This window comes from Chaetodon trifascialis, chromosome 5 (assembly GCF_039877785.1).
Source record: "Chaetodon trifascialis isolate fChaTrf1 chromosome 5, fChaTrf1.hap1, whole genome shotgun sequence".
Taxonomy (NCBI): domain Eukaryota; kingdom Metazoa; phylum Chordata; class Actinopteri; order Chaetodontiformes; family Chaetodontidae; genus Chaetodon; species Chaetodon trifascialis.
The window spans coordinates 19,006,821-19,138,313 of NC_092060.1; the positions used below are offsets into that span (position 1 = coordinate 19,006,821).

The 131,493-nt window shown below is 42.6% G+C and overlaps 13 protein-coding genes across 19 annotated transcripts; 9 read left to right on the forward strand and 4 right to left on the reverse strand.

Annotated features, from left to right (window-relative positions):
• Nucleotides 1-5,291: 5,291 nt before the first annotated feature.
• Nucleotides 5,292-24,296, reverse strand: slc16a2 (solute carrier family 16 member 2). The gene is made up of 7 exons (XM_070962660.1): nt 23,266-24,296; nt 13,433-13,577; nt 12,010-12,508; nt 10,171-10,314; nt 7,909-8,137; nt 5,943-6,215; nt 5,292-5,841 (listed from the first exon to the last, which is right to left on the reverse strand). The coding sequence occupies exons 1-6, from the start codon at nt 23,693-23,695 to the stop codon at nt 5,959-5,961; spliced, it is 1,704 nt and encodes a 567-aa protein (XP_070818761.1). The 5' UTR covers nt 23,696-24,296; the 3' UTR covers nt 5,292-5,841; nt 5,943-5,958.
• A 6,550-nt stretch (nt 24,297-30,846) lies between these two features.
• On the forward strand, nt 30,847-33,992 carry LOC139331333 (LRRN4 C-terminal-like protein). The gene is made up of 2 exons (XM_070962763.1): nt 30,847-31,133; nt 32,225-33,992. Exon 2 carries the CDS (start codon nt 32,227-32,229, stop codon nt 33,016-33,018), a length of 792 nt encoding a protein of 263 aa, XP_070818864.1. The 5' UTR covers nt 30,847-31,133; nt 32,225-32,226; the 3' UTR covers nt 33,019-33,992.
• A 451-nt stretch (nt 33,993-34,443) lies between these two features.
• On the forward strand, nt 34,444-36,792 carry tstd1 (thiosulfate sulfurtransferase like domain containing 1). The gene is made up of 4 exons (XM_070962938.1): nt 34,444-34,549; nt 35,397-35,525; nt 36,166-36,328; nt 36,556-36,792. Exons 1-4 carry the CDS (start codon nt 34,537-34,539, stop codon nt 36,608-36,610), a joined length of 360 nt encoding a protein of 119 aa, XP_070819039.1. The 5' UTR covers nt 34,444-34,536; the 3' UTR covers nt 36,611-36,792.
• Nucleotides 36,793-37,369: 577 nt separating this feature from the next.
• Nucleotides 37,370-43,552, forward strand: top6bl (TOP6B like initiator of meiotic double strand breaks). The gene is made up of 14 exons (XM_070963399.1): nt 37,370-37,390; nt 37,587-37,707; nt 38,178-38,231; nt 38,309-38,430; nt 38,723-38,806; nt 38,893-38,948; nt 39,314-39,385; nt 39,564-39,759; nt 40,551-40,674; nt 42,264-42,422; nt 42,505-42,626; nt 42,968-43,078; nt 43,294-43,392; nt 43,505-43,552. The coding sequence occupies exons 1-14, from the start codon at nt 37,370-37,372 to the stop codon at nt 43,550-43,552; spliced, it is 1,389 nt and encodes a 462-aa protein (XP_070819500.1).
• A 559-nt stretch (nt 43,553-44,111) lies between these two features.
• Nucleotides 44,112-50,194, forward strand: pola2 (polymerase (DNA directed), alpha 2). Its single transcript, XM_070963401.1, has 18 exons — nt 44,112-44,476; nt 45,003-45,127; nt 45,297-45,385; nt 45,492-45,549; nt 45,684-45,793; nt 46,083-46,282; nt 46,398-46,486; nt 46,857-47,009; nt 47,420-47,482; nt 47,648-47,699; nt 47,887-48,005; nt 48,116-48,154; nt 48,312-48,385; nt 48,528-48,636; nt 48,803-48,909; nt 49,092-49,148; nt 49,240-49,366; nt 49,515-50,194. Exons 1-18 carry the CDS (start codon nt 44,392-44,394, stop codon nt 49,665-49,667), a joined length of 1,809 nt encoding a protein of 602 aa, XP_070819502.1. The 5' UTR covers nt 44,112-44,391; the 3' UTR covers nt 49,668-50,194.
• On the reverse strand, nt 50,191-54,001 carry LOC139330955 (high mobility group nucleosome-binding domain-containing protein 5-like). Its single transcript, XM_070962189.1, has 11 exons — nt 53,902-54,001; nt 53,503-53,562; nt 53,253-53,406; nt 53,005-53,088; nt 52,798-52,885; nt 52,221-52,706; nt 51,991-52,123; nt 50,765-51,628; nt 50,542-50,694; nt 50,432-50,466; nt 50,191-50,348 (listed from the first exon to the last, which is right to left on the reverse strand). Exons 1-11 carry the CDS (start codon nt 53,997-53,999, stop codon nt 50,248-50,250), a joined length of 2,256 nt encoding a protein of 751 aa, XP_070818290.1. The 5' UTR covers nt 54,000-54,001; the 3' UTR covers nt 50,191-50,247.
• A 771-nt stretch (nt 54,002-54,772) lies between these two features.
• zdhhc24 (zinc finger DHHC-type containing 24) lies at nt 54,773-58,201 on the forward strand. Its single transcript, XM_070962664.1, has 3 exons — nt 54,773-55,393; nt 55,797-56,074; nt 56,338-58,201. The coding sequence occupies exons 1-3, from the start codon at nt 55,089-55,091 to the stop codon at nt 56,628-56,630; spliced, it is 876 nt and encodes a 291-aa protein (XP_070818765.1). The 5' UTR covers nt 54,773-55,088; the 3' UTR covers nt 56,631-58,201.
• Nucleotides 58,202-63,497: 5,296 nt separating this feature from the next.
• Nucleotides 63,498-75,047, forward strand: slc24a6a (solute carrier family 24 member 6a). Of its 2 annotated transcripts, none has more exons than XM_070962815.1 (17): nt 63,498-64,032; nt 64,298-64,393; nt 66,477-66,553; nt 66,669-66,743; nt 67,470-67,554; nt 68,282-68,385; nt 68,594-68,668; nt 68,831-68,856; nt 68,962-69,015; nt 69,128-69,264; nt 69,512-69,681; nt 71,518-71,785; nt 72,193-72,359; nt 72,499-72,613; nt 73,116-73,228; nt 73,814-73,879; nt 74,132-75,047. In XM_070962815.1, exons 1-17 carry the CDS (start codon nt 63,924-63,926, stop codon nt 74,240-74,242), a joined length of 1,848 nt encoding a protein of 615 aa, XP_070818916.1. In that variant the 5' UTR covers nt 63,498-63,923; the 3' UTR covers nt 74,243-75,047. The 2 variants fall into 2 exon arrangements, with proteins under 2 accessions (XP_070818916.1, XP_070818917.1); XM_070962816.1 differs by having other exon boundaries at nt 63,515-64,032; nt 69,512-69,600.
• Nucleotides 75,048-76,705: 1,658 nt separating this feature from the next.
• dpf2l (D4, zinc and double PHD fingers family 2, like) lies at nt 76,706-86,352 on the reverse strand. Of its 6 annotated transcripts, none has more exons than XM_070962563.1 (11): nt 86,292-86,352; nt 84,508-84,668; nt 84,180-84,287; nt 83,846-84,039; nt 82,838-82,930; nt 82,283-82,367; nt 81,680-81,814; nt 80,375-80,506; nt 80,109-80,221; nt 79,564-79,645; nt 76,706-78,618 (listed from the first exon to the last, which is right to left on the reverse strand). In XM_070962563.1, exons 1-11 carry the CDS (start codon nt 86,321-86,323, stop codon nt 78,533-78,535), a joined length of 1,221 nt encoding a protein of 406 aa, XP_070818664.1. In that variant the 5' UTR covers nt 86,324-86,352; the 3' UTR covers nt 76,706-78,532. The 6 variants fall into 6 exon arrangements, with proteins under 6 accessions (XP_070818664.1, XP_070818663.1, XP_070818662.1 ...); XM_070962562.1 differs by having other exon boundaries at nt 83,846-84,042; XM_070962561.1 differs by having other exon boundaries at nt 84,168-84,287.
• A 12,788-nt stretch (nt 86,353-99,140) lies between these two features.
• Nucleotides 99,141-107,655, forward strand: LOC139331367 (high-affinity choline transporter 1-like). The gene is made up of 8 exons (XM_070962810.1): nt 99,141-99,504; nt 99,874-99,987; nt 100,463-100,618; nt 101,560-101,708; nt 104,364-104,507; nt 105,965-106,118; nt 106,206-106,423; nt 106,505-107,655. Exons 1-8 carry the CDS (start codon nt 99,285-99,287, stop codon nt 107,060-107,062), a joined length of 1,713 nt encoding a protein of 570 aa, XP_070818911.1. The 5' UTR covers nt 99,141-99,284; the 3' UTR covers nt 107,063-107,655.
• A 1,172-nt stretch (nt 107,656-108,827) lies between these two features.
• On the forward strand, nt 108,828-112,280 carry ttc9c (tetratricopeptide repeat domain 9C). The gene is made up of 4 exons (XM_070962679.1): nt 108,828-108,912; nt 109,896-110,253; nt 110,436-110,618; nt 111,671-112,280. The coding sequence occupies exons 2-4, from the start codon at nt 109,917-109,919 to the stop codon at nt 111,826-111,828; spliced, it is 678 nt and encodes a 225-aa protein (XP_070818780.1). The 5' UTR covers nt 108,828-108,912; nt 109,896-109,916; the 3' UTR covers nt 111,829-112,280.
• An 82-nt stretch (nt 112,281-112,362) lies between these two features.
• On the reverse strand, nt 112,363-124,956 carry LOC139331273 (uncharacterized). The gene is made up of 4 exons (XM_070962678.1): nt 124,296-124,956; nt 117,420-117,639; nt 116,129-116,461; nt 112,363-115,917 (listed from the first exon to the last, which is right to left on the reverse strand). Exons 1-4 carry the CDS (start codon nt 124,563-124,565, stop codon nt 113,399-113,401), a joined length of 3,342 nt encoding a protein of 1,113 aa, XP_070818779.1. The 5' UTR covers nt 124,566-124,956; the 3' UTR covers nt 112,363-113,398.
• Nucleotides 124,957-127,830: 2,874 nt separating this feature from the next.
• On the forward strand, nt 127,831-128,642 carry map1lc3cl (microtubule-associated protein 1 light chain 3 gamma, like). The gene is made up of 4 exons (XM_070962881.1): nt 127,831-127,888; nt 128,004-128,059; nt 128,179-128,285; nt 128,453-128,642. Exons 1-4 carry the CDS (start codon nt 127,831-127,833, stop codon nt 128,640-128,642), a joined length of 411 nt encoding a protein of 136 aa, XP_070818982.1.
• Nucleotides 128,643-131,493: the final 2,851 nt, after the last annotated feature.

A 131,493-nucleotide genomic window follows, 5' to 3' on the forward strand; every position in this document is an offset into this window, starting at 1 on the left:
TTTTATTATGGATTCTTAGCTGCTGATGATTTTTCTATTAATGGACTTAGGGTTTGGTTTGTAAAAATCCTGAAAATTGTGAGAAATTCCATTGCACTTTTGAAATTATTGAAATAATTAAGAACAAGTACCTCAAATACGTAGGCCTACTCAAGAACACTACGCTATTGGAGTAAATAATTACATTCCAGCAGTGCTGACCAACATGGTTTTCTTATGATGTGTATGCCTCAGTTCATGCTCACTTATCCAAAATAGAAACGAGGCTCAGAGGAAGACTCAACAAGTGATTTATTCTTTGCCTTGCAACATGTTCACAATAGCTCCCTGTATGTACATAAAGAGCTCTGCTGCTTGGAACTGATTCGGCGAAGCGTGATCTTTAAGATTCAGCACAATTATCTTCCCGGCTGTGAGACGCTGCGGTTAGATAAGGTGATGGGGAGTCAAGGGAGGACTTAACGCCTGAAAGAACAGCAGTTGCTGTGGTGATTATGAGCAGCTCAAACATCTGAAGACACATCGAGCGTGTCCCTAAACTGCAGCAGCGCACTGCATTTCTCCTTGGACTCCTGTCAGTATGTCGCTGCTGTGTCTTTATGCATTAAAAGGGGTTAATCTCCTGAATGGCCGCATGTCAAGAAGAGCAGGCTGCAGCGTCTCATGTGGAAGTGGAGCATTTGAGGACTGAAAGCACACAAGACAACAAAAGAGTGACTGGCAACGACAGCGTGGGTTGCTTTCATATTACATCTTTATTGTTGGTTTAATAGAAAAAACATGTGCCTCTTTTGATACAGATTCAGAATTACTTCGACAAGAACACAAAATTACATTGATTTTCTTTTCTCTAGCAGCATGACTTAATTTCAGATCTCGCAGCTCCACTGGCCTTGTTAGAACATTTGGTAAAATGACTACAACAGAATTGTGTGTTTATATCAAAAAAAGGTAGAAGAGGGAGGACAGAGGTTGCCAGCTGTGAGAAGAGGAGGCAGGCAATAGAGGTTTAACTGCAGCGACCTTACTGAAGGTTAGAGAAGAAAAGCTTATTTCAACGTGTAAGGCTATGGGAAGGCCTGGGCCGAGCGCTGCCCTGGTGAAAATACAGAAACATAAATGAGAGTATATCACCAGAAAAAGCTGAAGTATTTATAGCTGATGAAAACATGATGCCTACAGGCAAGACAGTGGAAGTGATGGGTGAGTTTCTACAACATATGGAGCATATAAAGGTTTATATATTACACAGGTGTGATTCAAAGCAATAAAAAAATACTCCTTCACGCACGATTTAAGGACGCTGACTGATGCTGGCGACAGCACTGAGAAAGCATTCTTGCTGGGAGTGGTCCACGGCGGCGTGCGAGGCGCTGACTTCACGGCTCAGCGTCACCATACAAAGACCTTCAGCGATCCCGCTTCACGTTTTCTGAACAGGGTTTCAGGCAGAGGAAACGCAGTCGCACAGCAAGCAGAGATTGAGGTCAGAGGAGAAGAGGAACGGCACATTTGCAGAGCAGGAAAAAATAAGGCTCAATACTGCAAGAGTTTGGATTGACTTCAAGTCAGGTGGTGAGGTTTTTTTTTCTGCCAAAGGGAAAAGTCCAATGAGGTTGTTTTCTGGTAGGTGACCAATAGATATCAGCAGTAAATCCAAGCAAATACTGCCTGGAATTAAGCCATAGGTGAATAAAAACTATTAAATCAGTAAATATGACACATTACCTGTTAATCCATGCAGTATGAACATGCTGACTTAAGCTCTTTTGACTTGCTCGCCTTGTTTTGAATGTAACAGCCGAGCGTCAAATAACGCCTGCCAGCTCCATCTTGCCATGGGCCAGATAGTGTTGAATATTAGCTTATGCTGATTCGTGTCCTGAATGTGCCTCTCTGTGGCTCTGACCTGCATTCTGCATGCCTCAGACAAGCACCAGCAGGTAAAGGAAACCACACACGGGAGAGAAATGCTCGCTTTTCACCATTTTGACTGTCAGGGGAAAAGCCCAACAACAGCTGAAAGACTTCCTCATGATAAAAACAATAAATCATGTCGTCGTGTTTGTGGCGTCTAGCTTAGGTAAGGGGCTCTACTGTGGGTTTAGCTGAAAACACTGCAGGCTACAGCTCAGAGTGCCACAGGAGATAAACGCAAACTTGGGCGTCCAAGTAAACATTCGTCGTCCAGAGTCTGACATGTTCAGAAGATGAAGCGGTCACGGGAAGCGGACCGAGAGCCCAGCGATGCTGCATAGACAACAAAAGACTTTGGCAAGCCAAACACTGGCTCAGCACACACCATGAAACCATTCAGATGTAGTGTCAGCCTTCATTCATTCAGCTCCTTCACTTTCATATATTATTTCAAATCACATAGACCAACTCCACAGTTCTTTCTTCCTCCAGTAGTCATTGAAATTGTTTTTTTTAGTGACAAAAAAACACCAACAAAAAAAGACAATTATCAAAAACAAAAAGCTAAGACAATAAAAACAGTTTATGGTTAATTAAAAACCATTACAAAGTATATAAAGTACATATGTTGATACATGTCACTTTACAAGTACAAAGGAGAGTTCAGCTGCTTCTGAGCAGAAACGGAGCGAGTCTGACTCGTTAAGAAAGATCCAGGACTGACAATGACTATACTGCAGATAAAACGAAGGAGAACTAAAGACAGAGAAATAATGAGTCAAAAGTTAAGATCTGCAAAATTCACAAGCTTTGCAGCTGTGTCTCAAATCTAGCGACTCCGGTCAAATCTAGCTCTGGTGCATCACAGCCGTCCAGTAACTATAAGGCAGATTTGTCCTCAAACTGCTGGGACTCAATTATCTCATCTTTTAGAAAACAAGGTGACGACATATTCAACACACAAACGCACACACAAATCAGTTCACAGTCAAAAAAACTAAACATACACGACAGAAATTTAGTTTGAGACGGATACGTTTTGTGCATAGAAACACGATCAGCCTCTCGCAGCCATTGCTAAGCAAAAGGGTTAGGTCCTCCAATATGGCTGCCAGAGGGTCAGTCCTCTGAAGTAGTTTTCATTCACTCATTCTTTTGCTTTATTTTGGGACTTAAGTGGCACAGGCCTTTAGTCTGACAGGCAGTAAACTCGTGCAGCTTGTGAGTATCACTGTGTTTTTAATCAGTAGAGCAATAACAGAATTTCAAGTGAGTGCTGTGCAAAGCAGCACAAGCTGAACTTATTAGCACATTTCAGCTCTTTATCTTCTTACGTTAGCATCCAAATAACTGAAATTCAGCTACTAGGGTTGTGGGTGACTGATTTTACTTGCAGTTGTGCAGTCTTACAGAGAGCATCTCCTGCAACCTTCATAAAGCAAGAAAAATTTAATAAATAATTTAAATACATTTCACACTATTTATTTAGGCAGGAGGGCACTTATTTGGTTAAATAATGCACTTTAGAAACAGAGAAAATGAGTCACTTTCAAAGTGATGAGATGTTTCCTTATTTTAAAGAGCTCTGTGTTTCCAGTCCACAATCAGGTCCATGTGAATCTCACAACTGAACTCATATTTAGCGAGTTAGCATACATGGCTGGTCAAAATGTAACGCCACCTCAGTCAAACTAGAGGCCTGTGTTTTTGCTTTCAAGCATTCTCAAACATTGTAGTAGGTCTCCACTGATTATGGTTTAGTGTCTCTTTTATCTTTAGGTAAGGATATTAGACATTTATACAACTGCATTTCTTCAATCAGACAGACACGAGGCTGTGATAAAGAGAAGCTAATGATAATGTGTGGGTGAAGGGAGGAGAGAGCAGGAATGGCGAGCGTCAAAAAGAAACAAGCATATGGACACGAAGGCAAAGGAAGGACGGAGGATACATCTCTAAAATGATTATGCACCAACTGTTTGATTACAGGGAATGTAAGTTTGATATTTCCACAGCTTTGTGGTGCCTAAACAGACACTAATGAGGTTCTCGGAGGAAGCAAGATGGATTAAAAACTGGTGTTTGGCAGCTTTGTGGCTCTGAGAACGATCAGATTGCAATGAAGCACGACACAGAACTATAAAGAACTGAAGAATGTCGACAGGTCCCACTGCATTGCTGAGGATTGTTTGATTACTGAGGTATTGATGTACGTTTCCTATTCAGAACTGTTTGTCCTAAAGCATTACAGCCCAGAAAGCTACACTCAGCAGTGAGGTCCGTGTAGCTTTTGGGCTCTGAAGTGTTCTGTGTAACACGGAAACCGACTGAATAATGGCAGTGACAGCAGAGGGGGGGTGGGGGGGTGGACAGAGAGGAATACCACCTGAACACCGGAGCATCTCCTTCCTCCCTGTGTACCAACTCCCCTCTCTGCTACTCAGCTATGCATACTGTATGACCACAGAGTGTAACTCGAACAGTCAATTATTGCAGCTCTACTTCACATCTGTTCATTTAAGTTCATTGTTCAAGAGAACTTGTAATCTAAGAGTGCAGAGGTAAGTGGTCCAAATGTTTATGAAACATAATAACTGCAAACGGTCCTCTTGAGGGAACGCCTCAGTGAGGACGTGACGTTTTGTTTCATGAGTGACACAAAGCTAAACTAAAGCAGCAGATTGGCTGGATTATCTGTGAGTGGGCCTGATGAGGGCTCAGGCCATTTGGCAGCTTTATACTCAGCAGTCCCTACTCGTCGGCAGACTGTAACAAAGTAGTTTCATGTAATGTGAAAGGCTCTACTATCAAAAATGTAGATGTTCAACATAAACTGATACTTTTTCTGAACTTGATGAAAATCTATGCTACCGACACTCTACCGTTAGGACTGCATGACTCCAACTCTTTGCCAAGTATACAGTGTGCACACTACAAAAATCTACTCTTAATTACTTGTCGAAGCTGTAACAAACACAGTTTATGCGGATTCGTCTAGCACCCTGCTAAAACTTTAAAAGGCCAATAAAAACTGTAGAGTTTGAACGCTGAAAGTTAAGGCTGTACAGACTTATGAGAAGACTTTGCATTGACTGTGGTGTTAAGTTTCATTCATTCATTCAGCGGCTGCACCGCTCTCACAACTCCCCCCTATGACTGCATACACTGATCTGTCACAAGCTGCGAAGTTAGTGACCCATATTAAAACCGTGAAAAACTGTAACACTCTCCGGTTTGTGGCGTAGCATCAGTGGAATCAACAGCTGCCACAATCTACGTCCTGTGCAGGCAGGCTGGTATTGTTGAAGTCGTGTTGCTGAAGTTTTTGGACCCTGGGTGCAAATTTTGTATGTTTCTCTGTCACAGCAGAGATGAGATCGCGTCTCAGCTACGCCAAACTAAAAACCTGCATTGTGTTAAAAAATTTGATGCATGAGGCACTACATAAAGAAAGCGTGAAAGTATCCCTTCATTAGTTCATACTAACGATTTGTTTATATGGAATCTAAAAACAAAGCATAGTGTTTTTCACAGCTTCAATAAGCTAAGGTGGCAAGATAAAGGCGGCAAAATCAGAAACTACCACTGTCAGTTAAAAACTCTTCATTTCTTTCCTCTTGGAGGAATGTCTTTTGACGACAGAGTCCCCACAGATAGAACAATCCAAGTTGGGACTGTGCTGTGCTTGTCCTCCTTACAGGTGTCCATCATCCTACGCTGAGGTGCCTTCTTTTCGTCCTCTCTGTGGCTTTTAAACCAGAGCGCCCTATTCGACTTCTCTCCACGTGAAAATAACAAACAGCCAATGAGAGTCCAGGAGGGTGAGAGGGTTTAAGGTCAGCCAGCAGGAAGTCCATGGGTGAGAGCTCTGGATGGGAGGAGGGCAATCTAGGGATGAGAAAAAGGTGCTGGTGGGCTGAATCCCTGGAAAAAGCAAAAGGGAAGTAATGTATGAGAGGAAGAAATGTGCATGCTTTACCATACTTCCTATTGATCTGTGCTCCATATGTAGAAATATATGGAACCTTTGTACAGTGCGACTCAGATGTGTGTCTCTACGTCAGTGTAGCCAGGCAGGATGTCTCCATTGGAGCAGCTCTTGGGCTCCCCCGCTGGTTGGGTGGAGGGCAGCATGTGGGCAGTTGTGGACATCTCCTCTGGTGACGCTGCCGCCTGGCCTCGCTGGATCCTGCGGTGTATCAGGGGCACAAAGAACAGCACCACGCCCCCGACCATAGGAGGCACCCCAGCCAGGTAGAAGGCCACCTTGTAGTTCCCAAAGTAATCATGTAGGAGACCTGGGCAGGGGAAGCCGGGGGACATGTTATCAATGACAGATCAGGCAGACATTAATGAGAAGGATGCTCATTGGGACAGGGCACTGGGAGCACTGGGAGCACTGGGAGCACTGGGAGCACTGGGAGCACTGGGAGTGGCCTAGCCAGCTGATTTGCCCATAGTGTCATGTACTGGGAAAGGGTGACTTTTTATGGAAGCAGCTTTCTTTCATGAAAGAGTTCATACTTTTTTCTTGACAGTTAGATGAAAAGATTGATAGCACTCTCATGTCTGCGTGTTAAGTGTGAAGCTCTAACTTAGCCTGGCTTATCTTAAAGTCTGGAAACACATACTGTATTATTTCTTGATGACCTAAAGGTTTCCATCTGCTCAGCACTCCTAATAATGCCCTTTAGAGATGCTAGTAGGCATGTATTTTTAAGTTTGGAGAGAACAAGGCTAGCTGTTTCCCCCAATTCCAGGCTTTAATAAGCTAAGCTACTCCAGCTCTGTACGGTACTCTGTACTTAACGCACAGGCATGAGAGTGGAATCAATTTCCTCATCAGACTCTGGGATTTGCTCTAAAAGAGCGACAAAACCATGCTTTTGCTGACCCCTTTGAAGACCAATGAATTTTCAACCCATCGGTTTATCTTCATCTCACCCTGTCTATAACATGTACTGTTTATCCATATATTTATCTGCACGTGGGCTGAAGCAAACACTTAGCAGCCTACCTACAGTGACAAAGCAAGGTCAACAAGTTTAACACTGTATGTTTGATCTACGGCCGTGCTGTGACATGAGAGCAAGGAGGTGGGTGTGCACTTAACATTGCTGCATGCAACGTACGCATTCTTCATGAACTGCACAGACTGTACTGAACTGCACGTTGACCCAGTGACAATCTCATTCAGACTCTGAGGAGCCAGGCTGCAGGTATTCGATAGAATATCTCGCTTCCTTGTGCAGTATTTTATATATCAATTACATGTTGTGCTTAACTGCAGGAGATGACGCCAGCATCTGTGGTTCATCAAAGGGATAACTGAAACCACATGCCGCTATACACTGCACTTTATGTCTGACCTTATTTTTATGTTGTGCAATCATTTCTGCAGTTAGTCATCAAACTACCTCTGAGAGACCAACAGTTTGAGAAATTTAGTTTGGACAAATGTTAAAACACTAACAACATCCTCCAGAATCTGAGTGCTGTAGTAAAAACAGTCCAGGTACAGTATGTGTGAGATCTGACAGTGAGAGCGTGGGGATGCCCGAGTCATCAAATTAATGTTCTGTCCTCAGTGCTTTTCTATATGATCCTGTTATCAGAGAGCTGGAGTGAGGAAGGCAGAGGAGACAGGGAGGAGATAAAGGAGACATAAAGGGAGTTAAGCACTGCCTGTTTGTGCTTTTTCCAGAAGACACATCCCTAGAGACTGCCTGCAGTTGGCCACAAGCCCAAACCTCTCTAAACACAATCTGCTGTATAATCCATCCTGCCACACATTTGTCTTCCTCTCCCTTTTCTCCCTACACTTGGTTCTATCCTTCCTCTGCTAGTATCAATCAAGTTGTTGCGTCCTGTTACTGCCAACATCCTGAATTCAATGCAAGGAGACAGATCACTGCAAGATCGTTGTGGATTGCACAGAACACATCAGTGCATTGTGAAAAACAGGACCATTAAAATGAGCATGTTTCTCACCAGCGATGGGTGGACCTGCTGTCATGGGAAGAGCCATAAGGCCGAGAAGGTAGCCGATGGCCTGCGAGGCCTGCATGGGCCCAACCAGCTCGAATGCTATGGGAGCCATCATGGTGAGAAAGCAGCCGTCGCACAGCCCCAAGAACACGCATACAACCACCAGGCCCCCGAACACCGTGCACTGAGGAATCATCATGGACATCAGGCCCAGAGCCATGAAGGACCCCACCTGAAACAGACAGAAAGAACAATTAACCAGTGTTTGATTTCTTTAGTACAAACAGCTCAACGAACAAGACTCGCTTCTCGGTTGTTGTGTGGCCAGAAGGATTGAGTTGTTATCCAAGGACATGTGTCAACAAGTGCTTGGATTTATCATTGTGTGAATGCTTCTCACTGTAATTTGAGAAATGTGTGGATGACAGACACAGTGTTGGCTCTGATGGCCAATAAGGGAGGAGAGAGGTGAGGAAATCGACACTCAGTTCAAATGGTACATGCATGACAACAACATCCCCTTTCATAAGCTAGTGGCAGTTACAAGGCACACACTGTTTTTACTGCCTTGTGCCACTAAGACTGGGACTTCCCAAGTTCCGCTGTTATTACTGTATGATCTATCAACAGGTGCTTGTAACAAAGCTGTGGATTCATCTCATGTAAAGACCTTCATCATGTTTACTCTACATGGAGAAAAGGCCTGCAGCACCAACTGTTCAAATCTTTACTAGACTAGGCTGACGTTGCTGGTGGTGACTTGCTCCTGCACGCTGATTGGTTTCTTTGTAGATAAAAGAGCTTGGTCTGTACCAGCTCTATATGGAAAGTGTCCTGAGACAACTTCTGTTGTGATTTGGCGCTATACAAATAAAATTGAATTGAATTGAATTGAATTGATGTAAATACTGAATACTGTGCTAGTGTGCAGTCACAGTCATCGCAGTGACTCGTGGGAGGTTTTGCCTGTTTGGACTGAAATACGGTGTACAGAATCTAATTGCTTGTTTGTTTCCCTTTTTGTCCTTTAGGTCAGCAGGAAGATTTATGTTGTCCTCTCTTTACCCAGTTTAAATAAATAAATAAATACATTTTTTGCTTTCTACACTGATTTTGAGCAAAGGTGAGGATATTTCAGTTCACCCTGCAGGCGATATTGACAAAGCATTCAACAGTCTGAATTAAAATTGTTAAAATGGACCGGTGGTCAGGTTATCAGGCATGTATTTGGACATGAGAAGCGATCTTGGCTTGGAAAAGGTGGAAGACCACTGCTGTGAGCGTCTTCTTCTTTTCAATGGAAAACATTATTGCTGCACAATCGAAATGTTCAATAGTGCAAAAGGAGCATTAGAAGCATATTGTCATGTTTTAATATCGTACAGACATTTTCAGCATGTTTTAATGCAATTTTAAGGTTTTTAAACTTTAATTCTGTCGATCTAACTCCCTCCCTGAACACTGATCAACTGCTTAAAATAACACCATGCAGATCGAGTGTGGTGGGTCTGGCCAACGATGATCTGTGTGTTTGCATTCAGCAAGGAAGTACATATAGAGCAGCAAGAACTGTTAAATACTGTTTGCATTCACCTGTTTAATGGCTCTGACCTGCTGTGCTTTCCCACTTCCATTTTCTCAGAACTGAATCATACCTACTATTATCCAGGCAGGTGACTCTTAGAGCAGCATGAAAGCATATTTTTATTCTGGTACTGTAAGTCTGTGCAAATTAGCACCTGAGTCATGTTTTTCTGCAGCCCAGTAGACCATACTGTAAAAGCCACAGAATCACTCAAATTGCAAATAAAAATGTCTAATTTCTAATCTAACCTGGTGAAACTGCATAACCCATTTAATAGAATAATATTGAACAAACCTTGGAACGGTGTGATAAGAGCACTGAAAAAAAAGACTCAAAACACAACAGTTAATAGTTAACCCCTGGCCCTCTGTTTCAGTATAAAGTTGGCTTTCAATCTGAAATGTTTGCACATTTAAAATTATTAATTCCACAGGAACATATGTTGTAGAGTTAACAAATCTCTTAGAAACAGTCAGAAATGAGAAATGAGAAAGGAAACATTTACTGCTGAGTGTTGATTATGAAATAGTACAAATGAATCATTAAAATCTTGTTACTGAGAGATCTAGCTAGTACCAGTTTAATCTAGACTCAGTGCCACAGGTCTGCATGCTAAACTGTGTGAGCTTTTATATAAATATGCAAAACATTAAAAAACTGGACTGCCCGCATTTCCTCACCTGCATGTAGATCTTTTGAAGACCTGGAATGAGGTCACCAATCTGGCCAAAAACGAGGCGTCCCACCCCAGATGAAGCTCCAATGCAAACCAGCAGCACCCATTCCTTCTGGGTGTCCTTGAACTGCTCCTTTACAAAGTTCATCTGGGACATGGAAAGAAAAACAGACGCGGTGCTGCATGAGTTCTGGTGGTGTGTTTGGTAGTTAAATGTGATGGTTGCATAAGAAAAGCACCCCGAGACTACCAATAATGAATGAGATAACAAAGACATCACACAATGTTTTCATATGTTCTTGTGCCCTGTGCTTAAGAAGTCAGTGAACTCAGCAAATGGGTGTGCATTTGGTGGAGTGGAGAAATTGTCCATCCATAACCCCAAAGCCAAGGACTTACAATAACAAAATGTCTTCATCCACAGACCCCTGGAACAGCAGGACAGGAAGACTCAACGCATATAGGTCAGATCCTCCCACTCCCCTCAGCCCTGACCCCCCAAATCTGATCCAAAACATTAAACCACCCTCTGAAGTCTTTCCTGGACAAGCAGGTCCTTGTGAAATATTTGCTCTGCTTTGAAGGGCTCTACATTCATCAATGGCCATAGGATAGGCATGTTTAGGGATACAGAGAGGCCATACAGGAGAGGTTTCCTGAGGCGGTTGAGCCAATACAAAGGCCGGGGCTGTGTTTACATCTGGGCCTGGGCCTGAAACAACAGGCATGACAGAGGGAGGCCGAAGCTGGAACATCCGACATCTGGATAGAGGGAGATCAACTTCACAGCTCCACGCTGGAGCATTACACTTCATCCTCATCCTTCACTATCTCACTATCTCACACCAAAGTCGGCCATAGGTCATGTGCAGACTTTGCAAATATATTCTGAATTTTGGATTCTATTCATCATGGCAGGCAAAATGACTGTGAGTGAATTGACTTTTTTCATGATGATGTCCAACAGAAATCACACTGAGTCATCCCTTCTTGCAGTCAAAAATATTATCAGTGTTATTTTAGTCTCAGAAATGCTCACTTTCCTCTCAGCCAATAAAGGGGTGTGTCTGTGTTTGACTGACAGAAGCTGGCAGGCTAAGCCCCAGCAGGGGAGTGAGACACAAAGTAAAGAAACTTGCACTGCAGCTTACCCATGGGCAGCCAGTTTGACATCAACAGTGATATTGAAGAGTTAAAACCAAACAAGCATCTAAACAGACCAAAGTCACATGTGCAGGCATGTTTACATGCTGTTTAATGTGCTGCAGCTGAACAGCTTATTTGCTATCTTGCCTGGAAGTGATGTTAGGAGTGCAGAGCAAGACACGTGTTTATGCTCGTAAGTCAGATAAGCGTAGCATACATCCTAAGTTTAGCAGGAAATCTGAGTTTTGTTGTTTTGTTTTCAAAGTATGTGGCCATTATTATACAACTCTGAATAATCAACACCATAATGCTCTTTATATGACCTTATAATATCAATAAAGAGGTCAAAAATCCTGCATTTTCACAGTCACACACCAAAAATACCCAATAATATTATGGCATGTATTCCATATTAGGCAATGTTTTAGCCCACTGAGATGAATGGAGGACTGTTAAGTACACAAAGCTTAGTATCTTCATAAGATCTTTCATTAACATCTATCAAATATAAACAAAATGTAACATAGCTAGCTGATTTTACACTGCGTAATATTCAAGAAACTCAAGAAAGACAAATGACTTCTCGAACTTGTTTTCAAAATATTTGTACATTCTTGAGTTTAGATTTATAAACAGTTTAAGGCAGGACATACACACACTTATAATCAGATGCAAGCATGTCGATTATTGTTCTTACCAGATGAACATATGGCACAAAGTAGCCCAGAACAGCTGTGGCCACTCCAAATGCCCACACACGGTAGGTCACAATGTGAAAAACTCGCAGATTGAAGTACTTCCTGACACCAACCAGGACCCTGCTCCACCCGCTCCCCCCCTGAGCCATGGCCTCTGGCTGGGATTGAGGCTCTGCAGGGCCAGGACCCATGCCTGGGGGTCCCATGCCTCCTCCAGCAGGCAGTAAAGGTTTGAACGTCAGTGCCAGCAGGGCCTGGACCAGCATCAAGAGGCTGAGGATCTGGAAGGTCCTGCTGAGGCCCAGAGGTTCCACCACCATGTTGAGGAAAACCGGGAGGCCCATGGAAAAGAGGCTGGCACCGGCTGTCACTACACCGTTGGCCAGACCCAGGCGCCGGCGGAAGTAGTGGCCGAGGATGACCAACGAGGGCTGGAAGGCGAAGGAACAGCCACAGCCGAACAGTATACCATATGTGAAATAGCGAAGGCTCAGGGAGCTGCAATAGAGGGGTGATAATTTGGTTGGTATTTGAGCATTTGTTTTTCTGTAACATTAATTCAAGAACTGACACTACAAGTTATGGTTTATTTTTGGCATTGTGTATATTTTGGATTCTGTGGATGTTGAATATCTGTTTATTGATAACTGCTATTTTACAGTTGCACTCTTTATATTTGCACTACATCCTAATTTGTACTGCAACTGCTGCTGAACAATTTCCCTTGAGATAAATAAAGTTCTATCTGATCTTAAACCAACAAACGGCATGTAATTTGGGCTGCTCATATCAGATGTTTGTAGATTATTAAACATTAGAAGTTTGGCTTTTTTGGCATCTTCCTACATTTCTAGTTTAGCTCAGTTTTCATGATTGTATCCCGTTGTTCTTTACATTATCTGTGGCTCTGTTCAGCTTCTGTGAAACAGTGGACGAAAGTGGCCATGGGTTCCCAAATAACTGCAAAGTAAATTTATTCTAAATATACTACTTAAAAAAGTAGCACTGGCACTTTAGTTGCCAATAAGGAGTATAGTATGACCTCTTCCAGCAATGTGCATGAAACAAATCCCCAAATTTGCTAATCCAAAAGATAAATTTGGATGTAGAACATATTTTATTTCCAAGTTCTACATTCGGAAATACAGTTGTAACTTGAGGAACAGGTTAAAAATCCTTCGTGATGTGCAGTGGGAGGATTCTTTTTTCATCCAGGTGATTAAAGGAGAGTTTGAATATTCTGAAGATCCCTTCAGGACACCGGTAAGTGTGGTTAAATAAGCTTCTGGGTTTTTCAAACATCACAGAGTATATATTTTTCTGAAAAACAAATGCTTAGCTCTGTGATTAAAATGTAACACATAGATCAAAGGCACAAACTACAGCTACAAGTGATGTCTTCAATAAATGTACGTAGCTTACTTTGCAAAGGATGAACTGAGCAGCCCTATAAAAGCCAGCGCTGCCCCGCTGACAGCTGTCTTTCTACAGCCGAAGTGGTCTGTGAACATGCTGACGACAGGTGAACAGAAGAAGATCATGCCCATTGCCAGGGCCCCGACCCAAGCTGGAGAGGAGAGGGAAAATTTATGGTCAGATACATGTGGAAACCCATCGGTTGTACCTACCACCTCCACTAAATAAAATCATCTGTACGGTGAACATGAAGCAGACATACAGAATACGGTACTGTACAAGGCATCAGACATTCAGTAAAACCAACCAGGATTCTCTTTCCTGCATGGAATCAATACACCAACTCACTTTGTTGTGTAATCTCTGCACAGTTTCTACAATTCCTTAAACCCACATCATATGCAGCAGAAGAATTTGCCTCAAAGCAGCTTTGTTATTGCTTACAGTTACACAGTCATATAATGCCGCCCCACTTGAAACTGAGAACAGGAAATTAAACATGTCACAGCAGAAAGATAAAACTTATCCTCTTTTTGCATATGGAAATGATTGTATGAAAATCAAAACAGCATCACTGAGAAATAACAAGGCTTTTTATGCACGGTTCACTGCACTTGCATGCAAGTCATTATGTCTGGCCTAATTTTTTAACAGTTTGCACATGTGGCACTGGGATCTCATTGGAGGCCATAACGAAAGGTAAACGTGCTCTACGTGTTGAATCTTGTACTCACTCACTGAAAAACTGAAAGCCTTTGAATGCGCTGGTTTTCTTAGAAATGTCTCTCTCTGTGTGACCTTCCACCACCTGACGCGATTTGCTATTAATATAAATTTATGTAACTCGTTATTGTGTGTGTTGTCATGTACATCAGAAACTCTCTATAAGATTTCTCATGGTGATTAAGCAGATCAAAAAGTGGATCAAAGTGGATAGTTCTGGCCTGTGGTGAAATAGCCATCCAGTGTTAAAACATAATGAGCCAGAGTGATTCAACAGAGACACTGCGTACCCTGAAGTGCAAACAAACAAATGTCTGGGTTGAGTCTCCTGGGGAGCAAAGGTAGCTTTAATGTCTACCGTGGTGTCTGGGTTGTGGGTCACACTGATCCAACAGCTCAATGGGAATGAGACCAGAGAGAATGATAAAGAGGTGGATGGATTGGTGGTGTAACTGCTGACACACACGTACGCATGGAAATTTAGTGTAAAACTCGACCTGTACGGCACAATATAAACAGTCTTTGCTGTCAAGGTTGACCTAAACATTATACACTACACATGTGCAGAGTTTTCCCTGGATTGTTCTGAGGCAAAGGTGGCAAAGGCTGGAGAAAGTGGCATCAATGGTGTCACCGTTCGCGCTCGCACCCTTTAGAGTGCCATGCATTTAAGTGAAAATGACAATTTGACAGACAAGAGCATCCATGGGATTTCAATTTATTATTAGATATTAGAGCAATTAGATTCTATTCAAATATTTCTGTAAAATAGTGAAAAATAGTCAAGTAAAATAATTACATGACTGTAAAATAATTACCTATTACCAGATGAGACCAATTTAGTGTAATTTAGCATTTATCATAATTTTCACTAATATGGGAAAGTCAGCGTGAAGGTATTCAATTCAATTCAATATTCCTTTATTAGTCCCACGAGGGGAAATTCCAATATACAGCAGCATCAATAAAGTGTATAAAGTATTAGAACAAGTGCAATGCAAATTCAAAACAAGTATATATACAACATAGCTGAAACTCTGGTTTTGCATCATTCAGATGGAAATCTGTTGATTGGCTCAGAGGTGAGCTGTTTAGTGCATGTGTACACCTGTTAGTACACAGTGCTGCAAAGTCCAGTTTTTAAGGCTGGGACTGCCTTCCTATACTTTATTCATCCAAACAGAATGAGAAAAGGGGGAGTCTCCGATTGAACATGCACATGATAAACTCCCATCATTTTGGAACTTTCCCCATGAAATGTTCAGTTTCACCTTGAGGCAGACGACATCTCAACACGTACTGACACCTCCAGTATATACAGCCGTGGATATCAGTGTCTCTCATTTTATTGTTTGCTGGCTGTAACAATTTAACTTCCCCCTAAAGTTTTATCTTTGTATCTAAGTGGTTGTTCTGCATTGACCCCCAAAACCATTTCAACTGAAACAATGCTGTCCATAAAAATAGAAATCACTGAGACAGAAATCAATGGCAAAGTTGCATGAGATCAGATTAACCCACTTTACTTAATGAGGCAAGGAGTTTGGCTCATTAAGTAAAGCTAATAAGCACCTTAGCATTACAATTGCACCATATTGCACCACTTATTGAGAGCGCTAACAACGACTCTCCTAAAGGCTTCAGTGCGCTTCAAACTCTGTGCTTGTCAGATAGTCTAACAGTGACTGCTTTGGATTCCACCAGATCGTGACTGATGAAGCAAGAATACTAAGCAAAAATGTATGTATTCAGTCTAACACATTTATCCTGAGGCGGTGTGGAAATATGATTAAAGGCGTGATCATTCAAAACATTAAGACTGCTCTCTCTAGCACTGACTCCTCAGTTAGAGCGACCGTGTAGACGCCGGAACATCTGCAAACACAGGCGTCTTGACGGTGGCACTAAGGGAAAAGTCTTGGGAGTTAAATGACCATGACTGTACTGGCGTCTCAGTTCAGGGGTAAGATCCTTCGAAGGTGGTCCACAGGAATAGCCTGCAGCCTCAACTGTGTATGCAAGAGTACATAGCCTACAGTAAAAGTAAACCCAAAATAGTGCTCAGCCCAAAACTCCTGACAGAATCAGGTCAGATTCACTTTGGGTTGCAATCCTCTGGTGCCTGGAATTTATGTCCGCAGCATTCTGTGTTTATATTATTGGGATCGCCTTTGCTTTTCACTGGCATTTCTCCAACTTCTCACAATCCTTCTTACTGATGTTGCTGTCACTTAAGAGAGATCAATCCATCACCAGCTCCACTTCCCATCCCCTGTCCAACACCACATGTCCAGCTGGTTTGTCTGGGAGGAACAGACAGTTTTCAAGCACGCATTGTCTCCCATCTAGACTTGTGCCGTAATGTGCGCGCTGTTTCCACAAGCATCTTGCACACTCTCTTAGCGGTTCATCCATGGAATCCCACATGGTTGTGCAACGTTTTACGGTCGATCAGGCTGGTCAGTCTGGGCCCTGAGTGCTCATTCCATCTGGGGTTTTTGGCCATATGCTTTTTCCCTCCCTGCTCCTCCTGTACCATTTATTTTTGGCTCTAATAGGATTTGCACTTGGTTTGTTACTTTACTGCAGTTGTGAGTACATGTTAGATGCTTCTTTGTATTATTATGTATTCTATGTAATCTATTTTTACCTATATTTTATGATTTTATGATTTGATGCTTTATCCTTATTTTTCGCATTCTTCATCTCATTGCCTCATTCTTCTCTAGTTTCACCTTTATTTTATTATTTTACTCTGTTTTTTTGCATCGTCTTTATTTTTATTCTCATCCTTTTTATCATTATCAAGTGGGCACTCACTTGGTGCATGCGATTTCTTTCTTTGAGCTATACAAATAAAGTTCATTATTATTATTGTTTTTATTATTCTAATTAATATTACACTTGTTCTAACAGCAGATAGTGACTGACCAAAAACAGACAGAAAAGTAAATTTTAGCAAGAGAAAATCTGAGAAAATGTCATCGTACTGGAAACACTGTGTAGCTGACAGTGATAACTCATTAATATTAACAATGGGGAAAAAACAACAAACATCAGGATTACCTCTGTAAACTTTTAGGTCCTGCCCTGGTTGAATAAACAGGTACAGCATTATTACAGGGACACAGGAGCACAGAGAGACAGCATAGAGGAATGTAGAAAAACCTACAGAACGATGAAGACAGTACACTTTGCTCAAAGGCTAAAAATAAAAAAGAGAGAGAAAAATTGTATAATTGACATAACATGATAACCTAAATAACAGCAGAACCAGCAGTACTGTACATTCATGGTTGTTGTGGTAAATTACACAATTACTGTACTCAAGCCAGGCTTCCTCAACGGAAGCAGTGTACAGAACATGATGGCAGTCCCTGAGGTAAAGTGTTTGAAAGCAAAATGTACGCTCCATGTTATGGTCCAAAGAACCACAGCACACTGTGTACAACATACAAGGCCCACCCGACAATCAGCGGCTAACAAAGCAACAGAAACATGTCCCGTACCTCCACTATTTCCTCGCTTTTCTGGCCAAAGCTCACCTCCAAACCCCCCTTTCCCCCTGCCCTGGCACAAGCAGAGGTCTCTGAACAGACTGAGCGGAGTGTACTCATTAGAGACAATTAGGTCTGAACACTTCCAAACAAAAGAAAAAGAGCACGGCGAGGGAGACTGAAGCAAAATGAAAAGATGAATATGTGTGTATGGTGCTGGCGGTGAGGGGGCATAACAAGGTTTCCTCTCTTTAAGTGATGGATGCAATCTGACAACCAGACAGAGACTGACAGACTCCATAGATCCATCTGTACATTGGAGGGACAACAAACTTACCATTGTTTTGTGAACTGCCATTTCTTTTTCCAAGTGTGTCATGTTATCTACTGATAAAATAAACACTTAGCAAGTAATGTAGTGTATTCATACACATGCTTGAATACATGTCTCAGGCCGCTGTCATGTGTGAGTATGTAGCTGAAGACCAGTCCTACATGAGTTCAATATCTTAATAAACATCCTGCATGCCACACAAACCAGCTTTTGTTCTGCTGTGACTGTACTGACATTAAGTTATTCATGTTATTCAGGTCTTCTCGTGCCTTTCAAAACAACACTGTGGGCTTTTGTATAGTATAGTATAGCAAAGATCAAGTTCACAAAAGGTTTTCTCGCAGCTACAAGCTTTGCCCCGTACTCCGAGACACTGGATTTAAAATGGAATAAGGTTAAAGTACCACCTTTCAGTTTTAATTCTACGGCATTAACAGTCCCATCAGATGACTGCTGTAGGAGTTCCTGCTCTTTAGTCCCTCAGTGGACAGAAAGTGAAGTAGGAAGTACTTTCAAAGAAAACTGCTCACAGCAGGCTCTGTGGATTATTCTGAGAAACAAAGACACTGTTCCTGGAAAGAGGTGTTGCTGCTGACTTTTTCAAAAGTTTTCAATGCTTGTAGCAGTACCAACAAAATCTGAGACACATACCTCCCAATCTGGGTGAATAAATTCAAACCATCTGCTTAGAATAACGCCACTGCTGCAAGCAAGAAACAATATTTTTGCCTTTTAAAGCTGAAGGAAATCCACCATTTAACCTCATAATGACTGTTTCCTTTCCAAATCCAGCATGGCAGGACAATCAAAAGCACGCTACCATCCAAACGCTGTCCGTTGACACTGTTTGGTGGCGAATTTCCTTCAGCACAGGACAAAATATTCCATCAGCGAAACAATGGGAAAAGTACTCTCATTTAAAATAACAATAGCCATACATATTTTTGTAACATTAACGGAAAGGCTGGACCCTCAAGGCCACATTAAATGTCCTTAGCAGGTGCTCGCGCTGGACAATGAGTTGTTAGATGACGCAGAAGGCCATTTCAACTGAAAAACACACACACAAAAAGACACCGTCACACTGAGCTTAACATATGTTCAACAAAGAATAAGCTCCTACTGTATATTGGCAAAGGTATTGTGCTCATAAAGCTTTGCTGTAGCATCAGCTACCCAACTGGCAAACGATCATACAGTACATCAGGTCAGGCTGCATAGTTTGTGGAGGATTGCCGCTGCAGTTAAGTCATTCTGGGAACCAGCTGTCCCACATGTGAGGAGTGTCTTCAAACAAGTCAGCCTCCGCCCGCAGGAACTTTGGACACAAGAGCGTGTGGATGCTCCAAGAGCTGTTTGCTCCTTCTGATGTCTCCCAGTCATATTGTGCTGCAAGCTACTAATATTTACTGCTGTGCAAAGCGCTTATGTTGACACTATCAATAATGCAAGTTGTGTGTGTGTGTGTGTGTGTGTGTGTGTGTGTGTGTATGGAGGGGGTATATTGGATGCTTTGCAGAGCGTACAGCTTTTTTCGATTTTTCTGACTGAGCTGGCTCTCAGACTTCAGTACAGGGTCTGATGTGTCACTCTCAAACCTCTCAAACTTAATACCATATTTTCCAAGCTTGCCTCTAGCTGTGAAAAGGAAGATGGCATTTATCGCCAACCCACTCCTCCGTGTCGTACTGGAAGAGTGCTTTCTTTCTCCACTATTTCCACTCGCAACTTCTAGAAAGCATTAATTCACCAATGTTCAAATAAACCCACCCTGAACAAAAACAGTCCATGTCCGGACCTGATCGTGTATCTGCTTATGAGTGCATGGAGACTTTTTAGAGACTCTGATGCGACCTAAACCCAATCCCCTGCCCTCTGGAATGCCAAAAATGCTGCAGCGCTCCCCAATCTGCCAACCTGGGATTTCCAGCTACCCCAGAGATGCTGGTGAAATCTGGGGCTACAATACAGCACTACAAAGAGCACGGCAGTACGCTAATAACGGGAGAAGTTTGCTTGTGACAGCACACGCACGCACCTGTTTGAATCCCGGCTAGAACATTTTGACCACATCTGATATGATGGAAGACCATCACCAGAATTACACTTCTGAATCCTGCAAGCACACTTTTGCTTAACTGTCCCTTGATCCCTGAATCTCAGCACAACCAAATGGGCAGAACAGGACACTGGATTTTAACGACCTGTGAATTTCATTACACAGAATACAGTTTCCATAGGCACACGCTCCCTTGTTGTTTTTAGGTAACACCTGTTAAATATTGCCTACCTGCAGCTTCAGTGCAAAAATATTTAAAAGTGATATTGATTTAACCTTAATATGAATGACTGCCAAGCCAAATAACACTGAACAAGGTTACAGAAAGAGGACAGTGGCACGCTCAAACACAAAACTCGACATTTGAACACACATTTTAGCAATTTTGGAAAACTTCCAGAACACGTCCCATTCTCTGACTAGTTTTACTTGTATGTTAGTGCTGTTGAGTATTTCTGCAGTCACTATGAGCTATTCTTAACCGCTGCATATAATTTAGTGTGTTTCAGTTTAGATGGCCTCATTTAATGAGGTGTTTGTAGCCTTCTGATATCTGTCTTATATTGTTCAAAGCCTAATTTCCTATGCACAAGACTGGGCTGAGGAGGCTTTTTATGATATGTGCATGCTTTTTACACATGATCAGTGTCTTTGCCACATTTAGTGGAAAACTCTCTTAATGCCCAAATGCTGCTGTCGGTAAGATTCATAGAAAAAAAACAAACACTCTTTTACTGAGGAAGCAGTACCATCAACGCAGCTTCAGTGTTGCAGCATCACTCTTGCTTTTATGCCTTTGAACAAAGCACAGAAATTCTCATAAATCTAAAAGAAATAAACGGTTTGAATGAGCCTTTGTTTTTTTTTGTTTTTTTTCTCATCACAGTCTTCCTATTGGCCTTTTTCTGTCTTGTGGCGTATGAATGGCAATAATTGCATGGATCAATGAAAATTTAATCAGTCGTCCCTCTCTTCCGCCCCTTCACACACACTCCCTACAAAGGCTGCAGCTTGTGCTTCTCTCCCACCCACGTTCAGTTGCACATCCCCTTACAAGAGGTCACTCACTGATTAGAAAAGCGCCACAGTTTAAATCTTGTGAATGTACAGTCGGTTGCTCGCACTCCCATACGCACCTTGAACACACCAGGAGTTTTGCACTGCTGTGGCCGCAACAGGAATGAGACCTCTGATCGTGCCATGCTGCAATCATTGAGCAAAACAACACCATCTGCAACTCATAACCCACTCACCTCTCCTTCACTACCTTCTTTTGCTTAAAAAAGCCTGTTCTGATTCCCCTGATACTCGAGTTATTTCTAAATCTCTTGTTTACCCCTCGAGGCTTAGTAAATACCCAGTATAATCATGTTTGGTGTAAAAAAAAAACCCCAAAAACTAACTAATGGTAATCTATTAGCTAGATTTAATCACATCTCAGTTTTTTCTTGTCACCTTGTCTATGGCTGTGCAGTCTATTGCTAAGATTTCAAGATGTTCTACTCATTTCCTCATGGCTCCCTCTCAGACTGGACAGTTGTTCAAAAAGAAGCCTTTACAACTGCCAGTATTATGGTTAATCTGTCCCCCTCTGTTTTGTTCTGCTGCTGGGGGTAAAGGTTAGGACTCAGCATATTAGCTTAATCCTTTCACATATGAGAACAACCAAGAATCAAATCCAAGGAACAGCTGGATGCAGTCCTTAACAAGCCAAAAAAAAATGGGGCAAACTGAATAGAAATACCTTGATAGCAACTGCCCTCTATTGAATATGACATATAAGTAGTACATCTGGTTTTAAAGCGTAACCGGCTCTCAGGTTCTCTATCACACAAAACCTGAGAGTAATGCAAGACCCTGTCACGCTGCCCCCAAGCACAGCAATTGTTTTCATATAAGCTAGAGATGACAAGCTGCAAGACGCCATTAAAGATATTAACCTGCGCTTACACGGGTTCAACAACATGCCTGAGCTTTTAATACCTCTTCCTCCGTAAATGTTTGTCATGCTGATGAGAAAGGGCTGACTTTGTTCCAGGGAACAGTCTTACAACCATAATCCCTTCCCACATCCTGACCTTAACCTTTGCTGGTGATTGTGGAACTTGACAGGAAGTTAAGAAAAATACCCACTCCTGTTACATGCGACTCCCCTGCCTCTTCACCAGCATTGCTTTTCACTCAAATCTGGACCGACCATTGCACCGTTTCACCCCTGCATATAGAGCAAGCCCTTTGCCTGAACAGAAAGTCAGTGTCAAAAAAAAAAAAAAACCTCACGACAACTCATCTAGTCAGTAATTGTTAATGTGATTAACAACCTCAAAGCTGGAGGCCAAGTCTCTAACGCCATCGAGGGACCAAACCTCCAAAGATGCTTCATTGGTGCCAACTTTATTTAATTTCAATTTATCTGAATAAAACAAGACATGAACAATAAAACTGCAACATCGGGAGACTTCTACATTAAGCTGTATCTCTTTGTCTGCTATGAGACTGCATTATAGTCAGGTTTGCAGCACCCAGCACACTGCGAGGAGTGACTCAACGTTCACCAGTGAAAGCTTGTGAAATCGGGCGACAGAGGAGTGAACACGGTGCATTGTGGTGCTACAGAGATGCCCCGGCCTACAAATCATACTCTCCAGGGGTGAGGGAACATGCAATGTTTGGTACAGATCCCAGCAAAAAGAAAAATAACATCATAATTTTTCTGTACTTTCCACTGAAATGCAAAAATTACTATGGATTTGCAGCAGCTAGCTGAGTCAGAATAATAATAAGACGTGTTGGACAGCAAATACATAGTGGGTCAGTTAAATGCCTGTTAATCACTGACCAGCAGTGATGCTGCTCTCAGAAATATGAAATACACTAAGGAGTATTTTCAGAACACATGAAGAAAAGAATATGCAGACTGCAGAAATGTATTGGTGATGCATATATGTAATATAACACTATGTTTACTGTGGCATTTAAGTGCAGGATAAACCCACTTTAACTCTGAGCTGACCCACTTTTAGACTGTTGCATGCGTGATACATACATAGCAGCCCATACATCATGAACTACTTTTAAGCTTCTTGTATCCTCTGGTGACATGAAGATAGGATTTGTTTTCATCATGCTGACATTCTTGCAAATGAGAACCATCCACTGGAGGACAAAAGTGCTCGTGTCATCTCATTGTCGGGCTCACAGCCGCAGCAGACTGTCTGGTACTCACCCACTTTGAACTGAGACGTCTGGTCCTCTGGGTTGGCGTGCTCCTTCACCAGCATCAGATGCAGGATGCCGAAGGAGTTTTGGATCCCGAAGATCGACCCATTGCACCAGGTGGCCGCAAAAACCACCAGCCAGCCGTAGCCTCCCTCGGGTGGGACGAATCCGGCTCCGTGGCCGTGCGTGTTCACCTGAACCCCCGCCTCGGAGTCAGAAGCCGGGGAGAGGGGCGGCTTGCACCCGGCCTCGATCAGCTGCATGGCGCTGTCCTCCTGCACTATTTTACACTCGCTGCCAGCCGCCTGATCACAAGTGCTCTTGTCTGCTTCTTGGGGAGCACCTCCTTGCTCCATCTGAGGATCTGTAGCTGGCGGCTCCGTCCGGGAAACTCCGCCGGACGGCTGCGCTTGACTGTCTAACCCGTTGATCCCCATGCTGTCTGGTCTGGTGGAGAGGTTACTGTGGACTCTTGGCGTACATGCATGAGATATAGGTCACTGACATAAGAGGACCAATTTGAATAACAGATTTGATTGGCTATCTGTCGAAATGTGCTAGGCAGACGGTCCCTTGTTGACAGACAAGCCACCTACACGCTGTTTGTAGACCCAGTGTGAGCTTCAACTTCGGCGAATAAACCCCAACCTGCCGCCGCTAAATGTGACATTCTGCTCACGGATCCGTATTTTTCCAGGAAGCAGCAGGCGCCGCCTATTCCCTCTTTAAATGTAAACCTGTGTGTCTAGGAGCAGCCTATAGAGACTAAGACCATGTATTTACTTTTGCTGGTTTCCCTGCTCCGTGCCAACTACAAAACGTCCGTTCATCATCAACCTGTGATAACGTCCGTTCAGCCTCGACACCGTGCGGTCCTGTCACGCACTTCCCACGCAGTTCGCAACATGCCCAGACGACAAAAGAAAAGACCAGGCTATCCTCCTCTTTCATCTGCTATGTTCGCACGGTGTTAATGTGAAATAGGTAGGCCCGTGTGGGTCCCAGCGGCTGCCTCGGCTCTAAAGTGGTAACAGAGGTACGTCCGTCATTCAACAGCTCTCCCCCGCCTCCCTTCCCCGGCGGATGGGCGGTTGGAACCAATGATGAAGCTTCACTGCGGTTACTGTAAAGCAGTGGGACGAGCTTGCACTTCGTGCTTTATCGGGTTCACGTAAAGACCCGAGTGATTCTCAGCCTCATTTGACACCGGCAGTAACCTACTTTTCTTCACGGACCGGACTTACAACTGTATGCGGTAGCGTAAGTTAAGCGGCGACGGTGACAGCTGTTAGCACTGTATAGAGGGCAGGTTAATGAGGATGAGCTATCATGTACACTCACTGTTTTCACCAAGGACCCGAGAGGGTTTAGCCATGAAACAAGTCCCTGTCAATTTTACGTTTAAAATCTTTGTCTTTCGTCGCATCATAGTGACTGTTACGAGCTGCAGCTAAGCTAAGATAAGCTACCGTTATAACATTACATTACTGTAAATGTAACGACCCTTTCAGCAGGCTCAGGGTGATAGAGTAACTACAGCCCAACTTCCAGCCCAACCTAACCTGCGTGAGACTCGAGAGCCCTGTAAGATACTAGGTTAAGTAAAAGTATGGTACTTGTTCGTTGCTTGAGTAGCCTATTTCTATTTTATGCAACTGCATACTTCCAAGTTGTTGTATTTCAAAGGGGGTGGTATGGCACTTTTTACTGCAACGCATTTATCTGACAGCAGTGATGGAGGAAGTTTTCATCTATAGTGCAAGAAGTAGTACTAGTTTAAAAATAGTCCCATTACAAATACAATTTAAACCTCTGAAAGTATAAGTGTATGATAGTCAGAGCAAAATAAAGTACTATTCATTTAGCATGTGAGCTGTGTATTATTCTATAGTGTTAGATTATAAGCAGCATGTCACCATTGTCATTGCAGGGTGGTTCAGTGTATATGAATTCATGTAAAGTAGGCCTATAAGAAGTCTTTGTCTGCAAAGTAACTGGTTACTGCAGTTATCAGACATATGGTGGAGTAAAAAGTCCTTCCCTCTGAAATGTAGTGGTGTAAAGATATAAAGTAGCATAAAACTAAAGTGCTCAATACAGGTACCTCAATATTGTGCTTAAGTACTGCACTTGACTAAATTTCTTGAGCTGTTATTAATTACTTTTTGCATTTGATTTTGCATACAAACCATATGGTCAGTTTTGAAATGTTATGTATTACAGTTGTAACTACCCAATATTTAGCATATAAAGTAATTAAAATAAGATCCACCACCATTTAAATTCTACTATTCATACTTATAACTGAGTGTGTATAGATAGATAGATAGATAGATAGATAGATAGATAGATAGATAGATAGATAGATAGATAGATAAAAGATGAATCTGTAAATTATCAAGTAAGTACCACAATAATATTTGTCACCACTGTCATCTTTTATCAAATAAAGCATGTTAGCACTACTTACACAACAATTTATATGGTGGAATCAGGCTCGAATGATATTTGTGTGTTGTTTCTACACATGTAGGTCAACTGTAAAAATCTTTACGAAGCAAGATAGATGAGGCCAGAGAGAGAGAGACTCTCCCAGCAGAGACAATTAAAGTGAGTATTTCACACTTGAACAGACGGACATCATTTCTGCTTCTTTCCTGGAACAGAATACATCAAGACAAGTCTATTTATCAGCTCTATTTGATTCAATTAGATAACCTCAATAGACAACAACCAGAGGTGGCTTTTTCCCGGAGGTGCTTCAGGGGATTTCTGTGTTTCCTGATTTGTGTGATAATAGGTGACAAAAACTAGTATTCACCACTAAGTGGAGCTACAACTCTGTTTATGTGGTTGTTCGGGATCGTAAGGGGAAGGTTGGAGGTTACCCAACATTCGACACTCAGTGGAATTGATCCTAAAAAGGATTTTCTAAATATGTTCCAGTTTAGTAGACCTTGACAAAGGTCAATATCTCTGAGATTCATTTCAGTGGGTTGGATTTAAACTGAGCTGTTGCAGGATGGTTTCTGTGATCACCAGCTCGCTCTTTGGATTCTGCATTGTTTATGATCACACAAACACGCAGTGGAAGGAGGAATGCGGGGCCTTGTCATCAGATGGAGCTGCTACATCATCACATGCCTGTTTCCAATTTTCCCCTTGAGAAACAGCGAGACTGCAGAGCCCACACTGGCTCCACAGTGTTTTTAGCTAAAAATAACTGTTCACACAACTTCACAGAGTCTGGTTATAAGACTACCCTGGGATTCCTTTTGAATGAAATGGGGGGGTCAAAGGTGATAGGAATAGAAGTGCTTCCTGTTTAAACTGGAATACTTAAACTCCTCAGAGAGGTGTGGGTAGCAGAGGGAATGAGCATCTGTGAGAGGCCCACGCATCAGACGAGGGCTGTCTCAGTGAGTGAATGTGAAAGTCAAGGTTTTCATAAGTGGCATTCCTGACTCCAGTGACCAATCTTTTACTGAAGAAATAAGTGTATTCACTTCCTGTAATAGTTTACAACGCGCTGATGAAATTGTGGGCCTATCTACAATCAAATGATGGTGGCAGTGAAACGTGCAGGTTGTCTGACATATGTCCAAGCAGCATGCTCAAACACGCTGCAGTGGTGGGAGAGGGAAAATGCACTGGCGGGCTAGTCATTATCTCGAGTAGTATGACTCACACTCAGCGGCTTTCTTCATTCCTCGGGGGCCTTAGAACCACAGTTTGTACAATACTTCACTCAAACTTGACTGTCAGTGGCAGCAGAAAATTGTACAATGATGTGTCTCCTGAGTGATGTCGCCCACTTTAAAGACAACTATTGAACAGTTCCAAATGTGAACACTGAAGGTTTTACTCATCGCCAGCGAAGACAAAACAGCGAACCCTATCAGTAGTACAATCTGAGAGCAGTTGTGAGTCTGCCTCCCGTGTCGTGCTTGGTTTCACCTGAAAGGTGAGTCCAGACGTTCTGAGGGATTGACCAACATGCCCTTAGCACAAGTTTTACTGAACAAAGAGCTGCCTGTTAGTCACTATGCTGTATAAATGAATGGGATTGTAAGCGGCTTAAGGGTGCTTACTGCATGTCATGTACCCTTGAAAAATGCCCAGAGTCCCTTTGCTTTCTTTCTGCTGAGTGATGAGGATATGATAGTCAGAGGCAAAGTACAAGACACGAGAAAGGGGATCTGAGAAACGCAGATAGTTTATGGTCCCTGTAAACACTTCATATATTGTTTGCCTTCCTTCTTGTCCTCTTCCTTATTTGAACAAGAGAGGAGCTCTGTTGTTTTTCTGATATACCCTTGCCCACACACAAGTGTGAGATCACTCATACGAACAGCACATGAACTTGCCCTCCTTTCATACATCTATACCTCTCAGTGGACACACTCATACAGTGTTAGTAGCTGTGTTGTCACAGACTAATCCTGGTCACCCACAGAAACACTGACTCACTGACAGTACCATATCCACAGCACAGCACTGTTGTTATATTTATGTACACTATCATTTAAAAGTTTGGGATCACGCGTTATATTGATATTTATCTTCCTTCTTTCTTTCTTTCTTTCTTTCTTTCTTTCTTTCTTTCTTTCTTTCTTTCTTTCTTTCTTTCTTTCAATAATGGACATTTTAAACATGGATAAAAGAAATTCAGACACCAGTTTGGACCCCAAAATAAGAAAAATGGTTAAAACTTCCATTTAGTCCATGGCTGTTGTAATCCTTCAGGTTTTAATTTTTTTTCCAGCTCAGAGAAGCCTAATTGAGCTGGGACATTACTGAACCACAATGGTGCATGTGGGAACCTGTTTTTCTTCGGGCCCTCTGCAGTCTGCTCAGTAATTAGATTAAACAGGTTCAAAAGTATGTTCATCTGACATTGTGTGATCCATCTCCAATAGCCCTAACCCTAAACTAACCCTCTGTCTCTATTCCAAAGTTTTAAGAACAGCTTTGCCGAAGCAACGCACCTGTTAATCCAGCTTGTTATCGGCATTATTGTGCACTTGACACTCAAACAGGAACCTGGTCCCATTTAAATCTGCACAGACTGTGATGTGAAAGTTATTTTACCAATGACTGGTGATCTCTTATACTCTCATTTAACTGTTGCTCAGAGGTATCCTTTGAACAGTGGGCCTATTGTCTGTATGTTTCTTCATATTTGAAACTTTAATTCAGGTAGACGAAGGTGAAATGTTTTGGCACTCACACAAGCTAAAATATCTTGTGAACCGTGGCAGCTGGTTGGTGAAATAGTGTATATGTAACTACTTCTGTGATGGAAATGTGAGAAAATTTGTGAAAAATGATGACGTGGAACTCAAAGTTGCTGGAAATAGATTGTCTCCTTCAGGAGTCAATGCTGAAATGAATCACATAGACTTCTGATAAGTCACAGCAACCTGTACCACCCAGTTACAGGCAGATTGAGGAAACTTATCAGTGCCTGACGTTTCCGAGAGAGGGACAGACAGAGGGTGGAAGAGATGGTTGTCTCATGCAGCCAAAACAACCTGAAGTTTAAATCTGTAAAAAATGTAAAGATGAGGGTAAACTTGAGGGAAGGTCCCTCTTTACATGAATGTCTGTATCAAATTTCATGTCAGTCCATCCTGTAGTTGATGTAAGATTACTCTCAAAACCCCAAATGTGAACCTTATGCTGGCAGAAGTCACCAAAGTCAACAAGAACCACAAATTTCCATGTAGTAGATGTTGTGATATTTCAATGAATAATGAAAACTTTGACCTGCTGGTGGCATTACATGAAAAGTCAAGGGGTCTCCAAAATCCAGAGTATTCATCCTCTGGGCACAATGGATATCTGTTAAAAACTTCATGGCAGTCCATTCGATTGTTGTGGAGATATTTTAGAAATAATTCTAAGCTGTCAGCCTCTTGATGGTGGTCGAGGAAAAGTCAGGAGATCACCAAAGTCACTGGCCTTTATCCTACGGGGTACCATGACTGCATCAGATATTACTGACCAACCAGCAGCTACACTTGCTCAACCAATAATTTAAAAATTCCTGGGAACTGTGAGCCCCTAAAATGTGAAATAGGGGAGTGACTTCATCTAAAGCACAGTTGGTTAACAATTTCAATCTGCTGCAGGAGGGGTTATTGTGCCTTTCCATTCAGTCCATCTTCTCCTTCTATACAGGCGTCGCCTCAAAGCAGCCACCCAGCATGAGAGGACGCGGCTGTGTGTTTCATCTAGCCCGGAGAAAAGATTATTTGGAAGTAATTCCCCACATAGGACAACAACATCCAAACCATGCATTACAACTGACACCTCTCACCCTCAGCACCATCATTTCTGAGCAATCCCGCATGGTTAATGCAGAGTCTCAGCTTCTTCTTAATGAACACCACATTTCACAATGAATAGAACAAGCTTGTCTCTTCTCCACCCATGACTCACCCCCGATCCCTTTAAGCAAGCTCATAATATAACAATGATAGTCACATTATGACAAAATGGTTGCCGCATTTCAAAATTCAGCCCTGTTGCTAATTTATGTCAGCAGTTCAGGATGAGCGAGCAAAGTAATCGGCTTCATCAGGATCATACATTAACAAGGAGACATTGCGGGTGTGTTTAAAAGCTACATAAGTCGATGTCTCCACCAAGTTTAGTTCTTATTTTCCCAGCATAAAACTTTGTATAAAAACAACCCATAAATCTGCCCTCTAATTTCCTGCTGTACATTTCAGTCTGTGTTTATTCATTTCCCAATAATTTATTGTTTCTGTGCTCTGAGCCTTTATCTTGTGAACAGATTATTAAACCAGTTTGCCTTCGTGCGAACACAACAAGTTGATTTGTACATGTAAGTGCTCCCTCTCACAACCTCACTTCACCGTAGTTTGTTGTATGTTGTTGGGTTTGTTTCCTTCTACTTGCTGAGACGCTCCAAAAAATTCCTTGTTTGTGCTGATGTGCTTAACAATAAACAACCGCTAGTCCAATGAAGCTGTTTATTCTAAGACAAGGCAGAAGTCACTGGGTTTTTTTTTTTTTTTTTAGTAATGTAGGTTGAGTAAATCCTTTGAGTTTTGAAACTGGAAAAGAGGGAGGCCTCTGCCCTGGTACTTTTCCTCTCATCTGTGCAATGTGGGCATGGGCGCTTGGAATAAGAAAGAACATGCCTGCGTTGCCAGCTTTACCCCATAAAAGGATGAGAGAGAAGAAAGCCTTGATCACCCCCCTCCCCAGCTTGTCGCAATGGGGGCTGCAAGAAGTGTAGGGGGTCCATAATAAATACACATGCATGCATTCTTCACCCCCCACTCTCAAAGGCACACATAAACACGCAATGACCTTATGTCCTGTTTGTTTCCACAAGAACACCTGCAGAGCATGCAGGAACGTTTAAAGAAGTAATCAAAAACAGGCAGCTACACCTCCGGATTACACAAACACATACTGCAACAAGCACAAGCCTGCCTCATGCTGCCGCTCTGTAAATTAATATGCTAAGCAGCGCACAAGCACATGGTGACTCTGCCCCCCCACCCCCCACCCCCCCACTGCCCCTTACTCTTCAGACGCACACATTCGCAGAAAAAAATCCACACAAAAGAAATATAAAAGAGCAGCGATGGCTGGCTGGAAGCCCTGTTGAGAAAGAGAAGGAGGCAAGATGTGAAAAAAGACAGAAGACAGAGACGGAGTAAAATGGGAGGGAGAGGCACCGAGGGGAGAAAAGGAGGGGTGTTGAGGAGGAGGGAGTCCAAGTGAAACAACTTAAAACAGAGAGAGCAGAGGACGATAGTGAGTACACGGTGAGAGCAGACAGACTGCAAACAAGGGAGAAAGAGAGAACTTGAAGCATCCATCACCAACAATCAGGTACAGTAAACCATTTTGAACACTTCTTTACTTCTAAGTCACTTTTCTAATGATGGTGATGTGTGTTAACCAGACGCAAAACACTGGAATGGTTTGATGTGTATTTTCAGAATCGGCTTTATTGGCCAAGCATGTGTCCACGTACAAGGAATTTGAGTCCAGCTTTTCATTGCTCTCAATGTACTAGCACTGCACATACAGCTAAGAACGAGGAGAGCAAATACAGAACAAGCAGAGGATAAAAGTGTTGAACAATAAAGAATGGTCAGGATTGTAATGTACACAAGTGCGTGATAAAGATTCAACACCTATTTCAACCACATCATCACCATTTTTAAAGATGTAATCACTGGTCGCATTTAAAGGCATGAAAAGGGTTATTCTTGAAATAACCAGAAAGCGTAAAATGAAAACCCATCCGTTAGTACTTCTGTACTAACCCAGTTTTGGGTTCCCACAGAACTCATCTGGCTTGTAGCCAGGAGAAAGTGGAAGTGTTGATGGGGATGGGGTCACTCCAATAGTTGTGCTTTTTTCTTCCAGGACTCAGCATTTATTTATCTAAGGCTGTTTATGGGATGGAAACCAGAACATCGCAATAGTCTGATTAAACACAGTCATTTCCCAGCTGTAAACTCCGGTGAAACAGCATCCTAGTCAAAAAGCCAAAGATATTTGTTTTACGTCTTACCGTACGCAACACATCTTTCTTGTCTTCTGCTGAAAGAGAAAGAAATGCTTGGTTCCACCGTGGATCCTTGTTTCCAATTTTGTTTTATTGAGAAATGCAACAAAGATCTGTATTTTGGTTTCTGTGTTTTGACGCAGTGACTACTACTACAGTAACAACAACTTCTTCATTTCACTTCCTTTATTCCGCTTCACATCCATTTTGATTTCCTTCTCCTTCTTATAATTGGCCTCTGGGTATAATTTTGATATACAAGGTCAATAGAGAAACAATGACCAATGAAGATGTATTTCCTCTCTTAGACTGAATGGATAAATGTACTCTGTACACTGTACCAGTGATCTATTTATGACTGTATTATTATCTGTATTATTTTAGTCATTGTCATTTCTGTGCGCAGAGATGACGTCACTTCACAGGAGCCTGGCTGTGCTTCTCCTTTTTCTGAGTGCCTCGCCTCTCCTCCACTCCCACCTCTTCACTCAGGCAGCCTCTGCTTCCCCTACTGTCACTTATCCACGGATCATACACATGACCGCCATGGGGTCAGATAGTGACTATGAGGATGAGGACATCGACACCCACAGTGCTCCTCCTGAAGTGCAGTCCTCCATGAGAACTACCCGTCTCCAACGGGAACCACGCCTCTGTCAATACAACCCCTGCTTGGAGGATCAGGAGCCCTGTGCCAGTCTCTTTGCAAAGACTGGGTGTCTCTGTCCTGGAATCAGTGGGGCTGATGTGCCTCCTCATGCACCACGTATCCATATGATGCTGCCGATCAATGAGGGGAATGACAGAGGGAAGGTGGAGATCCAGTGGTGCGCTCCTTCTTCTGTGGTGTCTCGGTACAGAGTGGTGATTCAGGGAAATGAAGGAGATGCCCAGGAGTTTCAGGCTGCTTCACGTCGAGGTTTGGTCAGCTCTTTGGAAGCTGGGACTAAAGTGTGTGTGGAGGCAGTGAACAAAGCAGGACCCAGCACCCCCTCAGACTTCTCTTGTAAGCGGTATGACCCTCCTGAAACATCTGACCATAAACTGTTAGCTGGGATCATAGGAGGAGGAGTCTCCCTCCTTCTACTCCTCATCATAGCAGCTGTGATCCTCTGGAAGTTTAAATTGTGTCAAAAGGCAAAGAGGGACTCCGCTGATGGACTAGGGAACCCTTCTTACAGCACAGAGGGAACTCTGTGATCCAGACTAGAATCCATCCCAGTCACACTGTAGGCACCTTGAGACAGGGGGCACAGGAACGGTGTAAACATGACCACATGTCACATAGTTTTGGGGTGGTGTGAGATTAAAGAGTTGTATACAGTCCTGTTTCAAGGAATATGTAAACCTATTGGGGGAAAGAGGAGTCGTGTTAATGGAATAACACTAACAAATGGGTAATTCTGTTATTTTGTGGTTCGAACTAAAGGTTTATTTGCGGGCAAATTAACCCTTGTTTGTTGTAGTGCTTTTTCATTTTATCATGGTTGAACTGAATTGTAAATATTAATCTTTTTTTAGGATATACTGACTGAAACTTTTGTAATAAACTAAAACTTATTTTAATAAAAACTGTGTAAAATGTCTTGGTTGAACTTTTTGCTTTCATCAGAAAGGTTTTGCACAGGCCTACGTGTTGTATCATACAGCAGGGTGACAAACTGATGACAAACTGACAAACTGATGAAGAAAAATAACATGATGTGTCTATAAGGTGCAGCTAAGGCACAAGCCACAAGGACTGCTCTATTCTCCCTGGGCATCAAGTCTCCGAAATTTTACTGGAGGGACTGAACAAGTTAGCATAAAATGTCCCATAGATGTTGATTTGGGTTGAAATCTGGTGACCAATGTATGTCACCACACATCACTTATCAAACATTCACTGACCCCTTGTGTGCTGTGTTGAATCTTATCTGCATTTACTATGTTATCACTTACTCAAATGTTGATTCTGTCATAGAAATACTTGCTAAATACTTATTTAAAAGAAATATTTAGACACTGCTTGTTTACTTAAGTAATCTAATTGCCTGTAATGTTATACTTCTACTCTGCTACATTTAAGAGGGGACTATTGTAATTTCTACAGCACTACATTTTTTGAGAGCTTTAGTTCCTCTTTACTTTGGAGACAATGATTTTACAAACAAATAAAAATCACCAATTTATAAAATTTCACTATATGATTTTTTTTTATTTTTTTTTTACAGATTAAACTATTCAGCAGGATATGAAGTTGATAAAATTAGCTCCATCTTAAACAGTTAAAAACTTAAAATGTATTTAATTTGTTAATGCATCGACAATAATAAGTCAATATATGATGTATATAATAATCTGGAAAGGCTCATTCTGCATAGTGAGCACTTTTACTTTGGTTGCTTTTATTATATTTTGCTGACTACTTTTATATTTCTAGTTTAATTCTCTTACATACTACATACTTTCTTTGGAGGATCTGCACTCTTCATTACGGTATGTATTTACGTGATGCAACTTCAACTTCTCAAATTTTATTTTGAAAGTCTTACAAAAATACTGCAAGTGGGAAGTCAATTTTATTGGCTAGCACCGAAGTCTTTCAGTTTATATCCCGCCTATCTATGACGTCTAAGTCAGTGATTCGTCATTTAATAAGATAAGGAAGAAGGTGTATTGTTTTTAACGTATGAAATTAACTTTCGTTAGCGTTCATAACGGCTTCGAACAAGCAGAATGGCGAGCTCAGGTGAGTCTTTTTTCACCTCACTCATTGAGACTCATATGATGTACTAACTGTCGCCTCTTTGAATTTTAGGAATTATTTGAAAGATCCTTAATATTGTCCAAGTAGTTGAATACCTTGCACTTTTTTAGTTTGTAAATATATACATACACCGTAAGTCAAGTGCCTCAATAATAGCAGCTATACTGTAATAGGAATTAAAGGTGTGTCCCTAGTTATTGCATTACACTCACTATCTCGTGCACAGATTTTGCTACCGAATAAATATTAAATAGGGAAACAATTCCTTTCTTAATCTGCATACCGTAACGATTCAGTATGACTCAGCAGATAATAAAAGTCATAATAAGGTCAAACCGGAAGCTGCTGGTATTCCCGGGGAGTGCCAACTGGTTGCCCCAGCAACAACCAGCAATCCAGTTTCATAATTTCACCCTGAAGTAAAGCAAAACAAAAAATGTTTGCATACCCTAACCTGTTACATCAAAGGCGAGTGGGGGCATTGTACATTTACTCCTAATTTTCAGACACACACCCTTATTAAATTTTTTTAAAAAAACAGCATGATTGCAAACATGAGGGAGCAATCTTTTGGAATGAAATGTGCCCTGAAGGTACATTTAGTCTGAGTTGCTCAGCTGGAACTGATTCTGATGCCAGTGCTTTGTTTGCCCCCAAATTCAGAATCTGTATTCCTCACCTTGTCATAAAGGTTCCTAATAAAATCTTGTGTCAGGCTGCTTTATCACTTGATGTCTAACCTGTGTTTGAAAAGACTGAATGGTACAATTAATGGCAGTATTAAACAAAGGTTTATCAGACTTTAATGAGCTTCTTCTCTCATTGCCAGTCATCAAGGAAATCTCCTATGAAGATCTGAAAGCGCTAGTGGGAAAGAGCCAGAATCTGGTTCTGGTTGATGTCCGCAGCAAAGAGGAACTGGAGAAAGGACGTATTCCAGGATCTGTACACATCCCCAGTGAGCTTCTTTTAATGCATTTACAAAGAGGGAAGAAAAGAATAACAAAGTTAAAATACATGCAGGGCATAACCATTGTCTTATACTGAACACTAAGGCTGCAACGATTAGTCTGTTGATTGTTTTTTTATTTAATTGATTAGTTGTTTGATCTATAAAATGTCAGAAAATAGTGAAAAGGGTCCATCAGTGTGTCACCCAAAGCCCAAGATGATGTCCTCAGTTGCCTTGTTTTGTCCACAACCCAGAGATATTCAGTTTGCGGTCATAGAGGAGTGAAGAAACCAGAAAATATTCACATTTAAAGAAGCAGGAATCAGAGAACTTTGACTTCGTTTTTTCTTAAAAAAAATTACTCAAACTATTGTTTAGCAAAATAGTTGCGGATTAATTTAATAGTTCGCATCTAATGGATTAGTCATTGCAGCTCTACTGAACACTACATTTCTTTCTTGCCTTCAATGTGACCACTTACACACATTCAGATCGAAGTCTGTTGTTTTGCATACTCAACATGCAGAAATGTGCATTGTGGGTTAAGCATCAGTGTACTGTAGAATGTTTTGTATTGGATGTTCGTGTTTATGGCCAACATTTATTTAATCTTGAACACTTTTCTGTCTTCCTCCCTTTCACTCAGTTGATACAGTAGAAGCTGCTCTTTCAATGGAGCCAGAAGCATTCAAGGCCAAGTACGGAGTAACCAAGCCAACAGTGGACGCACCAGAACTGGTATTTCACTGTCACATGGGGAAGAGAGGGGGAATGGCCACAAGCAAGGCCTACGAACTTGGATACGTGAAGTAAATATGTTATGACTAGTTACCATACATTTTACACACACTCACACCTCCACATTGCTTTTAAACAGAATGTCCTACATACATAGCCTTCACAGTTTTAAGATTTGACTCATGCCCCGTACAACAATTTTGTTTATTGTTTCCTCATAGAAACATTGCCTGTGAGCTGTCCATATGTATTATTTTATCTTATTGTTCTAAAATTTGTCCTCTGTCTTCCGTTTCAGTGCACGTAATTATGCTGGAGCATACAAGGAGTGGTCTGAGAAAGAAGGAAAGTGATTCACGTTGAAGGCAAAGCCTCCTCTATATTTATACATATAACAGTTGTGAAAGCTAGAAAGACAATATGGAGAAATATTCTTGCAGGGGGGTTTTAGTTTATCTTTTGATACTGTATTGTATTCATATATTGCATCATTGTATTGAAGGCACAAATAAAATAAATTATGTTGTTTCTGAGATGCACTTGTGTTTATGGTGATCATAACTGGACAAGCAAAAACTGGAAAAAACTGTGTGCATGCTAAAAAGATGTTGACACTGGTAGCATGAAATGTAGTACAAAGAGACAGTGTACGTTAACAGAACAGTGAGATGTGATTGACAGCTCAAGGAAAAGGTAGTATGCAGCCTGTTAGTTAAGATTAGGTCCTCAGTCATTTCTGTAAATTCAATGTGGATTGAAGACATGAAGAGGAGCTTACATTCTATGATTACACTGTAACAGAGTGAAATATGGATTCAACGCATTTATTTTTTTTAGACTATATTAACTTGGAAGAGCCAAAAATAAAATATGAACACGTAAGTTCCACAAATGTACTTAGAGATATTCCTCATCTCTCGCGGTATTACCTGCGATTTCACAGATGTGACATTACCAGGTGTGATATAGGGTGTAGGAAAGTGTGTAAGTTTGAAATTAATTTAGCAGGAAGACCTTCTTGTGTCTGTCAGTGGCATAGTGGCAGACGCACGTGCTTAATATTAAATCCCATTCAGTGCGCGTGGCAGGTAAACTGCGCCAGTTGGCTGAAGATGCTAAAAGAAATACAGCAGGTAATGGGTTAAATTATCATTATTCTAGCTAGAAACGCAGCGTTTTTACGCGTAAAATTATTGTTTAATTTACAGTTCACGTCTGCTCGTAGTTAATTGTGTATTAAACAGAGTTGTTAATCAAGGTTTGAAGCTAGCTAGCATAACGTAGCCATAGTTTTAGCTAGCTAAATAGGGAGTTTGTGTACCACTGCAGGTGCTGCGGTTGGTCATGCTTTTGGAAAAGCAAAGAAAACAGCATGTTTTAAAGACAGCAGGGGGACTCTTGGTGCTTCTGTGGACTGAAACAGCTTCTGTTCAAAGTCTGAACTGCACTGGTAAGCCTTAACACTTCTCCATGTTCCCATCATCTGAGCTGCTTCATCTGGATGAATCACAAAAGGAGTAAAAGTGCCTCGAAGTTCAAGGTTCACTTATTCATCATTGCACAAGTCATTGTTTCACTCAAAAATAGCAAATTTGATACAACTATTAACAATCCATACGTAAGTAAAATAACATCTAAGGTGAAAATGTGCAAGATATGGTAAAAACACGTTTACATATCAGGTATAGAATTTCAGAAGAATCTAACAAAAAATGCAATCCTTCATATCCAAAAAAGAGAAATAGATAAAAGACTTGATTAACTGGCCTCTTTGATGCATTAGTGCACCTTTATTTGGTCTCATTTCGGCTTGGATTTGAAGCAGCTGTTAGGATTTACTTCTTAAACAAGATAAAACAAATAGATGTGACATACTGTATATCACAATGTGCTGTAACAGTGTTCACATCTGTGGTGCAGTTGCAGCTGCTGGTCCCTGGTGCAGAGGCATTAAAATGGAAGCTCTCCAGCCTGGTATGGTACTAACATATACATACACCACCAGCTCCTGTACTCTACATCTCTACATCACCTCTTTTTTGTTACATTAGTCGTCACAGATTTGCAGGAGAGCATGTTTCCCTGTCTGTGGCCGTGTCCTCAGCCGGACCCTGAGGAGCTGTGTGCCTTCACTGACTTGTATGGCTCCCTCAGATTACTGCTGTCATTTCAGGTACAAACAACAGTGATCCTTTACAAGCATTTTATCAACATGAATAATGATTAATGATATGAGAGCCTGAGCATTGTCTTAAACCTTTTAAGCTCTTTAATAACTTCTGTTGGAAGAATGTCCAAAGATATTTTGGGTGGGATCACGTGATTGATTTTAGTAATGATGCAAAAATTACCCAAATGACAATAATTGATATTGCATTGAGCCCAAAACACATTTGAATTAAATTCAGCATTGATTTTCTTAAATTTATACATATCATCTCTCTCTATGTCTTTGCACTGTACAGATGAAAGATGCAAGACTTCTCTCTTCAGAGTGGTGTGCTCGTATAGAAGCGTTTCTCGGCACAGTCAGTTTAATGAATGCAGGGGTAGGATATGTTTTCCTCTGACCTGTATCTGCATTATTGTGTCAAAGTAGGGAGGAAAAATGTGAGTGTTTTTTTTTTATTCACAGATCAAAATCCACCTCAGGTTCAAATTCAGTCTGCAGACCTTTCAGCGAGACTTTAGGTATGACTGCTAACGCAGGCACAGCTGTTAACTTTCTTTTTCCCACCTGTCAGATGGTCACATGATGCAACAGTTTTACTCAAAAAAAGTTTTTCTGTCTTTAGAAATTGTCTGATGTATTCTGCAGTGATTCATTCAGTCATTGTGTTACACAAACTTTATCTGTTTTGTTTATAAGGTTTCTTAACATGTACAAGTAAAACTTGACCTCACATACAAAGACTGCACAGCAGTGGGTTTGCTATGTTTTTAACTTAAGGAGTTACAACCTAACAACAGACACCAACACAATGCCTCACTCCTCTTGCTGAACCCCCTTGGGTCTGTTTTGATGAAGTGCTAATGTTGTATTCATATTCTTGCAGCGTGAAGATCAAGAGTAAAATTTCATGGGCAAACCAACCGTCACGAATCTTGGATGTCACATGTAGCACACAGTCAGTGATGCTTTTTTAAATATTATTTAATGTGTTGCTCTTTGTGTGCATAGATATGGATGTGTAACCAAAATAATTTTGTCTTCATCTATTATTGCAACAAACACATGTTGAATATAGCGGGGCATATACAAGCGTGTTGTTTCTAGGAAGTGATACTCTCTCCTTGGGTTTACAGGCCTCCAGAGTGTGTGAAGAAAGGATGCTGGTGTCAGGGAGGACACCCTGTCTGTGGAGACAAGTTGCCACTCAGTATCCCACCTGAAGCCATGGAGCAGGGTCTGTTTGGAGAGCTCAGTGTCCAGCCTGTGACACTTCTGAGCCCCTGTGTGCTGCAGTACCCCAATCTGGCAACACAAATCACTCACATACAAGTATCCTTTGCTGATTTAATCACAATTCTGCTTGCGATTTTCTTGGGCACAATCAACAGGCGCAGCTGGGTTGCAGAGGGCTCGCCATTGTTTTTGCAAAGGCTGTGGTTCAGCTGGATTCATCAGACTGTGACGTTTACTGTGCACTGGGACTGTTTTGCAGCCAAGTGTGAAAGCAGCGTGAGGGTTAACACGTCCGAGTCCAAGTCCATGGTACTCCCTCTGGATTGGAGTGAGTCACTTCTCCAAGTCAGGAAGTTCAAGTATCTCAGGGTCAGGCTGTGAGGCTTGAACAGAACTAGTTCATAAGTGGTATTGTCTGACCACATCACAAGTCTGTTTCTAGTTGATCTGAACGGCCACACACAAGACACAGTGAAAAGAGCCACGTTATGATTTAAATACGGAGATAATACATATTGTTACGTTTGATTGATGTTGACATGAAAAATAACAGCAGAAGTTGTGTAACAAATGAAAAAGAGAGACAAGTACTTGTACTTACTCTCTTGCCTATGCACAGCTAATTAGCAATCTGAGGTGAAACTCTGGATTTATTGGTCGACCTACGTTCCAGCCCTTTGTCTAGGGTTATAAGCTTTGGGTAATGACCAGAAGAGTGAACTCTCAATACAGAATGAGTTTTTATTCGCAGCTTGGCTCACAAATAAGATGCAGAGTGATGAGCTCAGACATCTGGACTGAAAACCAACGCTCCTTACTGAAGCCTCAAATGACATGGTTAGGGCATCTGATTTGGATTAGCCTTCCTTGATTTCACATGTGTACATGTGTTGGTATGTGGCCCCAGTAATGTTCCTGTCACAGGCCCCTCCCCCTTCTTCCAGAACCTCCCTGCACATCTGGACTGTCAGGAACTGGGCCTGCATGGCCTTCGCTGCTCCTCCTTCAAAGGTAGACAACAACCCGTAATGGGAGCAACACACACTAATGGCCAGGATATGCATTAAGTCTTTTGTTAGATGAACGGTAACAGCTAGTTTTCTTACACATGGTATTAGTTGAACCTGAAGTAGGTCCGAAGTCCAGGACAGTTAATCCTGTTTTTAAAAAGTGACTTTTTGAAACACTTTAAAACTTCATTACTTCCTGACTATGAGGCCTGAGTTGAAGGAGACTAATTTGAACCACCTGTATTTGTTAGAGAAGGGCCCTGGCCTGAAGCTGCTTATAAAAACTTAGATGGAACAAAAGGCCCATAATTTGAATCAGAGGAATAAAACCACACAACAATGGAAGTAGAAAAAAACACACAGAACGCAGTAACAAAAACCTTAAAGTGACAGCATTGAACTTGGTGAGAAACAGCTCAAACACTCAATATCTGGGCTCTGGATGTGAAATGACTGTCACAGCATATTCCTTGTCTCATGTGAATTAAGTTCACATGCAACTAATCTGCACAAGTGGTTTACATTCGTTGCGAACAGTTTGTTCCAATGCAAAAAGTGATGTTGCTTCCACATAGCAAAACAGCTCTCACGGCACAGAGTTGGGGTGTAGGATTTGGAGCAGAGAAAGGTTTCCAATGTGTTTTTCCAACTTGTTTTATACCAGAAATATTGTCATATTTAACTCTGAGCATGGTGAATCCAGCACCTCATCATACCATAATCTGGCCTTAGTTTCCACAAGAAGATCTTTAAGAATAAAACTTTTTGCAGGTGTGATCAACATTATCTGATATGTTAAAAAAAAGAAGCTGAGTTGACCTGATCTGGTTTAGTGTAAAGCAACACTTTGTCTGGGACTGAGCTTAGTCATGAAATAGTATCTGTCTGGCACAGACAATAAGTAACGGGTAGCACGGGTAAATGTAGACATATCATGATAAAATTTTAAACTGGCTCAGTTCTCAGAAATCACTCTTGCATAATATGTATTTCTTTTCCCCTTGTAAGTTACACAATGAATCACAACCACGAGCAAAGCCACGAGTCTACATCAATCACGGGAAGCTTATTCATTCACAATATTAACTAAAGAAAAATGCCCCATAAGACAGTTGGTTCTGGTTTCTTGCCAGAGAGGAGATCCATTTTGACAAACAGAGAAGATCCTTTGTTAAAAGCATTACATCAGTGAAGTTGGTTTACTCTGACCTGAAAAGACACATTTTGAGCCGCTAATGTTGATACTTTTACACCCAAGAAAAGAAAAGAAAAGAAAAGAAAAGAAAAGAAAAGAAAAGAAAAGAAAGAAAGAAGAAAAGTCTTTGCAAACACCTGCGACCTTACTGAATTGAAGTGACCTCAGGTTTTAAAACTAGAACTTTTGATTTGATTATGATAATTGCTTGCCCAACCCAAAGGTGTGTCTTCCATGAACACAATGTTACGTACACATTTTACAACCCACCACGGTACCAGTGCGTCTTCAACCAGCGAAGACTTGCAGTGTTTATTGTTAAAGTAGATATCATCCCTAATACTCATTTTCTCTCTTTGTGTCCATGTAATTCAACATTTTAACATCCCCTGCAGATGGTGTGCACAGTGGTGGTTGTGTGTACGCCACAGAGCAAGAAAACTGGAAGGATGCAGAACAAGAATCAAGTCTTTGTCGAATGCAGCAGAATCTCCTGCTTTTTCTCTTCCTGCAGCACAGCGACCCATTCTCCCATCAGCTCTCTGATCTCATGGGTGAGAGACAGCTCCACATATAAATCACAAAACACGGCTTTTAAGTTGTTTTCAGATTTTTTTCTTTGTGATCCTCCCACAGACACAGAGGTGCTGATAGAGCACCACCTGGAGGATATTCTGAGTAACAACAGGCAGGCGGTCACAACAGCACTGCAAACTGAGCTGAAGAACGCACTGAAAGCCCAAAAAAGGAGAAAAAAGGCAGGTCTGCGAAAGACATACACACTGACTTTCAGAGAGGGGATACTCATTAATCGCAAGTTGTTTTGTTTTCAGAATTTTACAGTGTAATATAATGGTGTGTAGTCTCTGACACTAAAGTTAATTGACTAATCGATATGCAGAAAAATGAACCAACAACAGTTTTGATGATGAGTTTATTGATGATGTTGTTTATCAAGCAAAGATGTAAAACTTTTGCAGGTTGTGGCAGATTAATCAATAATTTAAATGGAAAAAGAATCAATGCATTAATGAAAATTCATAATTGATTTGAGTCCTTATAGTGTTTGTTTGGATGATTTGTGTGTGTGACATGTAAGGACCAAGAGAAGCTGCGTTCAGCTGCTGAGGTGATACTCGGTTCAACCATGGGTATTGTGAGCTGCAGCAGTAACATGGACTTCAGAAATGCCTGTCTGAGCCGCATGAAGGTGAGAAAAAAGTTCATTTTAAAATGTTCGTGCACACACTTGCAGTAGTTTCACTGTCTCAACTCTCAGGCGTTGACAAAGACACCACTGGCAAAGATCTTATCAGGATGTTTGCTGCATTGTAAACACACCTGTTACATCCATGTATGTACATGGATATCTGATGATGGTGTGACAAAGGTCAGATGTGCATCCATAATGTGTGTGTCTGTCAGGTGCGTGACACTCATGACTTGTCAGCCTCCCTCTGTGAATCACTGAGTAGGGTAACATCATGGAAATTCATTCCCAGGGGCAGGTGCTATGCCGCCCAGGTGAGTGGGATGTTTGTTACTACTGGCACCACCCAGTTGCTATAGCAACACTTCAGTGCTTTTAGACATCAGGTTTAACCCATAATCTAAGAACACATCATTACTTTCACAGATGGAAGAACATCCTGAGAGTGATGAGCCCACCAGAACAGAAATCTGAGAATGCCTGAGTTTGAAGTTAACAGTCGAATGAGTATTTCATAGTAGAAGAGTATTTTGGAGAAGTGTAGTAGTGCTGAACGTTGTAAATGCGGTGGTTATGGTAATAGCTATGTAACTTTTAATTTAGAAATGCATTGTTTTTGTTGGTTTGTGTGTCACAACAGATGTTTGCTGTAACACAGTTGTAACAGAGAAAACTTTCCAAAAGATATATAATCATAGATTTGTTTTTTCTTTTGTGTACCATTTCACATATGCATGGCGTGTGCAGTTTCCCCACCAACTCTGCATGTTGTGTTGATTGTGACAAATAAAGGATGTCTTCTTTCTTCTTAAAATAAACAATGTTACAATATAATGTACTTAAATTTATAAATTCTTCTTGATACTGTAAGATTGCATCAAATAGTCCTGTAGTTTATGCTATTGTAAGTAAAGCTGGGTTAAACATTAAAATATTTTGTCTGGCCGGGAACTAAAACTAAATAAACACTCTCGCGGTGCCACTAGGTGCTTTTATTTTCGTGGCGCTGCCAACTTCCGCTTACCATCCAGTTATGGATGTGACGTAAATTCCGGCCGCCAACACCGACAGCACTTTTTCGCGGTAAAATGAAATGGAGATCAGACGTTGGTCAGATTTATTTCTCATATCTGCCTTTTAATGTGTTGCTAGTTGTTGTTGCTAGTACTTAGTAATCGCATTGCTAAGAGAAATAGGCCGTCGGCGTTGCTATGAAGTGAGAGCAAAGCTAGCGTTAGCTACCGAGGTACCGAAAACATTAGCTTAGTACATAACGCGATATAGACTTACGTTAGAAACAGAATCGTAAAACAATGGCATTGGTGACCGGAGAAAGCCTAAAATCAGAGCTGGAAATGTTCGACATACCCTGCCAAGATGACTTCGTCCTCGACAAGAGTGAGTGGCTAATCAGCTTTCTGACAGTTTCCTTTCCTGGAAAACGTGTTAGCAAGAGTAGTTAAAAATACAATTAGAACTACTTCAACAAGGTTAACGTCTTCATAGTTCTTTTTGATGTTTAGTCTCATCTGCTCCTTAGTCATGACCTTTATGTTCAGTGTATGTTTTGTTGTGGCTTTTATGAAGTTTGTTGCTTGTGCTCTGTCCTGTTCAATGGCTTTTATGTTGTTTGTCTAGCTCGATTGTTTCTTTTGATGCCTTAACAACCTATTAGTGAGTACAGGTGAAACCTTTGCATCATGTTCATGTTAATTAGTGTTTGCTGTCTCTGATAAATTAAGTAAACTTTACATAGTACAATTATGTAGCTGTAACTATCCTCCATCACAGATTGACACTATTATTTTCAGCCGTTGTACTGTCCCATTCATGGTGCCTCTGTGTACTTTGTGTCAGATTATTGTTAAATCTCCCTTTTCTACCATCTCTTCCTCCTTTCTGTCTGATGTCTTCTGTCCCACAGTGGTGGAGCAGTGCATCTGTAACCGGATCCAAGCAGATGAGATGGTGCTGGAGTGGGTGGCCTACAGCACCACAAAAGACGGACTAAAACTCACCTTGGACAGCCTCGAGCACTTTGAGCATGAGGTAACATGGAAATGACTTCATGATTATAAATTGATCACCGTATACTCAGTAAAGGATGTTTCCTTTTGTGGTAGAAACAGTTGTCACATGTGTTACTGGTATTATCACTTTCAGCTAGGCCCTCTGTCACACCAATTTTTTGTATTAAGTGTGTTCATTTTCTTTGCAGGTATTAAACAAGAAGAATAAATCCAAACAAAGCTTCAGAAAGGAAGAAAGTCATAGCAGAACCAGAGACATCCACACACTACAGGAATTGTATCCTTCACAGTGAACTCCAGCAGCATCTCTTTCTGAATGTATCTTATCTGTCTGCATGTCTGGTAATACCATTGTGTTACAGTCCTTGACATCATTTGTTCAGGATCAAAGTAGAGGAAGAGGAGGAGAACCTACTGGACTCCTACTCTACTCCTGCTAAGGTAAGCGGTCACTGTTGACTTCAGGGTTTATGCTTAGATATACATTATAAAACTAAATGAACCAGCTCCCGTATGTGCTCTACTCTGACTCTGCGTGTGCGTTTGTGTATGTATGTGTGTGTGTGTGTGTGTAGGGCTCTCAGAAGCGAGCACTGACCACACCTGAACACCCTCATTCAAAAAGAAGTGCAGCTCTGCTTTCCAGTCCGGGCCTGCTGCTGTCTCCTGCCAGCTTTTCTCCCAGGTACTCAGCAACAACAACAACAATAACAACAACAGCTGAAAAACATAGAGCTTCGAAGTTTTGATGCAGGATCAAGTCTTTCTTTCAAAAGTTTAAAAGTTTTAGTTTAAATGAATTTTCATGTGCATTTTCTTTGCCTATTTAACAATTTGAGGTGAAGGCAGTGCATAATCTCGGGGCCATGACAACAACAGAGAACAAAATTTTTGAACACTGGTCTGAATCTTTTTACGATGGACTTTTGTTGCACTGTGACCCGACTCTGCCCTCCCTCCCATCTCTCTTAAAGTATGACACCGTCACAGAAGTACAGCCAGCGAGGAGGGAAAGGGGAGGTGGTGGCTACATTCGGGGCCGTGCAGGGCACCCGCTGGGCAGGCAGGAAGGCTCTGGGTGCAGACATCCAGCTGGAGCTGCTGGAGGGGCCTGAAGACGCACTCCGCTGCAGCTACAAGTACATGTTCCAGAGGCTGCGTGATGTTCGAAATGGTGAGACAGAAAAATTCATAAACTGCTTTTGAGGAGTCGTTTATTTTACAGTACAGTACAGTAGATATGATTACACATTATTTGAAGGTGAAGATCTCTGTGTGTATTTTCACAGTGCTGACAGAGAAGATAGAGGAGCTCGGCGAGGGTCTCAGGTCTCACTTCAACATCGAAGAGTTCTCCCCCGTCTCTCTGCCCGCCCAGGTACAGAGCTGTTTCTGAAACATTACATGTATATCTTATAATTTGATATTTTTTTTAGAAAAAGTTTCATTCCTAATTAGGAAGCTGATACATATACAAATTTCTTTTCAACATTAAACCCACAAACCAGGCTGCAGCTTTATTATGAAAAATCTTAGAGCTGGTTATTGCTGAACTTGCATTCGAATCAGCTGTTGAATATAATTGAGCTTAAATGCAGAAAAATGTTGGTCATGAATATGAATGTTCCCATGTATCTTGACTAGTTATTACTCTGAATTAATTGAATAAGTAGGTACAGTGCATTGAAAATGTATTTGTGTATTTAAGTATTTCCTGCCTGCTGAGTTCGGTGTGTTCTCACCTGTAGGACAGTATAACAGTATTGGGTCAGGTTTGCTGCGACAGTAATGGCAAACTGAACGCACAGTCGGTTCTGTTGGAGGCGGGACCAGAGCAGGGTGGTCAGCAAGTACCTGTTGACCTGTCAGAGCTTAAAGAGTACTCCATGTTTCCTGGTCAGGTGAGCAGAAGGAAACTTCTTGTCTTTGTAGATGAAGCTATATGCGGCTCTGCTTTGAAAGTCTTTTTAACTGTATTTGTTTAATCAACTGTTTTTAATGCCCAACTAAAAATTAAAGAAAACTGTGCATGCTGTCATTAAGCCACTAGACTAGAGTGCATTGTGATTGCAGTATTAATTAGTGGTGGTCTCTCCTTTTCCTGTGCACTGAGGTTTGTGCAGCAGGTTACGTGACCACCTAGAGTAACAGAGCATGCCAAGGACCTGGGCATGAGACTCACCCAGGGTCTGACCGAGAACTCTGACAACCATTCAGCGATTCCCACATAAGACTAAATAACCGCCTGCCTGCTGTGTATGAAACTACATTGCAGGAAGCACTTAACTCATCACCCGTTCTCTCTGCTCAGGTGGTCGTGATGGAGGGGATGAACACAACAGGAAGAAAACTGATGGCTTCCAAACTCTATGAGGTCAGCAAGTTCACAGCTTCTGTTTCACAAAGAGATCGTTGCTGTACAAAGCAACGTTTGCTTGAGACATTGTTTCACTCTCCAGATAAAGTTTTTCAGGGTGTCTCAACCTGTAGAGCTGGGGGCTGTTTGTGTGTCTTCTTGTTAATGGTTTCATTTTTTTAGGGAGTCCCTCTTCCTTTCTACACTTCTGAGGTGAAAATGGAGATGGATGAAGGTAAAAAATGATTTTGGCTGATGTTTGTATGAGAGCATGCTGTTCATGGCTCGTGACTTTCTGTATATCTTTAAGATTTTCTGTAAATCAACTGATTAAATTCATAAATGTACATCCTTAAAACTTTGAACTGCAGCAGCAGCCTGCAGTCTGCTTGTGACACACTCATCATCTCATGTGATTGCAGAGCCTATGAATGTGCTGGTGGCATGCGGACCGTACACTCCCTCTGACAGCCTGACCTTTGACCCTCTGCTGGACCTAATCACTGTTATTGTCAGGGATCGTCCTGATGTCTGCCTGCTGGTACAGTTACTTTATTGATTTATTTGCTGTATCTGAATCAGCGGCTCTCTGAGTCATCACATGACGGCCTGGTATGTTTGGGTTTTCTAATCGTCCCTTCTCCCCTCCAGCTGGGCCCATTCGTGGATTCCAAACATGAACAAATTGAGGTATGTCGTCATCTGATGTTCTGCATTTTAAAACTAATTTAAATGGTGATGAGGACTCCTTTTGTTCAACATGCTAACTGCTCGTGTCCAGCTCAAATCAAGCTTGTTCGTCATGAATGTGTGTGATCATCTCCACCTCCACCTGTTTCTTAAACAGAAAGCTCAGGTGATCGAGACGTTTGAGGCAATTTTCTCAAGATGCATCGAAAGCATAGTAGATGGAACCAAAAGGTGAGTCTCGCACTGCATCTCTCCTAACTATGATTCCACTATTTAAGATCCTTAGAACCTCTAAAGAGCAGCATAGTAGTTTGTAAAGTGGCTTGATCTGAATTCTTTACTGTAATGAAGCCTAATGTCTTCTTTTATCCAGTGTGGGCTGTCGCCTGGTGTTTGTGCCCTCTCAGAGAGACGTCCACCATCATTTCATCTACCCACAGCCTCCCTTCACCCTGCCTAACCTCAGCAAGGACCAGGCCCAGGTCTGACACACAAAGACCTGATCATATATGTAAAATTAATAAACTGCAGGCTTGTGCGCAATCATGGCGAGCCTCATTGTAATAGTATACTTTTAAATTTTTGCTTTCATAAGTCTAAAAGTCGGTCAAGTACCAAGTCTTAGTGTTTTCTCTTCCCACTGTGCAGCGCGTCACTCTGGTCCCTGACCCCTGCACGCTGCTGATCGACGGCGTGACCTTTGGCTTGACATCCACTGACATCCTGTTCCACATGAGCGCAGAGGTGATCAGCTGGTGAGGAAGACTGACATGCCTGACAGTTTTCTTAAATTCACATGAGCAAAAACCTCAGCCTCCCCTCTCTCTCCTGTCTTTGAGGCTAGATTTCTATGGGAGTTCACTCAAACACCAGAAGCAGCAGTTGAATGATACTGATTTTATATTTCAATAAGTCACTGTCATGAATTGTGTTGCAGCGGCACTGGATCGGACAGATTTTCACGCATTCTGAAACACATACTGACCCAGAGGAGGTAGGAGTCCTGAGAGATTTCACTTTTTTTTTGTTTTGTTTTGAAGATTAGCCAGCACGACTGAGCCGCCATGTTTGTGTTTTCACCTCAGTTACTACCCGTTGTACCCGCCCGTGGAGGAGGTGAACATGGATTATGAGAAGTTCCAGAGCTTCGGTCAGATGCCGCTCACCCCTGACGTTCTCATCATTCCCTCTGAGCTGCGTTACTTCGTGAAGGTACAGAGCTCCTGTTTCTGCTCATACAAACCTTTAGTCCAGTCATAGACTATAGGATCAGCAGTCATTTACTGCATCGTCAATATAAAAACAAGTGCAGCTTTTGGTCATTTACACGTTGTGTCTTTCAAACCTCCTCCGGCCTCAGGATGTGGTCGGCTGCGTGTGTGTCAATCCAGGACGACTGACCAAAGGCCAGGTGGGCGGGACCTACAGCAGGCTGCTCATCCAGCGCAGCGCCACATCAGAGGACGGGAAGAGAGTGAGCCCCTGTTTGGCTGCTCAGGTGGTGAAAATCTGAAAGGACATGGAGACTTTTGGATGCTGGTTGTCAGCAGAAATGACCTGAGACCCCCGCCGAGCTCCAGGGACCAGCTTTGTACGCTGCACTCTGCAGGAACTGATGTAAAATATGTTAAAATAATTCACTGTACTGTTGAAATCCATTGGTTTATTTTTATATGACACACATTTGTGTTGTGGAATATCAGTCACTCAGATTCAACAACAACAATAATCTCTTTTTAGTAAATTATCGTGCTTCTTCCTGTCTGTCAGAGCATTGTTTGTGGTTCTGATTGGAGGAGAAAGGAAAAAAAATCTTTTGTAGTTCAAATGGTCATAAAATAGAATAAAAAATGAATAATTGTTTAACATTTGTGTAAAGCAGTTTAATGTAGTGGAGTTAATCCATGAGATTTACATTTTTGGTTGGAAATTGAGGAACATTTAGATATCTGTCTCGAATCAAGTGGCAGAAAACAACATTTGGAGACCGTTTCACCTCCTTTTTCATAACATATTTTAAATAAACTAAAGTCGTGACTGAGGGACGGTTTTGTCCTTTATTCTCAGCATTTAGGCAGTTGAGAGCAGCAGATTCAGTCGTAGAAGTCGTCGAACTCCTCAGATTCACTCGGCTGATCCGTCTTTGTCGATCTGTCCTGCTCCACTTTAAAAATCTCCACTTTGTCACAAGTTGCTGGAAAAGAAATTGAACAAAGGTCAGAACATTCTTAAAAACCTTTCTTCTATATTCAGTCCATCTGGTGGTTGTAATGATACCTTTCGGTTTCTCATCTGCTCTCAGGTCCTTTTCTCTGAAAGAATAAAACAGAAAGTAAGAGGCGTATCAAGATGAGGTCTGTCCCCTCGGTCGTAAAAACAGCTCTCACCCTTTTTTCTGTGATTGTTCTTGAGGTGCAAGAAGATGCTCAATGTCCTCATCCCTGACCTCATCTGAGTCACTGTCAGAGGATCCTGTTTTACTCCCCTCCTCATCTTCATCTTCACTTGCCTCCTCAGGAATAATGTGCATCTTTTGGGATCTGAAAGCAGATTTCATATCGTTCATGTGCTGTCTGAGAGTAAGATCACTGAATGATCTCATTATCTTACTTGTTCTGTGGTGAGATGATGCTGTCTTCTGAATCTCGCTCCTCCTCTGCTTCTCCTACTTCATCTCTTCTCTGCTCCTCCTCTTCGCCTTCCTCCTCCTCTTCATCTGACTCCCCATCCTCCTCAATTTGGTCTTCACCTCCTTCGCACTCCTCCTCGTCCACTTCTTCGTCCTGTGATGATGAGTCCTGTTTTCCATGCTCTTCGTCTTCAATCTTCAACCTGTCTGACTTTTCTTCCTGATCATTCTCCTCCTCCTCCTCTGACTCCTCCTCTGACTCCTGCTCCTCTATCTCTTCCTCTTCTTCATCTGTTGTGTTCTTTTTTTCAGAAGCCTCATCATCATCCTCCTCACCTCTCTCCTCCTGCTCTTCATCTCTCTGACTGACCTTTTCTTCACCATCATCCTCATGTTCCTCTGCCAGATCTTTCTCACATTCCTCTTCCTCCTCATCCTTTTCTCCTACACTGCTTTCTTCAGAGCTGCTGCTCTCCTCCTTTTCTATTTCATCTCCACCTCCATTTTCAATCTTTATACTAACACTCCCTGATTCCTCGTCCCTCTGGGACTCCTCTCCACAGCTCTCTGATTTGTCCTCAGGACTTTGGACCCCTGTGTCTTCGCTCCTGGATTCCTCAGCAGTAGACGGACTCTCTCCCTTGTCACTCCTGGAGTCATCTCCGTTGCTCCTGCTCCTTTCATTCGCCACCTCCTCAGCCCTTGGGGATCCAACAGCAAGTCCAGCGCTTCTCCTTCTCCTCTTACCAGTGCTGGTGCTGCCTTTCTCTGATGAGGCCTCACTTTCTGAGCTTTGGGCCACTGTGACTGCAGCAGTGACGATGACACTGGACGTCCTGGATGACCTGAAAGAGGGATGCATGAAAAGAAATGTACGGATTAAGATTTATTAGTGGATTTATGTGGTTTCCAACTTTTTTTTTTAACTGTATAAATGTTGAATAGTTTTACCCCTTGAGGTCTGAAGAAACTAAATGGGCTGCAGAGATCCATGCAACACAGTGATTCCAATCCAAGAAATTAAATATAACTGCTCATAACTCCGACATTTAACCTGTGACAAGTGGTCTTAAAGGTGCACTAGTCAAAAACTGGGAACTGCTGTCAGATTAACATGGAGCTATGTAGGTAAATACACTGGGTGCAGCATTGATAATGGGTGCACTGGGCTACACTGGGAAAGTCATCTCTCAAGAACATGACTTACTCCTGAGAGCTGCATCTTTCTCTGTCTGAGGAGGGACGTCGTGATCTTCCTCTCTTCTCCCTCTTCCTCCTCTTCTCACTGCTCCTCTGACTGGACTCCTTGCTGCTCTCTGCAGAACTGCTGGACAGACGAACTAAGCACAGTGCATACACACAAAGCTTAAATGTCCACTCAGCAAAAGAAAATTAAGCACAGACTGAAGTTCAACTCGTCATATTTTCTTTTCCCACCTGCTTTCAGATCCAGCTCCTGGGAGAAATGGCTGCTCCTACTCTCACCACCTCTCTCTCTCTTTGAGCTCAGCGCTCTGCTCATCTCAGCTGCCTCCCCAGCAACCTGAGAAACTCCCCTCTCAGGAGGAGGCTCCTCCGTGTAGAGCTGACCCCACAGAGCCTCACAGCCTGGTGGTATTCCAGTGGTCCAGGACCAGGGCCAGTCAGGCTGTGGGGAGGCCCGGGCTGGTGGATTCTGCCTCGGCCAGGGGTGATGATGATGCTGGAAAGGGTGTGGGAAGATGGGTGGTGGGTGGAAAGATGGAGGGACATGAGGGGAGTCCTGAGGTTGATAGGGCACTCTGATGGGAAACCTAGCTGTTTGAGAGTGAGGGTGGGTCTGCCAGGAAGATTGCATGTAGGGAAGATGAGAGGAGCCATCTTGGTTGTAGTCTAAGTGGCTGTATGGGCTGCATTTCTTTTGAGGTGGCTTTGTGGTCGGGCCTGCCAACAAAGATACACAGTAGAAAGGAATGCACCACTAAAATTCAGAATAAATATGAGAATATGAAAGTCAGTGAGGACCAGGGCAAACCTTGTGAAAGCAAAGGTTGATCTGCAGAGGACTTTGTCACTTGGTTGTCTGCGTTCTTTAGATACGATTTCAAATACTCCTCCATCCTCTGTAAAAGAAACAGCCATTTTGCACACTGATGGAGCTGCACAGCATGCAGTAAAAGGCCAACAGAAATGTGTTTAAGCACAGAAGGATAAGTCACGCAATATTATGAGTTGCTTGTACCTTCCTCTTAGCAGCCTCTGTTTTCTCCTTGAGTTGCTGCTGCCAACGTGGGGTGCTCTCCTCCAGGTACCGTTCATACTCCATCTGAAGGGAGGTAAAGGTCAAGAAGAAGGTTCAGCATCAGAGCTTCACATAGGGTGGAGTTAAGCACAGGTATGTCGTGTGAGTGTAGCTGCTTCCAGTTCATTTCCTTTGTGTGTGTGTGTGTGTGTGTGTGCGCGCGCGCGTGTGAGTGCGTGCGTGCGCACCCGAATAGTTTTCATGGCAGCAGTGAGGGTTAACATCTCTCTCAGTGTGTCCTGGGCTTTCTCAAACTGCTGCAGCAGCTGCCTGTTGTGTTGTTGGGCTGTAAGCTCTCTCTCCTTCAGCTCCTGCCAGCGCTGCTGCAGATGCATCGCCCTGCTGGGTTACACACATTCACACACAGTCACATACATACACACAGTCACAGATTCAAACACTCACTCAATCTTGTTGTCTTTTTGTTCATGCACTTACAGATGTTGATGACTCTGAGGCGTTGAAAAGTCAGCTTGCAATAGAATTGGCCTGTTGACACTACAAGAGAAAGAAGCAATGCATCATAAGACAGAATCATAATAATTAATTCATTGACACTTATAATAATACTAATATGTATATATAATAGCACACACACCCACAGTACATCAGGAATATTGCACACATAAAAGGTCAATAGACTTTACAAAGACTACACTGTGGGCTCCCTCTTTAGTACCACACCGTTCAAATCCCTGTACAAGTCTGTTTGTATTGTGGTCATTTTTGTTAGGAATGATAATTATTGTATTTACTGGAAACATTTGCTTAAACAAAAAACAGTCTAAACCCATGATTGCCACTCCTTGGCTCCATGGCAGCATTCAGTGATCTTACCTCTTTTTTAGACCATGCTCTCTTCGTTTTGTGAAAGTGTTTCTTTCTGTGCCGGTCAGGTGTCCAAGAGGTAGTAAATTCTCCTTTGGTGCAGCCATGACTGCAGGACTTCAGTGGATGCAGAGATTATCAAGGATTAAGGTCTATGCTTTGGAGGGGAGGGACCTGCCAATCCTCACAGGGGCGTGGTCATGTGGTTAAACAGTAGTAAGAGCTGTTTTAACGCCACACAGGTAACATCCACTTACATATAGGTCTGAAAACAATTAATATGTCAGTATGCAAGATGTTCAAAACTAATTTCTACTTAATATCTTCTACTCGGAGGAGTGCAGCAAACATCACTGTACTTCCATCGGAGGATCTTCGCCTTAAAAATAAATTATAATGAATAATAAACCTCACAAAGGTAAGGCACCTTAAACGTACTGAGCACTTTATTAAAGTCTGTAGTCTATTAAAGCATTATTTTAATAATGAAATATACATCATTTTCACAACAGGTATCCATTTTATCAGGCTACTTTTCAACAACATGCTGGGGAATCATATAACAATAATAAGAATGATAATACTTTATTTATATAGCACCTTTCATACAAGAATTACAGCTCCAAGTGGTTTAAAACAAAGCAATCACATGTACCAAGTGCTTCACATAAAAAAGACATAGAATGTACATAAAAACAGAAGATTTATGTAAAATAAAATGAGGGGGTGGAGGTGGACTGAGGTTAGAAACGCAGCAATCTAACCCAAAACTACAATAGAATCTACTTTTAACTGTATTTTCAAAGGGACACACGATTATTCACCTATTGGTTCTTACAAGCGGAACCTCGGTATGTTGTTGCACTGCGGATGTATTTTTATGTTACACCTGCTGGCAGAAACTTGATTCCGTCCAGTGGCTCAGACCGTGGTGGGGAAAGGGGGTTAGAGAGAGTAAGAGCGGCACATTTCAACTCTTACATTACATGAATCTGTCGGCAAGATATATCAGGTGTTATTGATATCGTACGGTTCATTTAAGGTCGGAGGGAAAGCTAGCGGAGCAGTCATTTGGCTAACTAAGCTAATCAACGGATACAGCAGTGCGTCCGTTAAACCGGTCCTTCCAGTGAGCCCAGTGCCCTTTGAGCTGAGCCGTGATTCAAACATCACGGAGAAGTGGACGGACTGGAAACATGACGAGTTTTGCCAGTAAAGTGTTTTGCAGGGTTGAGAGGCTTTGTCACCACCTCCCCGTGGTTCTCAACACCTTCCTGGTCTTCTCCATCACCGGGGAGGTGAGCTACCTGGTGCTGGTCGAGGCTCCGCTGGAGGCGGAGCAGAAGAAGACTGTGTGGTCCGCCTGGTGGAAAGCGGTCCACCTGCTGGCCCAGTACTTCATGCTGGGGAACATCTGCTGGAACGCCATGCTGTTCCTCAAAACCAGTCCCAGCATCAAGGGGGTCTTTCTGGGAGGAGAGGGCATGGGTCAGGGGTGGAGGTAAGGAAACGTAGTGTGAAGGAAGTGTAGAGACAGAGTATGGAGATCATGGCGTAAAAATCTGGAAATGTCGGTGCAGCACCACACATATGTTAGAAGGAAATATAAGATCCCTTACAGAGTTCACTACTAGCTATATATAAAATGGGATTCTAAAAACTTTACATTATTAGAGTGACTACAGCAAAGAAACTTGATCCTCTGCTTTTTCATACATGTAAAGATAGATTTTACACTTACACTTTACACTCATAAAGAATGAGCTTCATGTGAACTATGAGCCCCAGCTGATGGTCACAGACGGTGTTTCAGTGATTCATAGCCAAGTTCATATGTGAAATGTTTAGACCATGACCACGAGTTATAGTCTTTTCTCTCTCTTTTTTTTTTAAATTCCACACAGGTACTGTTATACATGTGAGACACACACTCCTCCTCGCTGCTCCCACTGCTACGACTGCAAAGTGTGTGTGCTGCGGCGGGATCACCACTGCGTCTTTTTTGGCCAGTGTGTGGGCTTCCGTAACTACCGCTACTTCCTGAGCTGCTTGTTGTTTATGTGGTCTGGGCTCCTGTATGCCACTCTGATGAATGCAGAGGTCTTCATTGTCATATTGAAGGAGGGTGTGACGGTGCACAGCGTCCTGCTGCTGCTCATACCCTGGATCATGCTCGTTTCAGGTAGGACCTGGTTTGTCCCATATTGGTAGTCCAGTTTCATGTAGCTTTGGTACTTACTTGTGCTCTGCTTCAAGTCAAACCAGATATTTTATATAGTCCAGTATCACAATTCACATCTTACACATTCAGGACCAAACAGTGGATGCAAAATCTGGAACTCACAATTACTGGGACATTTTTATTGCATATTTTTAGTATTTTGAACAGGATATTTTCAGCCAATGCTCTCTTTAAATTTCAATGGATGTTCCTTTTCTCCCCAGGCCAGGTCTCAGCACGTGCCTTCGCCTTCGCCTTCATCGCCGACACATGCGTGGTGGGCTTCCTGCTGGTGTCTGCCTTCTTCTTCTTCCATCTCTTCCTGATGTTTCGGGGACAGACCACCAGAGAGTGGTATTCAACCCGCCGACCCTACAGCCTCGGACTCCTGGGCAACCTGCGTCACTCTCTGGGCCTTCGCTGGTACCTCTGCTGGCTCTGTCCGCTCATCCCATCACCTCTACCCGGAGATGGGATAAACTTCCAGGTCACGGGGTCGCTGGAACCCACCCGGTAACAGCTGAAAGCCTGAATATTAACAGGCTGTGTGTCTTTACTTTCGTGGTGATGGTTAATGTTATCAGGAGCAGCAGCAGGGAAGATCACCTCAGTTCAAGAAGAGGTAGCTTTGGGTGGGAAGAAGCAAGAGTAGTGTGTGGTTGCTTAAGATATTACTGGGTATAACTGCTACCAGTATCTTCAGTAAAGGCTATTACCTGTTCTGAGATTAAGAAATTTTGGGTCTACTTTGGAGTACATTGACCTTGGCCTAAAGGTGATCTGTACAGTTAATGAGGCTGGCCTCAGAAACACACACATATCAGCGTTCCTCTGGAGTACTGAGCACTGAAAGTGTTTGTAAACGACACTTTAATGAGAATGTATTTTATTGATCGTGAAAAATGTATCATTTTAAATCTTTATTAAGAAGCACCTGCAATTTTATGACTCCTGGGTCATCATCCTCTTGGGAGTGGTGATAATGACTTCTTAATTAGGCCTTTCTTATGCTGCTTATTTTGCCTAAATCTGGAGGTCACACAAATTTGGCTTGCACTGTTCCTGAATAAACTGTAGGATTAGAAAACACACCATCATTTGCCTCCTATCTAGCTACTAGAACCATGATGTGCTTGCGTTTCCACAGTCTATTACACTGAACTTTTTACTGGACACTGTAATGGGATAATGAGAGCATGGAGAGGGTCTTCACAATGATGTGAAATCTGAAGGATAACGTGTGGAAGAAAACAATCAATAGAAACTGTATATGGTGTGAAATCTAGTGTTGCTGTTTACAGGCTAATGTGGACATCCCATGTGAATAGTCTTTCCCCATATTTCACATTATGTTCATGTTTCAGTCGGTGAGGGAAAACTACAAACCAAACTAACATACAGTGTAGCAACACGACGTGTACTTACTCAAGCAACCGCTGTGTCCCAATTCTGTACTACATGCTAATTGTACACACTATATACAATATACTAATCTTTAGAGCATTATATTTTTGCAGTTAGTATACAGGAATTAACATGCACAGCTGTTTTTTACAGTACTTTTGATACAATACTTGCTGTCAGAGACGTCAATCAACTGTGACTTTACAATGTTATTTTCAAGGAAACCGAGCAGAGACAAAATGAAATGTTTTTCCAAAAATTTTAGAGTTATTTTTCTGTTTTCTGAGGTGTTCCTGAACTTGTTTCATCAGACCATTTAGAGCATACCTCATTTTCTCACTCTTTTGTTGTTAACACTCGACATACTTTGATTTAGTATGTAGTATTGGTTTGGGACACAGCTAACATATCTTACAGCACTTGATTACTCATTACAATCCTTTTTTTTCCCCCTCTTTTGGACTTGTGTTTTTGCCGTTTTGATTCTCCTGGCCTTAAAATGTAGTAAAAAATTACAAGCCTTTGTTTTGATAGGTGCTTTTACTTGTCCTACAGCCAAAAATATTGATACATGTTTGAAAATCTTAATTTCTCTCTTTTTTGTGCTATTTCATGTGGGTTATAAAGTTTGATGTTTGATTTTGCCGTTGGAAAGTGCTTGAATAAATTGTGTCAATTTAATTGTATTGTATTGTTTTGTACTCTTTAAGTTGTTGTGGTGGACAAAAGGTACAGAGACCACTTATCATAAATAATCATCCCTGTCTTAGATAAAGTCCTGTAAGTGTGTCCATAATTAATCCAGCCAGAACACATCTGGACTCATACCAGAAGAAGTCACCAGAGACTGTGTCCATTTCTGTGTCACACATCATCATCACAACCTCATAACGGTTTGTCATCGCCTGTGAGCCGTTCATCTCCCAACTGTCACCGTTGCTGAGACATTCATGGGAAATTAGTCTGACAGAATTATGGCAGCCAGAACTACAGTGTAGCTGCCATAACTAATTGGTTTGGATTTACTTGCAGGTAAGGTATTTTTGTTGCCTACATTTGAAGCCAATATCGGTGTGAAAAAGCGGTATGGTAATTTATGCTAATGCTAACATAGACGTTAACGTTAGCTAAAGATAGCATTTAGATTCTTTTTTAACTAGCTAAATGCTAAAGATAGCATTTAGATTCTTTTTTTAACTAGCTAAATGCTAAAGCTAGCATTTAGGTAGTTAACGTAATTAAGTGAAAACGGGAAGGAAGCGTGTCAACGGGTCTTTTAAAAAAAACACTTCCAGTACACGTTTAACACATAATGTGAATTTTTGAATTTAATTTAATTAATTAATAGCTTCCTGACAAATGTTGTTACCACAGTTTTTTTTCTCTCTCGTGTAACCTACGTTAATTTGACGTTAGCTATGGAAAGCAGTGTAAAAGAGAAGCTAGTTTTCAAACTGTTGCTAATCAGCTAGCTCATGTAGCATTACCAAGTTCATTGGCTTTCAAATATGCAGAGAAAGCAGAAGAGGGTGGTTTAAGTTACCTCTTAAAATCACTTTGTGGGATGTTTTCGTGTTTATTAATCGGGATACGGTCTGTGCAACCCCAGAATCTCTCATTATTTTCAAATGTTAGGTGAAATCAGCCTTGAAAGGTTTGCCATAGCGTTCAATATCTAGAATATTTCTACACGTCATTGCAGGTGCATGTGCTCGATAACAAAGTGTTTAAATGAGTTAGTAGGTACATTGAGAGATTGACGCCATCATAATGTGTAATTATCAGTGAATGAATTAAGGTATAAAGGAAAATGGAAAATAGATCTAATTAGAAAGCTGTGCGTTTATCCTAATGGTCATTTTGGTGCACTTTTCATTGTCCAGAAGCACCAGGGAGGAGTAAGCCAGCAGGATGGAGGCCTCAGAGGAAAATATGTGAGTGATGTTCACTGCACAAACACAGACACAATTATATTCTTTGGCTGAGTTGTTCTCCCATAGCAATATATGAAGCTGTTTCTGTGTGTGTGTGTGTGTGTGTGTGTGTGTGTGTGTGTGTGTGTGTGTGTAGGACACCGAAGGAGATGCTTGAGAAAATAGCTGAGCTGGATTACAGTCAGAACCAGCTGAGGGACCGGAACGCTGAGATGAGGCACTGGCTGGATGTTGCAGATGATGAAATGGCAGTGCTGCGCTCTGAGAACGCCGCCTTCAAAAAACAAGTGAAAACGTAAGAAGTCGCACATGATTGTCTCCACTCATAAGCAAAGGGGTCATGAGCCGTCTTTCAGTCAAACTGCACACTGCAGTCATCTTATTAGTCATCTACAATTCTGTTGCCTTTGACAGAGTCAGCCTCTTATTTCTCAACCATGTTGTTGTCTTACCACTAACACAGAATGACTTTTTCATTTTTCTCTGCACTCGTTGAGCAATCAGCATCACAGTTTGAACATTTAGCATAACTGAAACCATTCGGCAAAAAACAGTTTTAAATGGTTTAAGATCTTTTTACATCTGTGCTTCTTCTAGATTCAAAGGCTGTTAGTTTGAGCCCTGATAAGGGCAGCACACAGTAGAGTTGAAGATGAAAAAACTACAGACGCACACAGGAGCTCACAATCTGCTAATCTGCTCGTCCGTCTGATTTGTGTGTCCTGCAGCCTGGAGAAGATCATCAGTGAAGCTCAGCAGGTTGAAGCAGAGCCTTGCAGCTCCCTTGTGGCTGACGACCTCAACGTAAAGAAGTGCAGTGAAAACAAGATTCAGAAATTGGTGGGTGACCAGAAATGTTATTGAGTTACAATGTGTTACTGGTGTTTTCAAAAAGATATTTAGACTTAATAGAAATGTGTCCATGTGGATATGATGTGCTATTGGTTGTTGATTTTCCTCAGCTATAACAGTGAACTAAGGTCAAACTGAAATGTAATGTAGTTTTTTGTCATTTTTTTAGAGACCACCATTCTCATTCTTTAATTTCTCATCATTTATGGTGCTTAATTTTGTGTCTTTTACTGTAGTCTAATCCAGGCCATAGGTGGGTGTATAGAGGTGGCACTCACCATGCATCAATATACATTTTGTTATTTATTCTCCCAAAGGCTGCTATGTCATGAAGTTTTGATGCCCAGTTGCATGCCGGGTTTAATCAGAACATTCATGCACTCACTGCTGATGAAGCTGCATTCAGTTCACCTTTACCATCACAGTAATGGCACGAGATGTACATTTGTATAGACATAAGATAAACAGTTCGACAACCGGTCTATCTAGTCCCTTCATGTTGTCGTGTTTTTGTGCAGGAAAAGGAATCCACCGTGATGAAGGAACAAAATAAGAAACTCACCGCAGAGGTATGATGTTCACATGACAATTTTAACCTGCCATAATATACCACAATATGAAAACACTTTACACATTTCAGTGCCCCTCTGTCTTTTTCAGCTCAAGAGCCTCCAGCAAGAGAGAGACCGGGACAAGATCAGCTTGAGCAAGTTCAGGGTTGCACTTCAGACCCTCGAGGTAACACCATGGACTCATCTTTGAGATGTTGAGATATTTTTCTCCATTTATCCTCCGGGTCTTTACATAAGCCATTTTACATCGTCAAACAGCTCCTGATTAGTTTTATTTTCCTGCAGTGTGGAATTGAAGAGGCTCATTTAGTGCTGCAGCATAGGGATGAGGTTATTCATCAGGTAGGGACAGAGACAACAGTGCCAAAAAGTCCAGATTTTCTCGTAAATGTTGAGCTTTCTCAGTGGAGTTCAGTGTGAATATCTTGACAGTCCTTTGTTCTTCATTATTTGAACATCACATTTTTTTCATGTGTGTTTGTGATAGAAAAACTTGCAGTTAAAGTGCTTGGAGGAAACGGTAGATGATTGTTCCTACATCATAAAGGTAAAGGTCATCCTAAAATCCCAAAACATGAAATTCACTTTGTCCAATGTGAAAGTATGATTTGAGTCCTTATTCACCATATGAATTATTTAAACTAAGATAAGAGGAGGATTTCTCTCACAGCATCAGTAAAAGAACAGAAATGCAGTACAAATGGATTGAAGGCTAATGTGTTTAGGTTGTCACAGAGTGGGTGAACTCTGAACTCTCTCATCTCACCAAATTTGCAAGCTCCAGTTTGAACAGTGCACGGTCTTCACTCAGCTGTTGACCACTATTCGATAAAGTCTTCATGTTCTGATCTGTTAAAATGTCTGATCATGTTTCTTTGCCTCAGGATCTCAGGCAGACAAATCAAGAGCTGAGGAAGCAGTTGGAGGACAGACAGGATGAGGATTCATTGTAATGCTTTCACGCAGTCATTGTGCTTTAAATGAATATCGTGACATCCACCGAGGCATCTGTTTGCACTCATCCTGCACTGTTTGTCTGCTGTTGGTTTCCAGATCTATTCTGAATGAGATAATGGGAGAAAAGGAAGGGTCTCTCAGTCCCCCTCTGTCCTTCGCGGAGGAAATGAAGTTGCTGGCCTCCTCAGCTGAAATGAAAACCGGCACGTCAGACTCCACTGATCTTAGACATGTATGAGCTCCCCCTCCTGTGTTTTAGACTTTTGAACTTGACAGGTGTTTCTGTTATTTTGTCCACCCCTTTTCTGTCAATGAGGGGATGCTAAATAGCAGAAACGCCACCCTGTGTAATGCAATACAGTGTAACAGCGCCACAAACTGCAGTCTCCAAAATGACATCCTGTAGTTCCCCAAGTGACCAGTAGAGTGTGCCACTCCACAGCTCTGGTTGAAGCTGGCTGTCACACAGCAGCTATGTGAGTGTAGGTGCAGATATCAGGAGATTAGCGATGTCTGTCACTGTGTCTGCAGGAGGAAACAGAGGCTGAGGAGCTGCTGAAACCTCTAACTCTCACAGCAGACCTTCAGACTAAGAGGTACATCAGTTTGACATTATAAAACAGCTCTGATAAGACTTTGATTTGCCATGTGTGGAAGGTCAAACTATAAGAGGAGTCATAACAACCATATTTCTTTGTCTTCAGTTAGTCATTATCGCCCCTCTGGTTTCTTTGTTGTCTCAGGTGTGCAGGTATCTTGGAGACAGCGGTTCACAGAGCAGGATTGTTCTCCCTTTTCATCTTCTTTGTCACCATTTTGGCCTTTGTGGCTTCAGGAAGCTTTGCAGGAAATTCAGACTTTTTTTCCATCAACGGCTTGTGGAACAGTGCTCGCCTGATGTTACAGCCCTACTGCAGTGTGCAGTATGGAGCCTTACCTCCTATTTGATCTCAACACTCCCTCTTATAAACACGTTAACTCCATTTATCTAGCTGAATGTTTGTTTGTTTTGCAGCTCATTATGTTTTTAGTCAGCAGATCATAATGCTGAAAGTGTTATTTTAAGTATCTGTCATGAATGTTCTGCTGGCCACTGCACATCTGACTACAGCTGCATCAGAGCCAATATATGAAAATTAGATATTTAAAAGACTCTTTTTCTTATTTTACAACTTAAAGCAATACTCACATGCCCATATGTACATTGAAAAAGGTTTTATTTGCTGTAATTGTTTCACCTATCAAAGCCAAGCAAGGGAAACTTGTACTACGAAGACAAATTTAGATTGTATTTGCTTTAGCTGTACTTAAAAGTCCTTCTACACAGATAGATTAAATAGTAACAGCAAACTACCTCTTCCTCCCTTCTCTAGGGTTGACCTCATCAGGCCCTAATGCACCAAATTTGTAGTGACCACAAAATCAAGCCTCCTGTTTTGCATTGCAGTCAGGGCAACCATGACCATGTCCAGAACCAGCTTGGAGCAGCCCAGTCAGACCAGTGCCCTTTGAAACAATCAAATCCGCCCATTATTATTATCACCAGGAGGTTTTCCAGTGTCACTACAGCATTATTAGTGTTGCTAATTACTTTTCTCATTTTGAATGACATGCACCAGTAAAAGTGGATCCATGCTTTCCCGTGTTGCCAGTCTCTCCAGTCGCCCCACCCAGCTGAAGGCGCTCTCTGGTGGTCTTGTCTGTGACTCCAGGAAAACACCTCCTCCTAGACGAAGATCATAAACAGGGGATCGGATTTAGGGCAGGAGAGATGTGAGGACCGTCTGAATCCAGTTACGATTTTCTAAAGGTGCCGGCTGATGATTCATTGTCTTTGCGTGTCCGCCGGAGTTTGAGGTTGTGGATGTGGATAGATCGTCGCTGACTGGTGCTGGATGCTGAGATGCTGATGACAGGCCGAACCGATCGATCGTCCTCCTCCATCGTGGATGGAGTCCAGAGCTAAAATAGCTGATAGGCGATAAATCGGCGGGGGAAAAAAGAGCAACAGGCCAAGTTGATCCAGTCTGAAGGCGTTGGACCGGGGTGAGGAGGAGATGTTCTGAGCGGGGAGCGGCGGCGGTCGGCGGGATGAAGGCGCCGAGGAGACCGAGGCAGACGCGGCTCCTCCCGCGGTTCTGCGTCTGTGGAGTCGGTCTGCTCGCAGCCGCCTGGATCTTTCACTTCAATGATCTTACAGGTTCCTCTCAAGACAAAAATTACATAAAACTCGCATAATGTTGTCTCCATTAACTGAGCAGATACTTGTGTAGTTCATTCCCGTGCAGTAATAATACAGTAATCGTTAGAATCTTAAGAGTATTATAGCTGCACAACAGACAAAAATACCTTAAATTTGGGTAAATATAATGCTAAACTTGCATTTCAAAAACGCTGCGATATATAGTATAATAACTTCTTTTAGAAGTAGTGCGTGTATTTATTTGTCAATTCCCCTTTTTTAGGCTCCCATGGACCCACCGTGGATCATGACATCTTGTCAAAGAGAGAGATCATCCAGCAAAAAGACGACAACCTGACTGACGGTATTTCTACATCTGGTGAGGCATTTTTACCATGTGTGAATGTGAGTATGAGAGACATATTTTTTTATGAGAGCAAAACACAAATGGGAAAAAATCACAGTAACAGAAAATGCTTAATGAGCAAATTAAGATCAGTCTACTTCACTACAGGCTATTGCTGGACTTTTACAGTACGCACTGAGGGCGAGCTCTCTCTTCTACAACCTCATCCAATACAGTGGATAACCTTTCATAAGGAAGAATTGATAGTAATTTCTCAAGCCACAACGATAATGTAGATGGATGTACATCAATTCAAACATGCAGGATTTAAAGCTGTGCAGCGTACAGCTTGATATAATTTGAATAATTTTGCCTTTTGACCAGACAAGGAGCCGACACCAAGAATACACAGTTTTGGCACCATTACTGTTCTCCAGCCAAGAAATGTTGAACAGACAACCAGAATGTAGTGATGAATATGACCACATTAAATGGAAATAAGTGCCAGGTGGTTTTCGGCATGAATCATCATAGTTAGACATCTTTCAGGAGTCACAGTTTAGTATCTTGTTATATATCTGTCTTGTACAAAAACTTGCTCCAGATCTGGTCTGATCTGGATGTGTGTGTGTGTGTGTGTGTGTGTGTGTGTGTGCGTGCGTGCGTGCGTGCGTGCGTGTGCGTTCGCAGAGGCAGTGTGTGATTGCGCTGCCCCATCTCTATTAATCTGTTTAAACAAGTCTGTCTCCTCCGAGCATCGACCCACCTCTGCACCTCATCCTTCATGTCTTCAAACTCTGCACATCTAGATGTTTAAACACAGTTAGGCCTTTGAGGGGACCCGGTTGCTAGGAAACTGAATGCTGAATCTCTGGTCGGATGGCGTGTGCATCTGGAGCTGTTCAAAGTGGCTGGCCTGTCGTAATGATCTCCTGATTAGTAGCCTCTCATCAGCAGTTCTCTCATCGCTTGTGTGCGCTGTGATCTGTTTGGCTGCTTGAAAGACTGAGAGAGAAACAGTGACAGCGTCTTACGGGCTGGTGGGAGATGAAGGGGTTTTGTAGCCAATTACACAGATTGAGCTTGAAAAGAAAACCTTACTGCCTCTGGGAAACAGGTTAACTTCAAGGCTTCAAAGACATTTTTATCAGTTACAATCTTCCTACCAGGGTGTCCAAACAAAATCATATGACAGGTTGTCATCATATCACATCTGTGTCTCGGCCCCTGCGCGTGACGTGTGTTAGCTGCACAATGTTGCCTCTGTGCAGGATCTTAACTACATTTGTCACACCTGTTTGTTTGTGACCTTTATTTTCAGTGGAGGTTTAATGAATCCTGACTCGCAACTAAATCATAAAACCTTGTGGGGAAAGTCGCTTTTCAGATTTACACTGCCTCATAATGAAAGCTTTTTCTCATAGCGCAGTGAGTGGCATTTGTTTGACCTTATGTGCATGGCGGTGTAATTTCGGAAAGCACTTCCTTACAGTTAAAAGAGGGCAATCGAGACACATTGACTAACTCGGCCACATGAGGTGCCTCTGAAGGAGGAATCGCTTGGCTCAAGAGTCACAAGAGGAGCGAAAAACTCAATTATAATGCAACTGAACTTGTTTAGTCACATTACTGTGGCACCACCTTCACCTCAACAATGGGACACACATCCTACACAGTCACACACATTTCACACATGCACATACAAGTGACTGGAGCTTCAGGGTAGAGCTGTAATTGAGGATTATTTTCATTACTTATTAACCTGCGGATTATTTTTCTTCATTAATCAATAAAAAAAAGCAATCACAATATCTTAAACCCCGAGGCAGCCTCATCAAATTGCTTATTTTTTCTGACCAATGTTCCAAAGTAAACATTATGAGAAGAATCCAGGTTTTAAGATGCTTTGTGAAACAGGTGCTCTGTGGGAAGCTCTTCCAAAGTCAAGAAGTGAGAACGGGGAAAGCATGAGGAGAACCTGAGACTCCTCTCAGAGGTTAAGTTGGAACGAGGGAGAAGTGACTCTGAATGAAACTGCTAATCGTTTCAGCTGTAGTTCAGGGACTTCCCTCATTTTATTCATCACTAGCTTGCTCTCTGTCCATCTGTTCTCCAGCCGTCGTTGATTTTCCCGAAGACATCTTTACTCTGGAGCAGAAGAGACACGGAGCGGTACTGCTTCACGTGCTCTGCGTGAGTATCAGCTCTGCCTGAAAGCCAGGATTTAAATTGAAGGAAGCTTCGTTCGAACTCAAACAGATGCATGTATGAGCCGCGTGGCCAATAATGTGTCCCCTGTATTTGACAGGCTATCTACATGTTTCACGCGCTTGCCATCGTGTGTGATGTTTACTTTGTGCCATCACTGGAAAAAGTATCAGAGGTATGAACTAAAGACACATCTAATAGACATAAAGTATCGTTTTTCAGCTGAAAAATAGCCTGATCCTTTTTAGAATCTACTAGTTGATAGCTGATGTTTTCTTTGTGTTGTCTTGGTTTTACTAAAGGACCTGTTACCTACACCTTTAATGGATAAGGATGGAGTTATTTTTTATTTTTCTTGATGTATTTCACCTGAAAAGATGTAAAACAACAATGCATTAGTCCGTCTATAACTACTTTCTGACTTCCCCACCTGTGGTTTCATGGCATAAACCTTTAATAATGGATTATGAAGGACTATTGTTTCTTTCTATTTTTTGTTTATGGATCAAAAATTTCAGCTGAGCATCGTGGTTAATAGAGAACATTACTGAAAAAGGACTAAATAATGCATTTATTGGGGGGACTATTTTCTGTTGTGTATTAATACACATTTGGCTCCTTAGTGATTATTTACAGCATGTGGCATAGACTCAAATTAAACTACAATGCCCATATTCACCGTTATAAAGGAAGATGTCAGCCAGTGCAACAGTGTGGCTCAGTTATGGTTTTTGAATATTTTTGGACAACACTGGAGTTCAGTGGCTATATCAGGCTTAGATATCAGACTTTACTTCTCTGTAGAATCAATCCATTGATTTTGGATTTGTTGGCAATAAGAAAATGTCGAACATCACCAGCTTTATCCTTTCATCTTTTCAAACTCACACTCATCCTCTAGAACCTTCAGCTCAGTCAGGACGTCGCCGGGGCAACCTTCATGGCAGCTGGGAGCTCCGCCCCTGAGCTCTTCACCTCTCTGATTGGTCAGTGTGATGTTCGTCTAATCAATCACTCACTCTAACGGGTTAGCCCGAGCATTCCTCCATCAACGCTCCAATAACCTGCAATCACATGCATCTTCACCTGATTAGGACTGACAGAAGTCAAGTGTGTGTAGGCAGAAGCACTGATTGGCCAATTTTCAGCATTAAGTAGGCGTCAGAGAAAGACATTTCATTTTGCTTGATGTTTGCCAGCTCACCCGCAAATTACTTCTGTGGCCCTGATGGCTTCTCATCAAGCATTTTTGTTGTTTTCCCAATGCAGTCATTGTTTCAGTGAATATGGATGGAGATGAAAAAAATACACTTTGAGTAGAAAACAACAAAGAAATTGGGAATACGAAAAATATCATCAACGAGATAAAAGTTGAGTGAAATTTAGACGAAAGAAGGCTTGTTATTCACAGTATTTGGAAGAAACTGTGGCCCAGATATTAAACAGAGGCAGAAACCATCCCACTGATGTTTTTAAAATGTGACAAACTAGAGCACTACTGCGGATCTATCCTGGATATCATGCATATCTGCCCAGCCCCTGTGGTTATGAACAAAAGATGCAATATTTCTGTACAGAGGAGAAAGATACCTTGGCTAACATTATATACTTTTATGAATGAGGGGGAGCTACAATCATTTTCGACAGGCTGTCACATTACATTCATTTTTGCTGATGATTTATGGTTCACTCTTTCCTGTTCTGTGTTTTTAGGGGTGTTTATCACAAAGGGAGACGTGGGTGTGGGAACAATCGTGGGATCAGCTGTCTTCAACATCCTGGTCATCATCGGCATCTGTGGCATCTTCTCTGGACAGGTACAAACACTGTGTTCAGACCTGAAGCAAAAAGTAGGACGAACCAAACATTTCTGAACTAGAAGAGCACAAAATGACAAAGTAAAAATTCATTACACACATAAAACACATAAAAGCTATTTTGTCCTGTCAGTGGAAACCCCTCTGGCCCAGACAATAACATCTTACAATATTTTCCCGAATTACGTTTTTCGTCTTCTCTCTCTAGCCCATCTCTCTGAGCTGGTGGCCTTTGTTTCGTGATGCCGTGTTCTACATCCTGTCCATAGTGGTGCTTATCCTGGTGAGAAACCAGGGAATTCGTTTTGTATCAGCTGAGTCATTGGATCAAAGAAATCCGTGTACCAGTCACAAGTGAAAGACTAGAGCGAATAAAGCATATTTATTATGGTGGCCAGTATACTGGCTGACTGTAGCTTAAAGTATTTTTTCATTTTATTTGCAGGTGATCTATGATGAAAAAGTCATGTGGTAAGACTCAGCGCCTCTGTTGTTTGTCAGATCAGTTTGCAAGATAGCTGACTTTCATTTTGTTGAATTTATGAATCTGTGCTGGTGTTTGTGTGCATGTTTCAGGTGGGAGACCATCATCTTGATCTCTTTGTACGGTATCTACATAATAATCATGAAGTGAGTCTCCTTCTCTTCCCTCTGACTTTTCCATCCTGTTGGTATCAAGCCACTAAGTACTCTATACACACCAAAGACACAGTATCTTTGTGTGGCGCTGTCTTCTGTGTAGGTTCAACAGATCTCTGCATGGCCTGGTAGAGAAACACTGCAGCAGAGCAGGTCAGCCCTGTCTGAGCAGCCTGCGACGGACGACTGCTGTCGGAAGCATTGGAGACTGTGACAACGACATGGTGCCGCTGAAGCCAGGTGCAGAGCTCGTGTTTGTACATCCATAAAATCTAAAGTTCCGTCTGTCTCTGAGCAGCTTTCAACAGACCTAGTGACATAGTTTAGGCTGCCAGTCAAACCCATTTCTGTGCCCCTGTGGATTTCCAACAGGCTGAAATAGAACTAGACCACTTTGATGGACAGATGTTTTCTCCATTTTTTTGTCCTTCCATTACTCTTTTCTCTTTGTCGTATTATACTTTTATTTCCTTTCCACTTTCCCCAGATTCATGTGTGGTGGCCGGCCAGGATTCAGGGGTGGTGATGGTGGATGAGATGCTGAACCTGCACCCCCACCAGCTCTCCTTTTCAGAGGCAAGCCTCCGCCTTCTCATCACCCCGCATTTCCCCCCCTTCACCCGCCTGCACATGGCAGGACGCATGGTCATCAATGAGGTACACTGCACGCGCTCACATCATTCACATAACGCCAACTTCCCCTGGTTTTTTGGACTGGGTTGGTGGGTATTAAAGTGAGCATGTGCAGCATTTTAGAAAGCAATATGTCTCTGTCAACAGGAACACGACAATATAATGAAGAATCACGAACTCACCCTTGTGTACCTGGAGGGGTTGCATCAGCTATTTGTAAATTTGTTCCAAATTGTGCATTGTTGACTGTCCCTAAGTTCTTAGTAACAACTGCTAGCCAGTCTCAAAGTCATGACTTACGAAATTGGGTCGCCCATTAAAACTTTAGTGAGTTACATCACAAGCTGAAACATAGCCAAACAAAAACAGTTTGGGGGGTTTATTTTAATTTATCTATAGATGGAAAGAAAAGTGTGTTTCACAGTTAGTAGTATTCATGCAGTTGACAATGAGTGAAATATTTGTTTATTCTAAACTAACTGACACTAACATAACATTGGGTCATTTGAGGTAGGCTATGTTGTTTTTTTGTTTTGTTTTTGTTGTACTTTTTGTGACATTTAAATCTTTTTATCTTACTGTTTTACATTATTATTAAACAGCATTTTTATATGTTCGATATGTTAATTGTTTAATATTATATCCTTAACTTCACAGCAAATGAGTCATATGTTAAGCAAACTAATAATAGCTTTGTCAGTTAGTTCAGTTAGCTATGTAGCAGCTACGTATTATACATGGCAGTTTTCACCCTTCACTCATATGTCATATGTTCTCAAGTTAACGTTAGCTTTATCAGTTAGTTCAACAAGCTATGTTGCGGTTACAGCTTACACCTGGCAGTTTTCACCCTTCAGTTCAATGGGTCATATGTTAGCAAGCTATTGTTAGCTTTATCAGTTAGTTCAGTCAGCTATATAGCAGTAAACCTTGGCAGTTTCCACTTTTCACTATAAATGGGTCATATGTTAGCACGCTAACTTTAGCTTTATCAGTTAGTTCAGCTAGCTATGTAGTGGTTACAGGTTACACCTTGCAGTTTATACCCTTCACTGTTAAATGGGTCATATGTTAGCAAGCTAACATTAGCTTTATCAGTTAGTTAAGCTAGCTATGTCGCGATTACAGGTTACACCTGGCAGTTTTCACCCTTCAGTTAAATGGGTCATACGTTAGCAAGGTAAGGTTATCTTTGTTAGTTAGTTCAGTTTTCTATATAACAGTAAAACTTGTCAGTATTGTAGCAGTGACAGGTTTCACGTGCCAGTTTTCTCCCTTCACTGTAAAATGGGTCACACATTAGCAAGCTAACATTAGTTTGGTCAGTTGGTGTAATTATGGAAATTATACATATCTTTAGTTGCCTTGTTGATTTGTTAAATTTCATAATGATTTCACAATTGTACAATACTATTCAGCGCAGTTTTTGTACAGAAGGTTTGCAGGGAGACAGACTGATAGGGACACAGATTGGTGCTACAACATCCTGTTTGCTGTCGTTAGATGCATAGCGCACTTTATTATCCCACACACAAGAACTCAATCTCCCAAATCTGCTTCGTCACTCTCTCTGCTCTCCTGCATGCGTGCTTGCCTTTTCCAATACCAAATTAAAATGCGACGGCCAGTGCTGGCCCCACTCTATGCCTTGCCCCCCATCAGTGCTTTCCAATTCCCCTCTGGTGAATGTGCCTGGCTGCCTGATCACTCCTCCTGCTGCTCCTCATATTCTGAGCTTCAGTTAGAGGAAGTCATTACCCAAACCTCGATGCAGTGTTTCTCATGTCATGTTGATGTTCTTTTCCTTATTTCCTTCTGTCTTTTCTCTGCCTTCACCCCCTCTTTGCTCCCCACCCACAGAGGCAGAGGCTGATTCGGGCTCGAGTTGGCCCAGAGGAGGGGGGAGCTTCGGGGGAGGAAAGTTTGGGTGCTAACGGGCCATGGGGGAGGGAGAATGGGACAGTGGCTGAGGGAGACATGCAGCCAATTGAGGAAGAGAGGGAGAGGAGTAAGGAGACGGGAGAGGAGACAGGTGGGGAAGCACAGCCTAAAGAGGAAGAGGAGGAGGAAGAAGAGCAGGAGGAAGGAGAGGAGGAGAATATTCCTTTCAAGCCCTTCATCCTGCCAGGTGAGTCGTGAATCAAAGCAGACATCACACAGGTAGCACAGGTATCGTAATCTCAGTGGAATCTCCAGGTTAACTACATTTATGCATCAGGTCATCTGTTGACCTTTAGAGATTTTTCAGCAGCAGTAACTTTCTTTTTTTCTCAGAAGTTTCTTTGTCATTGATGCTGCCATACCCAGCATTCCTCTTTGGCTTTATCCAACTGTTATGTTTTCCAGTGTTCTACATGGATTTATTGCTGATTGAGCTAATCAAAAATGGATGAAGACTCACAGACACACACAGGCCGTGCCACATTAATAATTTAGACCCTTAGAAGAATCTGTTACGATCCCTGTGGGGAAACGTGTGTGAATGCGTGTTTGTGCCTGTGTGTTCATTTGCGTGTGTTGTCATCATTTCCTCAGATGGCTGGTGTGTGCGTCTGAAGTGGCTGCTCTCCTGGCCCGTGAGCGTCCTGCTTCACTGCACCATCCCCGACTGTAGCCTGCCGCAGTGGGAGCGCTGGTACCTGCTCACCTTCCTGTCCTCCACGCTCTGGATAGCCCTCTTCTCCTACCTCATGGTCTGGATGGTATGACACACACTAGTCCCCCCCACACACACACACACGCACACACACACACACACACACACACACACACACACACACACACACACACACACACACATTATATATTTACGCAGCCTCTTTTGTCTGTGTTTCTGGCAAGGTGACCATAATCAGCTACACGCTTGGAATCCCAGATGTCATCATGGGAATTACTTTTCTAGCAGCCGGCACCAGTGTCCCCGACTGTATGGCCAGCCTCATAGTCGCCCGGCAAGGTGTGTGTGTGTGTGTGCGTGCGTGCGTGCGTGCGTGCGTCCATGTGCATGCAAATGTGTGTTTAATTTGTCTCAACACATATTTAGACTGCTGATTGAAACCATTTATACCACCTAACTTTTTTTGTATGTTTATATGTTACAAGACTAAATTAAAATATTGAGCGTGAAGGTTTGTACTGGTTACACAAAACATTTTAACTCCACTAACTTTTCAGCTGCACCTTACAAGATTGCTTTGTCAAACTAATTCAGAATACTTTAAATCAATGGCCTTCATTTAATGCAAGTAACCTGAAGCTTTTAATGCAAGGTGAATAGTTAATAGTGTACTTTTTCTTACAGATTAAAACAATGGAAAAAATGGAAAAAAAATGTATATGTTAAACGTGGAAGTAAACATGTCAAAAACCAAACTATTTGACCGGATGTTTGATGTCATTTGAACACCTTCGCTCTATATCTTTTCATACTGTGTTCGTTTCTCTGGGACTCGTTGCAGGGATGGGCGACATGGCTGTGTCCAACTCCATTGGCAGTAATATCTTTGATGTGCTGCTGGGCCTGGGCTTCCCCTGGGCACTGAGGACTCTCATAGTCACCTATGGATCAGTGGTAACACCAACAGTTTCCTCTGCCTCACATCTTGACCCATGAAAACATAGCAATACTCTGCTGGCGTTGTCCAAACACAGGGGCACTGTAACTAATGCGTTAATGTGTAATCTTTTGTTCGATTGATTGCAATTGGGGACCTTTGTTGTATATATTCACCAACTCTCTCCATTTGTTTCCTGTCACTACCTACTGATGTATAATGAAAGCAAATATGTCTCTGTGTTAGAAGTATATGTGAATGTAGTCAGTAAAATACTCCATTTAACCCTGAAACAGCACCTCAAATGTACTGAGTGAACCTTGTAAGACATTGAATTTATCAGTAAATGATCCTGAAACAGGGTACCTGTATAGCTCAGTTGGTAGGGTGTGCGCCCCATATATTGAGGCTATCAGTCCTCTGCAGTGGTCACAGGCTTGACTCCCACCTACGGCACATTTGCTGCATGTCGTCCTCTCTCTCCACCCCCTTTCCTGTCGTGCCTTCCACTTGTCTCTGTCATAAAGGCTAAAAAGCCCCAAAAATAATCATAAAAAAAAGAGCTTAAAACAACATTAATGCGTTGTCATTTTGTTTTTTAGGTGACAATCAACAGCAAAGGCCTGGTGTATTCAGTGATTCTGCTGCTGGCTTCAGTCACACTCACTGTGAGTAGATTTCCACCATCTGTCACCATCTATCAGTTAATCCATCAAATTATTATTGTTATCGTTAAAAAAAAAAAAAAAAAAAGTCCAACATGAGCTGCCTGTTTTTCTTCACCCATGATTTTCATCTTATCTTCTCCCGCTCAAAGCCTGCGAGCCCCTGACTCTGTTTTCACACTCGGAGAATTGTATTTATGGCAGTGCAACAGGAAATGAAGCGTCCTCTTTCTCTGTCTGTCCATCGCTCCTCAGGTCCTCTGTGTCCATCTGAACTGCTGGAGGTTGGACCGCAGGCTGGGACTCTGTCTCCTTCTACTGTACGCCATCTTCCTCCTCTGCTCCATCGCCTTTGAGAAGCTGTAGAGGGCAGACACACACACACACACACACACACACACACACACACACACACACACAAACACCCCCCCCCCACGCACAGAGTCATATAAAAGAACGCACAAACGAACAAATGGTCAGACTCGTTTTCCACCTTCACTGCTGCCATTATCAGTCAGATGTACGGACAGATTCTCATTTTCATTTCGCGGTGGCTGTACAAGTTAGAGCAGCATTACTGCTGCAACGGCTGCCTGAAAGCTGCATTGTTTACCTTTGATAAACGAGTATTTTACATAGTTTTGTACCGAGCACCTCCAGCCCAGATTTTGTGAAATCAAAGCCAACTGATGATGCACTGTCTCACAGCAAATTTATAAAGTATTAAATTTGTATTCTGAAACCAAGAATATTGTAAAAGGATCCCCAAAGTGTGTTAGTTTACCTGTTAATACTTTATGACTGCCACAAGTAACCTCAAAGACCAGATGATTATACGCGTTAAGTTGATGTAGTTGCTTCTCAGTGCGTGCAGTTATTTTATGTAAAGTTTGTGTGAAGTTTTCATCACGCCTTTGTGTCTGTTGTTGTAAACAACGTAGCATGGCTGATCATCACGCTCCAGATAAATTGCACTAAGCCACTGTTGTCTTGGCCCTGTACAGACCGTAGGCCCCCCTCTTTCCTAAAAGCTTCTCAGCACAGAGGCGGTGTTTTTGTGCTGGAACAAAGGCGACTGTAAGCCACATGGTGTTTTTGAATGTCTGTGTTCGGAGAGAGTCCTCGAGTGTATGTTGTTGAGTGCAATTAAAATATTTTGTTCTGTGAGGTTTCTCTTCTGCGTCTCACATCGGACAGTCCGTCTGATGCACCTTCAGACTTCATTTTGAAATATCCTTCCCCGCACTTAAAATGAATAAATGTGACAAGAAATCCAGCAACACACGAGGAAGCAAACCAAAGCACTCTAAATTTAAACCTTTTCCCAACAGAGTTTGTTTGAGTTATGCTAATGAAGAAGAATTCATTAAAACGCGGACATTTTACTGCTGACTTATAAAAAAGGTTGCGTTCACAGTATAAAATGCCGTCAATTTAATAACCAAATTAAAGGAAAACAAAAAAACACACAGTCTCAGTTTCCCCTCACACTATACAACATCACTGACTCTTAATTTGACAGACTTGACTCTTAACACCTGAGCCCAATACTTTTCAATATAGTTCATGTGAAGAAAAAGACTATTTTTATGCTGCAGGTACACTTTCAATGAAACACTAATTTAATATTGTGCACTGCCAGGAGCAGCTCAACACAATATAGAAAGGTAAACTTATTATTTTATCATTGTGCACCATAACATATATGAGACAAGCTCCAGAGACATTAATGTGACGCTTTTTAAGCCGTACTGTCCTCAGAGGCTGAAGGATTTCACTCAACCCACTTTGCACAGCAACTGTTTCAATGAGAAATACTTCCTATGCCGGTAGTCCTGCTCCTTCTCCAAACTGCAGGCGTGCTGAGTGCCACCTACTGCAGGTAATGCACTGACTATTGATAAGTGCCTCATACAATCCCACTTAAAATCATCAGAACTATCCCTTTAAGCTCCAGAACAAAACGTTAACAATATGCAATATTCAAAAATGAAAAGATAGAATTAGGATCTGAGCACTCCAACACCATTTTGGCTGAGGTGCAGACCAGCGGACTGTAGTTCAGAGTCACATGGAGCTGAGAAGCTGCGACCTGGAGCACTTCAGCACCAGAGACAGCTCCACAGCTTCAGCATGCTGAGGAAAGGCTGCTGTCCAAGAGCAGGGACACACACGTCAGCGCTGCCCTCCATCATCCAGCTCATCTGTAACAGGCGGTCAGTGCTCACATCTTGTACTTAAGTAGCAATACCACAGTGTAGAAATACTGTTAGAAAACTCATGCATTTAAAAGTTTAGTCAAGTTTAAGCATGTTACTTTTGTGCAAGTATTGGTCCAAAATGTGACAGTGCTCATTATACAGAATGGCCAATTTTAGAATAGTGTGTAATAAATAATTGGCCTAAAATTATTGATGCATTAATGTATAAATCCCTCTAATGTTACAGCTGGTAAAAGTGGAGCTATTCACAACAAGATGTTCTTCTACACACAAAACTCTTCACTACTATGGCAGCATGCTTTTGTTCTCAACTCCGCCCACATTTCACACTGTAGAAACTTAATTGAAATGTTAAAATATTCAGTCTGGAATAATGTGCTATTCCTTTTTTTCATTCACATCTTTCACACTTTCCTAAATATGAAATATTCAAATGGATGGACGTTTTCATTTTTTCCTTCATTTTCAGCTTTTATCTCCTCATTCATACTTTCAGTGAGAGACTCCATTCAGACCGTAAAATGCTCCACATCTTTCAAAAATATGAGATTTATTCAAAAAGTAAAATATTTCTGTCTGAAATCTTGTGGAGTAGAACCTAAAAATTGTATTGAAGTACAATACTGGAGCAAATGTACTTAGCTACTTAGATTATATACTTGTCAGGATACAATTTTTGTCCTTAGCCCCCCAGTTTTCTCTGTGCATTTTCAAGCATACCCAAGATTTAATTAAAATGAGTCATCTGCAGCAGACATCTATCAGCTGATCCAATTATATATCAACCACAACGCAGTTCCAGCGGGGAGGTTATGCTTGAACCACATATTCAAAGCAATTACAAAAGACACATATTTCAAAGTGATTTTTTATTTCAGTCAGGCTAAATCGGTTTCGATACCAAAGAAATGTAAAAATAAAAATAGTACAACAAAGTACATCATTTTACAAATACTCATAATGGAGGTCTGACATATCAGAATAATCAAATAAATTCAAACATGTCACAGTCATAACAAAAATAGAAAAAGTCAATACAGTACATAGAATGCATTAGGAGCTATATACTTGAAGTGTTTGCTATACCATAGACTGTACAAAATTCTACTAGAAAAAACTCCCAGTACCAATGGAATATCAGGTAATATAAAATGTTTAAAAAAAAAAAAAGAAATACAAACAATACAACAAAAAACACTTGTGATGTGAGTGTGTGTGTGCGTTTATTCGTACAGGTGCAATCTGCATGCAAATCTGCCTCAGTGTGACGAATGATAAAAGCAGCTACAGTCGACGTGTGTGTGCCATCGCTTTGACAGCAGTTGTTTAAAAATGACTCGTGGGGGATGATGTCACTGCCAGACAGCACAAAACATCTTTGAGAAGAGGACGCACCTTAATGATCACTGGTTTCACGTGCTGGACTCACCGGTAAGAGCAGCACTGTCAGGGTTTCCAAATGGGAGAACGTCTGATGGAGAACTAATGCTGTGAACTGGGATTATGTGAAATGTGTTTGCCTCTTGAGCACAGCTTGCTGGATATGCTCGGCTGTATAGTGTTTGGTTAAAGTAACAGAACGAAAATTTGATTTAGGTGCAACCTCTACGTAGCGAGACCGAATATTCTGTGCCGACATCTTAACAAGGCAGAGTTTCCTGTTGGCAAAAAAAAAACTGACCATGTGTTCCCGTCTTTGTGCCACTGACTTACGGTGACACAAAGATGGTTCTCACGTCGATGATGGTCACGGCTGTTGCGTGTATTTCATATGATGGTGGACCTTGGCACTGACCGGCTCCCTTCACGGAAACCTCTTCAAAAGATAAACGCACCAATCGGACAAAAGTACACAGACATATGCCACTACAAAAAGTCCACTAGTAACCCGAACAATAACAATAGTAACAATAATATAACTCCTTGACCGAATAAGTGGTGATGTTTTCTTTCTCCCACACATGAGGAGTAAAAATAGATAATTTGGCAGAAAAGAAACTGTGTCGTCTCGACAGTCCACGCTGTGTCTTTGAGTGTGAAAGGGTGCAGATAATTAGCTGTGACGCTAATCCGTATTGCTCCAGGGAGCTCCCATGGAGACAGCAGTCACTATGGTTACCGCATGCTCTCTGTCTCTGTATCTAGTGTGTGTAACAGTCCAGGAGAGAGTGTGTGTCTATATTGTATATACGCACAATATGTATGTGTTTGACAGCGAGCCTCAGGGACTCGGACGCCGGCGGGTCGGTAGTGATAGTTTGATCCCCATGTTGACTGATTCCCCCCACTGACGCTGTAGATATTAAAACCTGATCTGCGATCTGGCTCAGCTACATCTTGACAGAGCGTGGAGCTCCGGACTGAGAGGAGGTCTGACGTTTCCATCGGGGGTGGAGTCCCGTTCCTGAGGGGGGCGGGACTTGTGGACATGATGTCACTCGGGGGCAGAGCTCTGGTTCTGCTGGTATATGGAGGCCTTGTCCTTCAGCAGAGCCAGGCACAGGTGACAGCTCCAGCTCCCTGTAAGACAAGCAGAGTGAGGCATGTGTAGAGATGCATCATCAGAAATATTTGTTTATTCAGTCTGCGTTTAGAGAAAAATGTGCATTGTTATATATCAGACCGTTTTAATCGCCCATATCTCTCCTTTACAACACATTTTTCCACACTACAACATCAACATTAGCTTTAAGATGCTTACATTGACTGAAACTTTCAACTTAAAAACTTTTTATTTTGTTGGAAATCAAACACATTTGGCTTGTGGACTAACACCACAAGAAGAAGAAAATATATGTATATCTTTAGCTGCTAAATGCTCCACTATGCTCACTAGCTGGTTACAGTGTCTGCCTGCTCTCTGGTGCTGAGCAGGTAGCGTACAGTGGGTTTTTAGAGTCTGTTTGGCGCTATGGGAGTCAACCAAGGTGAACCGGAGAGCTAAAGAATGAACCTAAACAGGCTGTGAAGCTCTGCGAAGTCAAGGGCAGCTGCAGATGCAGGTGAAAATCTGTAGATTCATCACAATAAGTGGCCCCGTTCAGACTGTCAATGAAAGCTATTCTGTTTGTGCCACCGCAGTCACCACCCACAGAAAAAAAACATCTTTTCTATGAGGGTTTTTAGAAATATTACAAGTCGGTGAAAAAAAGATATATTTTGCTCATAATTCACAACCCTAAATAACATGGACTAAGGCTTCTATTGACCTGCTACCTGTGGCGTGGAAATCTACCAAAGTGCATCATGCCTCAAAAGAATGCACATCTGGAAAAGACACAAAGTCCCATAGTTTTATCAAAGGATCAGAAGAGGGAAGGCAACAGGTCAGACTGGAAAGACTGTGGGTGCCTTGAAGGTCAGTCTGAATGCAGTGGGTGAACTGGGGAAGGGAAGTGATGATATCTGCGATGTCTAACAACATGTGCTCGTCTTCAAGGCTGTTAAGTGTCCCTGTCTGCTTACCTTCTGGTGGTTCAGTCATCGGAGGACTTAGACAGTACATGTGGTAGCCTCGGTCGCAGTCATCACAGAACAGCAGCTGGTCCTACAGAAACATCATCACTGTCAGTGTACTGATCAGACAAGAAGACAGGATTCATAATGTCATGACGGATAACAGCAAAAAAAACCCACTCACACTCAAAGCCACCACGAACCCTGGACACACACTTGGAAACAGAGCCTCAATGATTAATCGGCTTGCTGTCAACTATTAAGTTAACTGCCGACTACTTTCATAACGAATTTTCATTTAAAGCTTTGAAAATGTGAATCTTTTCTGGTTTCTTCACTATAACACAGTGTCACAGAAAGTGGGAAGGGACTAAATAGTGGTGGTTCAACAAGCTGAGACGCAGCAGAGTAAACATGCAGTGCACACAGGAACCACTTCTTAAAGACAAGGAAGCTTAAAGAAGGATAGAAGAGTTTCCCTGATGTGACAGACACATTTTGGGAAACAGGGTGGACACACACAGTATGTTGGAAATATCATAAAAGGGGCTCACGTCATTCTCTGAGGTGCCGCAAACATTGCAGCACTTGCACTCGATGCACTGCCAGCGGTAAGTCTTCACTGCAGCCATCATCACCGGTGTGAACTGCAGGCATGTCGGGTGGCCTGCAGGCAAGGGAGACATGTTGTTAAGTAAGATAAATACTCGATACTGATGATCATAGAATCATACTTGAACAACCATAACTGGGCACGGCAGGCCAAGGTCGATGAAAGCTCGAGCCAATTTGTAATGAATGAGGCATCACAAGGTCCTACCTGAGCGTCCGCAGTCTGAGCAGGACACCAGCTCTTCTGACTGGCCAGTCTTCTGGTTTAAGGTGGAGTCTCCCAGACAGAAGTCACAGTAATCGTTGGGCAGGGCCAGCCCGTTGGGACCCTTCTTGGTGGCTGAGCAAGAGAAAGAGTGAAGGAACAATTCAGTGCACATCAGAGCTGTAACCTTAAACTGAATTATCAAGGAAGATGAGTTGAAAATCAAAATCTCCTTCCAGATGAACGTTCCAATGACTGTTAATAAATCAAATATTTGAAACTCGGAGGGACAGCTTCACAAACCTGTTAACATCAGCCAACAACGACTTTTTGTCTCAATAACAAGCTGATGATGGTGCTGAATCATGATCAGTGTTTCCCCTATGCTGACTGCGTTGGGGGAGCAGGGTGGGGGGTGTAACCCATGCTCTTGGTTAACTGTATGAGCACCTCCTTTCTTGCTGACAGCTGCCATGGCTAATAAAATTGTAAAGTTCTCTCTGCCTGGCTCACAGTTTCTATCTGTGGCTGTCATTTATTCAGCAGCCACATGTAACTGCAGTGACAGTGTAAACCTGCTGTGTATGAACGGATATCGGACCAGAGACCTACAGAAACACATATCAGAATTAGCTAGTGTGCTAACTGCTAACATCACAGCAACTGCTGCAATCATTGAAAGCTAGCTCACTAGCTGGCTAACACTGGCCGAGCTTATTTTTTTTGTTTGCACTGGATGCTTGGTCTTTTTTTTTTTTTTTTAATCGCTGTGAAACAAGCTTGACCGTAAATGACAGCAAAGTAAAGTGGAGTAAAGACTCGAACATTGAGCTGAAATGAAACAAGTGCACATAAATTAGATAAATAACATCAAACAATATTTTGTGTCTTGCAGGTGGGGTTGGCCGTCCCCCCAAGGCAATGGTAGGGGAAACAATGATGATCCAAACTAATGAATGAGTGACAACTGACAAAACGCACTTGTTGAATGTATTTCTAACACGATGTCGCGTGCACAAAAGAAAACAGCAATGCGATGGATATGTTGGGGGGACAACAAAAAAAAAAGATGGATGATATGCTGGGAAAAAAAAAATGCCAGGAATCCCAACTGTGCAAGCATGTTTCAGTCAGGAACAATGATCCCAAATATGGGATTCAAAATCAAAATCATGAAAAAAAAAGAATGTCGGAAAAAAAAGAATGAGAGAGAGACATCCCTGTAGAAACACACACATGCTACATGGCATGCAACCAAACCTCCGTCCCCTGTCTCTGTCTCTCTCTCAGCACTACAGAGTGACTCACTCTTCTGCTCCTCAGGCTGCCGAGGAGTGGGTGGTGCCTCGATCTCCTCGCGGTCCTCGCCCTCCTCCTCGGCCAGGTGAGAGTGTGTATAGTGGTAGCTCAGGCCAGGACGGTTCTTGTAGCGCTTCCCACAAACTGACACACACACACACGTCATACAAGAATGTTACAGTGATGGCGGCTAATTCTAACTACCGTCCACAAAGGCCCAAGGTGGAACCACAAAACTACGGCGTTCATCACCCCCACAGCCGGCCTCATTATTATTCAAAACTCATTTTCACATGGTTAATTTTCGACGGACGCGCTAGCAGCAAAGTCATACAGCGGAGGTGAGCATTTGCACAGTGAGCGATGGCCAGCAGGAAGTTACAGAGCACACATGGAGCGACATCTCAGGAAAAAAGAAAAAAAAAAAAAACGCATTCAGACGGCTTTTTTTTTTTATTCTCTGTGCTGTCAAACTTCAGTTCCAGATGGGGTCTTTCAGATCACACCATGCATGGCAGAAAGGTTGTTTTTTCGTCTTTCAGAGGGAAAAGCCAAAGCCTCTTTCGCTGACATGCATGACACATGGACATTGCAAAGGAAGCTTCTACTCACTGTCGCAGGCGTATGGTTTGTCCCTCTCCTCCAGCGCTGCAGCTGCAGCCTCCTGTTTTTTCTTGCCATTCTTGTCACTGCGACCCTATACGACCCATTTAACAGGTGAGACAGACAATACTGGACAAGCTACTGAAACAACAATTCACTATTTCATTTTTTATAATGCTTCAAATTCAACAAAGAACAAGATAGAATACAAGAACAGAAGGGTGCATTACTGAAACGAAAAGAGAAATAAGTTAAAGTTGGAAACAAAATGCAGATTTAACAGCAACTTTTTCCTGAGAGTGACAGCATGTAGCCAGTCACACTCCAAAAATGAAAGTGCCACATTGTGATTCAGAAGAGTCGAGGTTAAGAGTGAAAACTATTCTAACTACAGCAGTAACTGTGAAATAAAACACCTCTGAACCACAACATGTGATGAAACTGACCACAAATCTGTCCTCAACCAACTCTGACTCCTGACCGTGACAGACTGCTTTACATCCCCCACACTGATCCTCTGGGATCACATGGGGAACCGAGAGCAGAGAAAGACAAGGCACACACCTTAGACTTGCTCTTGCCTCGTCTCTTGGGGGTCTCGTCCTCAAAGTCTTCGTCATCCAAGTCGTCCAGGTAATCGTCGTGGTCCAGGACTCTCTGCAGTGACAGAGTCTCGATGAGGTCTCACCATTTTGAATGTGTGAAGTCTTTAGGGCTGCACTGCCACTGAGTGTCATTGTTTTTTAAAGGCTAAACATCAACAAATATGGACTGAAGCAGAATGTTTCGTTCGATAAAAACTTGAATTTTGGAAATGATTCCATCTATCTTTTTTCAATAGATTTTGACTTTTTGATTTGACAGCACTCTGGAGTTGGAGCACATGAAAGCATCCTACACAGCCACAACTACAATCTAACTGTACAAACAGTACAAAATTAACAATTTAATCTTTATCTGCAACTATGCAGAAACACCAGGTTTGAACAGAATAAATAAACATGCAGAAAAAAACCTGCGCAGCACTCAAAATGTTGATTTAGACTTTGAACATCAACGCTATGAAAGCAGCCCTACAACTCTTTCTTACTTTACAGCATTTAGATTTTGATGCTTGGTGAGAACTTGCCTGTTTTGTCGATTTTTGTCATTTACACAGACATCAAAAACACCAATTAACTACGTCTATTTTATATATGCGGGTGAAGAAGAAAGTCTCTCACAATCAGCAAAAAGAGTGGCTGCTAATAATCAAGTTCAGATACATGAACTACATGCTGAGAGCAGATTTCAAGTCTCAGTTCACAGGAAAACTTAACTCTATTCAAGGCTGACGTTCTCTGCCCCCTCCACTGCGCCACGCTAAAGTCATGCTGTATAAATATAAGGGGAAAAAACCTTAAAGACTGGGGGAAGAAATCTGTCCTATCTTTGGAACCCCAGACTACGAATGACTTGGAGAAATCAGCTCAGGTCAAAAGCTAGTGCCGTTTCACATTACATATGTCATTTGGTGCACTGCTCTGTTCTACATGTGCAAAACAACATTGTTCAGCTAGTCCTGACCCACACCTTGCGGACACGCCCAGAAGACGTGTGAGTGGTTGCGGAGGTGGCTGGAGGCTCCACGACTGCCGAATCTTCCTCAGGGCCGCGGAGGTCCAACACCCCGCTCCTCCTGTCGAGGGGCTCACCCTTCAGCAGGGCCTCCAAACTGCTGCCATCCACCGCCCCCAACGCATCGCGCTTCAGACCCAGTTCCAAATCTGCTACACGCACGAGGCAAAACAGTGATGCATGCATTGACATGACAGTAACACAGCCGCAAAGTCCTGTTAGCGTGAATGAATCCAACCCCTTGACTATATTTGTAGTAAGAGAAAAGTTCCTCCACCTGTGGTAATACCTGCTTTCAGAGGGGGGAAGGCCAAGCGGGGGTCCTCAGGGGGATGGGAACGCCGTTTCTTCCTCCAGCGACGGGCTGGGTAGGTGTACAGCTGCCCTGGAGCTACACCTGATGAGACACGGGACAGACAAATAGAAGAACCAGCAGGTGAAGTAAGTTTTGGTTTGATCTATGACACTTAGAACTGAAAATAGATAAAAGGGCATTTTTGTGTCTTGTAAGGTATATTTTCTGCACAGATGGAAGTAAATTTTCAGATATTTTCATTTAAGTTTGAAGAGAATTTGTTACTATAATATTGAATCACCAGTCAGCATTTATTAAATACCTGCACTTCGGTGTCTCTTCTCCATCCAGATGTAACAGTTGGACTGGGCTACACCAGTCTGTGAGTCCAGGAAAGGCATGAGGATGCTTCGCTCGGCACACAAACGAGCATTGTAACTATGACACTGCTCCATAGCATCTCTGTAATACTGCTCTCCCAGCCTGAAATGTGGAGGTTGGATACTGATAAGTCAAATGGCAGATCAGGACAGACTGTTAAGTGTCACTGCTGGATAAATATTTCTAATTAAACAGAGTCAAATGATAATACACAGTGTGTTGAGCTATTTCTTAAAAGGACTTACGTGCTCAATTCATTTCTCTAACTGCCTACAGAGATTTCGCTGGTTTTTGTTGGGGGGGGGGGTTACATAAAGACATTACATACACAAAGATAGTAACCCCTTAATTTTGAGTACCAATGTTCACTCTAGACCTTATGAAAAGCACTTTGACAAATTACTTGCCACTTACTTCTTCTGGAGCTCTGAACTGCATCAAGACTGTCTTCTTAATACAAACCAAGTGGGACATTTTACAGCGAAAAAATAAACCTTTAAGTGCTCTCTGATCAACAAACTATGTAACAGCGACACTGCTGTTATCTAAAAATATCCAAGTTATAGCAGACACCAATACATCTGCAATAACCTAATATCACCAGATACATAATCGATGAGTTTTCAAGTAATAAAGCAAAAAAGTAAAAATTTCTTGATTCCATCTTCTTCAATTGAAATACTTTCTAGTTTCTTCACTCCTCTGTGACAGTAAACCTAACATTGGTTAGTGGACAAAACAAGACATTTGAGAATTGGCTTTTGGGAAACTTCGATCAACACTTTTCAACATTTTCTGACGAACAACTAATCAATTAATTAAGAAAATAAGTAACAGATTAATCAACAATGATAACAATTACTACTTGCAGCCCTACTTGAATGGCCCTGTGGTTGGACACAGTAATCAAATCTGCTTTTATTACACGACCACAAATTGAGTTTATTGTGGAGGTGCACCACAAAGGAGCAGTGTAACGACTGCAAATAGCTTTACTGAACAACCTACTGTTGCCACTTTATACTATTATGAACAATTCTCACTCATTGCGCTTAGTGATTTCTTGTCATTATCTAATTAGAATACGGCAGCCATTTTCGGTGAGGCTAAAATGACTAATAACTATGGTCTACGAATAAGTAACTTTCGCCACAAATACAGTCTTTATTCACCGCTTCATTCTCGGACCAGTTCCTCACATTGTTCCATGATAATGCTCACAGGCTGTACGATCTCTGTGTTCATCAAGAAGACACACATGACCGAGCCTTATAATTTCAGTCACCGACAGTATCGATGGAGGGACGTCAGAACAAAAGGTTGATTGTTAGCAAGCCTCTCGTCATAACAAAGCACCCGCCAAGATGACAGATAACTGGCAAATTATCTTTCTCCTTTATCTGCAGGTGGCTGGCTAGCAACAGTTTGGATATTTTGTGTGCAAGACCACCTTAAAACACAGCCCGAGTGGCTAAGTTAGGGATAAGTAGTGGCTAAGACACAGTTCCACAATGGGTTCGCCTCATTAATATCTGTCCACAGCTAACAAGCTAACCTTAGCTCAGCGGATAACGTTATTCTCTTGGGACAAAAATCGTATTCAAGATTGAGCATGCGATGTTTACAGTCTTATGTACTCTGAACTAACGTGACCATTAATCATGTATACATTCATCTCTGTATGGCTGCTCGTTTTACACTTACGATAAATAAAGGTAAACTTACACTTTCACAACACTGTCGACGGCCGCCGCCATGTTTGCTTATTGCGGTTGTGTGAAGTGCCACTGCGCCTGCGCACACACGTGAGTGACCGTTACTGCCGCCCACGGTGAAAAACAGGAAGTGCAACGGCTTCATGACGCCGTTGGATCAATGCAGCAAAGCGCTTTTATTTATTTATTTATTTATTTATTTATTTATTTATTTATTTATTTATTTATTTATTTATTTATCCATGTAATGAGAATAGTATTTTTTAATATGACAAACGCTTTTTAACAAACACGACACCCCCAGTCTCAACACACAAACAAATTTCTTTTTCACTAAAATCCCTTAATTTCTCTCTCTCTTTACTATTTTAGTTTACATTGGTCTCAAAATAAAGATCAAAGTAAACTTTATTTGTCCCGATACGAAAATCCAATTTTGAACTTGCCACTGTGGCTCCACAATTAATTACCAAAACAGCACAAAGAAACATCAATAAGAACAAATCAGCAGCACACATCATTAAACTGCCAATCATAAAAAATAGATAAAAGACGAGCAGCATTAAAAACAGGAAACATATACCCAGTGACTGTAAACACAACATATAAATGAAGCTGAAACTCACTAAAGGAGGATGTAGGTGCTCACATGGTGCATATTAATAAAGTTATTTTTGATCAAATTACCCCAGACTGATATGCAGTAAACCTGGGGTCAGGCGGTGTTCCAGTACAGAGGCACTGACTGGTTTGTGGGTCTCAACTAAATATAAGGAAGCTGCCATGGAATGAGCTGTGTACTGTACTAGACCAGACTTTTGGAGGCAACAGGAGCCCAGGAGAAAATCTGTGCTGCCAAGACCCCCGACAGTTTATGCAACACTCTGATCTACCAAATCTAAATGCAGTAAAAGACTAATTGCAAGTGCAGTGTTTGTTGATGAACTATTTCAGATTATCACTGACCCAAAAAGTCAACACGCATTTGCTCCGTCCTTATTTTAATGATTTTATTTCCCCATCATTTAGAAATGACGAACCAAATGCTCCAGCCATGAATACATTAACTTGAAGCAGATGCCATTTCAAGTAGGCTGGACAATGGAGCTACTGGACAGTTCTTTACTCCACCCAGACATAATCATGAGGCTTTTGACTGGATAAACGCACCAGTGTCAACTGCGCTGTCAACTTTGCTCCTAATTTCCAAAATGGAAAAAGGGGGCAGCTGTCCTATAATTGTTGTCAAAACTATCCCTGCAGTTGCATAATTGTGTTTCAACTAATATCCATGTTGCTCAATTTAAAATGTCTGGGTTTAAAAGGTCACATCTCCATCTTAGTGTTTACTAACCGGTCCAATATGTTTCTGACAGGACTGAATAGTCACTTTATTCTGAAACTCCAATAACTGCACTTCAGAAGCAAATATCATACGTATTACTCTGCTTTCTACAACTTTCAAAGGCTGTTTACATTGTGGTGCATCAGTAATAAATGTATGTATGATGCTTTTGCTGATAGAGCTTCTCTCCTTTTATCTGGATTGCTATCGTGTCCTCACGGGTTGAGTATGCAGGGACAGAATCGTGATGTACCGGGATATGACCTTGTGGATTTATGCTGATTCATGTTCAGCGTTAATAAGTGACTGTGTTCTACCATGTTCCACTTGTTTGCATTTATCACTAGCAGAGGGTTTAAACTATAAGTGTGACTACATGCACTATCAGTATCATTCCTCCTGTGAGTAGCTGGGCGTTTTAATAAAAAGGGATTCTCTGCTTGAGGCTGATAATAGAGCGTCTGTTCTAAGTAACAGGAAGAGAGCCACGGCTCGCCACAGCGTGTACACCAGTAAGTCAAGATTTTAATGCTGAACTGTTACTTGTAATTGAGTTTACATTACTTGAGTCAAGGATGTGAATGCTTATACCACACCTGCCAGTAGTACATGTGGCTGCAGTAGTAATTTGGAAGTGTGTGTGTGAGAGAAATTAAGGATCATTGTGAAAGAAACCTTAAGATGCACTTTAAGAGATAATTAACTCTCGGTCTGCACTGAGTTAATACAGTGGGCAGGATGTCTGCAAGTCCTGAAAAGGTTTTAAAATGTCTTGAAGTTAAATGTGAAAGTATTAGATCAGAAATTAATTAGGCAAGGCAAGGCAAATTTATTTGTATAGCACAATTCATACACCAGGCAATTCAAAGTGCTTCACAGAAGCATAAAAATACATTAAAATCATACATTTCAAAGAAAGAGAGAAAGAAAGAAATTAGAAGAGAATAGAAAAATAAGAATAAAATTAAATACATTTAAGGGAAAATTAAAAACGGAAGCCAGTAAAAGAAAATAACCTAGCATTTAGAATGATTAAAATCATTCAGCAGATATATTTACTTTAAGTAAAAGCTGTAGCAAATAATAATGTTTTCAACCCTGATTTAAATGAGCTGACAGTTGGTGCAGACTTCAGGTGTGCAGGGAGAGGAGGTAAGGAGCATAATAACTGAAAGCTGCTTCACTTTGTTTGGTTCTGATTCAGGGAACACACAATAGCCCTGTCCCTGATGACCTGAGAGGTCTGGAAACTTCATATGGAGTTAACAAATCTAGAATTTATTTTGGTCCTAGACCATTTAATGCTTTGTAGACCAACAATGAGATTTTAAAGTCTATTCTTTGACTCACAGGAAGCCAGTGTAGTGATCTGAGGACTGGTCTGATGTGGTCTATTTTTCTGGTGTTTGTAAGGACTCCTGCAGCAGCATTTTGGATCAGCTGTAGTTGCCTAATTGTTTTTTTGTTTAGGCCAGTAAAGACTCCATTGCAATAGTCCAACCTACTGAAAATGAATGCATGAGGTTTTGGAAGCATCATCATTCAGATGTATGTCATTTAAAACTTTGATAAGTACAGTCTCAGTGCTGTGGTGTGGACGAAATCCAGACTGAAATGCATTAAAAAGATTGTTCTGCATCATGAAAGCATGCGTTTGTTGAAAAACAACCTTTTCAATAATTTTTCATAGGAAGGGAGGATTTGATATTGGCCTGTAGTTACTTATTACTGTAGCATCCAGATTAGTCTTTTTTAGGAGAGGTTTTATTACTGCAGTTTTCAAGGCTTGGGGAAACTGACCGGACTGAATAGAATTATTTATTATCTGGAGCACATCTGGAGCTATGCAATGAAAAACATTTTTAAAAAGTTTGTTGGCAGAGTATCAAGGCAGCATGTTGTGGATTTTAACTGTGATACAGTTTCTGTCAGCCTTGTGTGATCTAGAAGGTTAAAATGTGCTAGATTAACTGGAGAACAAGAAGGCACAGATGGACTTATCATTTTGCCTGAGTTGGAGCTGTACACTGTTTGTCTTATCCTTGAAATTTTATCTGTAAAAAAGGCTGCAAATCATTGCATGACTTGTTGGATAGTAGTTGAGGAGGGACTGATGCTGTGGGGTTTGTCAGTCTATCCACAACAGAGAACAAAGTGCAGGCATTATTACAGTTTCTGTCGATAATCACTGAGAAGAGTGCTTGCCTTGCCTTCTTTAGTTCATGGTTATAGGTGTGGAGACTGTTAAATTAACCTGGAGTTTGGTTTTTCACCACCTGCGCTCTGCCTGTCTGCAGACTCTTTTCTGGACTTTGAGCAGTGTGGCATTTCTCCAGGGTGCCTTTTTCCTTCCTGACACAACTTTGGTCTTAATTGGGGCGATGGAGTCAATAATAGTCATAACTTTGGAACTGAAACTATTTACAAGGTCATCAGTCGAAGCTGAGGGCAGTATTGGTGATGATGTAAAAGACTGAGTGAAGACTGCACAGGTGTTATCATTAATATAACGCTTTTTGATTACCTCTGTTCCACTTTTGTGGAACTTTTGTGTGTTAAGAATAGCAGGTGTGGCCATTTTAAATGACACACAGTAGTGATCAGAAAGAGCAACATCCGTAACCACGACCTCAGAGATATTAAGCCTTTGGGAGATAACCAAATCTAATATATGCCATTTGTTATGTGTTGAATGTGTTACGTGTTGAGATAGGCCAAAATGATCCAGGATGTTTAAAAGTTCTTTAGCACATCCATCTTTGAGATTATCAACATGAATGATGAAGTCACCCACTAACACAACACAGTCAAAATCAATACAAACACCAGACAGTAGATTGGCAAACTCATCAGAAAACTTTGCATTGTGTTTTGGGGGCTTGTAGATGGTTACGAAGACTGACCGACAGGGAGACTTTGATTGAATGGCAACATATTCAAAAGATTCAAACTGACCATAAGAGACTCTCTTGCACTGAATGCTATCATTAAACAAAATGGCAACTCCGCCTCCTCTCTTATGCATTCTTACTTCACTTATGAAACTGAAATTCGGAGGGGCTGACTCATTGAGAATATCTTGTCCTAAAAAATTTTCAGTGAAAACATAAAATCAAGCTTGTGCTTGATGATAAAATCATTGATTAAGAATGATTTGCCTGCCAAAGACCCAACATTTAAAAGAGCTAACTTAAATGTGCTAAAAAAGTCCAACATCCTCATGTTTTAGAACATACTGTGGCTGACATGGAATACATGTTAAATTTGATGATGTGATGTTTCTGGAGAGATGGACCGATCTTCTCCTTCTACCTATTAAGACATGAATCAATGAAGCTTCCGACACAATGGAAAAGTCAGGCATAACATTTGCCTTAAAAGCTGGACCCAGAACACATCAGTTACCGACACAAATAGGTGGCTGTGCTGGGCTCTTACAAGGGGACTGGAGTAGGTTCAGATCAAGCCGTGGAAGGGGTGGTGGTGGTGCCCGTCGGTGCTGTGGTGGTGGAGGGGGACAGGGTGGTTGTAGGGGGTGGGGTGGAATTTGGGGGGACAGGATCCCATATGGGCGAGGAGTAAGCCTGATACCAGCGCTGACAAGTTTGTTCATTTGGTCAGTAAACTCCAGCAGGGAGGAGGAGGGTGATGGGATACCCAGTGAAGATGATGAGCTAGATGGAGTTTGGGCAGTTGGAGATGGTGACCTAGGTGGAGTTTTGGTGGTTGGAGTCAGTGAATCCTCACGAGCGGTGGCCCCTGGTGAAGGACATGAGGCATCCCCTTTTTTGCTCTGGCATCCCTCATGGTTAGAGCATACAGGCGGCGGGAGAGTTGGTTCTCCTTCATGTTTTGGTGTTTGGTGCTTTTGTTTGGATTCCTCTTGTCCTTGGGAGTGGGAACAGTGTCACACAGGAAGAAAGATAGGTTGGAGGCAAAAAGTTTTACTCCTGACTTGTTTAGGGAAAGTCCGTCTCCTTTGAAAAAATGTCTGCGGTCCCGGAAAAAGTTAAAATTGTCAATAAAATGCACTGAGTGGACATCACATGCAGTTGAAAGCCATCTGTTTACTGCCAACAATCTGCTGACTCTCTCTCCTCCTCCTCTGACTGGTGGTAAGGGCCCACTGAAGAAGACTTCAGCATTCAGAGAGCTCACTGTATTTAGCAGTTTACCTAAATCTCATTTGAGCACTTCAGATTGTCGTTTCGCAATATCATTTGCCCCTGTGTGCAGTACAAGGTATTTCAGAGTTGGAATTTCTGCAACAATACTGAGGATTTTGTCGGTCATGTTGGAGACTGTATCATCAGGAAAGCACAACACTTTTGTGTTTCTGCTGTACATTCTTCCCACATCTTTAATAGCAGAATCGTCAACAACCAGAGTCTCAGGACCAGTCAGCAGCTTTCCTTGTAGCTTTCTAGCTTCTGACTTCCTGTCAGGCCTTACCCTTCTCTGTGAGTCCGAGAAGTTATCCAGGTTTTCAGTTGGAGATCCAGGGTCCTGCAGTAGTGGAGCAAACCGATTTTGTAACTGCACACCAGCTGGTTTGGGAGCTTTGTTGCTCATCTTCCCTTTAGCTTTTATCCACTGTTGTGTTTTACTCTACATAGGTGTTGAGGAGGATGATAACGCAAGCCAGCCTGTCGCATCACAGATCTCTGGGTGCTGGGTTCTACCTGTTGGACGTCTTCCCATATCAGCTGATTTACTCTTGGGCTTTGCCCCGAGAGCATTCCAGGGAGGACTAATACAGGCAGATTTATTACCCGGTACACAGCCCTTTAGTTTCGCGGGAGCTGTATCAAAGCTAATTAGCTGGATGTTAGCATTCTCCAGTCCACTGTTTTGAGTTAGCAGCAAAGTGCTGTCATTTCCACAAGGTCTGTTCACTTCTGCGTTTATTTCCAGACGCTGAACTTTAGTTTCCAACTCTGCAACCTGCTGCAGAAGTTTGTAGTGGTCATCTGTGGAAAAGGAGGCATCTTGGTGCTAATTAGCTTTAGCTGCCAGCAGGCTTTTTCTGTTAGTAGGCAAGAGCAGAGTGTATCCGTGAAATATCAGAGGTTGCAAGGGTCATCCACAACTTTTAAATATTTGTCCATAAAATATGTATTTAGATGTCCAATTCAGCCAAAAATTAAAACTTTCAAGTTTAAAGAAAATTAAAATAAATACAAAAAACAAGATGGGAAATCACGAGCCCAGACAGAAACCAGCTACCAGCTGTAGTATCAAGCTAAAATCCTCATCTTAATTTAACGTAACCATGTTAAAATGAAATGAAAGAAAATGTTAAGGACCACCTTTTGAATCACCAATATGTGACTTTACCCTTTTACATGCATATAGCAGTGTATCGTAGGGTCGTAGGCAACATAAAATACATGACTTTCAAACTTCTTAGCTTCAACACAGAGAGTGAGCTAGAATAGCAAAGACACTCCTCTGCTTTGCTTACACTCTTTTGTTGGTATTCTGTTTTTGTCTACAAAAAGTTCCTTCCTTGATACTTATAAAACTCAGGGGCTTAAATCAATGAAATAGAAGGCTACTCCCTGCTAGAAAAATCAGCATAGACCAGCATCATTTCCATGCTGGTCTATGCTGGTTTATGCTGGTTTAGCTGGTGAGTCAACATAGCTATGTTGGTACACCAGCATGGTGTTGCTAATAACGCTGGTGGACCAGCATGTTGTTACTAGTGAGGCTGGTGAACCAGCATAACCAGCACGGGATGCTGGACCAGCATAACCAGTACGGGATGCTGGTGACCAGCATAACCAGCACAGGATGCTGGACCAGCATCAAAACACAACATATGCTGGTATAGCTGGTATAACCAGCATACCCCATGCTGGTTTTGCTGGTGGCTAGCTTTGCTGGTCTATGCTGATTTTTCTAGCAGGGCTGCTATATTTCTTATCACTATTATTATGTCCTAGTACTGTGTGAGCATGACCCTCAAACAGGACGAGCCTTTTTGCTGTGTCTGCGACTGAAAACCTGGGATCAGGACGGAGACAACACAGCAAAATCTGTGAGCTGCACAGTATGAGCGACTGACAGAGAAGTGCAAAGTTTGAAAGGAAGAATGAAACGCAACAACAAATATGTGAGAATTTGCAATTAACTCTGTAGCAGCCTCTGTACAACATGCTGAGACTGGACAGAATTTTACATCAGCTGTGGAGCATCCTGGCACAGATTTGCCTGACACGCTGCCCTGGATGTGTCCTAACATCACTGGATCAGCTGTTGAGGCTCCCAAACCAACTTTATAATGATGCTTCATACTGGCACAACACCAGCGCCAGACTGAGAGCATCCATTCCAGACATGAACATGGTCTGACGTTGGCCGCTGCAAATGCAAATCCAGCAAGAAATTAAATAAGAGGGCACCAACAGTCACTCCACCACCTGAACTCTCAATACAAAACAGGTATGACCCACTGATCGACAAAAGGTGTGATAATACTACGTAACTAACTGACACCTGATAAGCCACACGCCATTCTGAGTGGGGACTCTATAATCAAGTATGTAGGAATGACAAAGACTGAAAATCTCATTATGAATGACACATCTGAGCTTACAGAGCTGTTGCCAGCTATCCTCTTGTCACATCCAAGTGATATGAAGATTATTATTCAAGTTGGATCTTTTGATGTGCAAAAGGAAACTGGCTCTGAGGTCCAAACTGATCGACGGTCAATCACTGCATGTGTTCATGTCAGGCCCCATTCCAACCTTGGGGAAAGGAGCCACCTCTTTCAGCAGACTTCTTGCCCAGTGGCATACCTAACCTATGGGGGATAAGATTGATTGGCAATTTCAAGATCTTTTGCAACTGGAAAGACCGCTTTAGGCTTGATGGGGTACATCCAGACATCACTGGTTGCTACTCTGGGGACCCAACATCTGCGATTCCCTGCCTTCACCACAATCACCAATCAAGGAGTTAAAAGGTGCCACACAGAAGCTCAGTCACTCAGGTGCCTCTCAGAAATGAAACACCATTCAGCTTCTGCAAACATACGGGTGATCTTAAGCAGCGGGTGGCATGGTCAAACATATCATAGCAATCACAGACCATCTGGTATCTGTTATAAGGGAAATTCTAATTGTTGCTTGTTGAGAGTTGCTAATTCTCTGAAGAATTATAGACTCAGTGTGTAGAATCAGGTCTCTTTAATGCATGCAGCATGGAGGGAAAACTCATGCAGAGTGTTCTCTGCAGATCTCCACAATGTCTTGGCTTTTATACTGCCAAGACAACTGGTTGTCACATGCACCTGGTATTGGTAAATCAGTCCCTTAAAACAATGAACATTTGGGGGAGCGCACTCATCTAATTCCTACATTCCTCCCTTTTGACACAAAGTGTCAACAGAACATATTTAGGAATTACATCAATATCTCAATTTTGAAAAATCATCGACACAGATCCCAATGAAAGCAAACCATGGTCACACAAATTCGTCATCTGATTCACTGTAAAGGTTTCCTGGTGCCCATTCTGACATAGGGTGAAACTCTGGTTCATCATTATTACTCATTTCAAGGGGTATTTTAACATACAGTGATGTTTTCTCTTCCCCAACTACCCCATTTATCCATCTACTGTATATATCAGGGCTCGCATACAAGTAAGCGGACACGTACAGAAGCACAACATAATACAAAAAACACTGTCGTAGAATCCCTACAGCAGAAATGAGCTGAGCAGCGTTAATGAGTGGAAGAGAATTTGTTGAGCAGCTGAGAGAAAATGGAGAAAAACTGGGCTCACTGTTCACCATAATATACACAAAGATGCCACGATTGTAACAAAGAAATACTTCTGACAAGAGAGGATTACTTTTCCAAGATTATGACAGAAAATGCTGTGATCTCTGGAAGATTACTCTCCACTATTGACCAGCTGCTCAGCGCCGCCCCAACCCGTCCACCGTTTTCTGCATCAAACTGCAAAGAACATGTACCAGTCTTCAATAACAAAATGACCTCAATCAGAGCCACCGTTGCTGCTGAGGTCAACACAGATGAGCTCAACAAACCCTGCTGAAACCATGGGAAAATTCACTTGCGTTACATTAACTGAGCTCTGCAAGACTATCAATGAGTCCAACTCATCTACCTCATGTGTTAACCCTCTTGTTCTGCAGCATTTTTAAAGCAGGTGTTCGACAGTCATTTGCTGCAGATTGTAAATACCTATGCAGCCAGGTATCTTCCCAGATGCCTTCAAAAGAGCGACTGTAAAGACATTACTGAAGAAGCCCAACCTAGATAGTAAAGCAGTCACTTACTACAGGCATGCCTTTGTAAAAGAAAATAACATTCTGGAAGAAATTCAGTCCGACTTAATAACAAACCACAGCACTGAAGCTGCTCTGACTGAAATAATCAGTGACCTCAGACCAAATTCTGGTGAAAATAAGGTCTCAGTTTTTGTCCCCTTAGATCTAAGTGCAGTGTTGATAGGTTTGACCGTGAAATCTTAATCGTCTTGAACAGTTGGTTGGTCTTTCTGATGTTTTAAACCACTTCTAAACTGGTTTAAAACATACATCAAAGAGAGAAAGTTTTACGTCAGTCTTGGACATCATGTGTGAGAAACATGACATCTGTTTTGAGGTTAAAAGAATTCACTGAGATTTAAAAAAATAAGTTTAATGTTTTATCAAAGAAAAAAGTCATCAAACTCCTAATAACGTTCTCAAACTCATAATCAAAGTAATCACAGTGAAAGGTGAACAGGTGAGTATATTTACTTAACATGCCGCCCATATCCATGTGACCCGCTATCCCCCTTTTCAGTATGACCACAAAATTAATATCATAACCAAAACAAACACCAGCAATAACAATCAATACATACCTTAACCTTATTAATAATAAAAAAACATCAACTATTAATTCGCTCAAGGCTCCGACAGACTCCATTACTAACAGTCTTTTGGCAATAAATAAATGGATGAGCAATAATTTCTTAAGGTTAAATGAGGGCAGAACTGAAAAGAGAGTTGAGAAATGCTTTTCAATAATCTGGGGAAATTAACTCTTTGGACTAAATGTGTGGTTACAAGTCCTGGATTCAGATCTAAGATTCAAATCCCACATCACCAAGTTGACGAAAACTTGATTTTTCCACCTTAGAAACAGCTAAAGTACAACTGTTTAGAAATCAAAAAGATGTTACAAATTCATTTCGAGCTAACTTACCATATCTCACTATTTACTGGCCTCCAGGAAAAAGCAACTCACTCAAAATTGTGCCGCTCGGCAGAGGGGGGAGAGGAGAGATTTTAAGGTCCTCTTTCTTGTATACAAAGCCCTTAATGGACTTGGACCAAACTGCATTGATAATTCCCTTGTTCACTCTTTGCCTTCAAAAGCACTGCATCATCTGCTGCTGGTTTATTGGAGGTTTCCAGCAAAGGCTGAAAGAAAATTGGGGATGCAGCTTTTGTCCATTACGGCCCATAGCTCTGGAACAGACTACCTGTACATATCATGGAAGCAGTGGGCTAAAATTTTTTAAAAGAGGGCAAAAAATTACCTCTTCACTTTAGCCTTTAACCAGCTTTGACTCTCTGATACAGGCCTTTGCCTCACACTTCTGTTCTGCTGCGCTTCTTTTAAAATATCATATTTTACTTGATTTATCATTTTATTACTATTATTCAGTGATTTTATTTTCCATCCTATGTCATGCATTCTCTCTTGCATCCTTATTTGATCTTATTTTTATTATTATTAACATCAAGTGGGTATTTTACATAAATTTCTGCTGCATTTCTTGTATGAACGGTGCTATACAAATAGGTCTACACAAAAACAATAGTTCACAAATTTATGTACATCAAAAACATTTCTGAGAATGCTCACCAAAATAAATCAGCATAATACACTGGCTCAGCAACACTTGCATGGCTGTTGACTTTTGTTAAGCTCACAGCAAACAAACCCCAAAACATTTTGGAGTGTGCTTGTTTTACACTGTTATTTACTTTTGTATATTATTCAGATACTGTATTTTAACTGATAGGTGTATCACAATGAATGATTGAACACAAAATCAAAAACATTCTTTGATTTTCAGAAAAGTATTGACTCATGGGGCTCTATTTTCGTGCAGCAGGCAGGCGCACGGCGCACTTGGTATTTTGGTAAACCGAGGCTTACAGAGGTGCGCCAGGATGGGCGTTGTGGCGCAGTAGGGGGAGGTGTCGGCATAATGAGCCGGTGCCGGCGGCGCAAACGTTCCAGCTCTACTCGACTTGGTTATACTCTACTCTACTTGGTTTGGTTGAGTTTCCATTACAATTGAGTACTTCATAGTACTCGGTTTGTGGCTTTTTGTCACACACAAAGCAAGAGAAGAAACCCAGAAAAGGCTTCGGGCTGCAAGGCAGAACAACACCCGGCGTTATAATGGAAGGGGCGGGATTTGAGACCAGTGACGACACTCTCCGGCCAATCAGTGGCCGACAGGCTGATTACGTCACACATATAGTATCGCTTCCACTTGCTTGGAACCTCGCCAGAGCAGGTACTAAAAATAGTATCGGGTACCAGGTACTATCCCTAATGGAAACACAAAACAACCGGGTAGAGTAGAGTCGAGTCGAGCCGCGCTAGTGGAAATGTGGCAAGCTCGCCACCCCAGACCTGGTCAACTCGGTGCGCCGCCGGTCAAGTGGATTTTCGTAAACCGGCGGAGTCGTGCGCTCACGTCACAAACACCTCGCAGCCAGGTTTCCACAGTGTCTGGCATTTGACTGCGATCAATAATTAGCAACAGCCACGATTCAATGCAACTATCTGAGTCAGCACACAGTCCCACCCAGCGGCGCAACTCGGAAAGAGGGAGGGGAGAAGGCATGGAGTGGGTTTGACACAGCCGAGTCAAATCTTCACCAATCACACCAGCTCCTCGCCTCACCTGGCGAGGCGTATGGCAAGTTTCGAGGATGCCTGAGCCCGCGCAGGAAAGTGTCCGACGCCCAAACTTCTCCCAGGAAGAGACTGACGTCACTCATGTCTCATGACATCCGTTTGTATTACTTTGCACACCATCCATCCATCCATCCATCCATCCATTTTCTATACCGCCTATCCCTTTCGGGGTTGCGGGGGTGCTGGAGCCTATCCAAACCGTCAACGGGCGAGAGGCGGGGTACACCCTGGATCGGTCGCCAGTCGATCGCAGGGCACAAACACACAACCATTCACACTCACACCTAGGGGCAATTTTAGAGTCACCAATTAACCTAATGAGCATGTTTTTGGTCTGTGGGAGGAAGCCGGAGTGCCCGGAGAGAACCCACGCATGCACGGGAAGAACATGCAAACTTCACACAGAAAGGCCCGACCCGGGAATCGAACAGGCGACCTTGATGAGTAGGGGGAGGAGATGCGCCAGCAGTGCACGAAAATACCAAAGTCTGTGCCGCCACACCCCATTGGAGCATCGGACCTGACTGTGCGCCTCGCCAGAGTCGAAAATAGAGCCCATGCTGTTTTGAGTTGGTCAGTTTTACTGGTTCATCTTGATTGTACAGTTTGTTGGTTTTATCAGGAGCTGGTTGGTTTTACCGGTTCATCTTGATTGTACAGTTGAAGCCAAGTCCTATGTTTTAATCTTATGCTGGTGCATTCAGATAGTCACAGTCAGTGCACGATGAGCCTGAACGTCCCAGGGCTGGTGGTGATGATGCTCTTCTACGTGCTGGTGCTGGGCACCGGCATCTGGGCTTCCATGAAGTCCAGGCGGGCGCAGAAGAGCAGCCAGGCAGACCGGACAGAGATCACACTGCTGGGCAACAGAGGGATCAGCCTGGCGGTGGGAGTCTTCACCATGACTGGTGAGTGTGTGACGCTGAAACGCACTAAATTTAGAGAGAGCAGTCTACCTTTGAGGAACATCTTGGATTAACTACATTTTTTTAATCTGTCAAATAAATGAGTTAAATTACAGGGACCTTTGATTTCATTTTTTAAGGTCAAGCTGAACAACGCGACTATAATTAACTTTGATGCGGCTATTTCTCAGTTAATTAGTCGGTGAAAACTGGTCAAAATGCAGATATCCAGACTAAAACTTTTTTTTAAGTAGGTGTGTTTAATGTTCAAATGTTTAACAGAGTGTTTAACCACATTCATTATAGCATACATCTGCACTTTTCACTGACAGTTTGTTTGCGTGTATGTGTGCATATGCACACGTCCCACAGCGACATTTGTCGGAGGGGGCTTCATCGTTGGTCTGGCAGAGGCGGTGTACACTCCAACCATGGGACTTACCTGGGCTGTCATGCCAGTGACAGCAGCCCTGTCTTTCATTGTTGGTAAGACAGTTTTTCAGCTTCTCACCCACTACTCTTTTTTTTTTTTTTGCCAGTGGCAACATCACACAGAGGGGGAGCTGTGACATCATACTGACCCCCAGTCAGTGAACCTAAATATCGAAAATATTAACATACAGAGTTCAGTGAGGGTGTTTTTTTCTGATAGATATGGTTTTAGGTGTGCTGTATACTGAGTGGACAGGTATTGTAAGACCAGAGGCTGACCGGACTGTCGGCAGCTGAGTGGCATTGTGGGTAATGTAGGTGTCAGGTATTGACATGGTAACTGAATGCGTGGAATAAAAAACAAAAAGATGTCACCTCTGGTTCTGCTGCATCAGTTTTGATACTTTGTTAGTCTGTTTGGATTCAGATAATGTTGTAGGAGTGCACTGCTAAACTGGTGGAGTTCTCTGGCATACAGTGCATGCTGTGACACATATCTGTCTCCCTTTGTGTGATTCCATTTTTTAAGGTGGACTCTTTTTCGCCAAAACAATGAGAGACAGAAAATATGTGACAATGATGGACCCTTTCCAGGTCAAATATGGAAATTTAATAAGTGGAGTTCTGTCTGTGGCACTGCTGATATCTGACGTCATCTGGGTTACAGGAACTCTTATTGGCTTAGGTAAGTGACTGATGTTTCTTTTCCCTCAAAGTCACATTTTACAATAATACAATTTGTTTTCTTTATTTATCGCAACTTGATGAACATACACGATTTCCTGGAAAATTAACGTTCAGCATTTTAAATGCGTTGAAACCTGTCTTTAACTCGCTAACACACCCGTTTTTATTCACCAGTGTAATTCAAAGGGGAAAAAGGCATCTTGTATGGGGGACAGTATAGTGTTTTCAGGAATGTCACCAGGTGACATGCTGAAAAATGTTTCAATTCCTTAATGACATGACGAGCTAAAAAATATTACATGTTATGCTGTGAACCTGCCTCCTGTCAAATACATTACTATGAGGGGACACTTGACTTGTGACGGAGCGGTATTGCAGGTCCAAGTAATCAGTGCGATAATCTGTGCAACAACCTGTGCAATACAATCTGTTACTGTAGATACCAGTCTGTAAATAGTATTTACAATTTTTTTAGGACGATGTTTCTTCTTATCTCACTCTTCTCTATATAATTGTTGTTTTTAATTTGCATGCACTTGTTTGACTGCTCTACCTGCTCTATTGATGCTGCTGTAAATTGGAATTTCCCCTCGCGGGACTAATAAAGGACTATTGAATTGAATTGACACCTGAAAAACATGCTTAAATCACTTCACTTTATCAACTTGTTAGACTGTAAAATTTGGGGTAATTTAGCCTGTGCTTAAAGTATTTCAAATGCCAGTTTTACACACTGAAATTCAATTGTGAAATACTAAAATAAAGCTGAGGAAAGTTCAGTAGAACAATGATATGTTGGAACAATTGTAACAAAATTCTGTTGTTTAGCTGAGGTTCAAATCCTCTATTAAAACTTTAATTGCACTGATGTGCACAGCTCAACAGAATGAGGAATCATTATGAAATAGTGTTAAATGTGTTAACTTTGTCACTTCATAGGTGCGACGATGAATGTGATCCTGGACTTGTCCTACACTCTCTGCATTTGGATCTCTGCCACAGTGGCCATCATCTACACACTGCTGGGAGGCCTCTACTCTGTGGCCTACACAGACATCATACAGCTAACCCTCATATTCTTTAGTTTGGTGAGTTCTTCGCTTACAACAAAACCAGTGCAGGATAACATGCATATAGTGGTTTGACATGGCGCCGTAATGATGGCGCCGTTGTGCAAGGCACGGCGTCTGTCAGCTCTGCCTAGTTTGTTGATTGTTGTCTTTTTACTTCTCTGTATATGCTGCCAAGATGTCTCTGCCATACTCGTTTATGATCGTCAAACACTTATATCCGAGTGTCCGATTGTCTGTTGTCGCACAATTTGGGAGATAGAATATTAAAATTTCCTTTCCTGTCGGACATACCTCCGCCGTTTACCTGCAGCGGTTCCCCACAACAAACGCCCCAGGCGACGGGGCAAATGCGTCAGTTTGGACTCTGTTGCTCCTCTGAGGTCCAAACACACAAAGCCACTTTCTGAGCCCTGGTTGAACGACTTTACTCGCTCTCTCAGACGCGCCTGCAGACAAGCAGAGAGGAGGTGGAAAAAGGACAAGCTCCAAGTCTCCTTTGGAATTCTACAGGACACTTTAGGGAACTATCAGAGAGCTGTGAAAACTGCGAAAACTGAATATTTCTCCCACCTTGTGGCCAGTAACAGCCAGAGGCCTCAGGTTCTTTTTAATGTTATTGACTCTCTTATTAATCCTTGTGACATAGCTCACATTTTACCATCAGCTTCTTTGTGTGAGAATTTTCAAAAATGTTTTATTAACAAAATTTCTGGTTTCAATTTTCTCACACGATGGGTTCCGTTGATCCCTCTGTTTCTCCTTTGTGCCCAGCTGTCTTCCAGCAGTTTGAGCCAGTCTCCTTCCACTGTCTTTACGAGGTGGTCAAACAGCCACGCCCTGCGAACTGCCCCCTTGTCAGTGTCCCAGCATGCTTATTTAAAGATGTTTTTGACACTGTGGGTTCGACCATTTTATCTCTAGTTAATACATCACTCAGATCAGGGTGTGTTCCAGCTGCTTTTAAACATGCCACTGTACAACCTCTTTTAAAGAAGAGAAATCTGGACACTTCTGTTCTATCCAATTTTAGGCCAATTTCTAAACTCCCCTTTTTATCTAAAGTCTTAGAGAAAGTTGTTTTTAATCAACTGAAAACTTTCTTAGATGATTTTATTATTTATGAAAAATTCCAATCTGGTTTTAAGGCACGCCACAGTACTGAAACTGCCCTTTTAAGAGTTTTTAACGATCATCTTTTAACAGTTGACTCTGGAAATTCTGCAGTTTTAGTGCTTTTAGATTTGTCGGCAGCTTTCGACACAGTCAACCATGCCATTCTTTCATCAAGGTTGGAACAGTGCGTGGGCATAAAGGGAACAGCCCTTAAATGGTTTGAGTCCTATCTGACTGATAGGAGCTTCTGTGTTCGCCTTGGTGAATGCTCCTCACCAGTGGCCCCTATCTCCTGGGGGTTCCACAGGGCTCCATATTAGGTCCTGTATTACTTGCCCTGTACCTGCTGCCCCTGGGGTCAATTTTAAAAAAATATAATATCTTGTTCGACTGCTTTGCTGATGACATTCAGATCTATCTGCCCTTAAAGGCTAATTGTGCGGAACCTGGAAACCTGGAACCCTTGTTAAACTGTTTAAAAGACTTAAAATTATGGTTGGGCTTAAACTTCCTCTGTCTTAATGAAGACAAGACCGAAGTTGTTGTATTTGGTTCTTCCGACAAGCTGGACTCTTGCACTAGCACTCTTGGCCCTTTAGGGTTGGTCACTCATCCCTTTGTTAAAAACCTGGGTGTGTTCTTTGACAGTGCCTTTAATTTCAACAAGCAGATTAGCACTGTCGTTAAAAACAGTTTCTTCCACTTAAAGATGCTCACCAAAGTCAAGCCATATCTTCCTCGTGGTGACTTTGAGAGAGTCATTCACACTCTGATCACAACCAGGCTGGACTACTGTAATTCTTTGTATGTTGGCCTCGATCAGTCGTCTCTCCGCCGGCTGCAGTTGGTCCAAAATGGTGCCGCTCTGCTTTTAACTGGGACTAGAAAGCGGGAGCATATAACCCCAGTCTTCGCTACACTGGCTTCCTGTTCATTTTAGAATAGTTTTTAAGGTTTTATTTCTTGTTTTTAAAGTTTTACATGGGTTGACCCCCATTATTTAGCAGACCTTATTCAGGTCCGCAAACCTATTGAAGAACTGAGGTCGTCCAGTCAAGCGGTCCTGGAGGTCCCCAGATCCAGACTCAGGACTTAAGGTGACTGAGCCTTTTCGGTGGCAGCCCCTAAACTCTGGAACAGCCTGCTGCTGGACATTAGGGCTGCTCGGGCTATGGAATCTTTTAAGTCCCGGCTGAAGACCCATCTTTACTCAGTGGCTTTCAGTTCAGTTGGGCACTGACATCCTGGCTGCATATATGTTGTTTTTTTCATTGTATGTTCATATGTGTTCTTTTTGCAGTGCTTAGAAGCCTGTAAAGCACTTTGGTCAACTTTAGTTGTTTTTAAATGTGCTATATAAATGGAATTGACCTTGACCTTGACCTACATAGCTTATAATGAGAGATTTAATCTTGAAGCCAGTTTGTCTGTTTTTTTCACTGTACTGAGACAAAACATCCTGTTATCTGCTTATCACACCAGCATGCTTTGTGGATATTCTGAACCTGCACAGCTGTCAAACATGCTTTACTTTATCCAGTGAATTGTTTTCTGCAGTGGTTATGTGTCCCCTTTATCCTGATGAACCCACATTCAGCTGACATCACAGAGACTGCTTTCAACTTCACCTACCAGGCTCCCTGGATTGGTTCAGTGGATGAAGAAAGAGCATGGAGGTGGATTGATAACTTCTTATTATTGGTAGGACTACATTCAGAAATTTTGTGCTGTTTCTTGTGTTTTCACACGCAGTCATTGATGACGACTGGACGAATAGGCAGTAGGGTGTCATGTAAACAGGCCTTTTCCCTTGAAGACATTATGATAAATCATAGGAAGAAAAACACAAGTGTAAATGATACATTTAATGATGGCTGAATTCCATTAATCTGTTTCAGTTTCAAGGTCCTGTCACTGTTCTGCTGCCTTACTGTCACACTGTCACTACTGACAGAGCAGAGCCACACCTGTGCTTTGTTAATGACCCAAAGCTACGGTCACAGTACATTTCCCTTTGCCATGAAATGGGATTCAATGTCAAGGTTCTAGTGCTGGTAATAAATAAATATTGACCAGAGCGATCACAAGATGTAACAGTGTTACCGTTAAATTTATTGTCTTTGTACTGTTTTCAATTGACTGTATGTCAAAAAGGCTCAACAAATTATCAAACTCTGTTTGATTTATGTTTTACACGACGTCCCAACTTCTTTTTGATTGGGGTCGTACTAAAAAGGTGACAAACTTGCTTCTATTGGCTGACCTAGCACATCCGCTCAGTCAAAGCTGAACTCTGTCCCGTGAATCCACCGCAGCCAGCTTCAATAGAAGTGAATGGGAGACAGAGTAAATATTTGTCATCACTTGTGACGCCTCACTCCCTTGCTATTACATCTCTATTGTAGATATCAAAAAAAGACACAAATGCCTGAAAAAATACTTAAAAAAGAAAATTTCCACTGATTATGAATGTATATTAAGGTACTTTTGTTTTGGAAATGAATAAAGGTGAATCAAGACTAGATTATACTATGCAATTTAAAGCAAATCTGGCATTAAAAACTTATCAGCGGCCTGTAGCTGAACTGGTAAATTAAGTTTTGTCACACTTTGTAAGACTTAAGTCACTGTGCCTATCCCAAAAATACCACTAGGTGCTGTTTACTCAACTGTTTCCTTTACTCAACAGTTTACTTACTGAAGTACTGTATACACAGTTTGTCTCAAGATGATGGCTTAATCAATGTTATTTCTCTACATTGTCTCAATGTATAATCAATGTTGATTCAATGGCAGTTATGGTTGGAAATTCTGTTCAAAGTCAGTCATGACCAGAGAAGGAAATTTCTGAAGAAACCATGATGTGGATGCTGGATGTTGAAAAGGTGATGCTAAACTGCACTGGATAAATCAATAACAATAATGAATGTGTTTTATTGCCCACCTGGCTCTTGACTTTTGATTTAAAAAATAACTTGTCGTCCCTTTTCTTTTCACTCCGTCAGCATCTTTTAATTTGGAAAGTGAGAATTCACTGTTCACTGTGTGATATGTGGAAACTAATGGCTGCCAGTAAGAGTGAAATGCATTGACAACCAATGGTCAGGATGACACACATAAGTGAATATTGAAAGAGTGGTTTTGTTTGTTTTCACAAGGCTCTTGGTAACCTGGGATGTCAGGACTTCCACCAGAGGACCCTGTCAGCATCTTCGTCAGCCACAGCCAGGGCCACCTGCTTTATTGCAGCACCAATCATCTTAATACTTGGATTACCATCTGTGCTGATTGGAGCAGTTGCAGCATCAACAGGTACAGTGATAGAATTGAATAGGAAACAGTCGTGAGACTGTGATCATATCATCATTTATCCTTCATTTTTACATTGTTTGTTGTCAGACTGGAACATGACCATGTACGGCTCCCCATCCCCATTCGAGCGCGGAGAGGGTGGCCAGGTTCTGCCCATTGCTCTGCAGCACCTCACCCCACACTACATTTCCATCATTGGTATTGGAGCTGTAGCTGCTGCCGTGATGTCATCCACAGACTCTGCTTTACTGTCAGCCTCCTCCATCTTCACAACCAACATCTACAAGAACATCCTGAGGACCACGGTAAGAGGAGACCGGAGGGGAAGAATAAGCTTGTGGTTATTTCTTTTCTGTTTCAACTGTCAGTCTTTTTTTCCCCTGCAGGCATCAGAAAGGGAGCTTCAGTGGACGATCCGTGTCACTGTGGTGTTGGTGGGCTTGGCTGGCACACTGCTCACCTTCCTACATAACAGTGTCATGATTTTCTGGATCCTGGGCTCAGACATAACCTACACCATCACGTTCCCTCAACTCGTCTGCATTCTCTTCTTTAACATATCCAATGGCTATGGCTCCATCATGGGCTTGCTAGTTGGAGTGTTGTTGAGAGTGCTGAGCGGCGAGCCATCGTTAGGGTTGCCTATCATTCTCCACTTCCCAGGTTGCACTCTTGAGGATGGCGTATATGTCCAGCACTCTCCTGTGAGGACTATCTGCATGTTGTCCTCACTCTTTACCACTCTGTTGTTCTCCTACCTGGCTTCACTGCTTATCAATAAAGGAGTGATTCCTGAGAGGTGGGACGTTTTCAAAGTGAAAACCCAAAAACCACGACCAAACCGAACATCAATGAGCAATAGCACTACAAAAACAGATGAGAGGGAGAGTTCTGAGGTTGAGAATGAGACTGAGTTAATGTCGATCACAAATCAGCAGGACTGAAAGGGGAAATGGTTTGATGGGATGCTCAAAAGGTTTTGCATGGAGCTGCATTCTCATCAGTGTAAGTACTCATAACTTTTTGCTGTAGTCAGTAAAATAACGTGTTGGTTTTGCAATTCAATTAATCTGTAAACAGTTAATGTAGTAGTTCTTGGGCATAGCTGCATTCAAGTGGGAGGTATCTAGTCCTATGGTGTCGGTACACATGTGAGGCTCAGCTAACAGCATGGTGGAGGGAGAGGACAGCCTTTCTGTCATGGAAGTACTGCCATTATTTTGAATTTGTGGGTGAAAGGGACAAGAACATCACAGTGCAATACCACCTGTGCCTGGGTGATTTGTGTCTGTCAGCTGCAAATAGCTCTAACTCAAATTTGTAGAAGCACCTGCAAGCAAAGCACAGCTCCACAACACTCAGATACCCTTGGTTTCTATTTACTTTCTTGTAATTTACTTCAGATAATTCATTTTTTTCACTGAAGTTGAATTTAAAAAATAATTAGATGTTGTATGAACTTGTTAGGCTATATGCATTGGACTCATGTACCCTCTTGTTACATTTTTTGTAATTAAAAATAATGTGAAGGATCTATTATTCCTGCTATTAGCCTGCAGAGTAACAAATTGTGAGCCATAGACTAGACAATGAATGCAATGCATCCTCTGGATAATATAATCAACATATGCAAAGAATCGCAAAGGGGTTTTTATTTTGGTAAAAGCACTCTAATGAGTTACTTTTCTCAGGACATAACATTGTATCATACAGTAATGAGTTACTTTTTAATGGCAGTAATCTTGTAATGTAACAAGTTACTTTAAAGGTTACCCAACACTGATTGTCATGTCTCTATTTTTACATCAAATAATCATTGTAAAATTATAATATTGTTCCTAGGATGTTACAACGAGTGCACGTGATACTGAATGTATAATAATTGCTTTGGCTGGAAAGTAACTAAGTTCATTTACTCAAATACTTGAGTACAACTTAGAGCTCGGACTTGAGTATTTCCATTTTCTCTTATATTTGTACTATGTGGTGTATTTGGGGCTGCACGGTGGCGCAGCAGGTAGTGCGCGTGCCTCACAGCAAGAAGGTTGCCGGTTCGATCCCCGGGTCAGGCGGGGCCCCCCTGTGTGAAGCTTGCATGTTCTTCCCGTGCATGCATGGGTTCTCTCCGGGTACTCCGGCTTCCTCCCACAGACCAAAAAAAAAAAAAAAAAAAAACCTGCGCATTAGGTTAATTGATGACTCTAAATTGTCCATAGGTGTGAATGTTTGTTTGTCCCTCGCCCTGCAATCGGCTGGCGACCGGCTCAGGGTGTACCCCGCCATCGTAGCTGGGATAGGCTCCAGCCTGGTGTATTTGATCGAGCGGTAGTGTAGCCTGCGGTACTCCAGGTGTTGCGTTCGATTGTCTCTTGTATGAAGTTGATCTGCTACTAAAGAGCACGAGAAATCGTACCTGACCCACAGTTCAGATTAAGACAAACACGAGACAACATAAGAAACCACAACATACTCCACTATATTTCAGAAGGTAACTGGAGTTACTTGTTAGTATGCAGATAGAAATTTCTAATAGAACATATGATTACAAATCAATCACTGTGTACATATTATTATAGATTAACAGTTAGATTCATCCCCAAAAGGACGTTGAGAAGATACCCAGCAGTATATAAAGTAATCTGAGCCTGTTGACATCGCCGACATCTCGGGACTCTTAATTTTGTCCGTTACCCTGCGCCGTATTCGACTACAAAACAAGGAAGTGCCTGTGCAGCTGCAGAATGATGGTCAACTGCGAAAAGTAGCTGTCCTTTGGTTATCCTTCCAGTAGCGTGTAAGTTGAGACGAAACATAAGGATTTACCATCACATTTTAATGTACCAAATTGTTCAAATGTGTGGACACGTTGAGCTGAACAGAATGAGCTGGTGTGTAAGAAGTTGTATTTAGCATGGCAACGTTGCTAACCCGATTAGCTGTAGCCACAAACCGTTATCGTTCTCCTGTAATGGCCGTTTGTTAAAAGTCTGTTGAAAATGTTTCTCATAAGTGACATTTTCTAATCTCGACGCCCAGCTGGTTTCGCAGAATGGATGCAGCGACCCTCCACGACCCAGTAAATTCGTGGTGGTTGCGGATACCAGTGAACTTGTGCATAATGTGAACCTCCTGTGTGGAAGTGATTGTGGTCTATGTGGAATTTAAGTGAACAGGCTGTAGTTACACTTCTTCAGCGTACATGCAGATACACCAACATTAATTTTAGGCTTGAACAAAATTTCACTATGTTTTTTGGATCCGTTTTCTAATGACAATGAGTTTCAGTACTTAATGTGGACTGGTCCCTCTGCAAGATACCCAGTACCACCCCAGCAATTTAGAATTGCAATCCATAAAGTTGAGAAACTTACCAGAGATAGATGACCCTCCCTGCCTGGGAATTGCCCATGTTTGTAATCTTCATTCAGCACTGGCTTTCTGTTTTACGTTTGTAGTCTCCAAGTCAACTATGACATTATACAGATGATGTTTTTGAGTGATTTTCTCCGACTTGACAAAGCCACTAAAGATATTATACATCTGTTTACACAGCCTGTGTAGTACTTATTAGGACTGGTAAATTGAATTCGACATGTACAATCAATGAAGGGCCTAGTTAACAAGGTCACTTGCATCAACATATCAGATCAGTTCACGCTAAATGTCAAGTAACAATATGAAAAGGAGGCTGAACTGATGTGTCTGAATTTCTGTGCACTGCCCTCCAGCAGCTTCTTTGCACATTAATTCCCCTTTTTTTTAAATTAATCTCAACAGCTGACTAGCTCCATTGCAGAAATGGAGGCTGGAGGAGTAGAGGAGAGTCTGGAAACGCAGGGGGCTGCAGCAGCAGCAGAACCAAGCTTTTCTGGACACCGACAGAGTTCTGCAAAGCAGGTTTGGGCTTCGCTGGAGGAAGCAGCCCAAATGAAAACAGAAGGGAACGCTTTCTACAGAGAGAAGAACATCCGCTCTGCCATCGGGCGTTATCACCGTGCTCTGCTGGTCCTCAGAGGCCTCGACTCTGATGTGATGACGTCAGTGAAAGGATTTGGACCTGAGGCACCTGCCCTCACACCTGAACAGGAGGCTGCACTGAGAAACACACAAGTGGACTGCTACAACAACTTAGCTGGTAGATAAAACATCACAACCATGCAAAGTCCAGGGATGAAAAGAGTACTAGATTTGGTTTAAACATATCCCAGGTTCTGTTTAAAATCCATTCATGTGGGAGCTCTTCAGAAAACTAAAGAAAATTGGCAGCTACAGCATGTACAATATTTTGTGTTACATATGTACATATATCTCTTTCAGCCTGTTTGCTGCAGAAACAGAGTGTTGACTATGCACGTGTGCAGGAGTACAGCCTGAGGGTACTGCGGTGGCGACCAGGTGATGTGAAAGCACTGTACAGGGCAGGAGTAGCCACTCTGGAAATGGGAGATGCACAGACTGCCAAACAGTACCTCACCCAGGCTTGCAGTGAGCAGCCTAATGGTAAGAAAAGAGCTGTCACATCAGGATCATTCATAGCAGGTTTAGGCCAAATAGTAATTTATGATGAATTTCTCATTGCGGTCTTGCACCTCGTCGTCACAGGATGCATTCAGCCACAGTAATGTTGTGCTCTAGTGTTTTGGCAGCACCAGAGTCTAGTACAAAGTCAATGTAGTTGGGGAAAATGGACTGTGGCTTAGAGTGCAGCAGCATTTTTCTTTCCAAACCCAACCAAGAGAGTAGTAACCAAGCCAAACCTGAACCTGGGAGGCATTCTGTGTTTTCTGTCTGAGCCTGGTGCAGTTAATGTAAGCTGAAGCCTCAAATGTGTCTTAGCCTGTTATGCAACTGTTCAGCCTGCATTCTGCACCCTCCGTCCATATGTTGCTGCGAGGCTGAATTCCCAGTCGTCTTGCTTTCATATCTCATCAGAGCCCCAAATTCTTTACATTTTACGTAATTAACTGCTACCTGTTGGTTTCGGGTATCCACACTCTGGATCACAGCAAAGCGCGTAGTTTGACATTTTTGGGGAATTGACTTATTTGCCTTTCTGCCAGCAGTGAGACGAGAAGATGAATCTCATCTCATATCCAACCGTTAAATCTGAAGCTACAGACAGTTAGCTTACTTTAGCATAAAGACTGGAGAAACAGCCAGCCTGGCTCTGTGCAAAGGTAAAAATCTGCCTACCAGCGCCTCTAAAACTCAAAAATTAATCATAACTGATAAAATTATATCTTGTCAGATAAAATGTCCAGATAAAATATTTGATGCTCTACAGGTTCAAAGCAGGCAAAGGCCAAATTGCAATCCGCCTATTTCTTTGATTGATTTTTTTCTTCTCACTAAAGACAGGTTTTTGTTTTTTTATTTTATTTTTTTTGTATTTTGATGATTGTTTCTCAAGGACACGTGACTCTGTCAGAGACCGGTTGGATAAATCATAACCATGCATGTAATATCTCTCTTAGCCCTTTCTTGCATAATTTAATACCTGTGGATCAAGGTATGCTATTCCAAGACAAAACTTGTTAATTTCTCTGTTGCAGATGCCAATGTAAGGAAGCACCTGCAGAGGGCTGAGGAGAAACTGAATCGAGAGTTACAAAAAGAGAGGGCCATGTACCGAGGCATGTTTTCCTCCAGCCTGAGGAGCAGCTCCGGAGAAGGGATTAACCAAACCAACCGAGCTGGAGAGGGAGTTTAGCCTGCCATCTCAACCAGCCAAACAAAGCCTCAGCCTGAAAGAGACTACTTTCAACCTCAACTGATCACGAATTAACTGAAGAATGTTCACACATTTCCAACCCCTAATCATCTTACTGTGTCTCCTTTAGGTGTTAATAAGGTGAGCATAGCAAAGAAGAATTGTACATCATACAGAATACTGGAACGTGGTCAACAGGAAAGTAAAAATGTCGCTGCTGAAAATAGAAAGGAGATGACAGGAAAGTTGGTTTCCTAGCAACACAGAAACAAAGTTGTTTCTTTGAGCCCAGAAGAGCGAGAGTTTGGATATTTCACAAAATACTTCTGAAAGCTGAAGTGAGATTCTTCATACACTACTCAACAGTCTGGTTATGCCTTTACGATTACAGTTGTCTGGTCAGTGCTTTAATGTTGATTTTGTGAGTTTTCAAGTAAAATATTTTTTATAAATACTGTTCAAGCTCAGACGTCTTCTTAAAACACATTTCCTTGTAAAACGATCGTACAATAAGTATTTCACGCACAGTACATGTCTAGTTATAAGTTTCTTTTATTAATCGTAAGCCATGAGAAGCCACATTTTGTCTCAAATAACTCACCAATATTTTAATCGTTCAATATTTATCTGAAAATCCTGAGCACAATATCAAGTTAAAGAGTATTTGCCTGGTTTTGGTCATTATCTGGCCAATATGATTGTACTTCAGAGGCAGTATTGCCCATAAAAGAGAAATATCACATTCTCACAATAGCTATAATTACTGAACAAGTCACAGAGCAGCATGCAGACGGGGAGTGTACACATACACATTCATACTAATGGTTACAGGAGGATTCAACCAATGAAAAAATGAAGCTGCTAATAGCCAATATTATGAGCTCATATTCAATATCTTTAAATGAAGCTACTTTTCAGCCACAAAAGTACCCAGAACAGTGCTTCTGTTGAGATGTCAAAAAACCCTCACTAAACGTTTTCAAAAAGGTTTGTAATTCTTCGCAGTTTCTAAAAGGAATTACTCAGCTGTCACCTGTTTTCTTCACTGACATTTCTCTGCTGGGCCATGCTGCATCCTGTAGCACTCGCTTGCTACTGCAGGGTGCACAGTTTGCATCAATACATTGTCAGTGAGGAAAGTCTTTGGGACACACAGTGCAATCGTTTGGCTACAAAGCACTCTTGATTATGCTGCAGATCCTGTTTGGAGCAATTTCACATTTTGTAGTTTTTGGGAGGCTAAGAAAAGTTGTAATGTCTTTAAAAGTTTTGAAAAACATTACTAGAATGAAAGAAATCAGAAACAAAATTAATAGTTAGGTTTTTACAGGCTTTATGTGCCTGAGAGGATCTTCCACTATATTGGTGGTGGATGAAAGGAATGGCAGATATCTCATGGCCAGTAATATAAACCAGTGTGTCTGCCTCATCAATCGTACATCTTTGAAGCTTGAAAATTAAAAATGATGGCACATCCTTGAGCGTGAAATATAATACCAACCATCACTATTGTTTTGAACATAACACTTGAAAGATGTAGTTACTGTGATGTTCATTTATTGTACAAGTGTCACTTCTTGGGTGGCTTCCGTTTGAGACTCAGGGACCTCATGGAGCCAAACACTCTCCTCCCCAGGTCCCTCAGTGATCGAGAGCGCTGGAGGGGCATCCGTGGAGGAGATGGAGAAAAGGAAGGGGAGGAGAGAGGGGAGAGGGAATGGCAGCTGCCCTCCAGGCTCTGAGAACGAGAGAGGTTGAAGAGGCTGGCGGTGGAGGACAGGCGTTTGTCTTCCTCCTTTGCGCTCAGCAGTCTGACCCCTTCCTCTTTGCTGATATACATGCCACCTTGCCCCACGTCTAACGAGGACACCCAGTGTGCCCGCTTCGTGGGCTCGTCGCTGTGGTTACGAGGCACCAGCAGGCCTTGGGACTCACTCCTGAACAAAGCCCTCCGGGAAAGCCTAAGGCTGGAGCTGCGTCTCTCCCCTTCTTCCTTGCTCCTTTTCTTTGAGAAGATGGGGGAGTTCTCTACTTTTGGCCTCTTGTCATTGCTGCTAGATGAAGCCTTCAACCTTCGATGCTCCCTCCTCCAGCTTCCGATGCTGTTCCTTCTCCAACCATAGCCATACTCAGCTCTGTCCATCTCCTCCCTTTCGCTTTCGGACTCTTTGCCCCTGAAGCGTCCCTCAAAGCCCCTCCAGAGTTTGTTGGAGGTCTTCCTGGGTGTCTGTGCCGCTGATCGGTCCTGCTCGTCACCCCAAACGGAGCTATAGTCCTCTCTCTTGGCATAGCTGCTTACTGTGGCTGCCCTGATCAACTTGTGTGAGGCATGCTTTCCTCTGTAAAGCCCCTCCCCCTCCACCCTCCTCCAACCACCGCTACCCCCGTTTCCTGCCCCACTCTGCCGAAGAGATCCACCCCTTGGTTGGATACCGCCATGCTCCAAAGGAGAGCTCCTCGTATTGGTGCGAGGCAGGGAGCACTGGAAGGGCGCATCCCGTCGGAAAACAGAGAGCGGGGTGGCACCCAGAGGGGATGGCTGGAGAGGCCGGGGAGGGGAGCGGCCCCGGGGGGTGGGGCGGGAGGCTGGGGAGGAAGCTGTGGAAGAAGGAAGCTCGGATGAGGGAGGGATATGCTGGTAGTGGCAGTGTGAAGAGTAGTGGGGAGAGGGAACATGGATGGACTGATACGGGTGTATGGGACTGCTGGAGTGTGAGAGGGGAGGGGTGAGGCTGGCCTGAGACTGTGGAGAATGGGTGACACTGAGGGACAGCTGTATTGGTCTCTGGGGATTCAGGTCTGTCAGTCTAGTATAGTCATGTGACTGATCAGCCTGGGCTGTCAGGTGAGTTTTACTGTGACCCTTCACCTCGCCTGCAGAGTCAGTTTGGAAGCAGTCAATATCCAGCTCCACACCTTGTTCCATTAGTCCAACCACAACAGCCCTGGAGAGGCCAGAGAGGCGGGAGATCTCCTCCACCATGGGGGAGTCTTCACTTAGCATGGGACTGGAGCTGGACTCTTGGATCAAGCTGCTGCGCTGAGACCCAGGGGCTGATCCAGAATTTGTACCAAACACTGATGGTCCAGTCTCAGGTGGAGCACTGCTACTCCAGTCTAATGAGCGACAGAAGGCAGATGACCCAAATCCAGGACTGGATCCAGACCCTGAGGTGACCTCCAGGGAACTGCGGTGGCTCAGGCTGCTTGGACATGTTGAAATGCGAGGGCGAGTCCTAAGTGCTGGGGTGGGTGTAGCAGAGGAGAGTGATGTAGCAGAGGCTGTGGAAGCTGCAGCAAAGTCGCTCCTCAAAGCTCCACAACTGCCATTTTTGGGATTGTCATCCAGACCCCGGCTGGAGTTTAAACCAGGAGTCAGGTTCAAGTTGAGGTTGAGATGCAGATTTATGTTCAAGTCCTCTCCGGTTGCTGAAGGAAGGTTACCCAGGTTGATTGAATTCCTCGTGGCTTTTTTTCCAGTGCTGAGGCTGACTCTGGCAGAGTTTCCTAGCAGCGACTTGCAGGGAGTGATGCTGAGTGCACTGCGGCTCTCAAAGGCAGAAAGGGACTGGGTTGAACCGTGACTTTTGCCAGGAGTACAAAGGCCTCTGTGCATGACTGGACCAGGGGTGGCAGCTGAAGTGAGATCGGAGGTGGACGAGGTTACCCGACTGTGGTACTGACGAGCCAGGCGAGAGATGTACTGCTCCAGATGGGTGAAGGAAGCCAAGGCAGGGGGCTGCTGAGACTGGAGAGGCAGAACTGGATCAGTGCTGGACTCTTGTGGTTCATCAAGGGGTCCTTCAGGGCTCGGAGAGGCTGATTGCTCCTGGCTCTGAGAGGTGAAGAGGGGGCTCTGGAGGGCAACGGCGTGCAGAGGGCTGGGGTAGGGGTACACCTCTTTGGTCCGACGGGACACCAGGTCTGTACAGTAGCGAGGGTCCAGCTGGGGTTTTGGATGGAGGGAGGTGGCAGAGGAAGAGAAGGTGGGATCGAGAAATGGGAGGAGGGTGGAAATCAGGGAGTCACTATGTCCTGAGCAGAGTTCAGACAGAAAGCTCAGACCAGTTGCTTCAAGGTCACTTTGGACTGTAAAGAGACAGGAAAAGAAGAATTTCAGACAAAATTTAAATTTTGGATTATCATTACCTAAATATTTATTTATCATCTCCACTGATGTTTGTAGCCAGAACACAACTTTGAGCCGTCTTCAGTTGACCTTTTTTGAGCCAAATGGTGCAAATTCATATTTACTGGGATGGATTTACATGACATGGATGTACTGTCTGCACCAGCTCACCTGAGACTGGCGTCCCTTCTGTTGGTTCACCATCTTCAGGTCTGCTCTGCAATGCAGGCTGCTGCTGCTGCTGCTGCTGCTGTTGCTGCTGCTGGTCGTTGTGGTGGTGGTGGTGGTGGTGGTGGTGGTGGTGCTGCTGCTGCTGCTGCTGCTGCTGTTGTGGCTGCTGCACTGCACCTTCTGACCACAGGATGTCAGTGTTTTCAGCAGATGGAGGAACTTGCTCCCACAGCTTCAGGGGTCTGGCCGGTGCCACTGATCCTCCCTGAGCAGCATCACTGGACACAGAGTAGCAAGAGTCCGAGAGAGAGCTCCCACTCACTGAATAGAAACCTGAACAAGAGAAAAGAAAAGAAATTGTGTCTTATGTTAACATCTAAGTAACAATATCCAACAATTATAATATCCAACAGCACTCATGATGTAGGCAAGGAAATAGGGCCACAGAGAACCTTGACCTACACAATACACTGCCTGTTATTTCATCTATATTATTAATTCTCTAAATTAAAGATTGTACATATTGTTTGGCCTACTCCTATATTTTGTTGTTACTGACTTGTTGGGGTTTTTTTTTATTTTTCTGTGGACTTCACAAATAATGTTAAATTTAATTTTAAAATGGCGACAAGAAAAACAAAACATCCAGTAATTCTTGTTTTCTGTCGCAACAGATTAGTGTAGTTTGGATATACAGCATATAAAGAGAAATGGGTGGTGAGTAAAGTCAGTAAAAGACCACTAACTACAGAAACTCAGACTTCATTAACAAATTCCAGCGTTGATCCAACGTTTGACACGAAACACGTAGGTACTGCAGTGTAAAACCCCAACACCTCGCTCTAAAAATAACACCAAAATCTTAATTAAAATGTCAGATTTGGAAGAATTAAAGGTTAGGCTAACTTCAAAACCTAAAAGTTTTTAGGTTTGAGTTGAATTACTTGCTAAGTAAAAGAACTGTATAAAAGAAGGCGTGCATGAGAACACAGCAGGGAGAGGAATGTCTGAGTTGGGTGTAGAGACGAAGAGACCACAGTTATACAACAAGGGTGAATAAGACTTTGGCAACAAAGGCTGAAAAGTTGACAGAGAGAAATGAATGAGTTAGTGCCAAGTCACACAGCGCAAGTAAACAAAAGTGAAAAGAGTACTGTTAATGTTTAAGGGGACTTCTCTTACAAAAGGTGAGCTGTAGTTATATCAGAAGGTGAAACACTGTTGGTCATTGTTCAGGTCGGTGCAGTGGGCCACTGAACACACTGTCCAGTGCTTAGGTGTGTGTGTTTACCTGAACTAGGTCTGGAGTCACTGTCCAAATGGATCGTACCACTGGGTTCCGGTGTTGGGGGAGACAGCAGGTCAGAGGGGGCATCCCAGGACAGAGTAGACCAGCGTGAGTTACTCCCCCTGCCAGATGAGGAGTGGGCTGTCCCATCCCCTGTGCTACTGCCACAGTCCTCTGGGCTGCTCTGACAGGGCAATACCACGATATCTGAGGGAGACGAAGCCTGAAAAAAACAAAACGAGTGACAGCTTAGACCTGAGCAATATACTGACAAATGCAGATACTACAATATCTATGACCAAAATCTCTAAACTCTGTGACTCCAAATTACAAGAAACATATAAGTCAGGAAATGTTTAACATTTTCAGTGGCACAAGTTCTCTAACCAAGACAGCATTTAAGATATGGCTTAGATGACATGAACTCAATATGATGATATTAACACGTTTTTTTATGACGATCAATATGTCACATCTGTCTATCTGTCACAAAATATTCAAATTTATGTTTGCTGCAACAAACATTCCAGAGTTTACCTCACGCAAAACCTCACGTCAAACAAAAACTGCAAAAACTCATTTAATTAGTTTTTCATTACACTTTGAATCATTGCTGTGGACTATAGATTTTTCTTACTACAATGAAAACATGATACGATCATATCGTCACACTACGACTGCGCTGTCAACAAAAGGGTAACACTGTTCTCGTTCTGTTTCCAGCTGTACTTCTGCAGGGTTAACCTGCACGTTTTCTAGCTGCCATTACTGACAGGCGGCTAGTATTGTGGGTACTAATCATCCTAAATGTTGATGGAGGTACTGCCAGACAATATTAAACTATGGAAATAATCCTAAGTATATATTTTCTAATATCAATATGTCTCATTATACGAAAAAAGTAAAGAAAACCCCACATGAAAGCCATCAGACACCTTATTTGAACAGAGGCAGTGATTGCTCTCCCCCCATATAAAACTACTTCTTACCACGTGACCAAAATTACATAATCAAGTTTCATGATGGCAAACTAAACCATCTCCATGACAACTGAGCCATTCCTCCTGCTCAGGACATGATGTCAGTGGACCTCAGCATGAGCAAACCACTGTTTCCAGCGTCAGGAAGGAACACTGGATGGTGTCCACTGTCATACACGAGACAGGAGACCAGACCTGCTGACAGTGTAGTGTAATAATGTCCTGTATGCTGTTTCCTTCCTAACATTAATATCATCTTCTCTTTTTATTATTCTGAATCATCCACTTGGATAATAGAAATTTGTAGACAGTAGCAAAAGACTCTATGATCACTATATGATCCCACCGGAGGTCATTAAGCAGTTATATTGATTTATTGCCCAGCGCTTTATGGAGGCCTTAAATAAGAGAAAATGAAAATTGAAAAATTAAATACACAGAAGTGTTATCACCTAAATGCACTTAAAGTATCAAAATAAAAATACTTGCTCTGCAGACAAATGTCTCCTGTGAGCGGTATATTATTACATATGACATTATTAGATCTCATACGTGATGAAACAGTTATTTAGATGAAAAGTGAGACGTTTAGAGGGGAAATGAGATCTGAAACACAACCAGAGACCCCGACCAGACACTGTTTCACTGCAAGACAACAAGCGTCGGAACCACTGGTTTAATCTTTAATCATTTATTGTATTACATTTATTTATGTTTTCTATGTAAAATTAGAATCTGAAGAATTGCGTCAACTAGAAATACTTAAAGTACGTGCACCTCAAAATTGTACATGGGTAATGCAACGCAGCTCCTTGGCACTGCCTGTCTCGAGACACAGTTAGACCCTTGTGAACAGACATGTAGTGCTGCACCTCCATGATATACTTTACCAGAAACACACTCCGATGACGTCACACTGCTTACTGGAATGAGGCCCCACACACAAGAGCAACAATAACAATCGCCCCAGCAAGTAAGTAAAGTGCCTCCATTTCCTAGATTAGTGAGGGCTTGGTGGAGTAACCCCCGCCTGTAATTATTCTCCAAATCCCCAACCCACCCCTCCAGGACAGCAGCCAAGAGGAGCCCCTGCATTAGACTGATCGAGCCCAGACAACAGACACGCTGTGAGTGGCACTGATCAATCCTCTTGTTACTGAGGAAACAATACAGGTAGTGACTCACTGCTGGGGCGACAGGAGGGGAGGGATTGAGAAGATAATGGGAGAAGACAGATGACGTAACAAAGAGCAGCCAGAGCGGCAGAAGGGAAGAGGGGAGGAAGGAGAAGGAGCAAGAGTTACGGACTTTGACCCGTCTTAGGCTTATCTCCCCTCTTCTTCTGAGAGATCAGGAGCCGCCACTCACTCCTGTCCCCCGTTTTTCTTTTCCTCTCCTCCAGTGAATCTGAAGTGAGTCGTGGCTGAGTGGGTGACCACGAAACGAGAGAGTGAGAGGGACCAAAAAAGAGACAGGGACTGAGAAACAGGAGAGTGAGTCACTGAAGGCAGCGAAGGGAGGGTGAGGCGGGGAGGGGGCGAGCGGTTGCCGGGTGAGAGAGAAGGGCATCTTGAAGGACCCCCACCTCCCCCACACCCTCCCCACCCTCCCACACTTCTGTAATATCCTCCGAGCCAGCCGCCCCGTACTCACCATAGCTACAGCTGCTCGCTCTCTAACTCTCGCTCGCCTCTCCTCCCACACAGAACCACAGCAGCACAACAGGCCCGGCGAAATATTCAACTCATCCTCAGCCTGAACGCACACAGCCCAGAATTGTTGTGACTCCCGCTCGCATGTGTGCTCTGTTGCCTGTAAAATCCCACTCACTGCAAGCGCGCTTCTGCATCTGTGAGAGCCTCAACTTAAGTTTGCCATGTTAGCACACAATGCATTGCACACAACAGGGTATAATGTTACACACAGACCAGTGCGTGATCAAATCATAGGAGGCTGACAGACAAGTGGGTGGGGGTATGCCCAGAGCTCTGTAATATGATACTCCTTGATGAGTGGGAGCAGCCCCTCTGAAATAACATGGACACAATGTCTGAGGTCGATGGGACGATAATGCTACAGTGATTGCAGCTGCGCAAGCAACACACCTCTTCTTAATAAGTGCATTATGTCATTACAGCAAGACAAATTGCAGCGGTTGCCATGTAGAGGCAGAATAACTTGGTCGAACAGTGAAGGAAGGAGCGAGTGTTTGGTGAGAAGTACTTGCTCGGCGCAGTATTTATTGTTTCATGCATTATTAATGCGGTATTGAAATTTAAAGACAGCCCACGCCGTGCATCTTCATCTTCACCAGCGAGCGGAGCCGTGTGCTCCAGCTTTTCTGAAACATTCAGGTAAATCTTTCATTGAGCGTGAAAGTATCAGCATTTTTTTGACGGTGAGCTCAGAAGGATCCTGAGGCCAAGAACCAGAGACAAAAGCTGTCTCACTCCACACGTCAGAGTAATGGCTCTCTATGTAAGATGATGCTTTCCAATGCTAAACCTAATTTCAAGACAGGCTGCCTTCAGTAAGAGAGGACTGCAGATGGTACTGTAGACACACATACTGTATGTTACTACACTACACATACTTCTTTTTATGATCCATTCGTGTGAGGGGGATTTTCACAATCATTTAATCTTAGTCATTTGGTCATGAAATGCTTTGTTTTGTCCAACCAATGACCCAAAACTTAAAGATATTCCCTTTACTATCCTCTTAAAGCAAAAAAGGGGAACACATTTTCACACTTTATCAACTAAAACCTGTGAGTTTGGGGCATTTTGTTCCTGGAAAGATGAATTCGACTGATTGCTGCAGCTCTGCTGTATATGAAGTAAAGGAGGCTCCACCGCATAATTTCTACTTCTCCCACTTTCTGTCCTCTGTGTGCTCTCTTCAGCGAGGACAAATTTTATTTTTGAACACTGAATGGCGACAATCAGTATTTCGCCAGTTTGGCCTTGACACCCTTTGTGGAGGGTTGCTGATAAGTGTGAAAAGACTCAAATGTTACATGCTGAGAACTCAAAGTTTTCTTCTAGTTTACACAATACAGAATACTTAATTTGGAAATCAAAGCTGGTTGTATTTGCATGCCCAGACCTGAATTATTTATGCTCCTGAAACATATTTGTGCAAATTAAACATGTTTTCTTTTCACGAGCAGTACTGAAGAAGCATCAGTTTAGCCTTTTTTCAAATCCCCGCGTGCTTCACAAACATATCACACAGCTGCAAAGATGAAGAGATTCATTTTAAATTGCATTGTTTCATCACAGATGACACCGTACAGCCATAATAATCCCGGCATGCCATACATGGACTTAGACAGCGATACATTCTGCCCCCTCTCTGCTATTAAAGAGAAAAAGGTGAATCACATTTCAAGAGTTTAATTCCAAAAGAAAAAAACAAAGCTGGTGTTAAAGTAGAGCGCATTATGTTGTGAGTCATCTAATCCTCGGTTGACAAAATAGTTATATTTTTAAAAGCAGACCAGTCTGTGTTCCTCAAAGCAAAGAGCAATGAATTTCAGGTAAAAAGGATATAATGTGTTTGGGGACGAAACCTTGGCAGTAAGCGTATAACTTCTCCACCTCTGTGGTAGTAAATAAACAGCAGGCGCTCCATCCACTCCCCCCTCTTTGTTCCCTCTCCAGCTGCTGCGGTATTATGGCCACTTTTGCGACAACAAGAACAACAATTTGTCTCCATTTATGCAAATGTTTCGTGTGTGTGTGTGTTTGTGTGTGTTGGCGGAGGTCGGCCCAGGCAGAGGGCAGGTAGCCAGGCTGCTCTGCTACACTGGCAGCTCCCTTCAGAGGTGAGAATGAGCAATGGCGCCCGGCCCCTCCACAGGATATCACGGCACCACAGGGGGAAAATACAGAGGAGATGTTGGGAGGTGGGCGGTGAGCAAGGCAGCGCATTGTGAGCCGCACTTCCATGCAGATGCCCTCGCTCAGATGGGACCGCAATCTCTGTCCCCGCACTGATAAAAACAGGTTTCATTACGTAGATTTGTTCTCTTCCTCCTTTGATTTAATACCATTTTATTGAATAAATACACCGTTCTGCAAAATGTGACCTCAGCTGTGGCCTGATTTAGGAACATGTATTAATGCACCGCAGGCTGCTGACTAACACAACTCATTAGTATCAGGCACACACGTTCACAGTGTAATAACACTCTGTGCAAAGCGGCTGGGGATGAATCTGTTACTTTCTCAGAATAACAATTTAAAGCTGTCAATGCAGACGAGGCCGAATCATTCAGGGTCTGAGGTGAAAAACTCCCCAGCACCAGCAGGCCCTGAACACAACATGAACCTGTCGTGTCACTTGTTTGTCAAATCTGAAAATGATTGAGATAATCAAAGCCAGACTGACTTAGAACAGAACATGCACGGCTCTGCAATCCCCTTAAAGTTTAGGTCCATGGAAAAACATCAGTCATGCATTTGCTGATGATGTTTTGGTCTTTAAGAGCAATTTCACTGCTGGAAAGAGGATCATTTCACTCAAAAAGGCTGTCGATGTGGTGGAAAAGTGCAATTATTGTTGAAATTGGTACCCTATAATAGCAAAAATGGTTTGTGGTATTTCCTAAAGCTGAAACTAAACATTATTTTCTGGAATAATCGTCTTTTTTGGAAAATATGTTGAACAAATATTCATCACAGTTTCACAGTGTCCAGGATGACACCTTCAAATTGCTTCTCTTTTCCAACCCACAGTCCAAAATCGAAATACAGTCAGTTTACTGACACAAAAGACAAGAAAAGCAGCGAATCCTCCCATTTAAGAAGCTGTAACGAGGGAACATCTGACAATTTTGCTTAAAAAATGACTTAAACAATTCATTCCTTATATATAGTTGCCAATTATGTTTCCGCTGATCCTCCAATTGACTAATTTTCCAGCTCCAGTCCTTCCTGCTGCTCTGAAGATTCAGTATTCTCTTGCCAATGCCTGTTTTAGATTAATTAATTTATACGTCCCCCGTTTCTAATCATAAAATATTGCTGGATGCACTCACAGTCACTTTTATCCTCTCCTTTTCAACATACTCGAAATCTTAATGCCTTCACAGGTTCAAATTTAGTTCATGTTCAGGAATCAGAGAGCAGACCACCTGCAGCCTCAGTATTCAGGCCTCAGTATGGGACCTGTTCAGATCCTGTCCTCCTGTATTACATGTCAACCCACATTCTCAACACAGAAAGACCTGCGTATGCATTTCAGGGCGCAGTAGGGAAATGGGTTACTGTATACTGTATGTGGGTGTGTGTGAAGAGATGCACATCCTAACCTTTCTGTCACACTCCACTGGAGCGTTTCACAATAAAAGATCAAGACTGCACCTTCGGCTCATGACTGGATGATGGACGGATGGAGTCTACAGTACCTTCATGTTGTGGTCAGAGTGATCTGAATGCAAACTGGGTGCCAAAGTGACCTTTACAGCTGATGAGCTCACGGCCGGAGCCAAGAAATGCAGCAGTGTGTGGTTACTGGCTTGCTTGCACCTGATTTTAGCGCCTGTATCCCACCACATCCTCCTTTGTAACCTTGAGGTAGGGCACAGAGCCAGCCAGACAGGAGCTGGTCCTGGTACCCTGACCTCTGCTGCTCCATGTGACGGCCTCACACACATACACAGACACACACAGACACACACTGCTGCTGTGTAAAATGATAGGGCTGCATGCTTGGATGGTCTCTGGCACCATCTCACTCAGTTGGGTGTTCAGCTCTCGGCACAGCCATGCGCCGCAAGGCAGCGATAAAATCTGTCTACTGAGCCGCAGAGGGACTGGCTTGTTGGCAGATCACCATCATCCCCGCATCCATATTTAATAATCTCGTCATGTAGAGATCTGGGCTGACTGACCTGTTGCCTACGGGATGTCGCAGAGCCATGTTCGCCATCCGAGGCGGCGCTATCCGGGGTTCCGCTCCCCTCCTCCGCCGCCCGTGGCTCCACGTCGTTGGGCGCAGCCGAGACTCGGTCCTCCAGAGCGGCGTCCACCATCTCCAGGTGTTTGCACCTGAGCACCTCCAGCTCCAGCACCCCGGCCAGCGTCGCTTTGAGGCGCTCTCCGATGCGGACGCGCTCGGTGCCCGACCAGAGCGAGTTCACGCAGCCGCGGCGGGCGGCCATCCTCGTCGGGGTGCCGGCGGGCGGAACGGGGGCGCACCGCTGACCACCGCTCAGTCGCCGCGCAGTGGATGAGAGGAATGAACGGGCTAAGCTCCTGCTCCAGGTAGCGCAACACGGGTCCGGACGAGCGATGGCAACATAACAGCCGCTTGAATTAACACAAAAAGGAAAATATAATCCTCACCATCTAACGTGCCATGCAGCCTACAGCCTCACGCAGCCCTGCGGACTGGGACAAGACTAGAAATAATGAATCCACCGGTACAATGAAGGAACACCAACGAGCCGCGTCTCATATTAATCCAGGCTTAATTTCCTGTTGACAACGTCCCTTTTTTTCATGTCACCCCTAAGCTTCCCGGTCCAGCGCAGTTACCATGGTGCCGTGCTCCGTACGCTGCGTCCCCAATGAGACAATGCAACAGACGGACGGAGGCTGATAACGTTACATGTGGGAGCAGGCAGGCAGAGGAGGAGCCTCTGCACCAACGCTGCACGCCGATTGGTCAGAGAAGTTTTTCGAACGGACGCGTGGTGAAAAAAGAAAATCCCCCGACTGTCCAACTTGAGCCTCACAAGACGTGAGAGGACAAATAGTCACATTCCTACAGTGTTCCCATAGAGCTGGTGAGGATATAAAGTGACATCAGCGCTAGAATACATTGTAATAACCAGCGGTTTCATTGTAGGCTGCAGGAGTAGGAGTATCCCCCAGAGGCCTCAAAATAGTCAGATTAATAATGGCTGAATTCCATTTAGCAGCTTCTGTTTCAGGGTCCTGGTATTGTGCATGCTGCCTTACTGGCTCACTTGAGCCGTAGAACTGTGCTTTTCTTATGACAAAAAAGATCCATTTGCATCACAAATGCATATCGTTACTTCCTCCGTCACGTGTCTCAGTCTTTCACAAGGGACTGGTGTCAGAATCTAGTTTCAGACCTTATCATCATGGTGCACGATCCCAAATAAAGTTGGCACAAACTGGCAACTGGTAAACACGGGGTGTGAATTATTCCAGAGCAGGAGCACTATTTGGTTTTGTGTGCGGTCTGCTGTGTGCACAAGACTTTTATGGCCACGTGGAGGCAAAAGATAACATGCACACTGTACAGAGGGTGGCAGGCTGGGTCGGCAGGGGAGCAATAGGAGCACAACTTTTGCCTGGAGCCCTCTATCAGGTGAATACAGCCATCTCTCTGTGATGTCAGAACAATCAGATTCTCAAACTAATGGTTTAAGGTCTCATCATAAGATCAAATTTGTCGGCTACATTAGAGATTTCTGTTATTCTGGTGGATACAAACTTGATGGCAATTCTTTTAAATGTACTTCATACAGATCATATACCATTTATGGATATAAAGAAGCATTATTCAGGTTTTATCAACTAGATTTGTTTATAATGAAGCAGAAAACAACAACAACAAAAAAACTAATATGAGTGATATGCCAGTTGTGTTTGACAGGTGCAGCGCACTTTGCTCTAGTGCCGCCTTGTAGCCAGCAGAGGGCGATCTACGCCCACAGCATCTGTCCCTCATTATGTTTCTACATAATGTGTACATAATATCTGACCTTTAGTTAAAGTCAGATACTATCTGACTTTAATTAAAAGGCCTCTCAGATGCCAGTTTACTGACAGTGCAGAGGACAAAATATGAGAATCACAGCACTCTGGTGCAGTACAATTCAACCTGCAGCCTCCGAAAGCATCGCTGAACCAACACATTACAACAAAAACTGAATGTTTCCTTTCATACAGGGAGGGTTTATTGCAGCACTGTTGTATCAGACTCCTTTAATTTTAACAGGTGTACCTAATAAACTGGCAACTGAGTGTATGTACTCTAACATGGCACATGGTAAAACTGAACAAAATGACAGTTATATGTAGAGATGTCTGAAAAACTTTAACTTTTCAACCAGTTTTTGTCCCAGTGGACAAAATAATCTCAAGGTCCATTTAGCAGCTGCTCTGAAGCTTTTGACCATATCACATGATCCTTATCAGCAGTTAGAGTTTGCCCACTCCCAGAAGTGGAAGAAGCACTCAGACCTTTTTCTTAAGTCAAAGTATACCACAGTGTAGAAATACTCTGTTAAAACTGAATTTCCCCCCTCGGGATCAATACAGTTTTACATTAATCTATAACATTACATCAACATTTATTAGTTGATTCTATTTTATATCATTAATCAGAATCTGTGAGTATAACAAGTAATAACACCAAGAGGGAAAACTTCAGTGTTTCTGAAATATAAAGGAAAATGAAATTACTAAAGTAATTTAGCAGTACCTCCAAATTGTAGTGCAGTACTTGAGTAAATTTACTTACTTAATTCAATCACTGCCCATTTAGTGGCCAGAAAAGAGAAAACATAAATATACCACTGCTGCACTTAAACCATCAGAGCAGAAACAGCTCAGCTGTCACTAATAACACTAACGATGGCTGTGTTGCATTCAAGTGTCCCAGTAAGCCATGATGCCACTGTAAACTGAGGCAGCTAAATTCGTGACATGTCAAACTGTCCTCTGTGAAAGATCAGTGCTCACTGGACGGCCTTCTGTAGCACAGAGACAGACTGGAGACGCTGCGCCAATAAGTACTGAAACCTCCACATCACTGCTACTATTGATCCATGCTGCGACAAGAGTGCAACATGTGGGTCACGACGAACAGCTGTCATGTGGCCAGCAAGGCGGTCAGACAGTGAGGTCAAAGGTCAGGACTTAGCGAAATGTGTATGTGTGTCAAACCTCCCGATGGCACCAGGTTTTGGTCGGTGTGACAGTCTGAATCATTACAGTCATGTGTTGTTTGTGTTGCTCTTCACATGGTGGGCTGCCCTCATTCCACTCCTCTCTGCATGTTTGGACCCCTGCGTGTGGATGTGACAGCAGCACCAAAATCACAAGTAGATGTGAGAATGCCCTGTGAGATAACCAGTCTGTGTGAATCTGCTTTGACCCACACACACACTCACAGATGCCCCCCTGCATCCACACACACGCACAAACACACGCACACACTGCCCACCAGGCCGAGGAGTGTGTCTTTGTTTGCTGGTGTCACATATTTGGACTCCTCCCGGCTCTGTCTCCTATAAAACAGCGGCAGTCAGAGGAGTCCATTGGGGTTTGCTGACTTCCACCCGAGGGGACTTCACCGTCAGCCCGGGCAAGACCGCCACGCCGGCGCCATCAGCCGCACCGCCTCCATCGTCGCTGGTCTCTGCAAACCGCCCCGAGCAACAGACAAACATGGCTCCTTTTGAGAAATCCATGGAGATGATGCCCTTCAAGCAGAGGAAATGCCTTGGCAAGTCACCTTCTTATTTGATTCTTTGGCCGCTTCATCCAGCTGCATTAACAAACTGATGTGTGGATGCTGGTTTTAAGAGTGTATAAAGTAGTGTGCTCTATTTTGTTTTTAGAAACAAGAAAAGATGAGGTGTGCAGCATCCGGTCTAAATTCCCCAACAAACTGCCTGTGAGTTGCCTTTCCATTCTGGTATTGTCCAAATAACATGCATTTCATCACCAGTTTTCTTTGTGTATACTGGATGTGATTGCTCTAGCAGCTGATCCCAAATGTGTTTTTGCGTTCAGGTGATCGTTGAACGTTACATCCGTGAAAAGACCCTCCCCTTATTGGACAAAACTAAGTTCCTGGTTCCCTTCGAGCTCACCTTGGGTCAGTTCATGTGCCTGCTCAGGTAAAAGATTAGTGACACTTTCTCACAGCTTCTACTCGCTTTTTGATTTTTCAAGTCTTTTTCTTCTCAACACCACCCTCCCTTCTCTCCACTGTCTCCCCCAAGCTGTCAGATCCGCCATTGTTGTATCCACCGCTCCATCTGTCTCCTGTCTTTCTTTCTGCTAGGAATAAGATTGCCTTGGACTCCACCCAGGCTCTGTTCCTCCTGGTGGCAGAGAAGAGCATGTCCTGCATGTCTTCCAGCATGGGGGAGGTTTATTCCCACCACAGCGACACTGACGGCTTCCTCTACATCACCTACGCCTCACAGGAGGTGTTCGGGGCACCTCAGCCACAGGCCAGGCCGCCCTGCTGAGCCCAAAGCAGATAACATCACCTGAACCCTGCACCAATGGTGGTGACACCACACAACCAAAGTGGGGAAAAAAGGACAAACTGAGCGAAGCCCAGACTGTTTTTTCCTTCTTTTTTTTTTTTAGCAATAAACTGCAGATCAGCCTACCTCATGAACCTTTTGGGACTCGCAATCGCAGCATATCTCCATCCCTCCTTTTTCATGCCACCTCAGCTCAGTGGACACGACTCAGTCAATGAACAGGAAGATGCTAAAGACTGAGTGCTAAAGACTGCGTTCTCTGTTGCTTCATCTTAAAAATGCTGATACTGTTTGCCTCTTCTATGTATCTTGTGTGTCTTTACAGGTCAAAAATGTTCATATTTGCCCTTCCCTTACTTCAGAAAGGTTGAGCGTGGAAGCATTTTCATATTGCCGTAATGCCAGTTCAGTGTAAAACCACCACCACCTCCCCAACGCTGCACAAATGGAGTCCATATCTTGCTGGCAACCAGACTCCTTCTTAGCACTTATGTCCTCTCCTTTCTTTGACTGATTGCCTCTTCATCTTCGTCTTCCCTCTAAAAATGTGAAATTGTGACTCTTGAGGCGTTCCCCAGAAACACAGATGTCAGTTTATCTCTGCTCTGAAATGTTTGTATCCAGCTGTCGGTGTACCAAAAATAAATTCCTCTCCTTTTAATTATTGACTTTGTGTGATATTTGGGGTTCATAAGGGTTTTAAGATGAACTGTTAGACCTTGTAACAGCTGTTTTTTTTTTTTTTTTTAGTTTGAACTCCAGATGTTTTGAGGTCATTGAATAGACCTTGAACACGTTAAGGATTTTGTCAAACCACAGAGAAACTGCTTGAGCCCACTGAGTTAAAACATGAAAAGCATCAAAATAGACATTGTTTCATAACCCTAGAGCACTTTCTGGGATGGTTAAGGATCTATATTAACCACGGCTGAAGTCCAGTAATTTCTCTGTGTACTTGTACTCATACAGGTGCCTCATTCCTCACCTGCCTCTCAGAAGTGGTGCTCCCTCCTCGTGACTGTGTTATATAAGGCCGACCCAGTCAACTATCTGCAGGGGTCAGTATGTCAGAGGGCTGGAGGTATTATTTTTAGACAGACAGCAGAAGGGACAAATGTGACCCAAAACACCGAGACAGGGGGGTTAGAGACAGAGTCAGGGGAGTGACGGGAATCCAGATGAAAAACAAAGAAGCAGAAAAACAGGGGAAAGCTGCTCTCCATAAACAGTGGAGGAAAATGAGGAGAGAGGGGGAAGAGAGGCGCCCCAACAGAGGAAGACAGGAAAAAGGAAACAGTGTATAGGAGAGATATACAATAGGGGAGTGAGCCAGCTATCCAAACACACAGTGTATAGAAGCACAGGGACATACAGTCATACCTCCTCTCACTTCTCGCCACTGTGGACATTCCAGCAGCTCTCTGTCAATATATTATCACACCAGAACAAGAGGAACCCTGAAGGCACTGCAAGCTGTTAATTATCTGTTTTCACCAGAGAGGAGTTACAGTTTGAAACACTCTTAACATAAAATGCTCCTCATTTTATGCTGTAAATATATAAATCATGCTTTCCAGAAACTAAAGTAAAACTTACTATACCTACAAGGCAATGTGATGATTTTGGCTGTACTTCAATACATTACTTTAAATTCCTGTAAGCTTGTAGATCAGGACCATCCACAGGGCCCCAGGGAAAAATTGAGGGATCACCAGACTTGCACAAAACAATCTATATTTTTCAGACTTTTCTCTAATTTGGTTTCTCTTTTTTTTAGCAAAATACTGGATAATTTCACCGCCCGAGGCCTCATAACACCTTCAAATGAAACAATCCAAGACAGAAAATCACTCTTTGATTGAACTGCTTACAACTAAATGTGCACACTGAGGCCTTAAATTGCCATGCAGGATCACAAATAGAGCTTATTTAGAAAGGGTCATGGCTGAAAAAGGTTGGGAGCCCCTGGTCACAATGTTCACAGTGAGCAGCAGCCCTGTACTGTAGCTGCAACAGAGACATAAGACAGAACACCGAATTGGCACTACTATCAGTCTATCCAAACACAATACCTGTAATAACTTATCAAGACACAAGGGAGCGCCTCTGGACTTTATCGAAGCTGAAATCTGCTGCCACTGTGGTCGACAAACAGCTGGAGAACATCATGCGTAACTGGCGCTGACTGAAATTCTGGTGAGTCACTGTGCAGAATTTCAATGTGTCTGCTGTCAGTGAGAGTGCTGATGAGTGAGGCATGCATGACTCTGAGTCTTCTGTGAAAACTGTGACTCGGGGGGTCACAAAAATTGGAAGACAACCAGGTGATGCTTCCTGAATGTGGAAATAGGTTGACACGTATGACCAGACATGCAGTGAGACACAGTGTGAACGTGGCCTTCAGTCATCTGGTTGCATTTCTCTTGAGCAACAAAGTTCACGTGAAAAAAACAAATTGTTCCTTCAAATTTACTTTCAACTGTGGGTCTGATTTACATTTCAGTTTGTTAAACCTGCATCATATTTGAATTATGCAAACAGACCTCAGAGCAGATTCAGATTAGCTCAGGGTAGATAATAGTGGAGGTTTACTAGATGGATGTACAGTGAAGTTATCAGCAGCCAACTTCATCTCTAGTCAGACTGCAATATGACTTCAATAAAGTTAAAGCTTCCTGTCTTTGTGGTTATGGTTAGCACTCATCTCTGAGAGCCTGGGCTGAATTTCTAGCTTTTAAATTGTCTCCATGTGTCCTCAAAAATGCTCCAGAGACTGTCACAAATGTCTTTTTCTTCCAGGGTTTTCAGTTTGCCCTCAGATTATGCTCAG

Bases quoted from the DNA above. Each gene is read 5' to 3' on its own strand.
- slc16a2 (XM_070962660.1), bottom strand. From the start codon at position 23,695: ATGGGGATCAACGGGTTAGACAGTCAAGCGCAGCCGTCCGGCGGAGTT. The intron at 13,578-23,265 runs GTGAGTACCAGA...TCTCCTCTCCAG, and splicing joins GACGTCTCAGTTCAAAGTGG to CTTGGGTCGGGGCCCTGGCA. The intron at 6,216-7,908 runs GTGAGAAACATG...TCCCCTGCCCAG, and splicing joins AGCAGGTCCACCCATCGCTG to GTCTCCTACATGATTACTTT.
- LOC139331333 (XM_070962763.1), top strand. From the start codon at position 32,227: ATGACGTCACTTCACAGGAGCCTGGCTGTGCTTCTCCTTTTTCTGAGT.
- tstd1 (XM_070962938.1), top strand. The intron at 35,526-36,165 runs GTGAGCTTCTTT...CCTTTCACTCAG, and splicing joins AGGATCTGTACACATCCCCA to TTGATACAGTAGAAGCTGCT. The intron at 36,329-36,555 runs GTAAATATGTTA...CTTCCGTTTCAG, and splicing joins TACGAACTTGGATACGTGAA to TGCACGTAATTATGCTGGAG.
- top6bl (XM_070963399.1), top strand. From the start codon at position 37,370: ATGCTAAAAGAAATACAGCAG. The intron at 38,232-38,308 runs GTATGGTACTAA...TTGTTACATTAG, and splicing joins AATGGAAGCTCTCCAGCCTG to TCGTCACAGATTTGCAGGAG. The intron at 39,386-39,563 runs GTCAGTGATGCT...TTGGGTTTACAG, and splicing joins GATGTCACATGTAGCACACA to GCCTCCAGAGTGTGTGAAGA.
- pola2 (XM_070963401.1), top strand. From the start codon at position 44,392: ATGGCATTGGTGACCGGAGAAAGCCTAAAATCAGAGCTGGAAATGTTC. The intron at 45,550-45,683 runs GTAAGCGGTCAC...GTGTGTGTGTAG, and splicing joins CCTACTCTACTCCTGCTAAG to GGCTCTCAGAAGCGAGCACT. The intron at 48,006-48,115 runs GTACAGTTACTT...TCTCCCCTCCAG, and splicing joins GTCCTGATGTCTGCCTGCTG to CTGGGCCCATTCGTGGATTC.
- LOC139330955 (XM_070962189.1), bottom strand. From the start codon at position 53,999: ATGGCTGCACCAAAGGAGAATTTACTACCTCTTGGACACCTGACCGGC. The intron at 50,695-50,764 runs GTAAGATAATGA...ATCTGCTTTCAG, and splicing joins ATCATCTCACCACAGAACAA to ATCCCAAAAGATGCACATTA. The intron at 50,349-50,431 runs GTATCATTACAA...TTTCTTTTCCAG, and splicing joins AGCAGATGAGAAACCGAAAG to CAACTTGTGACAAAGTGGAG.
- zdhhc24 (XM_070962664.1), top strand. From the start codon at position 55,089: ATGACGAGTTTTGCCAGTAAAGTGTTTTGCAGGGTTGAGAGGCTTTGT. The intron at 55,394-55,796 runs GTAAGGAAACGT...AATTCCACACAG, and splicing joins GGCATGGGTCAGGGGTGGAG to GTACTGTTATACATGTGAGA. The intron at 56,075-56,337 runs GTAGGACCTGGT...TTTTCTCCCCAG, and splicing joins CTGGATCATGCTCGTTTCAG to GCCAGGTCTCAGCACGTGCC.
- slc24a6a (XM_070962815.1), top strand. From the start codon at position 63,924: ATGAAGGCGCCGAGGAGACCGAGGCAGACGCGGCTCCTCCCGCGGTTC. The intron at 64,394-66,476 runs GTGAGGCATTTT...TCTGTTCTCCAG, and splicing joins TGACGGTATTTCTACATCTG to CCGTCGTTGATTTTCCCGAA. The intron at 69,682-71,517 runs GTACACTGCACG...CCCCACCCACAG, and splicing joins GACGCATGGTCATCAATGAG to AGGCAGAGGCTGATTCGGGC.
- dpf2l (XM_070962560.1), bottom strand. From the start codon at position 86,323: ATGGCGGCGGCCGTCGACAGTGTTGTGAAAGT. The intron at 84,288-84,507 runs GTATTTAATAAA...GTGTCTCATCAG, and splicing joins GAAGAGACACCGAAGTGCAG to GTGTAGCTCCAGGGCAGCTG. The intron at 79,646-80,108 runs GTGAGCCCCTTT...ATGTTTCTGTAG, and splicing joins GCGGCACCTCAGAGAATGAC to GACCAGCTGCTGTTCTGTGA.
- LOC139331367 (XM_070962810.1), top strand. From the start codon at position 99,285: ATGCTGGTGCATTCAGATAGTCACAGTCAGTGCACGATGAGCCTGAAC. The intron at 99,505-99,873 runs GTGAGTGTGTGA...CACGTCCCACAG, and splicing joins GGGAGTCTTCACCATGACTG to CGACATTTGTCGGAGGGGGC. The intron at 100,619-101,559 runs GTAAGTGACTGA...GTCACTTCATAG, and splicing joins AGGAACTCTTATTGGCTTAG to GTGCGACGATGAATGTGATC.
- ttc9c (XM_070962679.1), top strand. From the start codon at position 109,917: ATGGAGGCTGGAGGAGTAGAGGAGAGTCTGGAAACGCAGGGGGCTGCA. The intron at 110,254-110,435 runs GTAGATAAAACA...TATCTCTTTCAG, and splicing joins CTGCTACAACAACTTAGCTG to CCTGTTTGCTGCAGAAACAG. The intron at 110,619-111,670 runs GTAAGAAAAGAG...TCTCTGTTGCAG, and splicing joins TTGCAGTGAGCAGCCTAATG to ATGCCAATGTAAGGAAGCAC.
- LOC139331273 (XM_070962678.1), bottom strand. From the start codon at position 124,565: ATGGCCGCCCGCCGCGGCTGCGTGAACTCGCTCTGGTCGGGCACCGAG. The intron at 117,640-124,295 runs GTCAGTCAGCCC...TGTTTTTTTCAG, and splicing joins CGACATCCCGTAGGCAACAG to GCTTCGTCTCCCTCAGATAT. The intron at 116,462-117,419 runs GTAAACACACAC...TCTCTTGTTCAG, and splicing joins TGACTCCAGACCTAGTTCAG to GTTTCTATTCAGTGAGTGGG.
- map1lc3cl (XM_070962881.1), top strand. From the start codon at position 127,831: ATGGCTCCTTTTGAGAAATCCATGGAGATGATGCCCTTCAAGCAGAGG. The intron at 127,889-128,003 runs GCAAGTCACCTT...TTTTGTTTTTAG, and splicing joins CAAGCAGAGGAAATGCCTTG to AAACAAGAAAAGATGAGGTG. The intron at 128,286-128,452 runs GTAAAAGATTAG...TCTTTCTGCTAG, and splicing joins CAGTTCATGTGCCTGCTCAG to GAATAAGATTGCCTTGGACT.